Source organism: Castor canadensis, chromosome 1, assembly GCF_047511655.1.
Source record: "Castor canadensis chromosome 1, mCasCan1.hap1v2, whole genome shotgun sequence".
In the NCBI taxonomy this organism is placed as follows: domain Eukaryota; kingdom Metazoa; phylum Chordata; class Mammalia; order Rodentia; family Castoridae; genus Castor; species Castor canadensis.
Genome location: NC_133386.1, coordinates 47,080,929 through 47,225,107, shown reverse-complemented (window position 1 = coordinate 47,225,107; position 144,179 = coordinate 47,080,929). Strand labels below are relative to the sequence as shown.

Genomic DNA, 144,179 nt, shown 5'->3' with positions numbered 1-144,179 from the left:
TTATTAAAACAAGCACAGAAAATAGAGAAAGAATATTGAAGCCTGTAAGAGAGAAAAAAACAAATAATGTGTAAAGGTAAACACATCAAAATAACAGCAGATTTCTCAACAGAAACCTTAAAAGCAAGAAAAACATGGAGTGAGGTATTTCAGGCACTGAATGAAAACAACTTCAGCCATAGGATACTCTACCCAGCATAACTGTCATTTAAAATTGACAGAGCAATAAATATTTCCCATGATAAACAGCAACTAAAGCAATATATGACCACTAAGCCACCACTACAGAAGATTCTGCAATCTTCTGCACACAGAAGATCAAAGTCCACAAGAGGACTGGAAGTATCAAACCACAGGAGAAGAAAAGACAAGAAATCAGAGGATAGAATATTTCATCTGACAACAGCACAATCTACATACTTCTCAGCAGCCCACAGAACTTTCTCGAAAATTGATCATATCTTATAGCACAAAGCAAGCCTCAGCAATAAAGAAAATAGAAATAACCCTCTGGATTTTAGCTGATCACAATGCATTAAAACTAGAACTCAACAACAAAAACAGCAGTAGAAAATACACAAATAATCTGAGGCTGAATAACACATTGCTCAAGTATCAGTGGGTCATAGAAGAAATAAGAGAGGAAGTTAATGAAAATGAAAACATGACCTACCAGAACCTATGGGACACAGCAAAGGCAGTCCTTTGTTTATAGCCATGAGTACATATATTAAAAGTACAGAAAGATCTCAAATACACCACCTAATGGCACATTTCAAACTCCTAGAAAAACAAGAACAAGCAAAACCAAAAACAAGCAGAAAAGAGAAATAATAAAAATAAAGGCCGAAATTAATGAAATAGAGACCAAAAAAACTACGCAAAGAATCAATGAAATAAACAGTTGGTTCATTGAAAAACTAAAGAAGATTGACAAGCCCCTGGCAAATCTGACTCAAATGAGGAGGAAAAGACCCAAATTAACAAAATCAGAAATGTAAAGGGGAGATAACAACAAACACTAAGGAAATCCATGGACTCATCAAAGATTACTTTGAGAACTTATATTCCAATAAATTGGAAAATCTTGAAGAAATAGACAAATTCTAGATACTTATGACCATCCAAAACTGAAGCATGAGAATATAAACCACATAAACAAATCTATAACATGTAATGAAACTGAAGCATCAATAGTCTCCCAAAAAAGAGAAGTCCAGGACCGATAGATTCTCCACTGAATTCTACCAGACCTTCAAAGAAGAATTAATACCAACCTCCTTAAACTTTTCCATGAAATAGAAAGGGAAGGAACAATGCCTAACTCATTCTATGAAGCCAGCATTACACTCATCACAAAACCGGAAAAGGACATATCTGAAAAGGAGAACTACAGGCCAACCTCCTTAATCAACATTGATGCAAAAATCCTTAATAAAATAATGGCAAACCAAATCCAACAACATACCAGAAAGATCATTCAACATGACCAAGTCGGCTTCATCCCAGGGATGCAGGAATGGTTCAACATATGCAAATCAATAAATGTAATACAATACATTAATAGAAGCAAAGACAAAACCACTTGATCATCTCAATAGATCCAGAAAAAACCCTTGATAAGATTCAACATCATTTCATGATAAAAGCTCCAAGAAAACTAGGAATAGGAGGAATAATAATATTATAAAGGCTATATATGATAAACTTATAGCCAACATCATACTTAATGGAGAAAAACTGAAACCTTTTCCCCTAACGTCAGTAAAGAAACAAGGGTGTCCACTCTTCCCACTCCTATTCAACATAGTCCTGGATTCTTAGCCAGAGCAATAAGCAAGAAGAAGAAATCAAAGGATACAAAGAGGTAAAGAAATAGTCAAATTATCTCTATTTGCAGACTAATGATCCTATACCTCAAAGACCCAAAAAAATCCACCCAAAAATTCCTAGACATCATAAGCAGCTTCATCAGTCTAGCAGGATATAAAATCAACTTAGACAAATCAGTAGCCTTTCTATACACCAATAATGAACAAATTGAGAAAGAATATTGGAAAAAAATTCCATTTACAATAGCCTCAAAAAAAAATCAAATACCTAAGAATAAACTTAACAAAGAATGTAAATGACCTCTATAAGGAGAACTACAAATCACTTAAGAAAGAGATCAAGAAAGACTACAGAAGGTGGAAAGACCTCCAATGCTTATGGAATGGATATACAACAAAAGCAATCTACATGTTCAATGCAATTCCCATCAAAATCCCAAAGACATTCATCACAGAAAGTTCATTTGGAAACACAAAACACTGCGAATAGCCAAAGCAATACTGAGCAAAAAGAGCAATGCTAAAGGTATTACAATACCCAACTTCTAAGTATACTACAGAGATATAGCAATAAAAACAGCATGGTACTGACACAAAAACAGATATGAAGACCAGTAGAACAGAATAGAAGACATGGATATGAATCCACATAGCTATGCCCACCTTATTTTTGACAAAAACACCAAAAACATACCATGGAGAAAAGACTGCCTCTTCAAGAAATGTTGCTGGAGAAAGTGATTATCTGCCTGTAGAAAACTGAAACTAGATCCCTGCCTGTCACCCTGTACTGGTATTAACTCAAAGTAGATGCAGAACCTTAATATCAGACACAAAACCTTGCAGTTAGTACATGAAAGAACAGAGAATACCCTGGAAGCAATAGGTATAAGCAAAGACATCCTCAGTAGAACTTCAGCAGCCCAGCAACTAGGAGAAAGGATGGACAAATGGGACTACATGAAGTTAAAAGCTTCTGCACAACAAAAGAAATGATGTCTAAACTCAAAAGACCACCCACAGAGTAGGGGAAAATCCTTGCTAGCTGTACATCAGACAAAGGACTGATAACCAGAAGATATAGGGAACTCAAAAACTAATGAACAAATAAAGAAGTGGGAAACTGAACTAAACACAAATTTTTCAAAGGAAGAAGTCCAAATCCCCAAAAAAATACATGAAAAATTGCTCACCATCCCTGGAAATGCAAATCAAAACTACACTAAGATTCCACCTCACCCCTTTTATCATGGCTATCATGAAGAATATCACCAACAACAAATGCTGGCAAGGATGAGGGGAGAAAGGAACCCTCATCCACTGCTGTTAGGAATGTAAGCTAGTACAACCACTTTGGAAAACAATATAGAGTCTTAAAAAATTTAACACAGATCTGTCATATGATCCAGAAATTCCATCCCTAGGGAAATAACCAAAGGAATGCAACTCAGGTTATTACAAAGGCACCTGCACACCCATGTTTATTATAGCACTATTCACAATAGCCAAGCTATGCAAACATGTCCCACTACCAAATGGATTAAGATAATGTGGTATTTATACACAATGGAATTTTACTCAGCCACAAAGAAGAATGAAAATTTGTCATTCACAAGTAAATGGATGGAACTGAAGAACATCATCTTAAGTGACATTAGCCAGGCTCAAAAGGCCAAAAATCACATGTTCTCCCTCATATGTGGATTATGGACCCAAAACAAATGCAGTAATATTATTGGACATAGGATACTAAGGGGAGAATGCACATGGGAGGAATAGGGAAAGGGAAGGAAACCTAAAACTTGAATGTGGTTGATGTTCTCCCTGTAGAGGAGTGACTAAAGTAATCTTAAACTGGCAGAGGCCACTATGGGCAGGGGACCAGGAAGTAGCAAAGAGGTCTGGCAGAGATAAACCAATGTGGGTTGCAATACACAAGTGCATGGAAGCAATGCTAGGACTCTCTCTGTATATCTATCTTTATCTCAAACTAGCAAAAATGCTGTGTCTTTCTTATTATCCCCTGTGTTTTGTCTCCAACAAAATCGGAGAACAAAAGTGCAGAACAGGTTCTGCCTGGAAAGGGGCAGGGATTGGAAGAGGGAGGTGGCCCTAATAATGTATACACATGTAAGTAAATGTAAAAATGATAAAATAAAAGAAAGGGAAAAAATGTTTACACCATCCAAGGGTTCTTCATTCATTGATTTAACAAACCACAGACATTAAATATTTTGAAATAGTTCATATGTACCGAAAACATAAAAAATTTATTTTCTTATCATCGCTCCCTCATGAAGACAATATAACAATTATATCCATAGCATTTAGATAAAATCAGATATTATTAGTAATCTAGAGAAGATTTAAGCTACATAGGAAGATACATCTGGGTACTATACAAATACTACACCACTTTATATAAGGACTTGAGCATCTGCTGATTTAGTTATGAGCTAAATTCTTAGAGCCAGTCCCTAACTGGTACTGAAGGACAACTGGACCTCCATGCACAGGACTGTCCCTATCAGCAAACCATCGGATCCCCAACTGACACTGGTAACTCTTACCATATGGCCAACACCGTAATTTTCTACCATAGAACTTGTTTATAGTATCATAATTATCATTTTAGATGAATAATTCTATAAGACATTAATTTACCAAAATAAAATAATTGATGTTCCCTTTTGTTTTATTTATTTATTTACTTATTTATTTTTGCAGTACTGAGGTTTGAACTCAGGGTCTTCACCTTGAGCCACTCCACCAGCCCTTTTTTGTGAAAAGTTTCTCAAGATAGGGTCTTGTGAACTATTTGCCCAGGCTGGCTTCAAACTGCAATCCTCCTGATCTCCACCTCCTGAGTAGCTAGGATTATAGACGTGAGCTACCAGCACCCAGCCTGATGCTCCCTTTAGAATATGTGGTTTTTAATAGAACCATTACATTTTAATCACTTCTATGTTTTTTTTATGACTAGAACACAGACTATTTTCTAGAGGAATATAAGTCCAATTTTCTAAGAGTGGATCAGTGGAAAAATATAGTTCAAATACAAAATCTCACTACAAAGCCAGTCTTTCAAGGACATATCTGATGTTGTCAAGTGGAATAATCACAATAAAGGGAAAACTCATAAAGATACAGCAGTAGAAAGGTAAAACATTTTGTTCTTAATGAAGGTAAAGGTCTTTATGAAAATTTGAAACTTATCGATGGGCTAGCTCGTGTGGGGTTTTGCAGAATGTTCGATAAGAAGGAAGTTATTCTGCTGGTTCCAAATCATGACAAAATGCTCATCTTTGCTGTCCTTCTGACACTAATCTCAGCAGGTCTCTTATGCCCCCAAAAGAATGGTTCTCTGCTGCCATTAGCACCTAATTGGCCCAACAGCTAACCGTGAAGAGACCTTTCCTGCCACTGTCACCACCCCCTGCAGTGATTTGCACCCACTGACACTAGAGCAGCTAATTCACCTTCATGACCTGTCAGCTTCCACTCTGGTCATTTTAACTCTGCCTCTTTGGTGACATGGATCTGCCTTTAAAAAGGTGATAATCTAGGAAGCATTTCTCCTGGGATTCCATTGTGATTATATAACCTGTCACAGACCTGAAGGATTTATAAATACAGGCTGACACTGAGATTTCACCAGGGATAACTGGTGAAATAACTTACTTGTTTCCCCTTAGAATCAATTCTTTATTTTTATTCATGTACAAAAACATATGATGAGTGAAGGACTGTTATCAAAAAAGGGTGAGGGAGCTCTTACCATTAGCCAAACATAAATTCTCCAAGTTACCTCTGATGTTAGGTACTGAAATCAAAAGCATATACTTAGGAATGAATGGTAATTGGAGCACTAAGTGATTTGAACAGTGATAATTGGTGTGTCATTCCCCAATATAAGCAAAAGAGAATACATAAGTAGGAATAATTCTGTCCAAGTCTATACAAATTTCACATACATTAAGCAATGAAGCTACAATTACCCATGGTACTGGAGCCCCTGGCACCCCAATTACATATGTTCCCTTCAACACAGCTCTAATTTCTACTCTAAGCTCACAGTTAACTTTCTCGCAATTTTTTAAAAATGTAAGTCCTTTATGCCAGCACTTCTATATATGCAATTTGGTAAGGAAATAATAATCTTGGCTTAAAGCCAGTCACCATCTTATGCTGGCTTGAAACCAATCATGCTGAAAGCTGATTCTCACCTTGTCTTACACAGGAATGACTGACACAAAGTATATTCACCTACACCTACCCACACACTCATCCATGAGTGGCACATCCCCCAAGCAAGAATTAATCCACCTATACAGTTAGAGTTTCGACAGAATAGTGTCTTTCACACACTTATTCTAGAGGGAAAAATGTGTGTATGGGCACACACAGCCACATATTGATACAGGTAGAGATAGTCACACCTGTCTTCTTGCAATAGGACAAACATTGCCATTTCCCGAAACTACTTCTGTGGACCACTGCTCCCATGAAACATTCAGTGTCAAAAAATTATGCTGTGGACAAGCTTCCATGGTCAAATATACTAGAGAACACTGTAGTATCCCCCACCTTTTAGATCTTTTCAGTGTACATTACTCTCTAAAGGAACATGTGTAAATTAGTATTGTTCAGTATTTCCCACACTTATTTATTCTGTTCTTCTACTCCTTTTATTCCTGAAACACTTTCAATATGTGGAAAAACATAAGTCATGGATTTTATAGCCATTATATATTGCCTAGGATGAGTAACTGGGGCAAAAGCAAAAGAAGAGAGATATACTTCTGGCTATTCATAGAATGTGAAGTATGGATGGAATAGCTTAAGAAAGCAAAATGTCTATCATAAAATCAGTGTTAAATCTGTTCAAAACCCGTATTTTAGTCAAGCATTTTTTAAAGCTATTTATTTTTAAATCTGGTTCCTATAAGCAGAAACTGTGTGAAAAAGTAGTTTGTTTCCAAAAAGATATATTATAAAATATATTGCAAAGAACTTAAATTTCAATGTACATTAACTCCATCAACAGACTGCAAAAAATTCTCTTAAAAAAGAAAAAGAAAGAAAACTTGTAGCAAAAACTTTTGAGAGGTAAATATATTGCTGCTAAGATAAAGTATTTATTTTGTCTCTAGTTTCATAGGGAAAATTAAGTGAGTCTAAGAAAGATTTTTCAGGGAAAAAGGAACCATATCCTTCTCCCTCACTCACCCATTAGGAGTGGCTGAGAGGCAGGCATAATCCAGTACAAAGTGGAACCAAGGTCACTTACAAATCTTGGCCACATATTCACCTGAAGATTTTAGTAAGTCAGGAACTGAGAGATGAAAGTCAAAGATTTTTGACTTCAGGATTCTTTGAAGTCATAAATGTAAGAAGAGCATCAGAAGTCTGAATACAAGGGGAAGAAAGAAAGAAAGAATATCATCTGCTGTTTTCATTAACCTATTTCATAGTACACACTATTTTTAGTATTTGGCAATATATTTATTATTGTACATTTTAATAATTTCTTTTATTTATTAAAGCTATACATGGGTAAAATGGATACTCAGAAAATCATATTAAAACATGTTCCTTAAGAAACAGACAGTCTGGAGTACTAGTTATCACCTATCACTTGACACCCTTATCATAGATTCAATTCTTATTAATTAAGAATACTTGCATATGTGCAGTAAAAAAAATCACAAGGAAAAGAAACATACTACTGCACCCATTGAGGCATTTCTCCACTTTCTGTTGACAAGATTTTGATCACAATCTTTTTTGCACAAACCATTGAGTTGAGGCTGTCCACCAAGACGATGCTGAATTATGAGGTCAAATTATTATTCCATGCAGTCATTCTTCATGTCTCCAATGTAAAGCTGAAGCCTTAAAGCAAAACGATTGGTAGTCTTTCCCCTAGGTTGTGAGTTTGTGCTTCTACAAAAGAGAATAGTACTGGTCATCTCAACACTACCATCTTTGGCTTTAAGGCACACTCTATATCTGCCTGATTCTTGAGGCATTAGAGGACTCACAAATAACTTTATCAGTGGCAAACAGCAGGACCACATCATTTATTTTCTAAACTGAGACACTTTTGAGAGTACAAAAAAAAAAAAGGAACAACAAGACTTTTGAACAATGAATATAAACTGTGATTTTACTGGACATATGGGGACATAGTATTGCCCTATGGAAAGGGGACTAGGTCTCAGGTCCTAACCTATTCTGGTACTTAACAGACATCACATATGGAATTTCAAACCTCAAATGCTAATTAACATTTCCACTCTGGATAGTTTTGGCATTCTGCTCTCTATTTCTTGGCTCTTTATCTATTCTTATCCCATCTGTCCATGATCTTGTATTTCAACACTATAGTTCATCCAAGAGGATCTTCCAATATTTTTCTGAGTTTTACTTAAACTGTACACATAGTCAATTTAAAGTTCAAAAGAAGCATAATGAAAAAATTCTAGTAACAAACATGTTTTCAAAAGGTGTCAGAAGGTCAAAGAACAACTCTTTTTTTCTCTGCTCAGGCTTTGAAAAAAGCAAAAGTCATGATGTTCCATTTTTAGACCTATTCTGATTTCTATTCTAAAAATACAAATAGAAGACACCACATTGAGAACATATAAAGAATGAAAGAAAAATTCAGGAAACTTGTGCCAACAAGTTTCAAGACTATGATTATCACAGGTTCTGTGAATACTCCAGCAGTGGCAACAAACCCAAGGGATATTCTGAGAAAGTATGGGTATAATAGGCACTGTGAGCTAATGATTTTATTTATTTGCTGTTGTTCAGGGCTCAGGTGCATAGGTTCAAGGTTATGAATTTCAAATGATTCATTTTCAAAGTTCACTCCTAAGTTAAAAAAAAATTGCCTTCATTGTGTGACTTAACATGTTCCAAAAATCTTCCCAGATGAAAATTCTATCCCACTGAGTCCTCCATGGAACCTGGAAATTCCTGATTCTATGGCCCTGCCATCTTCTGTAGAGACAAGACAGATTTGTCTCTGTCACAGATCTCTTTCAAGAATCTGATCAAAACATAGGATCTTCCCCTCTAACCTCACCACCAAAAAAGAAATCATAAGTCACATTTGCTAAATATTAAGAACCTTGGGGACTTTTCCTATCCATCACTAAACCCACCCATAGACAAGTTAAAGATATTGTCCTTTTAGGACTTAGGGGAAAAAAATGTGTTTTACATTGGCCTTAGGGACTTTGCCAAATTGAGGACAATATGTTCACAGACAAATCTTTTAATACAATTTAGACATGTCAAACTATTACAGGATATTTTATTTGATAATTAATGCAATCTTAAGAATGAACACATGACTGAAAATGTCAGCAATAATAAAACTGGGAAAGTTTACATTTCTAGGTAATTCAGATCTAACTTTTCTTTATTCAACCAATGATTATTAAATATCAACAATGTGTCAGACAATGTGCTATGCCCTGGAAATAAAACCAAGAGTAAGTTAAAAATTATAAATAATTCTAAGATCTCAGCTAGTGCTTTCAATAAAATGGTGAGGGTTTTAGGTAAAGAAGTAAAAAAAAAACATGTATTAAGAACTTATGATATGACAGGCTATGTGATCTATCTATCTTTTTCAACCAAGTGTATTATTTTTTATTCAAAAACTGTCTTACAGTGAAGATACTCAGCACAGAGATTCTGAGCAATTTGTCACGGTCATTCAGATAGTAAAGTTAAAGAAGAAAGAAATGAGGCCAGAACTGTGTGACATAAGGTCTCTTATTCTAACTTTTGCATTATCTCAATTTTATGTAAGGAAACTAACTCTAGAATCCATGTGGAGTGTGAACAGAAAAGGGAAACTTGGGGTGAGTTACAGTTAGCTGTTTGAGATGCTGACAGCTTGAACTAAATCTTGATAGGGTAGAACAGAAAAAAAGTATATCTGTGAGACTGGACTTAGTGACTAATTAGTCAAAAGTGGTTATGAGTATGTAAAAAATCGAGAGATTGCCAGGGCTCTGACTTGAATGGTTTAGAGAGGGAAGGTGTTGTCTGAGAGGGAATATGAAAGAGGAGACATTCAGGGTTAGAGAAGAAAAGTAAAGGTCCCAGTCAAGATTCTGGAGTTGACAGTGCATTTAGCAAAGTTTTGATTCCATGGGTCTAGGGTTAAAGAAAGACTTTTGAGCTTCTGCTCATCAAAAGAAATGGTATCTAAACTGAAGAGAACACCCAGAGTGGGAGAAAATATTTGCCAGCTACACATCAGACAAAGGACTGATAACCAGAATATATAAGGAACTTAAAAAACTAAATTCTCCCAAAACTAATGAACCAATAAAGAAATGGGCAAGTGAACTAAACAGAAATTTCTCAAAAGAAGAAATTCAAATGGCCAAAAAACACATGAAAAAATGCTCACCATCTCTAGCAATAAAGGAAATGCAAATTAAAACCACACTAAGATTCCACCTCACCCCTGTTAGAATAGCCATCATTAGCAACACCACCAACAACAGGTGTTGGCGAGGATGCAGGGAAAAAAGAACCCTCTTACATTGCTGGTGGGAATGTAAACTAGTACAACCATTCTGGAAAAAAATTTGGAGGCTACTTAAAAAGCTAAATATTGATCTACCATTTGATCCAGCAATACCACTCTTGGGGATATACCCAAAAGACTGTGACACAGGTTACTCCAGAGGCACCTGCACACTCATGTTTATTGCAGCACTATTCACAATAGCCAAGTTATAGAAACAGCCAAGATGGCCCACCACTGATGAATGGATTAAGAAAATGTGGTATCTATACACAATGGAATTTTATGCAGCCATGAAGAAGAATGAAATGTTATCATTCACTGGTAAATGGATGGAATTGGAGAACATCATTCTGAGTGAGGTTAGCCTGGCCCAAAAGACCAAAAATTGTATGTTCTCTCTCATATGCGGACATTAGATCAAGGGCAAACACAACAAGGGGATTGAACTTTGATCACAAGATAAAAGCGAGTACACACAAGGGAGATATGAGGATAGGTAAGACACCTAAAAAATTAGCTAGCATTTGTTGCCTTCAATGCAGAGAAACTAAAGCAGATACCTTAAAAGCAACTGAGGCCAATAGGGAAAGAGGACCAGGAGCTAGAGAAAAGGTTAGATCAAAAAGAATTAACTTAGAAAGTAACACACATGCACAGGAAATTAATGTGAGTCAACTCCCTGTGTAGCTATCCTTATCTCAACTAGCAAAAACCCTTGTTCCTCCCTATTATTGCTTATACTCTCTCTTCAACAAAATTAGAGGTAAGGGCAAAATAGTTTCTGCCAGGTATGGGGGGGGGATAGAGAGGGAACAGGGTGGGTGGTAAGGGAGGGGGTGGGGGCAGGGGGGAGAAGTGACCCAAGCATTGTATGCACATATGAATAATAAAAAATTAAATAAAGGCTTTTGAATTAATAGAGAACTTCTCAAAGTGTACCACAAGCTCTGGGAATTCCCAAGGAGCAAGAGAAACTTTGGGAAACTTATGAGATCAAAACTACCTAATAATATCACTAAGGCATGAACATATCTACTTTTTTCACTGCATTGGTATTTACATATCAATATCAATATTGATATCAATACCGATACCTTATGATGCAGAAACAATAGCGGGTGATTTACTGGTACTTTAGTGCACAGATAGCAGAGGCATTCACTATCTGGCAGACACTGGAGTTCAAACACCAGTCAAAAACACTTTTCTAATGAAATCTGTGGTGGGTTTTTTTGTTTTGTTTTGTTTTGATATTGTATAATGAAATATATGAACATTTGGAAAATGTGAGTAACTCAGGGAACTGGTATTTTCCAAATGACCAATGTATTATATTGTAACATTCCTGAGTAAAAGAGACATTCAAAGTGAATGTAGACCAATGGATTTTAATGCAATAAAATATGAGAAGTTATTTATTATGGTTTTGAATTCTATCTTACAATTACTTTTTCTGAAACCACTTCTTGTTGAGATTTAGAATAGTATCAAAGAAAATATCCAGTTATATGAAAAGACTATTAAATACACCTCTCTTTCCTAAACATATATGTGTTTGAGGACAAATGATCTTTGTATATCTCAATCAAAACAGCATACTACATGAGACTGAATGCAGAGACAAATGAAATCTATCTTCTAAGATTCCAAAGATTGGCAAAATGATACCATTCTCAATAATTTCTTGTTTTGGAAAACAGTTCTTTTCATTAAAAATGCACTAGTTATGGCAAAAAGTATTGTTAATATTTATAACTTATGCTGATAAATAGTGGATTTTAATGTTCTCTTAAATACAGTAATAAATAAATATTCTAGAACCTTCTCAATTTCTATATCTAATTTAGTAAAAATCAATAGATATGACCATGTAAACAAAAGCTCTTGGGGTCCTCAATAATTTTAAGATTGCAAAAAATTACCAAGAACTATTGAATTTATATGTGTGTGTGCACTCACGTGCAAATAATTAGTGTAATAAAGATGGTAAAAGAAACCATAGACAAGAGAGAACATTATTTTAAGTAATATTCAAGAAGAAATTAAACTACTGTTAAACTCTGAGTAGTAATTAGGAATTTAAGAGGAGGGAATTATAAAAGGAGTTCCTCAAAAGCCAGGAGTAGATATGAAAATTCTAAACATAACTGAAAAGTATAACTAAGGGACATCAATTCCATTATTTTCTTTAAGATCAAACTTGGTTTCAGTATCTTTGTATAGTCAAACCAAGAACAAGCAAAAACATGCACACAAACAGCTTGATCATACTGGAAGCTAACTCAACATTTCTAAGATTTTTTTAATAGAATATACAACAGCCAATGAGCAAAACTGTGTTATTAGCTGATTTGGTTACCATGACAACTCAAGAGAGTACCAATGTGGAAGTGGAACATTGGAAAATTTAATTGATAAGGAATTTGAAAAACCTCTGTAGGCAAAGGTAAAAGAATCTAGATCATTCTTTAATAATTGTCTTTCAACATTAAGGATGCCATTGATTTCATTTTATGTGAAAACCTAATGAAAGAAAGCAGAGTAAAATATTTTTAAAGGATTCAGGGTAACAATTTACAAATTTATGTTGACACTGAAGCATTATAAAGTTTAACATCCCCCAAAGATCAAAAGAAGAATAACAAGCCAGTGACTTAATATGAATGTCTAAAGAACACAGGGTAATGTGCTCTGGAAGTTTTGGTCTTATTTTATTCTGCAGCTCATTTAGATTCTCAATTATACAGAATTGAGAAATGTAGTAATCAAGAGTAATGAGAAGTAAAGCACAGTAAAGTTCAGAGAAGTATTTTCTTCCTTGAAGATTAAAAAAAAAAAAAAAAGGATTAATCTATGTGACCAAAAGCAGTATGTACCACAAGCCTTCAATTCATTGAACCTGGGAAAATAATGTCTTTTTTTAAACTAAAGCCAGTTATCTTTAAGTCATTGTGAAGTTTTGTTTTATGGTGTGTGTGTGTGTGTGTGTGTGTGTGTGTGTGTGTACACTCACATGAGATTGCCTGTCTGTTTCTGCAGAGTGGTTTGTGAGTTGGTTGGTTAAAACAGCAATTGTATTTTCCACTTAGATACAAAGAAATTAGGAATCCATGATGCCTCACTGCTTCCTCCCTTGCCAGCTATACAATCCACATTATCCTTTCCAGAGACCCAAGAAAGCTCTGAGGGAACAGGTCCTTTCATAGAATAACAGCTCAATGGCCCTCTCTAGTGGTTAGTCTCCAGGCTATAATTTTGAGGAAGTGGGGGAAGCACAGTTTGTGTTAGTTTGCACTTCACCCTCAAGTATAATATGTGCCATTTTGAGAATTTGCACAATTAATAAGAAAGTCCTTTAATAATGATTATGTTCTCAATGGAATATTGAATTTAAAAAACAGATACTGAGTATCTAAGATGAACTTAGGAATCTTATAAAATATATAAAAGCAAATTGACCTCAGTGTGGAAAAAGGAGACACTTTCTCAGCTATAATAGCCGGCTCAGGGCCCCAGAGATAGCTTTTGCAGTACACATTGGCTGCAATGACAGAAGTACACTCTCTGCAGAGACATACTCACAGTAAAAGCAAGGAAATAGTGTTATACATGCAATTAAATTTAAAAGGCTGAGCAAGAAAAAAAAAGGAAAAATTAAAGTGAACTTGTCTTTTTATGTCAGTACATCTTTACTAGAACAAAAAATTCCAGGTGAGCTCCCTGTGGCTAAAATATTAGAAAATATGTAGACAAGCTGAGAAGAAAAGAGTGTCTGTAAATCATTCTATCACGAATAGAAGGTTAAAAGGTTGGGAACATGAACCTACACAATTTGGAGCATGATCAAGGGTAAATGCAATATTATGCCATCAATGTGGGAGTCAACTGGTTAAGACCCAGGACTTAATTGTCTGCATTTGGGTCCATTGCAAAAGTCAACGCTGAGGTTTAGCAGTGTGTCAGGACCACATGTCGCTGAAGTGGAATTCCCTGAGGCACCCTGTGCAGGGTCCCACAGTGCCAGCTGCAGACAAGTCTCTCAGTCACAAGTGAAGCATTACAAGCAACCCAAGTGAAAACTGAAGACTGATATCAGAACCCACTGCATATTTGTTCATTTTACATGTCTTCTGATTGTTTCTACTTCTACAGAGTAGGTTCAGGCATTTGAAAAATTCCTTTTATAAACTGGTCAAGTTAAAATACAGAGGTGTTTGAATTACATACACCTCAATCTTACTCTTTAGAGTCAAATCTCTGGTCCTATGGAAAAAAGCAGGTTAAAAACATTTGGGTTTTTTTTGTGGCTCTTGCATTGAATTTTACTTTAAGCTCAATGTGTTTCTTGATGCATTTTAGAGTCTACATTAGTGGACCAAATTCATCTCAGTGCAGTTTAACTTGAGAGGTAACTGACTATTGCTGTTAGGTCAGAAGACTTGGATAAGAGGTTTGGATCCTGACTCTGAAAATGAAAAGCCTTGACAGTTACTGAACATCTCTGATTGCTGTTTTCCTGATTGAAAAAGTAGGAAGCATAGTTCATGATCTCTATACCTCAGGAGTTTAACTAGATTTACAAGGACACTTAAGCAAAAACATGTATATAGTGTCCAATTAGTGCTTTGTTTTCTAAATGATTGCGATGGGTTTCCCCTTAATAATTACCTGAGGATTTATTTTTAGTTATTTTTATTCAACAAATAAATATTAGAGTGAAGGATTTTTTTCTTTATAAGAGGCAAAATGTAAGTGAGGCTGTTTTAGTGTAGACACTCAGAAACTTTGCAAAATGAGTGCCTCCTTGCTAGTACAGGCCTTATATACCTTTCTTCAACATGCTCCTGTTTTCTCACAAAGAGAACAATGCATTGGTTCACAGCAGCAACACATTTGCTATATATTATTGTGTAGATATTATGTGATGCCTAAAAGTCAAACAATTTTGTCTCAAACAAGGAAATCTTCCTTTATCATTCCCAAGTAAAAACGTATTCCAAATGGACTTAGAACTATGGAATTGGATATGCCTTTATGCTTAGAAATTTTTGTCTTCAAAAAGTTTTATAAAGAAATATATGTATGTTTCTTGGCTGTTGTCTATTATGAGTTTGTCAAAACCCATGATACCTGAGAAAAGAAAATACTCACTAGAAAAGAAAAATGTGATTTTTGTTATGGATGATTTTTTATATCTGTATTCATTTCCCAGGGCTGCCACAAGCACCACAAGCAGAATGGCATAAAACAACAGAAAAGTTTTCTCTCATAATTCTGAGGCTACACGTTTGAAGTCAAGATGTCAACAGGTTTATTCAATTGGAGGCTCAGAGGGAGAACCTGTTCCATGCTTTTTCCCTAGCTACTGGTGGCTGCCAGCAATTCTTGATGTCTCTTGGCTTGTAGACACAATACTGTAATCTCTGCCTCCATTTTCACATGACATGGTCCCTTATGTGTATTCTCTGTGTCTTTCAAGTTTCCCCTTTCCTTATGAAAACATGAGATATTAGCTTAGAACCCACCCTAATCTAGTGTGACCCCATCTTAACTTGACTACAGATATAAAAGCCCTAACTCCAAATGAAGTTATGAACAGGTACCTGGGTTTAGGATAGGAACATAAACTCTGAAGTGATACAATTCAACCCATGACACCAGACCCCAAAATACTAAATAAACCTCAAATTCAAAATCTTTCATTAAAGCCAATGGTATTCTTGGATCAAAATGTTACTTAAATTGTTTCATAAGTTAATAGAAAACTGAGACATCAGTTCATTTAAAAAGGAAAATATCTTCTTAAAATAGCAGTAGAACTTGAGCTTAATATCTCAAAATAATATTTAATAAAACTAGCAATGTTTGTAGTTAATAAAGCAACTCAAGTCACACTTAACAAAGGCACAAGGAATGATGGAAAACCTCCATTCTTTGATATGTTGGTGGTAGGTGCATAGGTTTTCCACAGAGAGGCACTGCTTATGAGTGACAATTTCCTACATCAGAGAGAAAATATTAGAAATTTAAAATATATTTATTTATATTAAACTTCTAATTTTAGGTATTTGTTTCAATTTCCTCCTTAGCAAAACTTTTTACAAGGGTTGTACTTAGTAACAAGATTGATAAAGTCTAGGACTGGAGGTGTGGCTCAAGTGGTAGAGCGCCTGCTTTGCAAGCTTGAGGCCCTGAGTTTAAACCCCAGTTCCACCAAAAAAAAAAAAAAGAAAAGAATTTAGGAAGATTGATAAAGTCTATATTCTAGCTTCTTTCATTTTCTCTAGGACAGGTTGTTAGCATGAAATTTGTCAAAAGTTTGAGCAACCCAAGCTCTAGATTTAAAAAACATAGCAAAAATTCAAGACAAATTGAGTAGAGAAGAAAAAGTGGGCTTCTACTAGAGAGTTGAGTTAAAGTCCCTACTCCACCTTTCTTTAGCTCTACAACCTTGAGCAAGTTACTTAATCCATTTTAAACCCTATATTACAGTATTGAAGTGGGAAGATTACAGAGCAAGCAAATACAAAGCAATGGGTGCAAATTAGGTGCCTAGTTAGTACCTTCCACTGATTTCCAAGTGTTAATCATTTCAAGCCTGTTTGTACTTGCCTAAGTTAATGAGAATCTTAGTGTCTATCAGTGCAGCTCTTTTACAAAATGCCTATAAAGCAAAAGAATACACAATGCAATTTTACTTTCAAAGTGCTACCTTCTTTTATTGAATCGTCATAGTTGAAATGGATTTTATTATAAAAAATGAAAACATTACATTAATTTTGTGCAAAACTGGGTAGCAAAGTGATAATATGTAGTCATAACCAGGAGAAAGAGAATGACAGATTCAATCCACAAACTCCATATAGAAAAATGAACAAGGCATTCATGAAGGAATTATATCTTGAAAAACAAATATTTTCTCTCAGGCTGTCCTTTCCCTGCTTATGTTAGAAACAAAAAGTAGACAGATGCTTCATTTGTGTTCTCTCTAGTTCACCTTCCCTTCCTTCAAACTTCCTTTCCTAAAGCAATCCTAAGGAACTAAGCATAGCTAACCCTACCTTCCTTGACGATCATTTTAATCTCATCACTGCAATTAATTTTTCTATCAAATTACCAGTCCTACTCACAAATTTTATTCTCCAGCCAGAAGTGCCCCAATCTAACTCACGACCTAGCCTAAACAGTCATCTCTCTTAAAAAGTCTGACATTTTTCATCTCTGGGATATTTTATAAGCCTACTGTAACTGTCAGCATAATGTAGGAAACAAATTTTATTATTAAAATGTAAGAACATTACAATAACATTGTGCAAAACTAGACTGCCAAAATGATAATATACAGTCATAACTATCCACCCTGAATAAAAAGAAAAATAGAAAATAACAGCTCTCCATCCTTGCAAGCTCTGTTTACATCTCTTTTCCACAAAGGATCGCTAGACATTTTCCCACTGGCTTCATTCCTAGACATGCCCTCACTTCTGCTGCAGTCTCTCATCCCTACAATACTTAGTATCTCAGCTACATCTGTAGATGTGGATGTGTGCACACGTGTCCATCCCTTGCAGGTGCTTTTTTTCTATACGACTCTTACAGACTTTTTACAAGGTAGATAATAATTGCAGATTCTTCAGGAACCTGTGTATGAAGAATGCATCTCTTGTAGTGGTTGTTGGCATGCTCAAATAAATATTGGATGCCTTCCCTAAAAGAAGATTATAGTCTAAAGTAGTCACATGCATTTTAAACAGTAGGTCAATGGAGTCATTATATTTCAATTGTAAGTGGCACGTTCCCTTGATCTGAAATCTCTATAAAGTAAACTCTCTAGGTGAAAGAACAAAGGAACATCATAATTTTAAAAGCCATGAACTATCTTTCTTCCCGAATTGCCACCCCATCATGTTTGAGAAGTGTTGGCTGTTTTGTGCTCAGGTCCATTCATTTCCTTGACATCCTGTGATTTCGGACCAGCTCCCCAGCCACCATCCTTCCTTGTCAGAGAGGTCCTGCCAGTGCAGCTCATTCAGTAGCCATCATTGCAATGAACTGTATCCCAGCAGCTCCAGATGGAAGATGAGGGCAAACGGCTCCCCTAAGAATGTTCTCCAATGTGGTGCCATCAATCAACCTGCACCTGGGACTTAAGAACCACTCAGTGACTTTCTGCCAAAAACAGTACATTTCTTAGTGCTCAGCTTCCTTCAAAAGGAGGAACTACATGACTACATGTTTTAGCTTTGAAGAAACCCTTGCTTATAATATTTATGCCCTAAATTTATGTAACCATGACCAAATATAACAAATACTCAATTTTGTACTATATCCACTTTTCCCTGGAAAGAAAATCTCTTGCTTCTTTCATAAATCACAATACAGAAAATCAAATAATAGGTTATTTTACAGTGTTAAGTTGGTACATTAATTGTCTTTGTGGTTCATGTCCATTATCCAGTTAAAGACAGTAGTTACATTTGCTGACTGGTGATGTGCCACAGTGGTAAGTGTCTCATTTTTTTCTGTGAGTAGGAGAGCAGGGTGGCCCTTCTCCAAACCCAGATCAAAATTGAGGATGAACAGCTGGAATTCTGCAGTCTTGGCACCCACACACTGCAAGGAAAACATCCTCGTGATTACTGCCAAGAGTGCTTCCCTTTCCCTATAATGTGGCCAGAAGGGTGGTACTAAGACCCCCCAAGAGACTATATGAGCAAAAAATAGACATTAATGAAAAACAATAAGCTCCATTTATAATTACAGTTTCTATTACAAAATCTTTAACTCAAGTTAAGGCACTTGCATCTACTTAATATCATTTAGATTAAACTATTAAAAAGAATATAATATTTAAGAACAATATCCTTCCCATAAGTTATCTATAGCTTCTCCATTCTCTGCAACTACTTCTTAAGATGCTGTGAGTCTCTCTTCCTTTAATGTCCTAAGTTGCAGACAGTAGATGTGTTCTCCAGAGCTCTGCAAATCATCCTTTCCTGGCTCATCAAACTGATTTCCCTTTCTTCAATTACACAAGAACAATCAGTCCATCACCAATGTTTCCATTTCTGTGTACACAGGCACACACACAAACACGCACACACACACACACAATATACACTCACACACAGGCTTCCATCTAATTTCTTCTTTCAAAATTATAAGAAAGTCCCAAGATAATTTAGACAACAGATAGAGTTGGGATATCATTAAGTCCATGATTGTGCATGCATTAATCACATGAGAGATTCCATGTTGCAATAACAAGAATATAAAAATCCAGGAGTAGGATCAAATTGAATGTTGAGAAAGGTAAAGGGATCAGCTTATGATAACTTTGATAATAACTTGAGGATTGCCATGTCAGCACCTTAATTTTATAGGTGAGGAAACTTGACACCCAGAGACATGAAGTAACTTACACAGGTTATTTCATGTTTAATAGACCAAAGAGTTTGGATTATTTTAAGTTATGCCATAATCAACAGCTGAAAGAAAAACATTGTGAAAATCATTGAGGACAATATCATTCTATCCAGGTCATAATATAATTATTCTTCTTTTCTACAATCATCTATTAAGCAACTAGTTTGTGCAAGTAATTTATGTGGCTTATAAAAACATGATTGAATCCCTTGAATTAATAAGAATGATAAGATACATCTGTATATAATCATAATATAAGGTAGATTATAAACAAAAGATATGTGTATGTTAAACCTTACTACTTAATATTCCCACATCAAGGAAATAAGTCCTTTGATAAGGAAGAGAGTAGAATATGAGAAGGAAAGTTGGGAAATCTCTAAAACCCCATCATGCACAAATCATTTAAATTCAAATCAATTATATACATTGCAAGATAATACATAAAGGTCATCAACAATTTCCATTATACTTAGTGGCATATTTTTTAAAATCTATATGTGAAGTAGCATCATAAATATCCATCTTTAAGTGAAAATTATGGCTCTTCTTAAGGATGTTGGATTTTTGTTTGATAAATTCCAAGGCTTTGGATATGTACAGAAGGGGATTTACCCTAGTAATTGATCCCTAAAGGAAAGTATGTGCCTTTTGTTTTAAAACTGTCTACCACAATACCCGTAATTTAAAGGTTCTTCAAAAATTGTGTGTCTTTTACTACCTCAGAATGAGAATGTGGGAACAGAAGACAAGACTTGTTTTAAGAGATCTTTTTATTAGAGAGGATCCAATACAAATGGTTTCCTCTTGCATCACCCCTTCCACACTCTGACTCAAGCTTACACCAAACTGAACATGCAGTTTGCTTAAACTCTATGTGTTGGAGGCATTCTGAAACTTCCAGAAGACACAAGATGTGCTGCTTTAGTAGACACTACATTTGGATTTGTGCTGACTCAGCACAAAAGCCTTAAATGGCTGACATAGCAGCAAAATGTGTGAGAGTTTGAGAGTTATTTACAGACTGCAAAATCAGGTTAAAAATTGTTTATTTATGGAACTTGATATACAGAAACTTTTTTTGTCCTCACCCAGAAAAGAATTAGAATTCCAACCTCACCAATGGGTAAAAGGACTTCCTTGACTATGATTCCAAAAGAGGCCAGGCGGAAAGTGGGACTCAATAGGCTTCCTGGCTACTAGGGCTTCTTTACATCACAACCCACAAAACAAATGGCAAATTTTGTTCATTATAACATTTGTTTTCAATTTAAAAAGAACTTAAGAGTCTGTAATGCATCAGATTGTATATGATTATATCAAATTGACACTAAAGTAGTATATATTCTCTTCTCAGCCATGATTTTTCTTTTTATTATTTTATTATTTGTATGTGCATACAAGGCTTGGGTCATTTCTCCCCCCTGCCCCCACCCCCTCCCTTACCACCCACTCCGTCCTTTCCCTCTCCCCCCCACCTCCTCAATACCCGGCAGAAACTATTTTGCCCTTATCTCTAATGTTGTTGAAGAGAGAGTATAAGCAATAATAGGAAGGAACAAGGTTTTTTGCTGGTTGAGATAAGGATAGCTATACAGGGAGTTGAGTCACATTAATTTCCTGTGCGTGTGTGTTACCTTCTAGGTTAATTCTTTTTGATCTAACTTTTTCTCTAGTTCCTGGTCCCCTTTTCCTATTGGCCTCAGTTGCTTTTAAGGTATCTGCTTTAGTTTCTCTTCGTTGAGGGTAACAAATGCTATCTATTTTTTTAGGTGTCTTACCTATCCTCACCCCTCCCTTGTGTGCTCTCGCTTTTATCATGTGCTCAAAGTCCAATCCCCTTGTTGTGTTTGCCCTTGATCTAATGTCCACATATGAGGGAAAACATACGATTTTGGGTCTTTTGGGCCAGGCTAACCTCACTCAGAATGATGTTCTCCAATTCCATCCATTTACCAGCGAATGATAACATTTCATTCTTCTTCATTCAGCCATGATATTTTAATCGAGGTAAGAAGTTCCAATATTTATAAATTGAATCCTTAGTAAACAATTAAACAGAAGACAAATAGCTAATTATGAAAGACAATTAATAGAATAGGTAAAAATAATACAAAAGCTGAACCACATGATCAACTTGAAACACTATGCTGTTGTGTGAATAAACTGATGGTTCCCACTGGCACCAGAAAATGGAAATTGTTTGACTTTTTCATCTAAGTTGGTGGGAACAAGATTAGACGTGGACAAAGCTCCAGAGACAGATAGGCTGCCTGGAAGCCCTATTGCTGTTTTGTTTTTCACTGCTGAAACTTTACAGAAAAAGTAGAGCAGAAGCACAAAGTAAATTATTGAAGTAGGGCTGCCATTTCCGCAGCAGCTGGAATTGCCTGTCCATAAAACATTAACATGACATTTCTGAATTTTGACAGGTCATTTGGAAGAGAAAGGGTGAAGAATACACAAGCCCTTTGGTAGAGATGGAGACATTTGTTCAGATAAAAACAAACAAGCACTATGGTTGGTCAGCATGCCAGCTTCCACTGAAAATCAGGAAGAAAACATGAAAATTTAAAGCCCAACACTGAAATGGATTAAACTTGATTTGTTCACTACAATATGAACAGGCAGGATTTGAAGCATCCATGGCTTTTCTCTCCTCTTTACTCTTTCAAGAAAGATGCCCTGCCACCTGAACTATGCTCAGCAGTTAATTTATGCCTCTAGTAAATAATTTAGCTGCATGTCCTTTGTACACAATGAATTAATGTGTTTATCCATCATGACTAGAGGGGGACAAAGGATAAAAAATGTTAGTTTCCTCAGCAGGGGAAAAAAAGATTGTTCCCTTTTTTAGTAATAAGTTTTCACAGTACTGGTTTATAGGCAGGGCCAACCTAACTTCATTTAAACCATCCTGAAAGATATTGGCAAATATTCATCTGCCACACAGCATTCTCTCTACCAAATAATAAACTCTAGAAACCAGAGTCACTTGTGTAGGCACTAAACTTCCCAAAGTCCCCATTTTTAGTTAGAACATATTTGTTGCAGTAAACATGCTGCAATTCTCTGACTATGGATTTATTGGTCCCTGAGACCATTTCTATATAAATAATATATACATATATGTACAACCCATGTTATACTTTCCAAAGAAAAGTTTTCTTAATGCCAAAATGTCTCCCTAAGATATCATCTATAAAAAATGACAAAATCAGGGCATTCATAGAAATAAACATTAAAACATGGGTCAAAATAAATTTTTTAGGTAAACATTTTGCCACACTGGCATAAAAATTCATGATAGGAAAATGTAATTCTTCAAATTCTCCTAATTACAAATGTAGAAAGCAAACCAAAGAAGAAATCAAATTATGAGTAAATGGGTTGTTAATGGCTATGATACCAAATTATGTCATTCTATGGGGCTGCTATAACAGAATACCATAGATTGAGTGGCTTGACCAGAAGTTACTTCTCATTGTCTTAGAGGCTAAGAAGTGGAAAACCAAAGTAACAGCAAATCTGCTGTCTGCTGAGGGCCCTGTTCTTTGTTTGCAGATGGTGGCCTTCTTACTGTATCCTCATATGACCAAGAGAAAAAGAACACTCATCTTTCTCTTCTTATTAGAACATTTATTATTTTTGATGAGGGCTCTATTAAATTAATGGAATCAGCTAGATTGGTTATGATAGACATGTACAATACATGAAATACATGTATCTGATAACACACACATATATATATATACAGGGGATATTTTTTCTGATGTAGCAGAACTAAAGGGCCAGAATGGTAACTCTAGATCTGTGGTGTCCTTGGTCTCTCAGCATCTTCTGTCTTTCTGCCTGCTGTCTTCATGGTAGCCACTCTGCACCATCTATCATGTCTATGCTCCAGATAAAAGTATAAAGAAAGGGCACATTTATACTTTAACTTACACTTTGCTAACACGCATGTCTACAGGGAGCCTGGGATACATTGTTTTAACTGGGTTTGAAAGCTCCTCATTGACATGAGTTTATTTTAGTGAAAAAAGAAAGGCAAAGTGAATATCATCTGTGCTACTAATTATTTCTGCCACAGTTGCTTTAATACAGAATTATAACTATCCTTAGTCTCCCCTCTCCCTGACAGTCTTAAACCAATAGCACAAATTTTAGTATTAAGTACTAGCATTTTTTTATCTTTAACTATTGCCTTAAGCACTCTAACAAAAAAACTAAGCACTCATTTTTCCATTCCTATGGCCAGCTGTTTTATTTTTGAAATTAATTCTATTCATCTGGCATCTTGTTCCAATCCTTACCTAGTTGTTTGACTATCACAAATGTTTGAAATGTCTGAACTTTTCACTTAGTAAAAAACATAGAAAACTTGTCCTATTACTGTCCACTGAATTCCATTTATATGGTATAATTTTCATATAACTGAATAAAAAAATTATTGAATGGGGAGTTTCCAGTTCAGTGACTACCAGTTATTCATGTCTTATAATTAAGGAACTTCTCAAATAGGAATCAGACATCTCTCAGTCTCCCTAGAACAGCCAAAACACTTTCAGATGAACTTATTAAATGTTATGTTTTTAATTTCATCATATGGTTTATAAGTAGCATTATGTGTGACTTATTTTTTGAGTTCCAGAAAAATGAGAGAATCATTTTTACTTGGGTGTATAAAGCCAAAATATAATGGGTAATTTTCTGTCTTTCATTTTGAAAGGAGAGAGATGAATATATAGAAATAGAGTTGAAGATGATATAAAATAGAGAACATTCACCAAATGCATTGTCCATTGTAGTTAAACAGTCCGTAAGTAAAAGGAATAAGTAGTAGTGAGCATTGTCATTTAACACAGACAAGCATGACTTGACATACTGCAGTCACTTAACTGTTGGCTCTTTACCCAAATTTTAAACAAAGACCCACATCCTTTATCCTAACTGCCCATAGCATATACTCCAAGTACCACAGAAAGACTGGAAAGGCAAGGATAAGGACGAGAGATTCACAGACCAGTAAAGGAGAGAAATGTAAATTAGCAACACTGAAGACAACAGAAAAAACAAAGGGAGGACCGACGAGAGAGAGCAGAGAACACATACAAGAGACCCAGGAAATTCTGAAGGGCTGAGAAAACTTGGCTTATGGCATCTCCAAAGCATTTGGGGGCTGGGTTGTTTCATCTTTCAGTTTCCCCTTCTGCTTATCATTTCTCCTAGAATAACTGAATGAGGAAATTGCAAAGGAAATGGTGCTTCTGAATGAAGGGAGGTGACCAAAGAAGTATTCCTGGGAAGCAGAAGAAATCTGTCCAGGACCAACTCCTCCAGATGCCTATCTACTCCTGCCCCCCAGGAGATACTGTAACACCTCTCCTACCCTGTTTTAAATTGCTGTACATGAAGAAGCTGCAAATAGAAATCCTGCCTATCCTGCCCGAGGCAGGATTCCTAGTAACTAAGAAAATTCTTCCCCTTAGAGAAGCACGATAACACAATAAATGAAACCTAGACTAAAACTCAGAGGCCAGTTGGTGGTCCTCAGTCTACCAACTGTCAACCTGCAAGTCACTTAGCTTCCCTGAATAAAGATTTTAGCTATAAAATGGAACTAATTGTTTTAATGAACAAATAACTTACATGCTAAAAGCTCATGTAAAAGTATACAATGTTATAGGTAACAAATTAGCAATGATCAAATGATAAGTTAAACAGTAGTTTCCAAATGTAGTTCAATTTTATGCTTAAGCCATTGTTGAAGGTCTTGAAGTTAGTGGTAAAACATAAAATAAAACTGAATGCAACCTATAATCACCATCTTAGAAAAGCTAAAGTTTTTGATAAATAATGTATGCCTCTTAAATTTTATTTATTGATGCAAAACTGGATTTGTGGATTTTACATTTGCTATAGACCTTGCAAACACAAACATCCAGGTAAATATGGTGACAATAACATACATAAAAGTAAAATAGCCAAAATTGTTAGATTATATTCTTAGTAAGTAATTAATACAATACCATATTGCAGGGTGTTGCCACTTTTCTATATGAGGTAAAAAAATATTCATCTCAAGTATTTTACTATAATGACATACCCTCATAATGCTGATAATTAGCATAATGACTTTTGCCTAAGAATGGAGCATATGCAAGACTGTATCTAGCGTATTTATAATTATTCAACATCAAAGGAAGTACATGGTGAGTCCAGCTGAGCAGTGTGAGAGACAACACCCCACTGTGAGGTGACAGTAGTTTGGATCCTTCTTTTTCAAGGCAAGCATGCCCCAGTGGATATCAGAAGGGACCCTCATTGTTCTTGCTTGTTCCTACCACCAGGATAGCTCCTTCTACAGCCCCCTCCAGTGGGGCCCTCCATCCTGCAATGTGCCATATGGAAAGGAAAGATTGGCCCCAGTTCCCTCTGTAAGTTGTTAGCTCTGTGCCACAGTTGGCTTCCAGGGTCTTTGGGGAGTTGACTTCTTCACAGGCTTTCCTGCCATGTCAGGAAGCTGATTGTACCTTTCTCACAACATTGCCAATTTCTATCAGTTCTCCAAATTATAGGACAAATGTCTAAAGCAGACAGGGGCTTCCCATGAGAAATGCAAGCTGCTACCCTGAGATTTCCACTTAACAAGCACAAGGACCTTTTGGGTAAATTTAAGGAGAAAACAAACCCACCTTGTTTTCTTTGTGCAGCTTTTGAAAATTATTTAAAATTCAAAGTGTATAAAAAGAACACAAATGATAGAAAAAGTCAAATAAATGTCTCAATATAAGTCTTAAGACTTAAGAGTTAGAAAGGCTTTTATAGTAGGTTATTAACTAGCTAGTAGCTATGATCTCATGCAAGTTACCCAACCTTACTATTCCTCTACTTTTGCACCCATGAAAAGATGTGTGCATGTATGTGTGTATGTATGTATGTGCTGTGTGTGTGTGAAGATTTATAGAAGCTATTTAGCAAATAGAACTGTTAGCTATTAATATTAAAGACATCAGAAAACTACTAGTGCTTCTCTATCATATTCATTCATAAAAAAGAATTTATTTAATGTCCCTGCTAGGTAGCAAGCCTCTGTATTATCTCCTAGTGAGAAAAGACAAGCATAAAAAACCCCTTCTTCCTCTCAAAGAAGTTCTTGAGTAGGCAGTAATGAGACTATACAGTAGTCTCATTAGTAGACAATCCATCTGCCCCAAACTCTTACACTATACTTGGATTTCTTCCCTTTACTGTTCTTAGTGCAGGGGAAAAATAATCACCTTCCTCTATAAGATAGCTTTATATAACAGGCCTTATGAAACTTCACGCTTCATCAAAATGAGAGCTGCTTGAGCATTACTGCCTACAAGACCTCTCTCAAATGTATGGCATCAGCCCCTATTTAAATGGACTTTTTCAAGTTTACTCACTTTCATTATCTACCATCCCCTCACTGTACATCTTCCCTTCTTCCCTGAGAATCATGAAGCCTTTCTCCCCTGCCATCCAACAGACTAAGAGGAGACATCAAAATGAAGGTGGTTTCTGACTATACCTTGCTAATAGGACTCTAGCCCAAGATAGGCCAAATTGATCAGACTTCAACTGAATGATGATGGAGAATGAGAAACCTTACCTGATATCAAAGGTGAGGAGTTCTTGCTAAACTAACAGCAGTGTTCTTTTCTAAAACTGGATTTTATAAGGAAACATGCAAGTGGGCTTAGGAGAGGTTTCAGAAAGTTTGGAAAAGCAGAGAATCTTTGTGTCTCCAAATACATTCATGCACCCTCATCTGAAATTATTGTCAGCATTCCCTAAACTTCTGATGTCTGTGTCTAACCCATGCCCATTGTGGTATGGTTATCTTGTCCCTGACATCTTAGTCCTAAACTGTGAATTTCTTGAAAGCTTAAGCTATATCTTATCCCATTTGCTATTCCCAGCACCTACTGCAAAACAGTCTCTCAAAAACACTTGTTGAAATAACTGATTTTTTTCTTTCTGTAATTGTCATTCATTGGCTCTATTTTAATGACATAGAACAAAAAGCAAGGTTAGTTCCTCTTTTACACCAGTCTTTCATACATTGACAGCAGATGTTATATCATGTCATTCACATATTCTCTCATTTCTTCATTTGACCAACAAATATTTAATTGCTAGCCTTCAATATGACAGGTATGATATTAGACATCGTAGAAAAGACCAGATAATGAAGTATAAATTCTGTCGTGGTGAAGAATAGAATTTTGGGTAGTTTTCCTGGATCTTCTCTTCTCTATTGTTATTCCAACCCTCCAGCTTATTAGTGTCATTTAAAAAATATTGTTTCTTAAATTTTATTTTGAGTTGTCATATGCTAATAATATGAGGGAATTACATTGTGAGAATTCCAAACGTGTACAGTGTACCTTGAACAAGTTCACCCCTTCCATTATATTTCCATTCCTCTTCTCCCTTCTTTTTCAAACAGTATTTATTGGGTTTCCCCATGCTGTCTTCATATGTATATATGTAGCATACTTCTAAAATTTAGTAATGCATACACATGATCAAGAAAAAGCAAAATAAGTTACATTGAGAAATCTTATTCCTACCTGTGTCTCTACTCCATTCCCATTCTTCGTGCTATGGACAAACACATTTTTAAATTCACTTTTATTATTTGGAGATTTCTTTATGCAAATAAAAATAAATAATTCTTATTTCCACTATTTGAAAAATAAAAACAACATATCTATACTCTTATCCTTCTTCATATTTAAGAATATATCCTGAAAATCTTTCCTAGCTAATGCACAGAATGCACAGAGAACTGCCTCATTATTTTTCATAACTGCAGAGTATTCCATTATGAGCCTGTATCACACCTTATTTTATCAGTATTCCAATAACAGATTGTTGCCCCACTGCAACTGTAGACATACATATCAAGTTATAGACTCTCCTGAGTTGGACCCTATAATATTCCCCCAATCATTAAACCTAGGACCGCACTATTTAAAAACAATCATCTCACTCTGCTGGCATCATTAATATACAAGCTTTTATAAGTAAAATGATAGTCTTTTCCACATGAAATAGTACTAAATCATTTCTCCTTCATTCTCTACTTAAGTGATTTATTTTCATAGAGGGGAAATTTCACATTTATCATCATGAAACTTCATTTTGTTTGTTTCAATTCATCATTCCCACATTCCAACACAACATCTTGAATCTTGACTCAATTATTAACCATATTAGCTACTCCTCACAGAGTATTAGCATGCACAAATTTGATAAGTGTGTTTCTATTTTTTTTATCCTAATAATTGATCTTCTAGCTCTACCAGAATAAATCTCTTTCCCAGAGGATGAAGTTTCTTTCCTCATTCCAAAAATCTACCTTTATTCATGGACTCTTGACCATGTCCCTTCAACGTTCCATGATTCCACGTTGCCTCAGGTAGTCCTGCTTTTTGTACCACCTTCACATTTCCCTCCACTAGCAATAGTCATATTCTACCTTCAGAGTACTTTCCTTCCCTCCTCTATACACCTTAAAGAAACTCCACTGGATCCTACTAATGTCTAATTTATTGTCTTTCTTTGATAGGTAAACTTCCCAAGTGTGTATGGTCTTTGCTCAGAGTCTTTACTTTCTTCCCTCTTTTTCTGGCCACCACATGACTAACAGTGGTACCAGTCACCTCCAACTCACAAATCTCCGCAACATGTGCATGCTTTACATATGTTGAAACATTAGACAGCAGGTACCTTCCTGACAACATCTGGGTTTTGTGACTCAGCAAAAACTCAGCTCTCCACAAAACCTCCCTCTTAAATTTATCACACTGCTGTCTTTCTCTCACCCCAATGCACTCAAGGAATTATTTGAGTGTCTGATCCATGCTTTAAGGTAAAGAGACTGAATTCTAAACAAATATGCCAAAATCTCCTTCACATGGTAGTTGAGATGAAGTCTCACTTTTTCTGTCAGCTAGCAGCCAATCGTGATCCTCCCAGTCTCTGTCTCCCATGTAGCGGGGATTATATGCATGAATCACTGCACCTGGATTTTTTTTTTTTGAGGCAGAGTCTCACTATGCAACCCAGGCTGTCCTGGAACTCAGGAACCTCTTGCCACAGCCTCATGAGTGGTGGGATTACAGACAAGTGCCAGCACACTTGACTCAACATCTCTTTTAAAGTTTATTCTTTGGTTTGTCTAAAACTAAAGTCTTTTGACTTACCTGGAATAATGAAACATCCCCAAGTTCACAACGTCACCTTTCACAGGGGTTTATGGGGGGAAAGTCCTTGTTTTAAGAATCCACTAGTTCTTGCTGTCACTTAGGAGCAGTCAGATCCTTATGGCCTATCTCCTAATTACCCTGACATAAAGAGTGGCAAAAGCCACCAAGACTGTCCTGTGGACTCCTGGAGCATTATTCTAGACTGAATTATGCAGACATAGGAACACGTAGTTTAGGGCAAAAGAGACTGAATCTTGAAACAGAACAACAAATCCTTGAGCTTGTGCATTGAATGAGAAGTGATTCTGAAAGTGAGTAAATACCCTAGGAGATCAGTAACCATGCACTTTTTTAAAACATTGATTTCACAATCCTTAATTTTGTACAAATATTGGCAGTTTCTTAATGCCAAGAGGCATAAGTGAAGATTAAGCACTAAACCAGAGAGCAGCTTTGGGCTAAAGGAAAGAAATCCAAACTTCATTACAAAAGTAGTGCAATTCAACTACTGAATCAATTGATGAGTGGTTTCTATCTAACTAGATTCCTAATTCCTCTAACACTTCCTTTCCCTCCTACTGCTTACCATATGAATTTATATGAGCTTCATGTTGAAATTTGGTGGAATGAAAGCTCCATTAAAGAAAAAAATCATGTTTTTCTACTTCCATTAGCCCTTAAAATTTGGATTTTTGTATAATACTTGCTCAATAAATGTACACTAAACATGGATTTAATTTATATAAATATGCTTCTCATAACTGAATTCAACATTTAAGTTAGCTGAGGCACTGCTAAGTAAGGACAAGGTTGAAAAACAGGTCATGCTAAGGGGAAGGCATTAATGGGAGGGGGAGAGTAAAAGAAGGAAGTAAAGAAGCCGAATATGGTTGATGTACTTTCTATACAAAAATGAAAATAAAATATTTAAACATGTTGAAATTACTATAAGAAGGGGTCTAAGGTAGAAAGTTGATAAAGGGAAGGAATGATCCAATTCAGGTTATAATACATATATACATGGAAATGTCATAATGAAACTCCCTCTACAGCTATCTTAAACAAACAGGAATGACTTTTTTTCAAAAAAATGATGGATAGGAAGGTAAAGGAGGTACTATTTGGGGGTTGGTACCATTGGAGGGGGGACACAAGGAATGGGTGAAAGAAGGTGAATATGGTAGAAATATTATGTACTTATGTATGAAAATGGAAAAATAAGACCTGTTGAAACTATTCTAAGAAGAAGAGGGGGAGATAAAGGAGAATGATGGAAGGGGTGAAATTAAATAAGATATATTGTAAGCACTTTTATAAATGTGAAGCTGTACCCCCAGGTACAACTACAATATGCTAATAAAAATTAAAAAAGAAAATGAAGTTGAGATACACACTCACACACACACACATGAAAAAAGTTAAAACATTCTGCGTTGCTATTATTTAATCGGCATGGTGGAGGTGGGAGGAGGAAGTTAGTTCTTGTATTTATAAATGTGCTCTCAGTTATAGGTACATAATGTTTTTGTAAAACATATTACTTGAATCACTCAATTTTTAATAAATTCCTAAATTAACATTTTTCCCCATAACTGATACATTCACCTAATTTATACTTGAGGGCAATGGTACACATGCAGAAAGTGGTAGAAAAATCAGAAATGAAGACTCAACTTGAAAAAACAGGAGATAAAGGTTACGGAGAACAGAGTTAGACTGCAAAGCACTTGTGATGTTCCCTTTTTGTCAGAACTGACATGTTAGTGTTGTTTGAAAAGGGAAATAACTTGATGAACTGATTTTCTAGGAAGAAATAATATGGCAGCTTCCTCACACTCTCACCTACTGACTGAAGGGACAATGAAAGCCAATGACCCACGTGGAAGGAAATGGGTTTGAATTAGGATAGTACTGATGAAAAAGGAAAGACAGGAACATATATGAGAAATGTTTTGAAGGGAAAAATGGCAATGATTCATGTCTGAGAAAGGGGATAAACTAAAAAAAAAAGTGCAGTATCAGAGTTTATACTGCTTATAACTGAGATAATGAAGATTCTATCAATAGAGATCATATTAATAGAATTAAGAAATAATAAAATTGGTCCTAGATCTGTGAAGTTTGAAATGATGCTAGGACATTTCTTCTCTGTGCCAGCTTTCTCCTCCATAAAGTTGAGACAATAGCATCTTTTCAAAGATTTGAATAATATTAAATGAGGTAATATAAAGCACTTAGAGCAGTGTCTTGAATTTTGCAAGCACTATCTAACTTTTTGCCAATATATAAATATAGTTGTGTTTTAGTATCATGGAAGATTGGTTTCAGTACCCTCTATGGCATGTCCAAGACCTTAAATAAAATATCATAGAATTTACATATAACCTATGAACATCCTTCCATATACTTTATATCATCTTTAGGTTCTCATCTAGTACAAAGTAAACAATACATATATCACTGTTATACTATATTGCTTAGGGAATAATGACAAGAAAAAAGTGGCAATATATGTTCAGCACAGGTGAGATTTATTTTTTCAGGTCTTTTTGATCCACAGTTCATTGAATCCTCAAATATTCATGTAGTTCCTCAAATATTCAGATACTGAAGGCTAGCTATATATCTGCAAATAATTTCAGATCTAACACAGAACTTTATTTATGAGAGCTTCAAGTCAGATAAAAATATAAATATTGTCAACTTCCTTCTCCTTTCACAGGCCCTTTGTATTTGCTGATTACCTTTTCTTCAGTCCTTTAGGTGACTAGCTTTTTGATAATTATTTAGGCCTTATCTCATTTTTTTACCTCCACAGCAACCTATTTCCACCTCTAAATTAACTGAGTCTCCAAATCAACTCACTGCTATCATAAATCTTACTACAAATGGTGGGTGTTTTTACTTTAGTGTACTAGTTTATCGACTATCCCCACACACTAGGGAATCTCACTGGAATGTAAGCATCGCAAAGATGAAACATTATCTGTTTTATTCACCACTGTGTCTCTAGCACTTAACAGGTTCCCCAGCACTCAACAGAAGTTAGCCCAGTCTGTGTCAGCAGTGTGGACAGGATTAATGGATTCAAACAGAACAGAAAGTCACACAAACTAGTAACAGAAGGAAGTTGCCATTAACTGTAAATATAAAGAGGAGGAAGTGATGTTATCTGAGCCTAACATGGTAAAAAAGGGACCACTCAACAACAGCCCAAGTCAGATTTTCAGTTGAGCGGGGGGAATTGACATAATTGGGCTATAGCTGTACCAACTCATTTGCCTCTCATTCCTCTATTGTCTAATGCCAACCAGAGGCACAGGATGAGGGTGTCAGAATATTACCTGTGGAAACCAGTCTCCATGCACAAAGTAAGGCAGAGAAGAAACTGAGTAAGCAGAGAACAACCAACATAGCACTTGATAAATACTTGCTGTTGTTAAGTCCATGTAGTGGGACAGCTCACCAAAAGAATGAACTAAAACGCTAGCAGAAGTATTTTCAGAGGTGAATAAAAATCAAAAACCAAATCTTAAAAGTATGCCCTCAATCAGAGAATGAAAAAAGAAAAAAATTTTTTAAAGAGCATGACAGAGGGGTGAGTCTAATTAAGATACATTGAAAGCACATACATAAATGTCACAATGAAACTACCCTGTACAACTAATATATGCTGGTTTTAAAATAAAATAAAATCAAGAAAAAGCATAACCTTTGCTAAAGGTAACTATAATTTTCCATTTCTATTTTTCATGTGCTGATTTTATAATTTTACTGGCAAATATTTTTAATGATGAATTTCCCTATCCTGGATTTTAATTGAGACAAATTCTGCATCCTCTTTGAAGCTTCTGGTATTCATTTATCTTTACAAGAATATAGAAGTTTGTCTTTGAAAGTCCACTGGTACGAAGTGAGTGAATGTAATGATAAAAAAAGGAAAAAGTCAATTGATTGCAGTCACATTTCTAAGCAAATTACTCTCACTAACTTTAAGGCAAACTTAGAACTAAGTTGACATAAGTAGATATCAAAAATACCCTGCCTTTTCAGAGAAATCAGAAAAGCAGGAGAATGAAAAGTCACAAAAAACAACACTAAAACAAAGGTCAATTTCAAACCTTCAAAATTTAAAGGGACACTTCCCTGACTAGAGATGGGGTATGCTATGCACCGAGTCATTCTAAAAGAATTATACCTACAGAGTACAATTCTTAAAGAGAATGCAATACCTGTGAATCATTTATTAGAATGTTTGCCAAATTTTGGAGATTGATACCGCAAGACTGTATCTAAGTTTCTTTGCAAAAAGTGGTCTCACAAGGCACTTCATTATTTTAGTCTACTGATCACATGGTTCAAAGGAGACAGAGATTTTGTTGGTTGTGGTGGCAGTGGTTGGTTGTAGCACAACTTCAGAAACATTGAAATTGACAAAATTCAGATAAATCCTCACAGGAGGACTGAATGCAAAGCTTATCCAGGTACCAATAAGATTTGTAGTTTCAAAGTAAAATCAAGGTCTATATTATCCTTTGAATGTGGAAAGAAATTTGTTTTCTTTGCCCCATTCTCCCCAGAGCCTAGAAAAATACTTGTCAATAACTAGTTGCTGAACGAAAATGAATGAGTGATCACTTCAAATTAATCTAAAATATTGAGCTCCAGAATAGAGAAAAGCACTAAATAGTCTATTATCCCAGGACTTTGAATGACTACTTAGCTTAAAGGTAACCCAATTAGGTTATAATAATAAATTTATTTGACCTGAAATTTTCCTTTATGGTTCAGGAAGCTCTTCTTATAGAACCAGTCCATGATGTGCTTAGAATCAGCCTAACCTGACATTCAAATCTCAAACTTAAATAAGTCACAGTCTGAGAAACTGATCTTAACCATATCAGGTTTTATGTGTATTTTAGGAATATTTGTGAATTTTCTTTCTTAGCATGAATGAACATTGAGGCAACGAAAATTCTGTTATCTAGCTTAGGTAGGTGAGATGATCTATCTTCATCCTAAATTCAGTCTCTAATGATCTCGATTGCAGGTAATATCTTCTTTGATTTTACACTAAGTGAATGGTATCTTTACAATGACAAAGAATATTTGTAAAATTCAACCCTTAAGGAAAGAAAATTAATTTGGTTGCTTCATTTTTAATCTATCCTTCAGGCAGGCACTCCAATGAGTAAATCATGGCCTCTAACTTTACTTCTGTGTAGGGTTTCATGAAAAGATTCTGCACCACCTGAATATTTGTAGAACCACACTGTGAACAGGTAACTAATGAAAAATGCCTTTAGAATTGACATTTGGGTTCCATTCTTCACATTCACTCTTTTACCAATTGCATGGAAATCTTACCAGAGGAAAAAGTTATACCACATGGCCACCAGGTCACGGGCACTGGGAGATCTGGGTATAACCAAGCCATGCCACCTTCATTATCCCCTTAGGGAAATGTTTGTTTTGCTACCTGCTGAGAAGCAAGAAGCTGTACTTTAATTTGGAAGATTGTAACTGTGTCCCTTCATTTTATTCAGCATATATTATGTGCTGATTGCCTACTGCACTATGCTAAGAGTTTCTCAAATGTGATATGAGTGCAAATTCTGCTAGGTTGAAGAAATCTGGTTTTAAAGTTTTAAACTACAGGGTGTTCTGTTTATTAGCATGGACTGGCTTCTACTTAGATTGTTCAGAAACTTCTGTGTGCTGGGCACTCCCATATTACTTATTCCATATGACATTCACATTTTAAAGGTTTTTGAAATAAGAAAAAGTGGTTAATTAGTCAACTTAAGATTACAGAGGAACAGAGGAAAAGACAGGCTTCTTCCTTCACACACTGAGTCCTCACTACCAAACCTCCCTTTTATGTGTTGCATTTATTTCTCTGAAATCAGCTCACCTAATCTCAGGGTGTTTTCCCTTAGATTTCCCTTAGATATATTATTTTATATAATATTGCAGGAAATGTGAGGTAAATAAATATATTCCAGGAGAACCAGGAAATTCTAAAATTTACTAAAGAAAGAAACTAAATTTTAAAAATAGAAATAAAGTACAGAGAATAAGTATACCAATTCAAGAAATATGTGACAAAGGAAGGTAGATAAAAGTAGATTAAACATAAAACTAATATTCGTTGATTTTGATAAGAGATCCTTAAAAAACAAACCAAACATTTGATGAACTCAAAAGAGGTAAAGGCTAAATACGTAAAACATATTTCTTTCATGTCCTAAGAGGTGGGTCACAGATTGAAATCCCTAATTAGTTTCCTGGGCAAAAGTTTCCTATATTTGAAACGCAGACCAAAAGCTTATGTTTGGGTACCTGGGTCCTTGGCTTTAGTTTTTGCTATTTCTTTCAAAACCTAGTGTTGACCTCCTTTTCCAACTCAGACCAGCCTGCCAAGCTGGTTTTCAGTGTATCTCTTGAGTGCTCATAATGGCCCATGTATGTCTGGATAATGACATTATTATACTACATTATAGTCACCAGCTACTTATGCATATTCCCCATAGATAACAGTCTTTGAGGACAGAGATTGAATCTTTAGTGTTAATGTGTATTAAGTGCATAGCCTCGTGGCAGACATAGCTCAATGTGTTTTTCTCACTTAATTCTCAAAACAAGACTGTGACCTAGATAATATCCTCCATTTTACAGATAAGAAAAAGGTTTAAAAAAAAAACAATTAAGTAATGTGACCAGCCTTAACAACTAGTAGTTCATATTGAGGCAGGATGGATAGGGTAAGTTGACAGGGGAACTAGAAAATATATCAAAACTTAAGCTAGGTTCAGGACCTGAAATATAACCAGGAAATAAGGTTGAAAATCACTAGAATACCAAGACATTTAATCAACTATTCAAGAATGAACACACCTGCATTCTTTCCATAACCCTCCCATTTCTCTAGAGATGTTAAATAAGATACAGTGCCTCTAGATGAATAATTATAATAATAGAATGTGCCTGGTTTTCATAAATATGTGACCTTTAAAAAGACCATAAAAAATAGACACCCATGTTACAAGACCCTTTCATTGTAAGGACAACTTAGAATCTTTGTCGCCATGCTTGGGTGATAGTAGCAAAATAGGGTAATTAGAAAGCTTCTAGATGATGATATACATCCAAGTGACCAATTCTGAAACAGAAAATCCCTAGCCCACTTAGGGAACGTAAATGTTCTTGTCCAAAGACAGCCCACTGAGCCTCAACTCCCACCTTCTAACAGCTTGTCACAAACTGTTGGCTTATTATCTTCTTTCCTTGCACCCCACTTCATCTTTCTATGCTAGGTAAATCTCTGCTGTACTGCTATTTTATGTGCCTACTTCGTGGATTACTTCAAAATTCATTTTGTTGTTCCTGGACATATGGAACATATGGCCTTGGAAAATTGAGTAGAGGGCTCCCCTCTTCTATTAAGGAAATCTTTTTTCTCAATATCTAGACTTAAAATACAGTTAGTTTAAGACCTTACCACTTAACCACACTAGGCTTCCTCCTTTATTCATAGTTTTGTTCACAAGCCCCAACCCAGTCCCCAGCACAGAGCAGATGGTCTGTAAGCATTGGATTAAAGGTTGAATGAAAGACCAAAGTATTTCTACCACCAGCACTCACCCACCTCCTTATAAATCTCAACTTTCATAGGAGATTTACTGCCCATACTAAAATTAGATTAAATTACTTTACTTAACTGCACACTGACCAACTTGTGAAAAGAGACAGCTCAGAAATATGTTATGTAACAGGGGATACCAGTGAAGAACTAAGCTCCCCACATATTACCCACAAAGTAGTATTTGAAAGATGTATGCACATGTGAATAAATGAATAATAAAAAAAAAGAAAGTTGGCTATATTTGATAATGCATACTTACCTCCTAATATGTCAAGATCTTCATGAAATATTCAAGGCTTTATATTCATGAAACCCTCATTGTGATTCATAAATACTAACAATAGTATTTTACCAAGAGCCAAAAAAAAAGGTTATAAAATTAAGTGATTTGATCTGGCAAAGACCCGTCAGTAAATCTCTGGCTAAGACTGAAATAGGTACTATAAATCAAACTATGTAGTCTCAAGAGAGAAGGTGCTTTCTTCCTCTAGCTCTCTGCTAGTCTCTCTGCTAATCTACATTTTTTTTCTTTTTTCTTCATTAGTTGCCTTTCTTCTCCTTTTGTCTGTGATCTCATTCCCACTCTTTGGCAAACATGGGAAGTAAAGAGCAGGGAAAATGGGACAACCCTGTGGGAGCCAGAAAGCAGGAAATTCTTTTTTTTTTTTTTTTTTTTTCATTTTTCTTTTATTATTCATATGTGCATACAAGGCTTGGTTTATTTCTCCCCCCTGCCCCCACCCCCTCCCTTACCACCCACTCCACCCCCTCCCTTACCACCCACTCCACCCCCTCCCACTCCCCCCCTCAATACCCAGCAGAAACTATTTTGCCCTTATCTCTAATTTTGTTGTAGAGAGAGTATAAGCAATAATAGGAAGGAACAAGGGGTTTTGCTGGTTGAGATAAGGATAGCTATACAGGGCATTGACTCACATTGATTTCCTGTGCGTGGGTGTTACCTTCTAGGTTAATTCTTTTTAATCTAACCTTTTCTCTAGTTCCTGGTCCCCTTTTCCTATTGGCCTCAGTTGCTTTAAGGTATCTGCTTTAGTTTCTCTGCATTAAGGGCAACAAATGCTAGCTAGTTTTTTAGGTGTCTTACCTATCCTCACCCCTCCCTTGTGTGCTCTCGCTTTTATCATGTGCTCATAGTCCAATCTCCTTGTTGTGTTTGCCCTTGATCTAATGTCCACATATGAGGGAGAACATACGATTTTTGGTCTTTTGAGCCAGGCTAACCTCACTCAGAATGATGTTCTCCAGTTCCATCCATTTACCAGCGAATGATAACATTTCGTTCTTCTTCATGGCTGCATAAAATTCCATTGTGTATAGATACCACATTTTCTTAATCCATTCGTCAGTGCTGGGGCATCTTGGCTGTTTCCATAACTTGGCTATTGTGAATAGTGCCGCAATAAACATGGATGTGCAGGTGCCTCTGGAGTAACAGTCTTTTGGGTATATCCCCAAGAGTGGTATTGCTGGATCAAATGGTAGATCGATGTCCAGCTTTTTAAGTAGCCTCCAAATTTTTTTCCAGAGTGGTTGTACTAGTCTACATTCCCACCAACAGTGTAAGAGGGTTCCTTTTTCCCCGCATCCTCGCCAACACCTATTGGTGGTGGTGTTGCTGATGATGGCTATTCTAACAGGGGTGAGGTGGAATCTTAGTGTGGTTTTAATTTGCATTTCCTTTATTGCTAGAGATGGTGAGCATTTTTTCATGTGTTTTCTGGCCATTTGAATTTCTTCTTTTGAGAAAGTTCTGTTTAGTTCACCTGCCCATTTCTTTATTGGTTCATTAGTTTTGGGAGAATTTAGTTTTTTAAGTTCCCTGTATATTCTGGTTATCAGTCCTTTGTCTGATGTATAGTTGGCAAATATTTTCTCCCACTCTGTGGGTGTTCTCTTAAATTTCTTAGAGAACATCCACCCTTTGCCTTTCTGCTATATTGATCTCTTCCTGCAACTACTCAGTAGTTATACATATCAAGTATTCTCTTAAATGAGCCCAAATGCAAAATTTTCTCTTAGCCCTGAAATCTGTCAGAACCATACTGGGATTCCAGCATTTCATACCCACTTACCCACTTTACCCCAAAACAACCAGACCAACAACAAAGAAAGTCAAACTTCACTTTTCCAGTATTAACCAAGTAGTGCCTTCCTTTCTCAAAATTTTGCTATGAGGTTACTTCAACATGAGACGAGAAGAATTCAAAAAAAAGCAATATCAAAAATGAAAGAAAAGGGGGAGGGGGCATGGGGAGAGAAATGACCCAAGCATTGTTTGCACATATGAATAATAAAACAATAAAAATTTAAAAATAAATATATAAAAAATAAAGCAGAGAAGAAAAAAATGAAAGAAAAAATATAATTGCATCATTTATGTAGAAGTACATGAATCTTTCTAATTCTCCATATCATTAGAGATTATTTATCAAAATAGAATAGACCTGAAGGATGTAATTTCTTTATTCAAAAGATTGACTTTTAATAGTAATATTGATCAGATAATAAGAGTATGGATCAACTGGTTTTCAGATCCACCAAACAAAGTATCAATGTGATTTAGATATGCTTGAAGTGTTAACAAAAAATGAATTTTTGACACATTAGTATTTAAATTTTATGCTGAAAATGCATTAAGGATTTAATGAAAGAAAATACAATTATCCCAAGGTTCCAAATTAAATAGAGTTAATACCACAAACAACTTATAATTTTCACTGTTTCCTAAACTAAAAGTTCTAAAGCACAGTGGGGTGAAATTGTACAATTTTTCACTGTTATAATAATAATTTAACTCTCCTATGGTTGAAAAAATGAACTGTGATTAGCTATCAGTTTGTGAGTTAGTATGGAAAATGTTTTCCTCTTTGTATTACTAATAATCCAAATGCCTGTAATTTTTAAAAATGAATTTCATGGAAGTTTATTCATAATTCTTTGTTAAAAGAGTGAATAAGCAAAGAGTGAGAGCGAAGATATATGAAAAGTATTTCAATACATCTGAACTATAATTGGGCATGTGGGAAGATATTCAGTATGCATCATAAAAAATGCATATAAAAATAAGAGCTGAAATATTTGAATCTACATATCAAAAAAGGAACATTCATGAGGGTGATATACTTTTAACTCTATTTTAGTGAGGAATACTCAGTTATTTTGCTAACTATAGTCCAGTGAGACACGAACTATATATTTTTGCATTTCTCTAATTTGTGAAACACAGTACGTCTTCATTGCAGGTCTGAGCATAAGCACTTAAGATCAAATAAACTTCCTTTCAGTATCTGTTTTTTACACAAACTGAGAATTTTAGAAAATTTTTAAGTTCCTTTCCTTTTTTCTCCTAATCAGAAACTCTTCAACAACAATCTGGGCCCCCATCTGCTGGTCATCTTGAGAACTTACGGAATTAATGTATCCTCCTTTGGTTTTTGCTGTTGTTTGATGTTGGTATCCCTTTCCACTTACACATTACACAACTTATGTGCTTTATAATTTTAATCCACATCCACAAGATAAGATCTAGAATTATAGCTTTGTGATTATCTATATTAAGTACTGCAGGTTTCTTTAAAATACAGGAAAAAGTTAATTTGAGACATTATTTTTGTCATGTCTGTTCTTAAAGATATGCAAGTAATTCTTCAAGGATTTAAAGTCTGTGAAGCAGTTTCATTTGAAGGAAATCTCTCTCTCTCTCAAATGACTACATATCCCTTGCTTTTTATATTTTTCACTTTTGAGTCTGCTTCCAAAAGAAGAGAAGAGCCCCTGATAGTCTGACTATATGATCTCTAAGGTTCCTATCAGTTCCAAAATTCTGTAGTTGTATAAAAACAAATTGATGAAGAAAATTCCCAAGAAATATTTTATTACAAAATAGATTCTGTCTAACTCAGGTCCTAAAACTTAGAGATTGAACTACAGAAATTTTAAAGCCAAATAAAAACATGTCTACATTATTCTCTAGCTGACCAACCAGATAAAGATAGAAATTTGCTTCCAAAGACTTTGATAATACGTTTTCTTAAAATAGCCTTGTCTTTCTTTTTCATTTTTCTCTTTTTCTTTTTTATTCTTCCTTTAATTATATTATTTAGGGTGGTTCAAATGTCTTCCCCTGAGATATTAAAACTCAAACTTCTTATTGCCTCCTTGACACTATTTTAGCATACTCTTAAATGGATTTCATAATTCATCTGCAAAGAGCCATATTGTTCCATTTTTGAACAATTAGACCTGATATCCATATTCAAGGGAAATGAATGGATATTCTACTTGGAATTACTTGAAAATTTTCACTTTTTTCTATTTCTAGATAAAACACATTTTTTTGGAAAAAGCAAAACAATCTGCCTAGTCAGAACATCAGCAAACTAGATCAATGTGAGGAAAACAGATATGAAAATTTCACCATGAGGCTTTCATAAAAAGTAAATGGTTTTTTCTGAAATAGGAGGTGTCCCAGCTCAATTATATATATATATATATATATATATATATATATATATATATATCCCAGCTATACATATGTTATATTTATACAAGCAGTACTGGAGTTTGAATTCAGGGCCTCGTGCTTGCCAGTCAGGTAGTCTACCACTTGAGCCACTCTGCCAGCTCTTCAAAATAAATTTTATTATTACATTCCAGACTTAAATTTCCCTATGGGAAAAGTACTTATTTTAACAATGAACTATATTATAGAATCCTTAAAAATTCAATAAGCAAGACAGCAGTTGGTTATCCTTCCAAATTTATTTGACTCATAAAATGTTCCTACATACTCTATTCCTCCTGAAATAGCCTCTCATGGTCATCCTTTAAACTTTCAGAGAAAATCTAGTCCCTCTCATCTCTCATGTTTAAACATGCACACACACACACACACACACACACACACACACACAAATACATACTGAATTTCATATTCACAGTCAGTTGCTATCTTTATCTCCTCTCACTTTCACAGCCACATATCAGGAAAGTTGTCAGTGTGAAGGTGTTGTCCCCATCTTCTTCCTTCTCACTTGTGCCTCATCCCACTGCAGTCTGACTTTCGATTCCCTTCTCAGGTGAAAATGCTCTTCCTCAGGACTTCCAAGCTGCTAAAGGCTAATGGAAAACTTCCACTTTCCATTTCTCTTGATTCCTCTTTAATATACAATGTAATTGGCTAATCTTTAATTTTTGATTCCACTGATAACATTCTCCTGATTTCCCACCCGCTTCACTGTCTTCCTCTCCACTCAATTTTAAATGTTTCATTTCCTCAAGGACTGATTCTGGGTCTTCAGTGCTTTCCACTCTACATACTCTCCCTCAGCGGACTCCTCCCACTAATGTGAATCAAACTGCCTCTTACTTGCCAATACCTCCTTAATTTTCAATTAGCTTCATGCCTCACTTCTGCACCCAAGGTACAAATATCTCAAATTGGATGTTTCATGACGACATTTTAAAAGGATCAGCTAACTAGCTCCTGTCTCACCTCAAACCTCCTGCTTTTTTTCTGTTGTCCCAAATTTTTGCTGCTCCTGAAAGAGCAACCGATGAAGGTCATTCTTCATATCTAAGTATTCCAAGCTCACACAGCCAAATACTTATCAAATACTGCTGGTTCTACCTCCAAATGTCTTACTAGCTTTCATTTATTTTTTCTATGTCTTGGCTGTCCACTAATCTGACCAACTACACTATAATCACTTACCCAGAAAATCCATCCTTCATAAGCTATTTCCCCACATCCATTCTTATCCTCACTTAAGCTACACTAGGTGAACACAGAGCATTTGCAAAGTCCAAATTAGGTCACATACTGATTTAAATGTTTTCAAAATCTCATCAGTGAAATTAAAAGTGTGAGTATTAACCCAAACTATACAGCCCTCCTAAACTGGGACAGGTCTTGCCTGGACAACCCTAACTTGGCCTTTCCCCCACCTCTTACTACCACACTCCTGTAAAACTAGGTTTCTTTCAGTTCTTCAGCTGCATAGTGCTTTTGTTTCTTTGCAGGGTCTATGTCTTTACCATGTCTACTGTCTCCCTACAGATAGTTAATATCTTTTCATCCTTCAGACCACAGAGAAAGCTTCCTTCATTTCTCCCACCCACAGATCCAGTGATGGGTAGTTGTTATTCATGCCCACAGAACCACACACTTTTCCTTTGTAATACTCAACACAACCATAATTAACTATTTTTGTATAACTATTGCTTAATGTCTCTGTGTGGCAAGATACTCCTTTAAGATATTAATTCATGTTTTTACCAAGTATTATCTGTTATGCTTTGGTTCTCCCACATCAGGCTATGAGACCATGAGACATTTGTTACCTAAAGAGAGGATTATTATAGTTGAAAAGCAGAAAAACATGGTCAAATTCTTACCTTTGGAGTTTTAAAATACAAGGCTTTTGAAGTACAATCTTCAGTCTTCTGCCCTCCTCCACCCAATCCCAATATCCTAAAAGATTAAAGATTCCAAGGGCACCAGGAAGAAGCTTAGTCAAAGGAACAAACCAGATTGATGGTGTTCTGCTATAAGTTGTGAAGAGAGTGAACAGGAGGACTTCTATCCCTCTCTGTGGGGAATCTGAGACCAAGGTCACCACTTCCCAAGAAGAGGCTGCAGGGGAGAAAAGCTTCAGAGTGTGTCCTCATATGGGCATAGCACAGGAGAAAACAGCTCCTGGTTGGGGAGCATTTAGGAAGAGGAGACAAATCCATCCCTTGATCCAATGAAAGATGTAGAAATAGATGAGAAAGACCTAAGACCAAGATCACCTCCAATGGGAGAGAAGAAATATCCACAGACAGCCACTAGGGCAGGTAAATATTAATACCATACAAATCTCCCTCCCAAAAGCTATAGTATATCATGAGCATCTAGTACTTATAGAAAACACTCCAGAAACAACTGAGACTTGTTCTCTAATACCTGGTAGAATACAAGTTTTAAATAGACAAGGTGACATTCAGAAAGTGGCTGTTCTAAACTTAAAAATAGAAGTTGAAACTCACTGCAGCTTAAATAGCATAATCTTCCCAAATTCCTATAGAATTCCAGGGGTCAGTAGCCTGATGCTGGCATGGCAGCTTCCTTCTCATCCAGGACCTAAGAGTGACTTCCATCTGAAGGTTTGTTTGTGATCTAAGACAGCTGTTGAGTTTTATGCTTAAAACATCAAAGGAGAAAAAGACAAGGGCCCATTTCTCTGTCCCCTCTCACAAAGTCTTCCAAGAAGTCCTGCCAATTTTCTCTTATCCCTTTGGCAACCTCTAGTTGATCACATACCTTAGATTCACAGACTTACTGTCTCCATCATACAAATATAAACTGTTAATGTAATCTGCTGAGGACTCATTTTGCTTGCTCTGAAATACAGCACATTTATATTAGGGATCCACAGCCAATTTGACTTGAAACAGTTAACTTTTAAAATTCAAGTTAAAATAATTAGTTCAATATAATTACCATAAATAAACAAATCTGGCATGAATAAAGATAAAGTTAATGTAAAATATATCTCTAAGGAAAGCCCTTTTTCTAAATACTTAAAAAATCCAGAAATATAAATTATTTTAAAAATTAAAGAGTTGCATTTGAATCAAGGTAAGTAATAATATTGTAATGGTAAAACTGATGGAAGTCTTTTTTATCTTTTGTTCACATATAAATTAATTGTGTGTAATATACTTTCACATGTAATTGCCCAATGTAAATATTAAAGATACCATACAGAAATACAGACTTTTTAAGAGACAAAATTTCACTTTTTCCAAATAGACAGTTTTAGTTGCTTTTAGTCATTGTCCCCTAACATATAATTTCATGGTTATTATATTCTAAAGTACAATCATATGTAAAATAACTGGACACTTAAAGCATGTATGACTTGGTTGCCCTTTTCTGGAAGAGCTGATTATTTTCCATGAGAATATTTTTTTCAAATGTTACACTGAAGACTATTGCTTTAGATAGCTAATAGGTAAATCAACTACCAGGAGAGAAGAATTGGAAATTAACTGAACATCTCTTTCCTACAACCTAGTCTTAAAATTCTTATGTAGATAGTGTCATCTGAAATCAGAATGAAATTTAAATTGTGAAAGTCTCTGAGATTCATGGATTACCTACAATTTTAATTTCATTTTTAGTACATATTAGTTGTACGAATTAATAGGTTTCACCTTGACATTATCATTCACACATGTATAGTACTTTAATCATGTCCACCCTCTTTCCACCCTCTCTTACCTCCCCCAACTATCTCATTCTCCCTCCAGTCCCTTTTCCCTCCCTAATAGTGTCTCTTCTAATTTCAAGTTATCTTTTGTTTTTTTTTATATAGTTTCCACATATGAGAAAAAACACACAATACTTGTCTTTCTGTGTCTGGCTTATTTCATTTATCCTGATGTCCTCCATTTCCACTCATTTTCTTGCAAATGACATAATTTCATTCTTCTTTTGGCTAAATAAAATACATACTGTTTTTACTGTCCAGTTTATTTCTAAATCTAATTAATAATTTGAAAGATCTACCAACATTATTTCCTTAACATAAAAAGAAAGAGAAGCGGGCTTGGTGATACTCATCTGTCCCACCACTTAGGAGGCAGAGAAGAGGATTGTAAGTTCAAAAACATCCTGGGCTACATAGCAGCACCTATCTCAAAAAATTAAAAAGAAAGAAAAATAAAAAAGAAGACAAAAATCAAGCAATGTAGGCAGTGCAAGGATGGCACTATGAAAATTAAATATTGCTGGGATAATAGGTTTAAAATATTTACAGTTATTCTCCAACGAATTTTCTATGTGATTATAGTCCAAAATGTCTCCTTAATGAAGTCAGGAAATACAAGAACTGAACAGCATTTTTAGATGAGGCTACTAGCATTCCCAATATCTGGGTATACAAACCTCACTTACTTTATTTAAGAATGGCCTTTCTCAATGGTAGAACATGATGATACAACTTGAATAAGGAACTCAAGTTATCACTATTTTGATTTACATGATGTTTCTTTGCAAAGCATCCTAAAAAATCACCACAAACGCGCAAGATTGTCTGGCCCAGAGATTACATGCCGACCATACCATGAAAAATGTGATTGCAGGTATAGCATGTGCTTGACAAGCCATGGAGCACCCGCTGGGCCTTGCTTCCTCCCCAGAAATTCCACCTGGGTTATAGTAAGGCATCCTTCCAAGGCAAAGAGTTCTTTTGGGCCACTAGAGAGTCAAGAGTTAGGGTTCCCTAAATCCATGTGTCCATGCAGACACAGCTGTGAGAAGGTATGAGTGGACACAGCTTGATATTTCCCCACAGGCTTGTTCTTTGGTATCCTTTAAGGCAACCCATTCCCACAACACAGTTTGCAGACTGCTACTCACTTTGACTTTACCATTGTTTTGGATGACAATATTTAGCTTCCCACAACTACTGGGAGCCCACTCTGGGCCTCTTTTAACCTTGGGTAATTTAAACCTATTTCCTTCCTTGCCTTCTTAAAAGGAGGCTTAATGGAATTTTGAATTTTTCCTATCACAAAAATTCTCAAGGTTTTTGTCAAAAGAGATTTGAAATACCACATAAAATGATGTACTCACATCCCTCACCACCACCTCCAAATAACTGAATTACATAAATAAAACATTACATAAGAAGTGCTTTGCTGCAATTTATGGGAAGTAAATTTAACAAGAGGGCTTATTGTAGGAAAATTCAACTTATCTTTTCCTGATCCTTTTATTCTATACAGGGAGAAAAATTTATGTCAGTTAAAAAAAATCTATTACTGCTTCTCATAACTGAATCCATTATTTTTCTACATGATCCATCAGGCTAAAAACAAGAATAATAGATTGCTTTGACAGAACCTTGAACATAAAAGTCTCCAAGAATCAAATACAGTAAGTTAAATGAGTTTCAGGTAGCATTAAAACAGGAAAGGATAACCTTCTTTTTATATTTCAAAACCAGATCTTACTAAAAAAATTATTGTTGTCAGCTACTACCAAAAGGCAAATTATATAGTAGTTGAATTTTGCACAATGAAATGGGAATATTTCAGTTCATTTGTACATACATCCAAGCAGAATTCAACCTGAAGAAATGAGTTCAGGAAAAGGAACTATTTCCCTTTAATTTGTGTCAACTGGTTATTTGTAACCCACTCCTTGATTTCATTAGAAAAGATGATTTTAAATACTAATTGAACTTATGCTATAACCACTCAACTGATTAAAAATATTAATGTTGACCTTATCTTACAAATATTTTTACTTCTACATGTGGTTCTATAATCCTTAGCTCCACATAACCCATTTTAGCTCAGGGTCTTCAAAACAATTTGTGTAAATATGCACACAGCTACTTGCCTAATATGAATATGGAGGTAGAAGGGAAAGATGGTAGGAAGGTACATACATACATACAGATGTGCACAGATTAATTAATTTCAGGTGATTTCATTAATGGACAACCATTCCGCAACTAGTCTCTAATTTTATTCAGAAAAAACAACCTTCCAATTTGTCTATAGGAAAGGAAATCACATTCCCAGCTTCAGTGTCAGATCTTCTAAGGTAATCAACACACAACATTCATATTAAGTGTGTTACTAGTCCAGAGCTGAACATGTGACTCAAGTTTACCTGAGCAGAAAACATAAGGATGATTTTCTTGAGGCCTAAGGGAGAGGTTTCCCACTTCTCTTGCAGATAAAGTGAAGGGCACAGGAGTTCCAGTTGCTATTGACAGCCACATGTGAGCATGAAAATGAGGATAATGTGATGGAGTGTTGGAAAGGGCTCTGGTCTTGGGTGACATCATTGAACTGCTAATGGTATTGTGCCTGGAGTCCTCCTGACCTCTTCTCAGTCAAAACAGAATAAATATGTTTACTGCTTATTTCTAGATATGCTCTTCTCTTTAAAAAAATAAAGATGAATGTACTCAAATATCCTGTTTTCTCATAGCTTCTTCATTCATATTGTTGTGCATCAGATCTTTGAATATATATTTGCCTTTGAAACCACCTTGGAAAAGTCTTGCTATTCACCCAATGAAGCAGAGAATTTGATAAACTATTGCTTCAGAAGATGATAACATTGTTACCAAGGTTAATGAAAATTTAAGGTAGTAAAAACCTTCTTGTCCTACCAGAAAAAATTTCAATTCATAGCCAAGTTCAGAAATTATTCCTAGCCCCTAGATCTGAAACAGAGCTTGACCTGCTTTATACTCAATTTTAAACTGGCCTATGTGCCAGTTTTTAAAAATTATATAGAGGCCATAGCAATCCTACCCTTCTCCTCTTCTTTTGCTAAACTACTTTAATACCTACTTCTGAGACCTTGCAGCTATTAGGTGTTTCTCGCATGTTTCTATACATAATAACTCATCAGCTTTGCAACCTGATTCTTAACATTAAGAGATTAAAACTAATGTAGATGATTCTCAGATGACACATACTGAGGTATAGAAAAATTCCATCATTTCCTTCTACAAAATGAGAAAGATTTTAATTCTTTTTCTCAACAGCTGCTTCATTTCTTTATGCAGAGGGAAAAATATGTGCAATTACTTCAAGTACAATCAAGTCATTTAACATGGCTTTGCCATCATTGTAGTTACAAGATATTTTAAAAGAGGGAAAAAAATTTCAATGCACAGGTCCTGCTGTGCAGCAAAGCAATCAAATTCCTTCATAATAACAGCCTGATGGGATTCAGCAATCTGAGGAATAATGAATAACCACTCTAATCAGTAAACAGGAAAATGCTACAACAGTCACTGAGTAAAAATTGACTATCATCTGTTGATTCTCTTGATCGCTATTTCAGACAATAAATAGAAATGTAAGTATCACTTAAAAAGAAAAATAACCTCATTTGATGTGTTTGATTTTACCAGGCAGTGAGAAGACGACATATCATTTTAGACTGTCCTGCAGTATTTTCCAGTCAATAAAATGTACATATTGTCATTTTTAGCCATATTTACCCTACCATCTGAATGTGTCAAGATAAACTGATTTTGCAGTTGGTTGATAACATTGTATTTCTGGATTGATTATGCAATTTTTTCTTTTTACTTCATTATTTACTCGTTTTTCAGTGTTCATCTTATGAAGTTATTTGTATCCGAATATGAAGATTCTGTTTCAAAGTAGTCCTCAAGCTTCCAGTGCAGTGTCTCAAATGTTGGTCTTTCCTTCGGCTCTGCATTCCAGCATTCCAACATGATGTTGTAGAACTGCTGTGGACAGTTAGATGGCTGTGGGAGTCTATAGTTTTGACCCAACAACTGGATTACTTGAGCACCTGTCATACCTAAAAATACAGAAATGGAACAAATGAACAAACAAAGAACAAGTGGAAGATCAGAGTCTTTGACTTATGGGCACTAATAATCTAGTTTACAAAGCAAATTGATATCCTTGGCAAAGCAATGAGATCTACCATACCCTCCCCAGGTTACAGAGATTTAGCTAAATCCTGCAGCAAGTCATGTCTATAAGACAGTAATTCAAGAGTAAAGGAGAAGGAAGCAATAAACCACCTCATTAATGCAAATTAGCGTCATCAAATTTTATCTATGAAGCTCCCACAGACACACGGTATGGTCAGTCTCAGAAGTCTGCCTCCGAGTCTGGGCAAAGCAGTTAAAGTCACACCTAAGTAAGTGACCTGAAGCAGAAAGGCCCACTTCAGAATTAATTACTCACCACTGTAAGGCATTTTGCCATAGGTAATGATTTCATAAAGAAGGATTCCAAATGACCACACATCGGACTTAATGCTGAATTTATTAGTACGAATGGCTTCAGGCGCAGTCCACTTTACTGGCAGCTTTATTTCGTGTTTAGACTCATAGATGTCTTCATTGTCTACCTGTTAATGCATTAAGGATTCAAGCCAAGTGAAAGCGATTTTTTTTTCTTGCTTCTCTCATTCATTTATGATCTGTTTCACATTAAATTTTAGAGGAAAATATTCCAGATGAGCTTAGATCAAATGATAATTACAGTAGCAAATCCTAAATTGGACACACAAGGCTGAAAAATCTTGGGAAATCATTAATAAAACATTGAGAACCTACTACATGCTAAGAATAAAACTGGAAGAAGCACTCTACTACATATAGGAAAAATTCATTTATGAGTATTTTGGCTTTACATGTGGTCTTCAGCAAATTAGAAAAAAAAAAGAAACCAAAGTCTATTTTTATTTACTGCTGGTATTGAAGAGCCACTGACTTTGATAATTGCCATGTAACTACTTGCTAATACTGAAAAGACAAATCCAAATGATTTAAATTAACACATCAACTCACTGGGGTTTTAATTAATTGACAAAAAAGAAGGATGATAAACGAGTTTATGAATATCAAAATGGAATCATTTGTTGTGTTTCATACCCCATGTCCATATTTTTAGGGTATAATGTGGAAATTTAAAATTAAATTCAGAGATAAATACCTCATATTATTGTCTTTTGGACTAATGTCATAAAATAGCATGGGGCTGGGGGATTTGCAAATCATTGGTTACTGAAGAATCTGGCAGCACATACATTAATCTGCAATAAGGTGAGCAAAAGCAGGTAGGATAACTGGAAAAGTATTCAGCTTTTGTAAGGAAAATACAGAAGGACAAATAAGAGCTACTGGTATTAATTTTAAAATAGACCATAAATCAACCACAAACTTAATTACGTATTTATCAATCTAGATGATCATTGTTTTCTCTGGTTATTTTTCCCTCCTTGATGAAGAAATAGGAATAGGCAAATGGTGTTTCTTTAAGGTCTTGCTTGGGTTACTTGAAGTGATCTCTGAACCACAGAACTTGGGAAAACATAGTTTTAAAGAATAATAATGAATCTATTGGTCCACTAGTCACTCATTTAAGCTATTCAAAAAGTAATTAAAACAAAATTAACTATACCTTAAAAACTCTTGCAAGTCCAAAATCCGCAACTTTATAGATATTATGTTCTCCAACTAGGACATTTCTGGCAGCTAAATCTCTGTGGATATAGTTCTGGGACTCCAGATAGGCCATTCCAGAGGCAACCTGTGCTGCCATATCTACCTGTTGAGTCAGATGGATTTTTGAACCAGCATCATCTAAGTAATAAGAGAAAACAAGAGATTTACTTTGGAAAATATTTGAATTACTGAAGTGAATTCTGGGGAGGTTTGTTGTTTGGTGGGCAGTACTGGGGTTTGAACTCAGGGCTTTGCACTTGCAAAGCAGACATCCTACCACAAGAGCCACACCTCTAGTCCATTTTGCTCTGGTAATTTTGGAGATGGGGGTCTTATAAACTATTGTCTCAGGGCTGTGCTTAAACCATGATCCTTCCAATCTCAGCCTTCCAAGTAACTAGGATTACAGGTGTAAGCCACAGGAGCCCTGCAAATTCTGGGAACTTTGATGAATGACACTGATCTGCTGAGAAAGGAGCAAAGGTATGACATGATTCAAGCACAGCTACAATTTTCTGAAAAAGTCCAGTAATTGCTGTTTTTCAGTATCACATATCACTAACTCATCCCTTCAGGGAAATTGTCAGTTTGGTGCTTCTGGATCTCTTTTAAACATTACATAGACTGTTTTATTCATTGGACCTATAATGTGGTCCATTCCACATGGCTAAGCCAACAGAAAGTTTTCATTCTTTCACCAGATTTTTCTTAAAAACTATCTCACTGCTAAAAATGAAGAATACATCAGTCATTATAAAATGTATTTATTGCATTTACACCAACAATCTTAAAACATTTTTATTTTCCTTTCTTAACCTGTTATTTTTATTTTATTTATTTATTTTAATCATATGTGCATACACAATGTTTGGGTCATTTCTCTCCCCCACCCCAGCCTCCTCTCTCTCCCCGCCACCCCCTCGCTACCCGGCAGAAACTATTTTGCCCTTATCTCTAATTTTGTTATGGAGAGAGTATAAACAATAATAGGAAGGACCAAGGGTTTTTGCTAGTTGAGATAAGGATAGCTATACAGGGAGTTGACTCACATTGCTTTCCTGTGCATTTTTGTTACCTTCTAGGTTAATTCTTCTTGATCTAATCTTTTCTCTAGTTCCTGTCCCCTTCTCCTATTGGCCTCAGTTGCTTTAAAGTATCTGCTTTAGTTTCTCTGCGTTGAGGGCAGCACATGCTATCTGGTTTTTTAGGTGTCTTACCTATTCTCACCCCTCCCTTGTGTGCTCTCACTTTTGTGCTCAAAGTCCAATCCCCTTGTTGTGTTTGCCCTTGATCTAATGTCCACATATGAGGGAGAACATACGATTTTTGGTCTTTTGGGACAGGCTGACCTCACTCAGAATGATGTTCTCCAATTCCATCTATTTACCAGCGAATAATAACATTTCGTTCTTCTTCATGGCTGCATAGAATTCTATTGTGTATAGATACCACATTTTCTTGATCCATTCATCAGTGGTGGGGCATCTTGGCTGTTTCCATAACTTGGCTATTGTGAATAGTGCCGCAATAAACATGGGTGTGCAGGTGCCTCTGGAGTAACATGTGTCAGTCTTTTGGGTATATCCCCAAGAGTGGTATTGCTGGATCATATGGTAGATCAATGTTTAGCTTTTTAAGTAGCCTCCAAATTTTTTTTCCAGAATGGTTATACTAGTTTACATTCCCACCAGCAGTGTAAGAGGGTTCCTTTTTCCCCACATCCTCGCCAACACTTGTTGTTAGTGGGTGTTGCTAATAATGGCTATTCTAACAGGGGTGAGGTGGAATCTCAGTGTGGTTTTAATTTGCATTTCCTTTATTGCTAGAGGTGGTGAGCATTTTTTCATGTGTTTTTTGGTCATTTGAATTTCTTGAGAAATTTCTGTTTAGTTCACTTGCCCATTTCTTTATTGGTTCATTAATTTTGGGAGAATTTAGTTTTTTAAGTTCCCTATATATTCTGGCTATCAGTCCTTTGTATGATGTGTAGCTGGCAAATATTTTCTCCCAGTTTAGAGACCATTTCTTTTGTGGAGCAGAAGCTTTTCAGTTTTATGAAGTTCCATTTATCTATGCTATTTTTTAGTTGCTGTGCTGCTGGAGTTCCACTGAGAAAGTTCTTACTTACACCTATTAATTCTAGAGTATTTTCTACTCTTTCCTATATCAACTTTAGAGTTTGGGGTCTGATATTAAGATCCTTGATCCATTTTGAGTTAATATTGGTATAGGGTGATATACATGGATATAGTTTCAGTTTTTTGCAGACTGCTAACCAGTTTTCCCACCAGTTTTTGTTGAAGAAGCTGTCTTTTCTCCATTGTATATTTTTAGCACCTTTGTCAAAGATAAATTGGTTATAGTTGTGTGGCTTCATATCCGGGTCCTCTATTCTGTTCCACTGGTCTTCATGTCTGTTTTTGTGCCAGTACCATGCTGTTTTTATTGTTATTGCTTTGTAATATAGTTTGAAGTCATGTATTGTGATACCTCCAGCATTGTTCTTTTGACTGAGTATTGCCTTTAACCTGTTATTTTTAGAACAGGTTGCTCATCTCTCTACCCATAGGCATGTCTTAAACAGGCGACCTTTCACTACTGCTTATTCTGTATAACTAAGTACAGGAATTTTATGTAGTAAAATCAGTTTGATCTTCAGTAGAAGGGGTCAGTCCTATTTTGTGGTGAATTTATGAAATGGAGTAAATCATCCCTGGGTAATATTATTCTTCTATAATGTCAATAGGTATCTTCAGATTTTTGGAGAATAAAAAAACTTTAACATAAGTCCAAGCTATTATTATTCCTATTTTAGAAGTCAAATATTATTACAATGTCTGTTGTTGGTCTTATGGTGCAGCATGAGGTTTTTCAAGACAGAAGTTACGACTTGAGGGGCAGCTATAGTAGTGGAGTTGTAATACTGATTGGAAGCCAGAGTTGAGATCAAGGCTATGCCTCATATTTTTTGTGACCCTGGGCAAAATGCTTAATGCCCCCCATGCCTCTGTTTCTTCATCTGTATAGTGATAATGCTAACTAGGTTACAGTATTAGTTGTTAAGATGAAGTCCAAATGAATTAATACATAAAGCACTTAAAGCAATCCCTGGTACCTGGAAAGAATTCAATAGATCCTAGCTGTTAATATCCAAATTGAAACAGTTCAAGACTTGTTAAACTAGAGATGCATATGAAATATCCATGTGGAAACAACAAAAAGGCAAGCCTATAGATCTGGAGCTCACATGAGAGTATGCAGCTAAAGTTATAGATTTAATGATCATAGTTTAAGAGTGGGAGTTAAAACATTAAAATTAGAGTGGATTCCCAGGAAGTAACAAATTCATGAGAAGCACCAACATTTTGGGTAGGCAGAGGAAGATAGAACTACAAGAAAACTGAGAGCAATCTGCCAGAAAAATTAGTGAAGAGACTGTTTTAACAAATCAAATATTTTAAGAAAGAAAAAATTGCCAGAATTGTCAAATTCCACAAGTAAATTTAGTAAGATAAGATTAATAGGTATTCATTAAATATAATAAGGAGGGAATCATTGTTGACCATGGTGACAAGAAAAGAAGTTTTTTAATTATCATATTACTGTTGTCCTGGAGGTACATTGTGACATTTACAAAAATCCTTACAATATATCATAGTTAAATTCACCCCTCCAACAGTCTCCTTTATCTTCCCATTCTTAAAATAGTTTCACCATGTCTTATTTTTCCATTTTCATACATGAGTACATACTATTTCCACCATATTCCCCCTTCTACATCTTTTCCTTATATCCTCCCCCTTCCCACTGACACCAAACCCCAGACAGGACCTGTTTTAGTTTCCTGTCCTCTGTTTTTTAAAAGATATCTATACAGGGTAATTTTACTAAAGATGGTGTACAAAGGATTGAAAGCTAAACAGGAGTTGAGGTTACAGATGGCAAGAGGAGATGGCAAATTCCAAAACTCTCATCAAAAAGAGATGACAACATGGATCTGGTAGAGGTATAATGTCAAAGGAAAGCAACAACCACAAAATGCAGGAGAGTGAAGATTTGTGACTGGTAAAGTATTCAGAGGGTTCTGGGGTGCTGGACCTGTTCCAATTCTTGGTTTGGGCAGTGCCTGCCCAGTTATATTCACTTTATAATTACATTTTAAACTATACTACATCGTGCATGTACTTCTTACATACATGCTCTTTTCCAATAACAAATGCAAGAGTTAAAGGAATTTTTAAATGAAAAAGTGTTCAGCACAGGTGTGTGTTTTTGTATGTGTGTGTGATTGTGTGTACACATATATATTTTTTAAGGTAAGCAGCATACTTAAGATGTGAGACAAAACTAAAAAACATTCATCAGTCCTTTTTGTTCTTTTTTTGGTGTGTGTATGGGTGGGGAGGGGTTACTGGAGATGGAACCCAGTCTTGAACATGCTAAGCCAGCAATTTTGTTTGTTTGTGACACTGGGGTTTGAACTCAGGGTTTCACGCCGGCTAGGCAGATGCTCTTACCACTTGATCCACTCTACCAGCCCTTTCTTTTGATGGGTTTTTTCAAGATAAGTGCCTGGTGCTGGTTTTGAACTGAGATCCACCTATCTCTGCCCCCGAGTAGCAAGGATTATAGGCATAAACCACCAGCACCAGCTTTTTACCACTTAGCTACAATCTCCAACCTTGGTTTTTTGAGACAGGGTCTTAACTCACTATTGTAGCTCAGGCTGACTTGAACTTGCTATGTAACCCAGACTGGTCTCAAACTCACACCACCATGCCCATCTTCCTTTTGTCCTTTACATCTTTTTGTCCTGGAACTCACAGAAAGCTACACTTCTCATCTCCCTTTATAGTTAAATCAGACCAGGTCATTAGTTATGAGCAATACAATGTATATAGAAATTAAATATATTACTTACATGCTTTGCCCTTAAAATCTACATATCTCTGTAACTAGAGGAATGAATTTCAAAATGGTAGAGCTGCCTGATGGAAAAAGTATAAATCCTCATAGAAAGCCACCTAAGAGCAGTCTAACCCATCTCAAAAATGATGACTCTTATGTGTTAAATCACAGAGTGTTCTAGATTGTATGTTATAGCAATTAACATTAATTATTTAGTCTAAAACAAGATGTAAGCATGAAGGTAAACTACAACTCAGTGTGCAGCATAATTGCAAAACATTGCTGCTCTGATGACAAATTAGAACTGCCTTTTGATAAGAAATTTACTAAGAAAAGAAATATATGAAAATTAAGACAAGCTGATGACTAAACATAAGCTATATGATACACAGTTTCTAAAATGGCTTTCATTCATCCCTTCCTCCTGGTACCAATTCCCTTCCAAAAACTTCTTCCATTGGACTGGTCTGGTCCCAGTGACTCACATTTAACAAATAGAATAAGGCAAAAGTATAGGATCTAGACAGTAATCACTTCTAAGATTAAGTTATAAAACACTGTGACTTAATCTTACTTACTGATGCTCTCCACTGTATTTCTTTCTCACTTGTCCATGCTAATGAAGCAAGTTGCCATGTTTCAAGTTGCCCTGTGTAGCAAGAAACACAGGGCATACTCCAGTGAGGGACTGACTTCCTCAATCCAACAGCCCAAGAGAAATCAGCTCCTGCTAGTAATCATGAGTTTGGAAGTGGATCAACCTCAAGTAGGGTCCTCATAACTGGGGCACATACCAACACTTTGTTTATAATCTCATGAGACCGTGGGCTATAATACACAGCTAAGTTGCACCTGGATCCCTGACCATAGCCACAGTGAGATAACAAATGCTTACTGCTTTAAGCTATTAGGCATTGGGATAATACGTTGTATAACAATAGACAACTAATTTAGGTTGATGTTAGAAAAATAACATCAGTGCTATACATGAGATTAAGAGTGTGAACTATGGAGCCCAATTTCCACCTCGGATAAGCCATTTAAACGCACTATACCTCAGTTTCTGTAAAATGAGTATAATAATAATAATAATACTTGCCTCATAAGGTATCTAGAAAAATGAACTACGTTAATATTTGTAACTGACTTAGTGATATGCCTGTGGTGTAGTATTACAATGTTTTTAAGAAACAGTAATTACATATATATGTGATCCTCTCCCACCACTGTCCCAGATGATTTATTTCTATTAATACTCAGGACAACTGTATGAAGTATTATTTATTATTTTCCCTATATCACAGGGTTTTCTACATCACACATAAATTTGTAATAATATGTGGAATACAGATTCAGATCCAGGTATTTTTTTTATGAATTTTATTAATGATAATATAATTGTTTTTTTTCCTTTTTCTTTTATTTTTCATATGTGCATACAAGGCTTGGTTCATTTCTCCCCCCTGCCCCCACCCCCTCCCTTACCACCCACTCCGCCCCCTTCCTCTCCCTGCCCCCTCAATACCCAGCAGAAACTATTTTGCCCTTATTTCTAATTTTGTTGTAGAGAGAGTATAAGCAATAACAGGAAGGGACAAGGGTTTTTGCTGGTTGAGATAAGGATAGCTATACAGGGCATTGAATCACATTGATTTCCTGTGCGTGGGTGTTACCTTCTAGGTTAATTCTTTTTGATCTCACCTTTTCTCTAGTACCTGTTCCCCTTTTCCTATTGGCCTCAGTTGTTTTTAAGGTATCTGCTTTAGTTTCTCTGCGTTGAGGGCAACAAATGCTAGCTAATTTTTTAGGTGTCTTACCTATCCTCACCCCTCCCTTGTGTGCTCTCGCTTTTGTCATGTGCTCATAGTCCAATCCCCTTGCTGTGTTTACCCTTGATCTAATGTCCACATATGAGGGAGAACATACGATTTTTGGTCTTTTGGGCCAGGCTAACCGCACTCAGAATGATGTTCTCCAAGTCCATCCATTTACCAGCGAATGATAACATTTCGTTCTTCTTCGTGGCTGCATAGAATTCCATTGTGTATAGATACCACATTTTCTTCATGCTCTCAACAACCGTTATATTCTGCCTCCTTTAACTTACCTTACTCATAATCCTTGAGCAGCCAAAGTCAGGGATAATGGATAATGTTCCACCCATAAGAACATCAATGGTTATGTTCATTAGAGAGTATCTCAATGGAAAAACACACCTGTCTACTTCAGTCCACCAAAGTGAACTGTTTGTGAGAACAATGAACTTGCTAGTACTTGATTTATAAAAATAGAAACTGTTTGCCACTCTTTAAGTACCTGAATACCTGATATATGTTAGATGCTCTATAAGTATTTATTGAAGAGGGAAAAAGTCCAATCAAATAAAAGGGAATGTAGATATTTATCCTCTTTTCATTTCAAAAAGAAATACCATCATCAATCACCCTCATTGCTAAAGTTTTTTGACAGGCTTTACCCATGTTAGAGAAATTTATTACAAAAAGAAATTCAGCTAAGCTTAGGGACACAAAAATTGTTATATAGAAAATATGTATTTCAAATATCAAATACAACATCTAATCCTATTACAGTGGATATGGAAAGGTTTTCACTGGCAGGCACAATATTAGTAGAAATTGGTAATACACATTTTCTATCCTGAACAGTGCAGTGGCCTAGGAAGTGCCTAAATAACCTCAAAGCACACATCTAACGCAATCACCATATATCAAAACCTGTGTAAAGGTTCACATGCCTGTGACAATTTATATCTATAACAAAAAAACTATTTTCAATTATAAGAATAAAGAGTCTTTCAGCTTAAAGATATATATCATGATGGGCTACTTAAGATTGGCAGATTTATTTCAAGATCATTTTATTGAATTTATACTTTTTGGGAAGAGATTGTATATGGTGAATATATATTCATTACAAATCCTAACTGTTAAGTATTGTTACAAATGAAGGCCTTAGAAAACTTGTCTGCAACAGCCTAACCCAGAAGATGACATGCTTCATACTCTGTTGGGTAAACCACATCAATAAGCCATAGGAATCCTCAATGCCAGAAGAGTGTGCAATGTACTCAAGGGATTTTTTTTCAAGCTGATACCAAAAATCTAAAAACTAGCTTGACTCAAATCCCAATCTTATCAGGTTCAAGATGGTCTCAACTTTTCATTTCATCAGTGCATAATTAATGTACACCTTCTATATACCAGACACTGTTCTAGTACTAAAACAAACCTCTCTGACCTCACTGGGTTACATTTAGAAGATACTAAAAATAAATATTATAAATAAGTCATGCAATATAAGATGATTAACAACTAAGGAGAAAAAACAAACTAAAAGCAGGGAGGAGGAACATGAAGAATCAGTAGGAGATTTAATTTTAGAATTTGACAGGTGACCAGTGAAGGCTCACCAAAATGGAAATGGAATGTCTGTGTAAAGACTTTCAGCAGGGAAAATATTCAGGCAAAAGAAACAAGGGCAAAGGTCCTGAGGCAAAAGGGTGTCTGGAGGGTCAGAAGTTTAGCAAAGAAGGTACAGAGTGAACAAGAGGAAAGCCACAGAAGATAAGGCCAAAGACACAATGCAGAGACAGGTCAGGAAGACTTTATTAGTTAAACAGAGATAAGAACCAATGAGGGTCTTTGAAGGTTTTAGGCTGAGGAAAGATAAACTCTAATCTGTATTTTAATTGGATCTCTTCAACTGTTATGCTGAAAAAAGACTAAATAGGAGAAGAAGCAAAAAGAAAAAAAAATGAATATGCTATTGAACAATCCAAGACAGAGCCAATGATAGCTGGAACCTGGATAAGAACCCTGAGAAAAGGTAAAATACTGGATTTTACCTTTGAAAGCAAGTCAATTTATATTTGAAGGCAGGTCAATAGGATTTGCAGGTTGGTTAGATATGGGATGTAGGAAATAGAAATGACTCCAAGATATCTGGCCTGAGTGTTGACATTGTCACAGAAGGAAAGATAGGAAAAAGAACTGATTACCAGGGAGATCACAAGATCAGATCTGGATGTATCATTTTGAGCTGTCTAATCAGGCATATATGATAAAATTGGGGGTGCATACAAATGTATTTTTTCTCTTTTTAAGCACTTTAGAATATTGTATTTTCCTATCCATTTGATTTGTTTTGACCAAATCAAAAGGGCATAGAAGCAACCTGTGATACTTGTCATCAGAAGATTTAAGAGCCAGAGTGAAACCAGTCCCGTTCCCTTTCCATGCCAAGGTGATAAGAAAACTGGAGTCACTGGCCAATATATTTTGCACATGGGGGAATGAGGACTTAATATTTATCATGTGAAACCTCTGGGGTTTGAGGGCTTTTGCTGCAGTACACCTATGTTATCTACCGCCTCCAAATGGAGAAGTCATGGAAGCAGTTGGGTATATTATTCTAAAGTAAGAAAAGGATAAATTTGGGGGAATTCTTAACACATTAACGTTTAAATAATGAGAATGGATGAAATTAACAAGAGAGCAAAATGTGTTAAGAGAATTCTTAACACATTAACGTTTAAATAATGAGAATGGATGAAATTAACAAGAGAGCAAAATTAACAAGAGTTTAAATAATGAGAATGGATGAAATTAACGAGAGCAAAATTAACAAGGTTCTGGAGACCTCCATATTGTTGAGAAGTTTGAGAGATGAGGAAATTCACAGGGATTGAGATAAACTAACCAGAAAAGGAGGAAATGATATTAACTGAAGTACCCGAAAGCCAAATGAAACAAATGAATTAAATGCTTATGACAGGTCCAAACACTGCTAATTGAAAATTCTATTTCATGTGCATCTTTACTAAACACATGGTTATGCATGACACTTGATCATTCTTATACTTTGTCCTTGGAATCAGCCAAAGGGAATCGATGGCTGAAAATAGTCTTTCTGTGCTGGGTAACATATTCTGATGCTGTTGAATTTGATGTCTTTATGAAGGGAGCTAAGTATATTTTTGTTTTTAACAGCCTTTGATAGGCTATATTAAGTTTTTTATTCTTATTTTATTTTGCAATTTAGAATTACTAGCTTCCAATCTGGGATGGTGGCACATGCTTGTAATTTGAGGTACTTGAGAGGCAAAGATCAAGAGAATCATGGTTCAAGGCCAGTCTAGTCAAAACGTTAGCAAGACCTTATCTCAACAAACAAGCTGACAATGGTAGTGTGTGTCTGTAGAACCAGATATGTGAGAGCACAGACATGTAGGAGGCCAGCTCCTAGCAAAAGCAAAATCCTACCAGAAAATTAACTAAAACAAAAGGGTTTGGATGTGGCTCATGATAGAACACTTGCCTAGTAAGCAGGAGGCCCTTAGTTCAAATCTCAGTACCACACACAAATTCCAACTTCACAAGTCACCCTGAAATCAGAGAATACTCATTTCTTTGTGAAATCTGTGCTCCATTATTCTCACCTTCTCATGCATTCTGTCATCTTCACATTTCAAGAATTATAGCAAAAGTCTGTTTCTCAAGCAAGAATTATTCACTTAGTACTAGATGTCAACTTTGAACATCTCATTTTAATCTTGATCATTTTATTGTTTATTAACTTATTCATTTATAATAGACATCAGAATTTCATAGTGACCTTAAGTCTTATTCAACTGCAGGAAGCAGAGAAAGGAATAAAGCAATAGTATATTTCTGCTTTTTAGTATGAAAATTCTAATGTTATGTGAACATCAAGCACAATTAGCAAATACTCACAAAGAAAAAAAATCCTAGAATACCTTTCTCCTTGTTTCCCCAAAAGTATTCATGTACTCATGTTCTGCACCATAGAAAAATATTGGCCCCATGATTAGGAATGCTCAATTAGTTAGTATAAGAAACAGAGAATCACATTTAACATCCATTCTCCAATTTCCCACATTACATTAAGTAGTCTGATATGTCTATTGTGGACAATTTGCTCTTCTATGTAACTGTTTTCCTCCCTTTGAGTACAAAGAATATATATCCTATTAAATAGTAGTTGAGGCTTTCAATGTTACAACATTCATTCTTACAAATATACACATAGTAAATATCTTTTAGGTTAGAGAAGGCTTGCTAAATTGACATTTATAGGACTAGCTAAACTAAATTCCTTTTTTTCCCTTTTATTAAGACTTTAGCTTACTTTGGAGATATTCTTGCAGACTTCCATGTCTCATCAACTCTGTAATAATATAAATTGGATCTTCTAAAGTGCAAACAGCATAAAGCTGGATGAGCTTTGGATGTCTTAGGCTCTTCATTATCTGTGCCTCCCTCAGGAAGTCATTTGGATCCATTGAACCTGAAACAAGAAGAGGAGGAAATCACTTTATGTTATTGACGCATTCCTATCCTCACAACAGCCTGGTGGGAATCACCAAGATTGCCTCCTGCTTCTCAGTAATGTAAGCATCAGTGCCACAAATCTTCTGAGTTATCAAAGAATAGATCAGTTCAGCCAGAGCAACTTAATTACCAGATATGTTGTTGTATCAGGGGTGTGCAGCTTATGTGTTATGATCTGTAGGTGAAGAGTGGTTGATTTGAGTCCATATGAAAAATGAAGAGAAAAGGACAGACTGACAGCCTAATTGATAAAACAAGGTAGGCATCTTGAGAAAACAAACACAAAGAGAACAGATTCTGTTAGCATGAACACAGGAGGGTATTGAGTGTTTAATTACTTCATCCAGAGCTTTTTGTTTTAGAATCCAAGAAAGACTGATAGCTGCCCTGTCCCTGGTACCCACTGTGGGAACAGCTGGAGAAACGACAACAACAAGAAAAACCTAAAACAATGACACTGTGCCATATTTATGTCCTTAATTCTGTAGGAACATAGGGAATAGGTCAAGTAGAAAACATTCAAGGGACATACCCAAAAGTTAGGGGGGGTTTCACTTGTTTTATATGTTTAAGGTGAGTTAATAATTCAACATTTTCTCCTGTATTATCTGCTCTGCCATCAGAGTCTTAAAAACTTAACTAAATGATAAAGGAGGTGATACAAGAGTTTATTTCGAAGACTTATCTATAATTAAATCTTTATTATTATTATTATTCATTTATTCACATGTGCATACATTGTTTGGGTCATTTCTCCCCACTACTCCCTAACCCACCCTCTCCCTCTTTCCCCCCCTCAGTTCCAGGCAGGTCTTGTTCTGCCTTTATCACTAATTTTGTTGAAGAAAAGAGACAAGCATAATAAGGAAGACAGGTGTTTTTGCTAGTTGAGTTGAGGATAGCTATACAGAGAGATTCCTAACATTGCTTTCGTGTGCATGTGTTATGACCCATGTTGATTCATCTCTAACTGATCTTTACACTGGTTACTGATCCCCTTCTCATGATAACCTCTGTCGCTTTAAGGTTTCTGTATTAGTTCCTCTGAAGTGGGGACATCAAACGCTTTCATGTTTTGGGTTTTCTGCATATTTCTATACCATCTATATGTGCTCTCCCTTGTCATATGTAAATCGTATTTAAATGTTTCAACTTACTCACAATGCAATGTGCCACGTAGTTAACATGAAATAAAATTAAAAGGAAGAAAGATAGCCAGAGTTTACACTTCATCAGTAATCTTAAAATCTTTTATTTCTTTCAGGATATGATGTTTCAGAAGCACGACTGTAACCGAAGAAACACTGTCATTTTGCATGTTTAGTATTCGGTAGGGATAGTGCAAATGTCATCTCTACAATGATCAGAGACCTTTCCATTCATCATCCTTTCCATGCCAAAGATGTCACAACTGGATACATTTTGACAGTGTAAGATTATGACTCCTCTTAACATGAAGTTAAGCAGAGTTACAAATGATCTATAGATTATGTCATATAAAGCACTGAAGTAGTCTACCCTTTGAGAGTCTAGAAGTTCAGCATCCAGATCCAATCAAGCTCTGCATTCTGACAAAATCTTAGCTTTGCTGCTAGCGACCTGTGTGATATTAAGTAAGTTAAACTTCTCTGAAGTTCAATTTCTTCATGTATAATGTATAGCTAAGTCTTACTAACACCACAAAATCATTATTAGGATAACAGCAATGCCTGGCACATATTTATTCAATGATTGCTGAATATTATTTTTATTATTATTAGCTTGCATATTCAGGGAAAATCAAATAAGTAACTGTTAAGTATTTTTTAATTGACTAAGGAAGAGGAGAGGGACAAGTCTTAAAGAGAAAAATATACTCTATTCTTTTTCCATCATATTTTTCTGAGTTCCCTCAATTCCATCTTTAACATTGGTTTACTTTACATAATCTGATAGGATTAAAATTTGGAATCAAAGTAGAAAAATGTAGCTGGGAATAAAACAGACACCTAAACCATAATATTTTGTTCTTGATTGTATAGATAGGTGTTATAACTGGTTGTATAAGTCGCCTATGGTCAAATATGAATACATATGACACTACCTTCAAAGAAAAAAAAAAGAATCTGACTCATGAAGTGCCCAGTAATAGCAGCAATTATAACTGTCATTCAGACAATTTATGCAGGACACTTACACCCTTCCCACAACAGACTATCTGTAGGTGCTGAAATCACAGTATGTTAGGTGCCTTTGTGGGTGAGGCTGTTCAGAGCACTGCCTCATGGCCATGCTGGTTGGAGCTGACCAGCTACAGAGCAAGGGAGACCCAATCTCAACTCAGTTAGTAATGCAACATTAAATATTAATTTTTTCCTGTCAAAGATACTATGGGAGTTGATTTTGGGCGCATCTTTATTGCATGGTAGTCTGTTAGGCAATAAATAGCTGCTAAGATTGATGAATGGGCCCAGTGAAGTGAAGACACTTAACCAATCACCAAAACTGTTAGCTGCTATTACACTGTAAATCAATAATAATCATTCTTGTTGGAAAGTATTGTGGCTTTTTTTTAGAATAATAAATAGGATTTTGTTGTCCTCTTTTGACCTCCAAAAGGCCTTCCTTAGACAGCAGTGTCAGGAAGGATAGCTCTCTGCTTCTTTTTGAAAAAGAATGATTCAGTTGAACAATAAAGTTTGCTCTCAATTGTCAACAGGAGTAGGATTTAAAAGCATATAAGCATGGTGATTGTGAAAATCTCAGGTGCTGGAATAAGATTGTCTTCACCTGGAATACTCTGGTGGCATGTGGCCACATAAAAGTGCCTCTCTGGTGCTTCACCCAGCAGATGAGAATGCTGGAAATGAACACTTGCACTGGGAATTCTGCACTTCTGTGGATGCATCTGTCAGCAGCCCTTGGAAACTAATGTTTATTAAGAACTCACTGCATTTACTTTATGCATGTTGAGTCAAGTTGTCCTCATAAAACTCTACGAACTATTACAATCCCCACTTCCAGAGGAGAATTCACCTAGGTTAATCAATTATCCAAGAGAGAACAGAGCCAAGTTAGAACTTAGGTTTATCTTAACCCAAACTTTACGCTCCTAATTGTGACACCAAAGCCCAACATTTTCAGTTCATGGAAACCTTAGTATCTCAGTAGTTTTTCATAACACCCCATGCTAAAACAAATACTTAATAGTGCTTTTTATTACTTGGTGAGATGCAAACAACTACAAAGTATTTATTTAGGAGCTTTACAGCTATTTGAAAAAGTAATATGGGTAAATTAAAAGGGAAAACTAATTTACATTTCATTCTTAATCACAATTACTTAATACAAGGGTAAAAGCACTTTGTGGCACTACACAATTCTCAAGTTTTGGGATCAGTAGTATTACCCTTATTTGCTGGTCCATGTGGGTTTTTGTGTGGCTCTTGCATGTTATCACAGCAACTATCAAAAACCCAGCTTCCCAAAAACATGATGTCAGTCAAAGAAATACAACATTGTTGAAATCAGAAAGTGCAAAGTACTCAAAGATAACAATTTGTGCCAAATTCAATATATATTTATCTCTAACTTTTTAAATACCCCAGAGCTCCTCTGTGAATTCACTGTGGTGCCCAAATGTGCCTTGGGTCACAGTTTGGGAACAAAGGTCCTACATATTCTGCTAGCCAGAGAATACCAAGTGCTCAAGTTCTGCCACCAGGAGGCTTTCCAAATTTCTAAGAATTCTTGGAAATTTTTTGCTAAGCAAACAATGGAAGTCCCTCAAGAAACTGTAGTCTAGCCTGAGGTTATTATTCTTATGCATTCTTATGGATGTTATCAGAAGTAGATATATGGCTACCACAGTAATGTTGCACTTATACAGATTGTCACTTCCATGGGTCTGTCATTTACTTACTATAATAATAATTAATAATAATAATAATATTTTATTGGTCACTTACTATAAACTAAACACTATGCAAAGCATTTCTACTAACTTAATCATAATAACTCTGCTAAGTTGGCCTTATTATTGCCATTTTACAAACAATAAAATGATCATAGAGTAGTTCAGAATTTGGCTCAAAATTATATGAATTCCAAGTCTTAGGAAAGTTGCTTAATTGCTCTAAATTCTTTTATCCCATCACCAAAATAAAGGGAAGAATGCCTGACTGGCTAAATTTTAGTATACTTTCACTTAGGGAAAATAAAAATGGATAAAAGAATTTTATTTAGATTTTCAAATATGAGGTCTTTTGATGGACCATTTTACCTTTCATCATATACAGTGAGTGTTTAAAAGGATAGTTATTCCCTGAATAGCACCAATGTTCTATCTGATTTTTTAAAGCATTTTATTCAGTTTTTTTTTTAATCTTAGGGTAGGAACAAAAGGGAGGAAGGACACTGGAAGACTGAATCCTAACGTTAAAGAAGAAATGCATTGCTGGACTCCTGAGTTACGGATTGGTTAAACTGAGCTGATTCAAGGAGTTGGCTTTATATCTTAAAGCCTGTCTGTGGGTTTTGGTCACCATGGACAGAGGGAAGGATGGCAACATCTGCTTGCTGCCAGCACTGGCTGTCCCATAAGCTCTTGCGCATTTACAGTGGCAAACTGTGCTCATAAAAATCGATGCATACCAATACCTTTGATAGTCTCGTACCTGGTTTTAATGTTTTTACGGCTACTGGTGTGGTGTTGTTCCACAGGCCTTCCCAGACTTCGCCAAACTGACCAGATCCCAATCGCTTCAGAAGCTGTATTGAGTTGCGGTCTATTTCCCACTGATCCACAGTTTTATATGATAAATCAAAAGGAGTTGGGACCTGTATCTGTTTTGCAAAATAATGAGAATACTTATAAGAAATTTTTTAAAACGTAGATAAAACTTTTTGTTGAAAATAATTATCTAGGTACATTTTAGGAAAATGATGCTTTTAAAAGCAAAAGACTATAAATTATATTCAAATTACTTTAAAATGGAAAACAAAGTGTTGGAGAATATGCACTGTTAACTCTTTAAGTTGATCCTGTCCCAGATCCTACACCAATGTCCATCTATTCCATCAGCATCCAAGTCTCACACAAGTCTGAAATGACTTCTCTCTTCCACTTTGCCAGTTAAACCTTCCCATTATCAAGACCTAACTGGAATGCCACTTCATTCACAAGTCCTTCTCACACTCTTTGGTTATAATACTTTTATACATATCACATATTTTTGAAAAACAAAATTATATTCTTTAAAAATCATTTTTCTTCATTTTTTATGTTCACTCACTAATTTACTTTTTTAATTAACAAAAATATTTTGAACATCAACTGGGTTCCATTCAGTAAACAAAACAGCCAAAGCCTTTCCTGACTGATGCAACTGCTATAATGACACAAAAGCAACCAAAGACAGCAAATAAATGAGCACGTCCCTTTCAATAAAACTTGTACAAGTGAGCGTGCGACAGTAGTGGCCCATGGCTCATAGTTTTCCTATTCCTGATATAAGTAATCAAATTATTTTTTTCTGAATGTTATCACATGACAAATACTCAACTATCTGAAAAGAAAAAAGTTAATTTCAAAGATAAATGAACATAGCTTGAGAGCATTTCACCTTTAAGCATGGTTTTCCCAGCTTGACACACAGGCCATCACATGTTTTACTGTAGTAGATCACGAATTCGTTCAATGTTGAAAAAGTTTTTCTCCGAGTAAGGAAAAAGCCCCCTTCATCCAGTCTTCTGATTCTGTAGTGTTTCACAACTCCTTCATGTAAAACTGGAATCCAAAACAAGTCTTCTTAAATTTATTGGTCAAGCCAAGCACATTTATTTATGTCATGGTGATTTTTCAATATATGGAATAAATTTTTCACACAATATAATGTATTTTTCAAATTAAAACTAAAAGAAATTTACAAAAGATACATACACTAAAAAGAAAAAGAATTGGAAGATCGTACTGACGGTTATCTAAGATAAAAATAAAGGACTGATACTGTTACTAAAATCATTCCATGCTCGGAAGTATAGTATACTTCGTTAAAAACAAGCCATAAAATTGACTTTGGAATTCCAGCAATGTAAAGAAGAAACCCTTATCAGTTTCAAAAATCCCAGTGTCTATGAGATAAAATCACAAAGTATTTAGAAATAGTTCAACTCTTCCTGGTAATTTTCCCATGGAATTCCATAACGTGCAGCCTGTGTTATCTACAATATTATAAGGAATTCCACAAGGCTGTTCATTATACTGTCCCTCAATGCAGGCTCATAACAGAATGTCCTAGCATTGTTCAAAAAAAGCAATTCCATAGGCCTTCAAATGATGTGGTTCACATGTGTAACTTTCCCACATTATTGCTTAATCCAAGGATAAATCTTATAGTACCCATAGGAATAAATAAACTGCATAGTTTTTTGGTAGCCTAACTTATAGTGACTGTTTTGTCACTGTTGCCTGCCACTGACCATTGTCTCTTTTTCCATTAATAGCATTCCATTTTCCTAAGAGAATCCTTGCTCTTCTAAAAGCATGTGACACAGAGGGACCTCATACCCACCCTGAGCTGAGGAAGGAAGGCCCACAGAGCAATGATAGGTAAGGACCCTCAATTCCAAGGCTCATGTTAGGAAGCCCCAGAAAGATAAAAAGAGTTTTGTTCTTGCGATTGTTTTGCTTTTTTGTTTTTATTTTTACTGATGGGAGTTTGGAGCTATTTGGTAGAATCCTTGTTCCCAGCAGGAAGCAAGCTCACCTGAGAAGAAAGTACAGTGAAAAGTAATCTTGTTTTCGAAAGCAAAACTTAGTCCCTGGCTTCTTGGCTTCAAGGACTGGTTACTTTTTGCTTAAATGGTTTAAATCAGGTTGTCTACCCTTGCATACACTACACTGAGTAATGGCATTCATATCTACCCTTTCACTTAGCAAATTATTGATAAGTATTGGGTGGCAATGATCACAAATATAGCTATTCTGAGTTCCTTCTAAATATAGAAGCTTATGCTTCAATAAGCAGTCAGGATAGAGCAATGTTCTCACAAAAAGAAAGAAAACCGAATAGAAGATATTTCAAACCCAGCACAGAAGTGTACCAAAAGCATGCCAATGGCTAGGGCAAGATTTTCTGTACAAAACAATTGACATATACCAACTTGACTGCAGTGAAAAAAAGAAGATAATATCAAGTGTTGGCAAGGAAGTGGAATAATGTCTCATACACAGCTTATTAAAGTGTAATCTTTACAACTGCTTGGTAAATGTTTTTATCTTCTAAAACTGAACATAGTCATACCTATAATGTAGTAATTCCACCCCTAAATACAGCAACAATAATGCTATATTCACCCAAGCACATGTACAAGGATGGTCTCATAGCAGTATTTTTAATTGTTATAAACTGTTTTACTTTTAAGTATTTTTTATTATATGGTACAGGGGGTTTCATTGTGACAATTCCATATACTCATGTATTATACCCTGATTTGGTTCATCCCCTCCATTATTCTCCCTCCTACTCCATACCTCTTCTTAAAGTGACTTCAACAGGATTCAGTGCTCTATGTTCATGCCTGTATAAAGTCACCCTCCTTTACCCTCCTCATTTAATCTCCCCTTCCCACTAGTGCCCTACCCTTAGCATGACCTGTTTTACCTTCCTGTTCTTCATTGTTTAAGTGTCTTTTGTTCAGTGGGAATTTTGCCTTGGTATTTTACCCTTAAATACATTGTGCTTAAATCAATCTAATGTCCTCGTCTGCTCTCCCCCTCCTTTCCCCCTTACCCTATATTGTTCAGCAGTTTTCAGTGTGTTTCATCATGTATTATTCCTACACAGATGTGATGTATTTCCTTATTATTCACTATCTATCATTCTTTTCTTTTTTTCCTTCTCCTTAGTCTACGCTAATAGTCCCATTTTTGGAAATGGGGGACTATATATACAAGATAATGCTTGTATTTGTATTGAATCTATCTTCCCCATATGAGAGAAAATATCTGACCTCTGTCTTTATGAAACTAGCTAAGTTCAATTAAGAAGACGTTCTCCAGTTCCATCCATTTACCTGCGAATGACAAAAATTTCATTCTTCTTCATGGTTGAATAAAATTACATATATATATGCCACACATGTATATACTTTATTTATATATATATATAAATATATATATATACATATATACTTTATATATGTGTGTATATATATATATTTATATATATATTTATTTATATATTTATATATATAAATAAATATATATTTATTTATATATATATATACATATATACATATATATATATATATATATCCTATATTATGAATAATGCGGCAATAAGCATGAATGTGCAAGTGTCTTTATTGTATCCTGACTTACATTCCTTTGGGTTTATCCCTAGAAGTGGTATTGCTGGATCAGATGGTAGTTCTATTTTTAGTTTGTTGAGGTGACTTCATACTGTTTTCCATAGTTGTACTAATTTTACATTCTTACCAAAGTGTATAAGGATTCCTTTTTCTTCACATCCTCACCAACATTTACTGTTATTTGTGTTTTTGATAATAGCCATTCTAACAGGAATTATGTGAATCATTACATGGTTTTGATTTGCATTTCCTTTATGGTCAGGGATGTTGGCCATTTCTCTTTTTTTGTTGTTTTGTTTTTGTTTTTTTGCCATTTGGACTTCTTCCTTTGAAAAAAGCTCTGTTCAGCTCATTTGCTCATTTCTTCATTTAGGTCATTGATTTTTTTCTTGGAGTTTAGTTTTGTGAGCTCCCTATAAATTTTGGTTATTAATCCCTTGTCAGATGTATAGCCGGCAAAGATTTTCTCCCATTCTGTGGGCTGCCTCTTCAGCCTGGTGACCATTTCCTTTGCTAGGAAGAAGCTTTTTAGTTTCATGTAGCTTCATTTGTCAATCCTTTCTCTCAGTTGCTGAGACATTTGAGTTCCATCTAAGAAGTCATTCCCTGCTCTTTCCTGCACTAAGCTTCAAAGTTTCAAGTCTTATATTAAGGTCCTTAATCTACTTTGAGTTGATACTTGTAGAGGGTAAAAAACATGAATCTAGTTTCAGACTTCTACATGAAAACATCTAGTTTTTCCAGCAACATTTGTTGAAGAGACTGTCTTTTCTTCATTGTATGTTTTGGGTGCCTTTGTCAAAAATCAGATGGCTGTAGCTGAGTGTATTTATGTCTGGGTCTTCTATTCTGTTCCATTAGTCTTTGTGTCTGTTTTTATGCCAGTACCATGCTGTTTTTACTGCTATGGTTCTGTAGGATAGTTTGATATCAGGTATTGTGATACCTCTAGCTTTACTCTTTCTGCTTGTATTTCCTTGACTATTCATGGTCTTTTATGCTTCCATATGAACTTTAGGGTTGATTTTTCATTTTCTGAAAGGTATGTCATTGTAATTTTTGTAAGGATTCCACTGAACATATAGATTGCTTGTGGGCTGGCAGAATGACTCGAGTGGTAGAGCACCTGCCTAGCAAGATGAGTCCCTGAGTTCAAATCCCAGTACTGCCAAAAGAAAAAAACCCAGAAAAGATAGATTGCTTTTGGTAGTATAGCCATTTTCACAATATTAATTTTACTAATCCATGAACACAGGAGATCTTTTCATCTTCTAATGTCCTCTTCAATATCTAGTTTTGATAGTTTATCATTTTCATTGTAGAAGTATTTCGCTTCCTTTGTTAAGTTTATTCCTAGATATTTTTTGAGACTACTACAAATGATATTGTTTTCCTAAATTCTTTCTCAGTCTGTTCATCACTGGTATATAGAAAAGCTACTGGTTTTTGTAAATTGATTTTGTATCCTGTTACTTTGCCGAAGGTCTTTATGATGTCTAAGGTTTTTTTGGTGGAGTTTTCTAGGTCTTTTATGTTGATCATGTCATCTGCAAATAGGGATAATTTAACTTCATCCTTTCCTATTTGAATTCCTTTTATTTCTTCTTGTTGTTCTGGGTATGAATTCCAGAACTGTGTTGAATAAGAGTGGAGAGAGTAGCAGCCTTGTCCTGACTTTAGAGGAAATGGTTTCACTTTATCCCCATTTAGTATGATGTTGATAGGCTTGTCAAATACAGCCTTTGTTATGTTGAGTTACTTTCCTTTTATTCCTAGCTTCTTAGGAGATTTTATCAAGAAAGGATGTTGAATTTTATCAAAGACCTTTTCTGCATCTATTGAAATGATCGTGTGATTTTTGTCCATGCTTCTCTTTGTATGCTGTATTACATTTATTGATTTGCATATTTTGAATCATCCTGCATCTTTGGAATGAAACCGACTTGATCATGGTGTATTAATTTTTTTGATATGTTGTTCAATTTGATTTATCATGGCAGTATTTTTAAGATTCTATATCTGGAAACTATCCAAATGTCCATCAATTAATAAATAATAGAATTAACTAATAAACCACTGCATATTTGTCCAGTGAAATACAAGAACAGATTAATAATTAAATATACAACAGCTACACATAACAACATGAGTGAATCTCACAAACGTAAAAACATGAATCCAGTATTAAAAAGCTTAAAAATAAGCAAAACCATTGTCATGGATTAGATAGTGAGAGGGGTATCAGTAATATTCTATTTTATGACTGAGTGTTGGCTACATCAATGTTTTCGCTCTGTGAAATATTGATCAAACTAAACTTTTGTGAATTGTCCATATTTATTATGTGTGTCATACATCAATTAAAACAATACTTTAAAAAGATGGTTATCTATTCCTGTTTATGTACAAGTCCCCAAACTGTTATGTCATAATGCATACTGAAATATTTAAGTCTGGAAAGTTAAATACTACCTAATTTCTTATTGGATATGAAAATTCTCAGTAAAATACTCACAGAACTATGATGACCACTATTTTACATTATCTTGTTGTATCTTCAACAGTCATATAAGGTAGATAATATTAGGCCCATATAAAAGCAAGGAGGTAGCACAACCAGGATTTAAACTTGGGTCCTCATTACTCTAAGATTCTCTATAACCAGTAGATGTTAGACAGTAGTTCAAGTTGTTTAAGACACCTCCAGTTCATCACAATAAAATTATGTAACATGAAAAAACTTTTACCATCAGCTCTTTTTATTAAAATACACAGAGGTCAAGAGTACATTTACCTCTTCCAAAAAGAATATTAATTTCTCAAATTAAAATTCTTTAGGTTTTTGGAACACATCCCTGAACTCTGACTTGTTAAGTTGTCAATTTCACTGAGACTCATGAGGTATGATTAATTGCCCTGTGTCATCATTATCAAATAGAAGGCTTTTATTAAGATATAGATCTTAACTTGTAATCGCTTCTTGTGTATGAATTAAAAGCCTAACAAAAAAATCAAAGAACTGTAAGCAATATCATGTCAGTCCCAATTCACTTATCTACAATTTGGTAAAAGTATTAGAAGCAGAAGCATAGCAAAATACAAAGTATACCTGAAATTTCTATAAATTATTGGGCTGAAAATTCAAGCCTTGCTATTTATCAAAAGCAATAGTACATAAATTACAGCTGAAATTTCTACCAAGCCAATTGGTCTGTAATTGGAAATGATGAAAAACAATTTTAATTTTAATTCCCCTTTTTCTAAACATGATGGGCCATCTTTTTGGTTCCAAATTGAAATGAACTATAATAAACACAGATTTATGGATTTCTTTTTAATGGATCACAAAAGATTTAATGGTTTCCAAGCTAGAAATTAAAGTTAATAGATTACTAAAGAGTTAAAGTACTCCTTATTGTTTTCTTAACAAGGGAAGCAAATCACAATGTTTAATATGTCTTTGGCAAGAAAGCCTAAAATGATGTTTGCAAGATATTTGTAGATACAAATTTAAGCTCTCAACTACAAGAAACAATATTTGTCAGGGTGTCTAGAGTTTTCAGCCCAGTAGGAGTAATTTCATTTAATAGTAAAAGCAATAATCTGAGAGATAAGAGACCCAAGTTACACTTTAGTATACACCAGAAACATGTTAATCCCATTGGGACTTACTTGATTTCTTCATCATTAAAATAAGAGTAGGCTTTAAAGAAACCTCCAAATTTCTAAATTTTTCCAACTTTTTTTTTTATTTGTATGTGCATACAAGGCTTGGTTCATTTCTCCCCCCTGCCCCCATCCCCTCCCTTACCACCCACTCCGCCCCCTCCCTCTCCCCCCCAATACCCAGCAGAAACTATTTTGCCCTTATTTCTAATTTTGTTGTAGAGAGAGTATAAGCAATAACAGGAAGGGACAAGGGTTTTTGCTGGTTGAGATAAGGATAGCTATACAGGGCATTGACTCACATTGATTTCCTGTCCGTGGGTGTTACCTTCTAGGTTAATTCTTTTTGATCTCACCTTTTCTCTAGTACCTGTTCCCCTTTTCCTATTGGCCTCAGTTGCTTTTAAGGTATCTGCTTTAGTTTCTCTGCGTTAAGGGCAACAAATGCTAGCTAGTTTTTAGGTGTCTTACCTATCCTCACCCCTTCCTTGTGTGCTCTCGCTTTTATCATGTGCTCATAGTCCAATCCCCTTGTTGTGTTTGCCCTTGATCTAAATTTTTCCAACTTTATGTTCAAACATTTCTGACTGCTTTTGCTTCCTTCCCCTGAATCCCAATCTCGCTCTCTTTTCAGTTTTCACAAAACTTAAGCAACCCTCATTATGAAATGTTTGAACCCTACTTAATTGCTTTTCCTATGAGTTGTCTAGCAGCTGGTCCATTCCTCCAGGTCTCAATTCAAATCCTTAAACTGCCTTCCTTACTCACTCAAGCTCTTCAGTTCTATTACATAACCCTGTTTAATTGTGGAGGTGTTTATCACAGCAGAAATATCTCCTTGACATCAAGGACTGTGTTTTGGTGATCCAATACCTAAGTCAGAGCTTGGCATTGAGTAACAACTGATGTAGCATCTGAGAAACGAATCGATGACACTAATATTTGCATCTGAAGTGACATATGTTTCTGAAATGCCTGATGCAAAATTTAAAAGGTAACTATACAAATACTTTTGAGACTTATATTTTTAAATAAAATAAGAATCTTATATTTAAAAGAGGGAAAACAACTTCAGGATATAAATGCTATGATCTTAATAGTTAAGATAATTTAAATGCTTAAACAGTGATTTAAGTAAATATTTAATTTAATTTTTGAAGAGCAGTGAGGATGTAGTTATTCCACCTCTGGCACCAGGTCATTTATATGTGATTCATTCAAGTTTCCAGCTGAACAGGACTGAATGACACTTATTATTTAAAAATTAAACTACAAAAAACGCTACATCAGGAAAATTCAATATATTATAGTCAGCTCGAAGGCATTTTTAATATTATTATACTCATGGGTAACCAAATACTGTATACATATATTTACATAGTTATATATAAGTACAGAGTCATGCATAGTTAAATATATTTATGTATACTATACATATATAATTATATTATAGTTGTATATAGTTATATAGAGAGTTTTATACATATACACAACTTTTACAAAGGCAATTTTAATTTGTTAGTAGTGGAGTCTATATACTTGCAAACTGTCATTCCAAATAAAGATGAATTCAGGGGTCTTAGAACTAGAGAGAAACAAATTTGCTATTCCTTTGTAATTTGTTGTGATCTTTATTATTGAACAAAATCTACTCCAGACTCTTCAGACTATAAGTTAATGGTAATGCTTGTGCCATTCTTACTGTAAATTGTTATGAATTCAGATTAGTTAAGCATTTTAGGGGTTCAACTACAAAAATATGTAAGGGTAACTACAAAGTATAATGGAATCATTATTAGCAAAGCTAATAACATCATGATTGAGTTGAGTGACTAGGGATCCTGAGTTTACATCTTTTCTCATTATGCTGTTTGACATGGAGGAAAATGTTTCACTGTCAACTGATTAATCTACCAAAACATGTCAAAAACTTAGGATCTAGTGCCAAGATGTAGGTAAGCGTAATGATGAAGACAATGAAGATTTGCAGAATATTGAAAGGATTCATCTATTTCTGCATTATAACTTCTATATGAACTGTAGCACAGATCATCTGAGTATTTGGTCACCTTCATACCCAAAGTAACTGATTCTGTGGTGATCCACGTGATCTAGATGGGGTCTGAGACTTCAGTACTATTTGTCAGACCCAAATGCATTTATATGAAGTTGATGACAGGTACAGAAGCTCAGTTTTAATCTAACAGTGAGGTATTTTTTCATACTGTCTCAAATGGTAGAAAAGGGGTTTTCTGACATTAAATAAAGGAGTGTTGTAAGATTTTATCATAAGGCACCTTGAAAAAAACCCTATCCCAACTCTATCATATTTCCAAAATATTATTCAGGACATATTAAATAATTATGAAAGCCAACACATTCCAAAATTATATTTTTGAAGGATAGAACCTCCAACATTGGAATACAGCATAAATATAGATTTAGAGGTTGTGTCTAAAGACACAAAGACACCTAGTCAGTTCAGTGAAAATGTTAGTATAATAAGTAGTTTGGTATTTTGTAGATAAACAAATGCTTAATTGAACAGATTATTTTTCATCAGCTCTTCTGGCATCATCTGGGCATAGCCTTATTCCTACTGACTGATAATAATCTGTTCCCATACTGAGTAAAACAATATTACTTCCCTGATTGAGCAAAGGATTGAAAGTCAAGAACTCTCCACCCTAATCTTATTCTACCAATGATTTGTTCTTTGACCTTAGGCAAGGAATTTCATTTGTGTTTTCTTATCTAGAAAATGAGAATAATGATCTTATCTATATACCCCACAGGGATAGTTTGGGTGTCATTGTTCACAAAGAATGATAGATATTTCTAATGTGCAATGTGTGAGTACTGTATTACAATATCAGTGTTATCAAATAGCATTGTCATCAAGAGAGACACTTCCAAAGTGACATTTTCCACTCTTTGCACAACGACTACATAACATAGTGGCTACTAAACATATTCAGTGAATAATTTGCTATTAACACTAGGTAAGAGAACTCATACACCTATAAACTCTTTATTTATTTGACTTGTCTTTAGAAGATTTGCTTGTACATTTCAAAACTAATGTGAAGACAGCCTTGATGATTCTCCCTACAACACCACTTTGGAATTCATGGGAAGTTAGTTCTACGCCAATAAGTAAATAAGATGTAATTGAGTTAAATGTTACATCTTCCATCAGAATTTAAGACGCACACTTCCTTTACACTGAGTTCTTGGTTATAGCAAACAGACTAAGATATGAGTATGAGTAGTTTTGAAAGGAGAAATATATATCTACCTTATGGTATGGTGGTACCATCATACCATTGGGCCTGGTATGATGGTACACAGCTACAATCCCAGCTACTTATGAGGCAGAAGTAATAGGATCACAGTCCAAGTCCAGCCCAGGAAAAAGTGTGAGACCCTATTTAAAAAACAAGCTAAAGTAAAAAGGGTTGGTTGTGTGACTCAAGTTGTAGGGCACTTGCCTGACAAACATGAGGCCATGAGTTCAAACCCCAGTACCACCAAAATGTGTGTGCATATATATGTATATATATATGTGTGTGTACACATATGTGTGTATGTATATATGTGTGTGTGGTTTCATGTAAAAAAGTTATTCTCTCCTTTTCTGAGAAAAAAAGATATCCACTGAGACCAAAGAAAACAAGTGGAACTGATTCGTTTTATGCATACAACTCAACTAGTGAGTCCCAAAGGGCACCTGGGTCCCAGCCAGGAATATTCAAAGTGTTGTGAGTATTGGGTCAGTACGTTTTACTGTTAAACTGGTAGATTGAGTTGACTGGAGATTCATTAAGAAAAATGTCTGTTAGTTGATTCAAAAAAGCTTACTACTGCCAAGCATGGTGGTTCATATCTGTTATCCTTAGCCGTTTGTGAGAGCTGTTTGCAGAGATTGAAAGGGTCATGGGTCAAGGCCAACTCAGGGCAAAAAATTCACAAGACTCCCCTTTGACAATTAAAAACTGGCCATAGTGGCATACACCTGTCACCCAGCTACACAGGAGACATAAATAGGAGGATCGAGGTCCAGGCTGGCGTGGGTATAAATGTGAGGCCCTATTCTAAAATATAGCTAAAGCAAAAAGTATTGAGGGACAGGGCTCAAGTGATTGAGAGCCTTAACAAGCATCAGGCCCTGAGTTCAAAGCCTAGTACCACCAAAAGAGAAAATTCTTCTTAAAAAGCTATTCATGTGTATGTATGGCTGATAGCTCCGAGGTCCTCAGGGCGACAGGATTGCTGCTGGTCTAGGAGCCCAGCTGAGGTTACATAATCAGTAATATTTGCAGAAAATATCTACTATCTCTTCCATCCTATGTAGCATGGAAATTTTGAGCCTGAACCATATATCTGTTCAAATACATATCACATTTTTGAGAAAAATGTTGGTCTTATTCTTAGGACCCCTATACTCTAACCTTCCATTAATTTGTGCCACCTCCATTGAATTCAGTTTTGCTGGTGGCTCCCAAAGTTTCAGAACAGAATGTCAACTTTGTTGTTTGTATATTTTTATCAAAAGCAGATGAATACCTTTTAATTAATAATACATTATAATAACTTACTATTTCTCATCTAATTTAACTGAAATTTGCTCACCACAATTTTACATGAAAATAGTGTTTGCAGCATCTAATATTGCAGAGAAACACTCCAGAAAACAACTTGACTTTTTATTCCTCTCAGGACTCTGACTCTCCACTTGGTATTATATTTGCAATAAATCACAAGATATTAACATACTTTGGTTGTATTATCTCATTTTTCTGTAGAAAATCTTTCACTGGGTTAAAAAATAATACAAGCAGTACATCTACCTTTCAGAACGTACCAGAAGAAAACAATACTGATATTTACATACATTTATTTAGTTACATCCCTGCCTTGTTTCAGAAAGGCTCAAAGATTTGCATAAATTACAAAACATCCCAAAATAAAGTTTAAAATAAGTGGACAGGAGCTGGGAATGTAACTCAGTACCAGAGCACCTGCCTAGCATGCATAAGGCCCTGGGTTCAATCCTTCACACCAAAAAAATAAAAATAAGAATCCAATGTTCCCTTATAAAAACAAAAAAGAGCAAAATAAGAGGATAAAGGAAATGGATGAAAAGGTAAAGGAAAAGATGATAAGTCTAGGAACAAATCTAGTGTATTTTACATAGGTATCTTCATATGCCCATCCAAACTGGTGAGAGGTAAGTCAAAAGTTTGGCTCTGTGCTTTTCTAACAGCTCACATTAAAGAAGCAAAATGTTCAGTTACCCAATTCCTTGAGGAAAATATTAACAAACTATTAGTCCAAAACACAAGCACGCACACACACAACTATTTATTTCTGGTATTAAAATGAGAGAAATTTCTCATATAGATCCTCATAAAGAAAACACAAAAATTGAACAAGTAATATCATCAAAAACATTCTTAATGGTAAATACACCAGTACATTGCAAGGAATTGTTTCTTACAATGTCATTATTGTGAACCAGTTTCAAACATGAAATTCAATGAAAGCATTTGCATGGAAAACCAAAACAGCACAGTTAATCACCCAAGAGAGGAAAAGCAATATGCATAAGCATGTTCACTGCAGCACTTTCATAGGATTAAGTGACTCTTAAGTCATAGTAAATCTGAAAATTGAGACTCAATTGTAAAAACTTCATAATTGGAAAAATTACCTAGCAACAATAAAAAATACATATAGTGTGTTAAGTGAAAAAAGTGTCCATAAAATTGAGAATATCAAAATTGCACACGAGGATAAATCTGGCAGCTCCCATGTCCTGGAGCCCTTACTACTAAAGGAAACCAGCTGAGGTTCCTGTGGAAACCATTACATATGGGCAAAGATAATTAAATTTGCCAACATGAAGATAACCAATTGGCAGATTTGTGGGTGTCTTACTCCATCTGTTTTCTAAAGTAATTGCAATAAAGGTATATTGCCTTTAAAATAAAAACAAACACATAATTCTTCTAGCTTTTTTTAAAAGAAGCAATATAAAAATTAACCACCTAAAGACAATGTCTACATATTTTACTCAAAACACCATCAAGTGTGATAGCTGATGTTCTGTTTATAAAGAAACTATGAAACTCATTTCTCTTTGAATTTAATCCTTAAAATCATAATTCACCGTTTCTTTCATAAGTTAACAAGAATCATACCATGTTTCCCTTTTTGCTTTATCTGCCAGAGAAGTCCTGGATAAACTGATTTCTAAACTCTGATAATTATCTTCCAGTACCTGCTCACCAGCATCTATTGCTTTGTTCTTTCCCAGTGATTTTGTCATTTTTATGTTTACCTATGGTTTTTATTGTACCTCAGCATTATAAGTGAATGTAAAACATTTTGTAGGCATAAGTAAATAACACGCAAAAATTAAGTGATAAACAATCATAAGAAAGAATTTCTAAGGAAGTAAACTGCCCAAAAATGGAATGGGACTGGTTCTGTAGGTTTTCTGTTCATGGAAGGTAAGATGCTCTAAATTATGACAGGTTCCCCCAAAAAGACAGTAGACATTATTTGAAATTCTGTTAATGAAAATATATGGGAAAAGAGAATATGATATGTGAACTTCAAGAAAATTTCAAGACAATTTTTTTTTTTAATTTAGACAGTACTGGGGTTGAGCACAGGATGCAGGCCCTTGCCCTTCCTAGACAGGTACTCTACCACTTGAGCCACTCTTTAGGTTATTTTTCAGATAATGTCTTACTTTTTGCCTGAGCTGGTAGTGGGCTGCAATACTCCTATACTGAGGGCCTGCCACATAGCTGAGATGACAGGCTCACCACCATGCACGGGTTGTTTTGTTCAGATGGTGTCTCATTTTTGCCTGAACTGGCTCAAACTGTGATCCTCTCAAAATCATCACCTCCTGAGTAGTAGCTGGTGTTGTAGGAAAGAGTCACCACTCCTAGCCAAACTTTTAAAAGAATTTTTACTGAAGACAAAAATGAAGCCTAGGCTTGAATTCTAGCTCTGCAAACAACTAACGGATTATTATACACCTTTAGACTTCAAGGGTGATCTATGAATGACAGTAGGAACAGTAGATACTTTAGCCACTTATCACCTGTTTCCTGATTGAAGGGAGAAAAGAGGTGACAGCTTATTGATTTCTCAGTGGATGTTACATATTCCAAAGCATTTTGAATGTCTTTCAGTACTCTCTCAGAACTCTCAGAATGCCTTAAATACAGTGTAGGATAACTCAAGACTGAATTCTTATTCCCTCTTTTCCTCTCCTAGTTTCTGTCATTAGTGGACATGAGAAACAGAGTGAGGCGAACAGGCCAGACCTGCTCTCAGTTACTCTATGTTGTGTACAATAGCAGCTTTCTAGCTGTGCTTGCCTTGATTCCATTTTATACAGTAACAGTTTTGACCTAAGTAACACCATTTTGAGCAAACAGCCAAGATAGAATGACTCTATATCTTCTTTATACAAGTAAACAACCACTATCTGCCAGCCCACCATGAAGTACAAACTGATAAAAAAGAAAAATTTATTTGTGGCAAAAATTAATTATACCTGTAAATATATCAAATCATATCAGAAACATCAGATACATGTGCTTATCATTCACACCAGATATAATTCCTTTGCCTAGGATTACAAAAAGAAAACACCAAGATTGAGATGTGGCAGACACAGTGACCATCACAAACCTCATCCAGGAAAATTGCCACAGCAAAGGACCTTGGCCTTTGTCCTTGGGCTCCAGCTCAAGTGCAATTTCTCCTGCCCATGACACACAGTCCTCTTCTAACTGATACTCAAAACTCCTACTACCTACATCTATATTTACCAACTCTGTACCCCAAACATCTCTGCCCCTGAAATTTGTAAAACTTCTTATTTGCTCCCTAGAGAGTCTTTTCCTTGCATCTATATGAGCTCTATGTCTATGCTTTCAGTACAGTCCTCTCAACTTGGCAGTCTTTTTAACACTTCCATACCCATTCTGTAACCTACATATTGTTATTGAGTGAAGTATAATGTGTGGTCTGAGAGTTAATATTAGTAATTGAGATTGGACTAAAACAACCTACATTTGCCAATGGCTCATGACTACCAATGAATTCAGTAGTACTTGGCAAATTAAAACCAACAATATTGACATCATTTGCAGATTTATTATTTAATAATTTCTGACATTGTGGAATTGACACAACCTAGGCATGTCTGTCTGTATTTCTGACATGGCTTACTCATGACATAGAGTGAATATGAATGGTAATTCACTAATGAATGGCAATTAAGATATCTTGAAATCAGTTTTCAATCTTGTTAATCAATTGCCTTCATAAAAGATTATTTTACACATTAGCTAATTTACTTTCAGGGTAGAATATTGTCTCCTTCCATTTTTTTCAGCCGTATTTTTACATATTCAAGATAACTATTAATAATTTCCTAATTATTCCTTATCAGTTCCAAAAACATATAGCTCATATTCCTTGAAATTTAATCATACTGAATGAGGATTCCTGATATAAGCATGTTCCTGCTGTTTATTTCAGACATATATTAGATGAAGGGAACTGGGATGTTTAATTTCATGTGTCAACTTGAGGGGTTAGGTGATACCCAAATAGGTTGCAAAACTTTATTTATGGGTGCATCTGTTAGGATATTTCCCAAAGAATTACCATTTGAATAATTAAAGAAAACCTAGATGACCTTACATATAATTCCTGTTGGTTCTGTTTTTCTGGAGAGCCCTGATTAACTCAGTTTGCAGGGTAGAATCTGTCTGTACAAATTTAATTTTGCTTGTCATCACAGATGCAAATCTAGTTCAGGTCATATCCAAGTAAAAACACTTCTCATAAACACAAACCATCTCCAAGTCACCACCTGCACTTCAAAGGTTGGTCAACCCTCTTCTTAGTGACTTTTAGCTATTCAAGAATGAACCAGGTAAACAACAGTGAATTACTCAGCACAATTCATCATGACTCCCAGAAAAACTGTTCATAGTACACATCACATTCCTTTCAGTTGTTGTTGTTTTATTTTTTGTGGTGTCTTTATTTTTTTCTTTTTGGCAGAATTAGGGCTTGCCAAAAAGAAAAAAATAAAGAAAGACACAAAAAAACAACCAAAAGGAATATTGGAGCCTGTCCTTTTACCCTCTTTCTCTTTCTGCCTCTCAGTCATGAAATGAGCAGCTTTTGTTCCATGCCATGATGGTCTGCATCACCACACTCCCAAGAGCAACTGAGCCAGCTAACTATGGACTGAAACCTTGAAACCATGATCAATAACAAATCTTCCCTCCTTTAAGTTGAGTTTCTCAAGTATTTTGTCACAGTTGATGGAAAGTTGACTAGCATATATAGCTAAGTAACTCACTTCAGGATGTGTAGCAGGTAAATATTAAGTACTCAGAGGCCCACAATCTTAATTTACAGACTCTCCCTTCCATTATAAATCAGCAAGAATTTTTAGGTCACTACCCCACACCGTTTTAAAACAAGTAAATTTAGAGGTGTTATACTATTTGGTAATGAAATGATGATAAGGTTATACATAAGGTCTATTTCTTTAACTGATATCACTTAAAAGGAAGTAATAAGTTGAGTATTCTTCGAAATATTTTACCCTATCTAATACCATTACTCCATTTTTAGCCTTACAGCTCTTCAGGCTTTTCTCCATCCATCTGCTCTTTCAACACGGGTTCTGAAAGACGTTAAATAATCTCTCACAACCTATTCCTGGTATTATATCAGATTTTCAGCTTCCACTGCTCTAAGGAATGGATAACTCTCCAGTCTCTCTCTGAAATTCTGCTCTCATTTATTGTCTAGATCCTTGAAGGAACCTTAAATAAGAGAAGTAAAAACATAATTCATATTATCTTATTCTCCATGCTTCCTCTTAGTTTGAATTCTCCAACTCAGTGAATGACATTGCCATGTTGGTAACCAGACTTTGAAACTAGAGATTTGGGGATCACTCTTGATTCTTTCTTTTTCTGACTTCTTATCTTGGGTGGGGCATTAGGTTCCATCAATCTGTCCTCTCTCCTTCTACCACCTTGCTGAATGCCACTATTATATTGTTTCTGGAATATTCTGTAAAGTCATAAACTACATCTTTCAGCCTTACTCTTTGTCTTCCATAGTCACCAGAACAGTCTTTATAAGACATAAATCTGAACTTGCTAAGTATTCCATTGCCTAAAGTTCAGCTCTCAGAAGAACAGAGTTTACTGCTGTACCCTTTCCTTAAGGTTTAAATGCTTTATTTGTGGTTCCTTGAATGTACTATTCACTTTCTTGTCTCTGTTCATTTGAATAAACTAACTAAAACTCGGATGTCTTCTATGTATATATTATATAATTCATTTTTCAAGTTCAGACCAGGTATCTCCTTCTTTCTTAAACCTCCTTAGATAAGCATCCTTTAATATCATACTGCTCTACCTCTATTATTGAATTCATTCCACAGTATTGCTGCTCTGTGTTTTCACTGCACTTCTTTCACTGGACTATTAGCCCATAGATTGTGCAGATCATAATTGAATTTCTTTATTTTCCTAGTACTTTGAACAAAAACTATCTCATCATTATAATGACTAATACTTATTGGGTCAAACATAGTACAATGTCAACATGGTACTGAGAGCTTTATATAAATTATCTCAGTGAATTCTTGCATCAGCTTTGATGTGAGAAAATGGAGCTAAACTGGTTTATGTTATTTGTTCAAGGTCACTCAGCAATTAAGTGACAGAGATGAGACTGAAGTCCCAACAGTTTTAAGTTATGTGATGCCTTAAATTCTGCAACCTATTAGTCCAATAAAAGTTAGCAGCACATGTCTACGGAATTGGTATACACACAAATGAATAATGAATCTTCAAAAATAAGTCCCAAGCAGAACATGACCTGTTAAGCAAGTTGTGATGCTTATTCCTTTTGCCATTCCCTGCAACCCCAGTTGAAAGATTCTGTATATTTCCCTGTTCCCACTCCAACAAAATCTATGCGGGATAACATATCTCCAAAAACTGTTGAATTAAACCTCAAATCACATGACCAACATCCAATGTTATTGTGAACTTGCTGAAGCCAATAAATACATTTGATCTACTTTTGAAACAATATTGTTTCAGTGTGCTGATTCAATAATAATTTAAAAGTCTTCACTGTAAGTTCACAGAGCAATTTTATGTCACAGTTGAAGAAACCTCAGTCCACTCATTCACAACTCTTGAAGACGGAATGCCACTTGATGGTGATAATGAGTTCATCCTATGCATCTTCCTTAAGCTACACCATGAAAGAGAAAAGCCTGGACTTGGTCCCAAGTGATTTGGGTTGGAAACAAGCTTGACTACAAACTGGCAGGGAAATTTACCATCCTCTCTAAGCTTCAGTTTCCAGGACACAACTCTCCATGCAGGATCATTATGAAGATTAGAATAAATGTGCTTAAATCAAGGCCAATGAGCCATGCATGGTAGCTGTGATTACCTACTTCCAGAATCCCATGTACACGACACTACACAGCCTGCTCCTTGCATGGGCTCTCCTTGGTGGCTTCCCTTCTTCAGCATTTTTAGGGAATAGGAAATAAGATATAGATAGATAGGGAGTGAAGGCAAAACACTGCAATTAAAGTTTTTCATAGTACTTTAAAATTTATGACACTACAATGTTTAATTTTTTTAAATACCATCATATTCTTGTGCTAGAGTTTACACAGCATTTTTGCACATTCTTTTTTGTTGTATGATAAAGGAGTGAATGTCCACTTTGAGCTTAAATATCAAACTCATTCCTTCTAGCTGTTTGACCTTAGACAACCTACTTTAATCACTTTGTGCCTTAATAATAGAGCCTGCTTATAGAGATGTGAACATTAAATATGATAACACATGTTAAACATTTCAGAACTATGCTCTCACATAATAAGCCTATCACATAATAATATCACATAATAAGCATAATATAACTCATTATTATAAACTGCAATACTATTAAAGGGAGAATCCAGTTAAGACTTTGATGACCTTATCATTCCAACAAAAAAGATAATCTTACCATAAAATTCTGCTTTCAGATTTCTTTCAAATTCCCAATGTAAGGAAGCAATCTCCATCTCTACTCCAATGTATTATATTATTCCTTACAGAAAAATAAGATATTTTCTTTGGTTTTGACCATTTGTGTACTTTAGCAAAAGCCAAGATAAAACAAAAAATAGATATCTTTCTTATATGAATGTGTCTTTTCTATTTAGTTGGGCATTCCATTCCACTGTCAACTAACATCTGTTTATTGTGAGATGGAGACTATTTTGTTTTCCACTCTAGACCATTCCTCTGCATATTTACAGGCACACAGTAGGCATTAAATAAAAACTGGATAAATGAGTGAGTGAGTGGATTTGAAGTTTTTTAAAGCCAGATCATTTCTTTGTTCAGTCTTATACACATAACAGAGATACAGAAAATGCTGCTCATTGTCATTGCATAAGATAGGAATATAATTTTTGCATTTTTCCTCTTTTATGCTTTTGTCTCCTCTGTATCTTACTTTTCACAAAACCTTTTCAGAAACATCTGCAGGTGGTAAGGAGATAGCTTAGCAGGGATTGAAAAGAAATCTCAGCCCTACTGAAACAAATAAAATAAATTTAATCCCTGATGTGCATAGGCTTTTATGACCATAGAATACTTTCATAGATTGTAGTTCCCCTACAAAAGTTTCTAAGAAATTAATACAAACCACGTTTCTAAAATGCATTAGAAATGACTTTGTGATTGATGGTATGCTGATAAATAGTTAAAAATTGGCTAATATGCATGTATCATTTTAAATATGTAGCTTAAAACTATTTTATTAAATTGATTGCACTTATTTTATTCACTTTTTCTATTATGAACACATTTTTTACAGCAATCTCCACATAAAAATTAGATGTCTAAATGATTAAGAAAATTTAAATCTTGGTTAATCCTCTAAGATTAATAAAGTAAAACTGCTGCCAGTTGGTTTGTTTTCATTTATAGCACAAGTTTCTAGAAGTGTTTTGGAAATGTATTTTTTAAATAAAATCAGATATTTTCCCCTTCTGTAAAATAATTGGTTAAGAAAACTAGATACAAAAACAAACAAAAATTTGTTTTGTTTGCTTAATGGATGCTATTTCCTGGCTTGTCACAAAAAGGAGCATGTGTTTGACTGAAAGCCTCCGATGGCCCCAGATGCAAAGTGGAAAGCAGAAAGAAGGTGCCATAGTATTTGGATTTTGAAATAAAGGGTTCTCAGATAATGCATGTAAAATAAAAGAGGAACTAGAAGGCCCTCAGGTTGCTGCATTTCATCTCCAAAGCCAAGACTTCTTCATTTCTTATTCAATCAAAATTCAGCACCATGAATCTCAACTCTTCTTCCTTTGCCTCATTCTATCTTCCACGGCTCACATTTTGTGAACCTTTCCTTTCCTTCAGCACAAGATCATTTAGTTTATTTGTTCTCTGGGTCCCAAAACTACATAGAACTGTTAATCTCCATTCGGCCACTATAAAAATATAACCCTTACTGAAGTTATCATGAGCACATTTATAATATGTATAATCCATTTTTAAAGGATTCATTGAAAACATTTTCCCATTCTTAAGGAATATCATATGATTTTTTTCAAAGCAAGAAAGTTCTTAAGAATAGACATTATCTGAACACCAAAATGACTTTTGTGCACATTGTTTTTCATATGCTTTCATTCATTCATTATTAAATATAGTGCAGTCATTGTCTTATCTTCCCTATAATGCTTTCCCTTATTAATCTCATCCAAAAAAATTAATTGTTCTCTTTTCTGGGCTCTTAAAACACTGTGTACATAACTTCATTATTATATTTGACCTACCATAATCTACTTACTTATTTATACAATTATGTCACATAGCAAACACAAATGAAATTTCTATGATGAATGAGTGAATGTATGCATCAGAGAGTAAGTAAATGGTTGAAAACAGTTAACTGTGTTAATCAGTTTTCATTGCACTTCATGGCCAAACCACAAGAACATGCAAAATAGAGTGAAACAAGGAAAAACTTGAATAGCACCTTTTATAAGCTATCCAACCTTCATAAGCAAGCATGTATTTAACAAACAGCCAAAAAAAAACCTTCTACAAGCCAGATATTATCCTAAGCCCTGAGTGTCTTGCTCAAAGAAAGTGAAAAAAATTAAATTAAGAAGACCAGAAGTACAAGGCTTAATCTTTCAATAGCCATTGAATCATGCTCAGGAATTAGTATGATTTAAGGTTATATGAAAGATTAGGCTGGAAATGAGTTTCAGTAAAACTATAAAATGCCGAAATAGGAAGACAAATAAGAATTTATGTAGTTTGTAAAGCAGAGCTATTGAAGGCTTTTGACTCTTCTAGATAAAAAAAAAAAAAAAGAATGAGATACAAAAACCAACAGAAAAATGAGACCTGTTAAAACTATTTCAGGAATGGGGGGAGAGAGCACAAAGGGAATGATGGGGGATGAATTCAATTATGATATATTATAAGAACTTTTGCAAATGTCACAATATACCCCCTGTACAATAATAAAAATAAATTTAAAATAATCCCCTATTATATCACAAAGCAAATAAAGAGCTAGGAAAGACAGTTGGAGAGATTTCAATATGTATTCTGTAACAGATAATGCTAATGTGCCATGAGATTTCCTTGGGTGTAAGAATGATTCTATGGTAGTGTAAGAGAGTGTCTCTAGAATCATAAGACATACATACTAATACAAAAATTTTTATAGCTGAAGTGGTATGAAATCTACAATTTATATACAGATATACATACATATATGAATAATGGGAAGACAGTAAGGTCACAGACTGTTAACACTTCATGAATATAGCTGAAAGTATGCAAATAATCTGCATTATCAACAAAGTTAGGCCAAAAGAGTATATTTTGAGCTTTTTTAATAAGTTAGGGGAAAAAGAAGCACTCAATGCACTTACATTGATTTTTGGTACTCAATGGTGTGAAAGAGAACATTGAAGTGCACTCACTTACCACTCTTTAATAAATAATTTTTTCCTGCATTCTCACAGAATTTTTTCATTTATCCTTAATATTGAGGTATTTTGAAAAGACACTATAAATATAGATCTTTCCATATTTTTAACTTGTAAAATTGAGTCCTCTCAGTCTGAAAATATGTTTCATTAAAAAAAAAACTCGGGAAAATTTTCTTCTGCTACATAATTACTCTTGCTTGCATTTAGTTATCCTAATAAATTTCAAAGATACATCTCCACTTTATGCATCATCTGTCCTCACTAAGTTTCATTTATTTTTCTTCTCTGCAAAGCTTTATTAGTGTGCAGTTTATTTCACCAATGCTTTCTACAATGACAATTCTGCTGTTTGCTGTCTCTCATCTGTTGCCTTTTCATGCTGTTTTTTGATGCCTCATTTCATAGAATTTGTACTTTCTTATATTCTATGATTTCAAATCAAAAGCTTTCAATTTTTTTCTTCTATTCCTTGTTGTGAACATATTTTCTCTATGTTTTCAGGTCATTGTTTACATTTCTCATTCTATTATTTTTCCCAAACCATGTTTTATTTAAAATAAATGGTTCTATGGCCAAGTAGTTTGGAAAATTCTGCACTGAAAAAGCTTAATTCTTTTTGACATCAGTCTCCTTAGAGACTTTAATATGCTTTGTGGAGTCAGGGAATATAGAGTGGAGTGCTCTTAGTGTACTTAACTACTGAATCCTCTGCTCTACAGAACACTGTTGGCTTATAAAAGAATTCATGTTTTAGAACATAAGTTGGGAAATTCTGTTATGAGTATCCAGAATGTCATGACTTTTTGTATACTCATCCTTGAATGAAAAGAAACCTGGTGTTCAGTTAAAACATATGCACCTGTCCTCTTCTATCCATTTTAATGAGTGTCCCTTTCTCTCCATTAGCTCATACACATCAGGGGTACTAATGCACCAAGCATCTAAAAATATTGCCACATCAAGCAAACATCCAATCTCTGTTTTGCTAAAAAAAATTTTTTTTTAAATATTGGATCTGCAATGTACTATCATCACTTATTTATCTTCTACCCTATGGCCTGGTCTGGAAGCTGCTATCGTACTGGAATGTAGAAAATGAGGGGGCTAAACATGAATGCCTAAGGAAGGCCTGGGTCCTAAATCAGTTCCACATAGGAAGGCAGAGACTGCCTGATTCCTTGCAACTGTAAGTCTTTCCTCTCTAAGTCTGGTGCACACACTGAGCACAGGTCAAAGCATCCTCCCATGCTATCCTTGACTAGCCTGATCTGCTGGCAAGGTTAAAGTCTGCTCCAGCCACTGAAAACATCTCAGTTCATCTACATTCTTGAAAAAACATCTGTCCAGATTCTTACACATCATCAATGGATAGACTTTGTTTACAGAGCTACTACTTGAATATTCTTGAATAGATGAATAGAAAGTAAGGGGATGCTAATTTCAGAGATTGTTAGCTAGCTACTATCTTAATCCATGAACATAATACAAAAGCAAATGTAAATAAAGAATCAAGTGAAATTGGCAGCTAATGAAGTTAAAAAAAGAAAGCAATATGCCATGAATTATGAAAAGAACAATTTCACTGACCTCTACATGACTTATCAACTTCCTTCTTATTTATTTGAAAGCTGAAATTAATTTATATAGAGTTACATTCAAAGGGCAATAGTATGTATACTTTCATTGTTGTACTTCCCTTAAAATAAAAATACAAAAGTGTTTTAAATAAACAAAACAAGGTAAGCAAAACAAGTCTTCAATGGGTGAATATGAGGGGTTCACAGATAAGCAGGAAATATATATAAACCCCATTAAAAATACTGTGGATTTTAAAAATGCTAGTCATGAACTTTCAATAAGAGAATTCTCCATGAGTTAGTGCCCAAGAAAAAAAGGTGTTTAATCTGTGCATCTTTATATGTGTATACACAAATGCAAATGCAGATACATGCACTACATAATAAAATGTTAACTTCATAGAGTATTTAAAGCATTTGAAACACAGCTTATCACTAGTAATGTTAAGAAAAGACAGCATATAGCATAACTCACAAAGAAAGTCACTTGCTATTAAAGTCAATGATTTTTGCAATTAAGCTGAATACAACTAAATTATGACTTTAATTAAAATGCATTTTCTAAGATGGCACCAACATGTTTAAAATTTAATACATTTTATATGAGATACTGGAGTTATTAACATAAAATTTCCTTTCTGCAGCATGTGCACTTTTTAGAAAGCAAAACATCTTTAACCAACATCAAAACGCTCCCAGAATCCATAGAAGTTTCATTACATAATAAATTTAAGAAACAATTTTTTCCAGTCATTTAATACTTGCTCCTATTTGGAATATACAATTGTATTTACACTGATGGTTAATAGTAATAGAATTACTGACAAACTCTAGTGGCCTCAAGGCCCACATTAATTTTAAATGAAGAATGAATGGACCGCTCAGGGGACTGATAATGAAACACAGAGCCTTTGCCACTGAACCACAGTCCAGTTCTAATGAGTCAGCAGATCCAAAAAGTTTGAGAGCAATAATGGTAGCTGAGCAGTCTGCGTAAAGTGAGTTTGGGTCTGAACTCTGTGCCTGGCAGAGAGAGAGGGTCACACTAACAAGTGATATACTTTTCCAGTCTGTCTCCCCCATAAAAGTCTTACTACCTGAAAAAACTGACCTGTCAAGGTGTGAAATTGTCTTTCTAAAATAAGTTGGAAACATAACAGACAGGAGGATTTTTTGTGATCTTACAGGCTCATACTTTAGAGTTTTAAGGGAGTGACAATGGTCCTGCTTACCTTTGCTGTTGTAGATTACAGCATAAAGAGGTGAGCAGTTGAGTGTCTACCATCTTTGGAAAATTATGGTGCTATCGTGAAACAGAAGTAATTTAAAAAATGTGCCTTCTGATGAAGGCATTTATAATCTAGTTTTAAAAGCACATTTTTACCCACGGTGAAAGAGTTGCTCATAAATCAATGAATCTTTGAATATGTAAGTTCAACATGAAGGATACACACAAGGTCAACAGGAGAGGACCCACGCCTTTCCTAAGGAAGCTTCTGTTGTTCTCATTACTTTTTTGAATTGTCTTCAGGCATGTAGAAATATTTACAAAGCTGTAAGTTTATGGCATCACCCAGGTTAATCATCCAAACTATTCAGGAAGTTGTTTCTGATCATTCTGGCCACCTCTGTTCCCCTTATTGAACACGTAATTGCCCCAGATAAGGGATATCACATACATAAATATCACATCAAATGATATTCTTTCTGTTAAAGACAGTTCTACCATTTATGCAGTACTTTGAGCATTGGTAATCAATTACTTTGAAAGATAAAACATTTATTTGGTTTTTTAAATTCTAGTATATTTATCTTATAATTAAATTATGTAACTAGAGAGGCAGATCTTATGTTCTCAAGACAACATAGCAATAGTTATTATAAAATTCCTTCATACTTCACAAGACCTACATGTTTGCTATAATGAAAATCTTATCATAGGAAATGCTCTACTCAAAGTTAGTAGAAAGAGCTCTGAAATTCTTCTGATTTTGAGGACTGCCCAATGACTCTTGCTCAATTACACTGAGTTAACTTTTTAAAAACAAACAAAAATAAACAACTCCCAAAATAATGGCTACTAGGGTATCCACCTGTGGGTGCCTCAAACACCTTTCAGGTTATTTCTCTGGATTCCTCTCTCCTCTCCCTATAAATCACATCCTTCTAGACCTCATTTGGCTAGAGCCACGATTGCCCCTCAGGCACATAAATCAAAGATGATAACCATTCTTCATTCTCCTTTACTCCATTTCTGATCAACCACCAATTCCTGTTGGTTTTATCTTCCAAATATTTATCACTATTCCCTTCTTTCTATTTCTCCTAACTCTATCCTAGTTCATGCTGATGTTTGAGGATACAAAGTAGGACTGTCTGGGAGCTCTTTCTGGATTGCATGGCAAAGGCCCCACTGGGCCAGACCCACCATCACATCCATCCCAGCAACAGAGGCTGTATCTGAACTCAGCTCCCAACAGCTCTCAAGGTTGCCTTTTCTGAACAAGAGCTACAATTTCTTGTAGCATCTGAAGACCATAGGTTCTGTGCTTTCCAAACAACCCTGCAAATAGTCAATACTAAAATCGACTGCTTAACACCAAAGAAGGCATTTTATCCCTAGTCCTAGGGCCACTCCCACAATTGGCCTATAAAAAAATAGCGAGGAACTGAAGGATCCTAGTTGTTTTGGGAGATTTCCTGAGCTGGAGCAGAGAATTAGTATACAGCCCACTGAGCCTGGGGTCCACAGTCTCTCTCTGCAGAATGTGATGGACTCTGCTCACCTTGCACCTGTGATTTCAAACACAGCATGAAATGCCATTATGTTTGTTCCTCTCACTTCTTCCCAGACTGCTTTCTACAAATCTCTCATCCATTCTACGCATAAATAGTACTACCAAAAACACAGATCAGATCAATTACTCCCTGCCTAAAACTTTCCTCTGTAGAATAAGGTCCAAATTCTTCATCATAGTAAACAAGACCCTGAGCATTCTAGCTCTAACTTTACACACTCATTTTCAGACACACACAAACACCTGCACTATCCTCCATGCTCTCCACCACTCTAGAAAACACCATCTGTACTTGTAACACTGCTTCCCAGAAATAATCAGTCCCACACTGCCATCCTGTAACACAAACTGATATAGAAGTCAAATGCTCTCTCCTGCAGGAAGCCTGCCTTAAGTCTCCCTTGGATATTTGGCCCCTGTCTCCTCGTTCCTCACAACAAGACAACTGCATTACCTCCTTCTCCAGACTGAATTCAGAGACTAATCCTTGCTGAACTCTGTTGCCCTTCACCCAGCATAGGGTCTGGCACATAGTAGGTACTCCAAATGCTTGTCAAATAAATAAACAAATGCAAAAATACATAATAACTCCTAAGTGCAGTGTCCAAGAGCTTATTTGCCTTACGACCCTCACATAGTCAATTTTTTCAACCATCTCCAGTCTACTACTATTTGCTCTTGAAAGGGTTTCACTGAGGATGAATTTGGAAGTCTCTCTACTCTGCTTCTCTGTATTTTTTCACATGTAAAGTTGCCTAAAGCAAAATTACAATGGATAATGCAGAATCTTTATTGAAAAATTCACCTGAAGCTTAGTTCAGCTCTCAAAGTTCACTTTCCTTAAAGCGCACTTCAAACAGGAATATAAATGTTTTATATGATGACAAACATCAAATTAATATTAATGGTAATAACAATAATAATTTCCCTTTAAGTAATTGATTGATGTCAAGAAATAGCTAAACCAGTTGACATGTACTCAGAATTTTATATTTTTCATCAGAAAAAACAATTCACTACCAATGACAAATAACAGTAGGGCTACTAAAACTACCTGTCATGCATCTAACGAAGACAGATTCTCTGGCTACCACATGTAAAATGTAATATCCAAAAGTGCCGCTGTAATTCACAGCTAATTAGTGTCTTGCCATTATGAGAGGTGTCACGGCCCTAACACTCTTTTCTGATCTAGTCAGACCTCACCAGAGCCTACAGGCATGCAAGGATCACAACAACCCAATTAGCACCTACCCCAACCTTGGGCTGCTGCTTCTCTGAGCCACCCCAGCATCAATAAATCATGCTTTCTCATGAAGCTCTTCTCTGACAGCTGCAAGCCACTGCTGCCCAAGGAATAAAGACAATACTTCTAAGGAAAACTCATGTGGGAAAGACAGATAGAAAAGGGATATTATTTGCTTTCTTTTAGCAGCACAGCAGTGAGCAAAATTGAAGACCATCAATTCTGACTGATTAAGGAGACAACTGCACTAAGAAATAAATCCGTGAGTGGTACATCTGAAGATCCTTAGTGATAATCAACAGTCAGCAATTGGATTGTTTGTTTGTTTATTTAATGTAGATATATTGAAGACATTTTTTCCTGTAAATCCTTCCATCTGCCTAATAAGAAAATTTTCTTTTCAATAGCACATAATAGATTGCATTTACTTCAACCCTCAGTGAATACACAGCAATCAGATAATTTGTTTGAAAGACTCTAAATTATTTGACTTCATTGAAAAAGAATCTATAATGATATGCTAGTCTCCAAGCAAGGCCGACAAAGCTACGTAAATCCATAAGCAAGCTATAGAGTATTCACAGCACAAAGCAGCCAATATCCTTGTCATTTTGTTCTAAGCCTGTAAAGCTGTTTCATTCCACAATATTCTTCTTAGACAGTGTTCTAAGCAGTCACTATAACCTGAGCATTATTCAAAGACAAGAGTCAGGTAATTCTACTCTTACTTTGTTTTCCCATGGAATATATTATTCTTCTATGTCTTTAGTGCTACTCTGAAATATTTAATATAGGTTTTGGGTAATAACTACCACCTAATTTGATATATGAATATTGACAAAGGCACATAAACAAATATGTGTGCATTTAAACATAGAACTATTTTATAGTTCTTCTTAAGTATAGAGATTTTGAAAAGATTCAATGTTCTTCTTCAGAAAATAATATTCCTGTGGGATTATTCAAATGTTTATTTACTAGGATGTCTACTGCATCACTTTTTATAACAGTAAAATAGCTGAATGTAGCAAAATATATAATAGGTCAGATAAAGTGATACAATGAAATATATAGCTTTTGAAAACAGTAGTATGAAAGAATGCTAAAGGGCATACAAAAATATTCACAGGATGCTGCAAGACAAAAATAAGAAAAATGAAACCTGGAGCCATGTCACACATACACACACAATACTGTGTGTATATATTTACATGTGCACATGTATATTTGTGTTATAAATATATGTATACACAGATATATATATGCACATATATATCATTATTTGCAAGATCTCAATTTTGTTTCCTCTGTATATGAGTATGAGTGTATCTCTAGGTACACAATAAATGTATCTATAAGTCAAGTATAGAAGAAGTCAGACAGAAAAGATATTTCAATATTAAAAATTTATCTTCAGAAAGTGATATTCTAGATTCTTCTTTGAGCTGTTCTGTTTATATAAAAATTTTCATTTTTCTCATAAATAGAAAAAAGTGATATGAAATATCACTTACATCATCTGGATTTAATCAGATGTGCATTAATGTGAACTCTCAACCTGGTAAGGAATCTATTCTGAGGGACTAATGCCCAACATTAAATATTTTTGATTACTCTCCTGGGTAGAAGCAATATTTAAAAGGTCAGAGACATATTGTACTTAGACACATTTCAAAAGTAGAAATCAGAACAGCCTTTTGGGTCCTCTTATCTGTGGAGCTGGGTAGGAGTGAAGTTGAATCCACATGACTCTGGAATACCATGTTGATTCAGTGCCAGAATAGGCAGGAACTGAAGTACTGACCTACTACAAAATCTGCCTCACATTGCCATTGATTCTCTCCAGCTTCAACCCTGGTGATATTTGGGATCACCAGTAATGTGGAAGGATAACAAGTGCAAAATATACACAACCTGGCCAGAGTTCAGGTCAAAGTTCCCAATACATATGTGCTCGAGCCTGTTTCAATGTGGCACCAAGCAGGATGACCAAACCTCCACCCCAGTGAGCCAGGCAGACAGCGTGAGGTACACGGAATCATATGTAATAAGTCCTTATTGCAGGGCAGCAAGAATAAAGAGAAGCAAAGTTTCTTCCCCCACAAGGTTTATGCCTATTTAGAGAAACATAGTACTTGCTTTTAAAGAGGGTAATAACACAAATGGCAGGCCTACCCTATACTGAGATCAGGACAGGGAGAGAAGGAAGTCTTACAGTTAGAGATAGATCAATGTAGAGGTTTTAAGGAAGGACATTCTGCAGCATTGCAACATAGGCATTTTAAAAACACAGGTGTTTTTTTTTTTAAGCAAAGACATACATGTAATCACTTGTAACTCTAAAGATATTTATCAAGTCTTCTAAGCTTCTGTTCTTCTAGGGCAATTTAAGCATGCATTTGGCATTTAGATGAAAACTATATTTGACCAAATGTAGAATGTCAGAAGGTTAATTAAATGTTCATTCAGTATTTCAATTTATTTTCTATTTACAAGACAAAGAAAATTGAAATGCAAAAGAAAAAGGAGGAGGAAGAAAAAAAGCAATTTGGCAAGATCAGTTTTGCTTCTTGCTTTTATTACACTAAGACAATGCAAAAGTGAGAAAATGTAGACAGACCCATCTTCCTTTTATTCTGATCTAAGGTGCATAGACTGGAAACTAGAGACTTCTAGCCATAGGTTATTTTTCTCAGCTAAATTTTATATTATTCCTGAGTAGTTCAGTAGATTTAATTTTCATACTATTGTAAAGAAAAGAAATAAGACGAGCTTAAAATTAACACTTCACGTTCACATACCAGGTTCAGAACTGCAAATTCTCAAACCCGTACTCAAATCACACAAAACAATGCCCTTACCTGAAAGAGAGAAATCTCCTTTCTGGCTTTCACTTTCTCTGATTAGGAAGGCACCAGTCTGATTTTCTGAATATAATAGTTGTTTTTCTGCATCTGCTCTTTTGATTGCACCAAAGAACCACCTAAAAAGAGAGATATGTAAACCTTAATTAACTGATCAACATTCCTTTTCACAGGTTTAAGAAGCTTGGCAAGAAACTATTCTAACATCACTAATGTTTGCTATTCTTCAATAAATTATTATAGATATAAATGGTAGCTTTTGACACTTGAAATGATTTTTCAAGATGTCAGTAACCCACACCAGAATTCATAAAAATAAATTATACAGTAGGAATTTGGCTGAAGCCTGTTCTACATCCCTTCTCACCCTTGCCTTCTTTCCACAATTTTATGTCTGTGAAGGCCTTTCCATGTAAGTTTACATGTTTCAGAGTCTAAAATTACACATCACCATTAAACTGTCCACCACCTCACCTAATACTCTTAGATATTATGAGGCAAGTATTCCAATTAAATGATTCATGTGCTTCACATTAAAGTACAAACATAATTCTTTTCTTTTCTCACCTTCATCACTACCAAAGCCTACTGTAATATGACATGATGATATTTAGGAGGAAATATTAATATAAGGGCAAATTTAATCAGTAAAGAGATTATGTGATAGCTACTTCTGCCTGAGAAGTTTCTTTTTGTATCACTCCCATCTCTTATCTTACCCCTCATCCTTCTAGAAATGAGTCAGATACAGGACACACAAGTTTGTGAATGTGATCAACTCAACAGAGTTACAGATCTTTAATATCAGAGCAAGTCTAAAAGTACACCAAGTTGGTAGGAACCAATGTAATTTACTAAGAGGGCACAGAGGATGCTGGCTTTTCACAAATGTCTCCTCACTGTAGTACCATAGAGAAGATCTTTATTATTAAGGATGTAAGGTATAAAACACTGATCTTTTTAGGTATCTTCTTTATAAATGTAAATACTCAGGAGAGGAAACACAGGCTTGAGAAAAGTAATACAAACTTTGAGAGGCAATGCAGGCCTTCAAAAGTTAGCTCAAATTTGGCTGACGGGTTATGGGTGTTAGAAAATATGAGAACACAAAGAGTGATGCAGATAGAAGGAAGTTTGGAGAAAAGAACTGAAAAGATAGACATTAGACTATAAATACTGCCTTCTAACAAAGTGTTTGCATACCAATTATCAATTTGTAAATTACACACCATTAACTATCTCAGGATATTCCAGGTCATGTTGGAGGAAGGAGCAACTCCAAAAATCTCAGTGATTTAAGACAATAAAGAGTTATTTTTTTTTCACTCAGCTGAATGTCTATTAAAGATCATCTGAAGCTCTGCTTTTTGTCTGCCTCACTCAGGGAGCTTCTCTCTCCATGATTCCATGACGCTGAGTCAAGATTGGAAAATGGGGCAAATCACAAGCCGGTTCACAAAGCTTCAATTCATAGCTTCTACTCAGGAATGAACACTTGGGCAAGTAAGTCACAAGGTCATGCCTAAACTCAAAGAGAGTGGAAAGTACAATCCTATCATTTCCCAGAAGGCAGAGAACCAGAATGCACTAATGGCTACCATAATGATTTAATGTCTGGGCCAAATTGATGACTATAGACTATTGTTAGGCCAACTGAAACCATGTAAGGCATGAACATTTATTCCAAAGTGCCATGCAATGAAGCCACAGAAAAACGGCATGCAAGTTTGCTAAATCATAATTATTGCACAAATCAGAGAATACTAGAACATAATACTTAAAAAAAAAAAACTCAAACAGACCCAAACATGCCATTTAGTAATAAAAAGATGGACTATTCAATAAATGATGCTGCTACCATCAGTAGTCTATATGAAGAAATATATAGATGCCTCCTACAGCATACAAAAAAAATTTCACATTAGGCTTTTAAAAGGGAAATTGGAAAACACTTGGAGGACATTGGACTGGAGAAAAAGATGCACAAACTTTAAGGGAAAAGATCAATAATATATATTGCATCACAATTTAAAACATGTGTACCAAAAGATTACTATAAAATAAAACGAAAATACAAGTCACAAATCTTTGAGAAAATATTTATAAAGTATATAACTAAAAAATAGAGCTAGTATTCACATTATATTGAAATCTATAATCAATAAAACACAAAATAGTAGGAAAATTGGCAAAAGATATAATTGGACAGTTTACAGAAATGGAAAGCCCAAGTAATTAAAAAGAAAGAGGCACAGCCTCTATCTATGCCAGTAAATTAGATATTTTATATGAAACTGCAATGAAATACAAACTCACACTTTTCACACTATTATTTATTGGAGAAAAATGTGAAATAAGAACATTTACACAATACTAGTTGCCACACAATTTGGTATAACTAATTTAAAAAGCAATTTGGCAGTATCCAGTAAAGCTTAATATTCATATACTGTTCAATTTCACTTCTTTATTATATGCTATGTGTGCTCAAGGAGATATGTATCAAGAACATTCACTGAAGAATTCTAACATTGACAAAGTTGAAACAAGGGCTGGGGGCATAACTCACAGGTAAAGCTCATGCCTAGCTTTCACAAGGCTTTGGGTTCTATACACAAAACCAAATAATAATAATAATAAATTGGAAACAACCTAAACATCCATCATAGAAGAGAATACATAAACTTGGTCATGGATATTAAATAGACTATTACATGGAAGTTAAAACAAATAAACTGTTCAGGCACAAAACAATGATTGTATTGGTGGAAAACCAATACATACAAGCCAGGCACAGTGGTGAAAACTGTAATCCCGGCACTCAGGAGGTTGAGACAGGAGGATTGTGAGTTCAAAGCCAGCAAGTTTCAGGCCAGCCTGGGCTACAGGGTGACACCACATCTCAGTAAAATCTCCCTCTCTCCCCCAAAAAGATAAATACCATTGTAATATCTTTTAAATGAAGTTTAAGCAAACACATATTTAAATTGTACGTATTTTATATGTAATAGCTACCACAGTGATTCATGCTTAATGAAAGCTAATAGTTAAAATATCCAAGCATTCTTTTGATTTCATTTCCAGAAGTGGTAAAAATTTCTTCACACAACTATTTCAGGCAAAGAAGCCACATGGATAAAATAGACTGATCACCTCAACACATCTTCCTGATTCAAAGGACATTGATTATGTATCAATATTAAAATGTTTAATAAAATGTAAGTATGTAAACCCTTATAAGAACTACCATTTATCAAATAAGTTATACTTTAAAATCATGATTATATCTTCTATATTTTATTTTCAAGCATAAATTCCTCATTATGTATGTTTAATGTCCATAAGTTATATTTGTATTATATTTGGAACATCTAGTCTCTAAATGATGTATTTCTTCTACAGTTTTCGTGAATTGAATTACTAAAGAACAAAGCAATTTTACATTTGTAGTACACATTTTTTTAATCCTATCCTGTCTCAACAACTTTGGATTTTTGTAAAATGGATACAATTGCTTAACAAGGTAAATTGCACTAGTATTAAATCTGTACTAATGATGAAATGGACATAAATATTTGACTAGATGCATCAGTTCATTTCATACCTAAAATTTTGGTTGGCTGCGTTCCCATCAGGAACTCAGGGAAGACTATAAATAAAAAATTCTTTTCTGGATTTAGCATCATTGTAATGTTATCCTTCATACTCAAAGATGACGCATTTGCTATGGATTGCAATCTTTAGAGCATGTGATGCTATCAAGACTAATGGAAAAACAATAGCTTTGTTCCACCCTTTTGCACCTGTGAAAACTGTTCCTTAATTTGAGGTCTGAAATGTTGGCAGAACTGTTTTTCTCATCAGTTCCACCTTTTAGAGACCCTCCTGGCCCATTGTGGAAAGATATGAATATTCTAGGCCTGATTGTTCACCACAACCATTTTCAATTCTTACTGGTTTTGTGGACAGCAAACAGTGAGTGACAAAAAAATTATCCAGTAAAATGACACCACACACACAAGCAAACACATTTTATTGCTATATAATGAAAATAATCTTTATTGCTCTACTATACTATTACCCAGAGGACATATTGATTAATAATAACCAAGAAAATAAGAAATCTATAATAACCTATATCTTGGGGGAAAGAAATGTTCTGTTAGATAAAAACGGAAGAGACACACGCCTGGTTAGAATAAAAGGAGTATGTGATTGAAGTCTAGAACTTATTTTGCAAACAATCATCAAGTGTCTACTACTGTGTGTAAATGTCTATAGCCCTGACCTAGAAATATCTGTACACCACTGTTGGATGACAAAAGAATAAGAATGTTGTAGTTCTGTTTATATTCTAAAAACCAACAGACTCCAGAACTTATGTCTCTGAGATTAGTGGGAGATGATGAAAGTGATGACAGAGGACTTTTAATTTTAAATCTGCATTCTTCTCCATAATTTGTGTGTCTATAATAATGTAGTTATAGACCACTTTAAAATTGACTTAAATGTAAAAACCTAAAAGTTGTCACTCAAGAATATGCTACAAAAACTACATGCTGTAAAAGTCTGCACTAGGAAAGGTAGCAATTAGAATTGATAGAAATAAGAAAAATCCTGGAGTGTGGAACAGATGACTATTGGTGAGCAGTGAAACAGACAGAAGATCCAGCTTTCAAGTCTGAATGACTACAGTGCAATAAGTCCAGCAACTCCTTAGAAGACTGAGTAACATTAAAAGCAAAAGTATCTCACTACGGAAGTTTCTTTAACTTCTCATGCCTCAAATTTCTCCTTTGCAAGAAGGAATAATAATTATCACCTCTTAGTCTTGTTTCAAAGTTTTAAAAACTTTTTGATGTCTGAACACACTGTATATCAAACTATTTGAAAGGAGAAATGATAAATTTGTTTTAGACATGTTGGATTTGAGATCATGATGAAACACAAGCGACTATATGAACATGATTTTATTTCTGTTTATATTGAATGTTTCTGCTTACCATTCTTGCCTATGACATGCTGCCACCAGGTGGCAGTAGGCCATTTTACTTATCTAAGGAGACAAAATCTGTAGTATAAACTAGAAGTTCTGTATTTTACAAAAAAGACAAAGTGAGCCTTAAGAAACAAAATAACAGAATTTACATAGTACTAGTAAATTTCAACATTTCAGTAATGCTGATATCAGTCAGATGTTAGGGTATTACCTCCATTAAAATTGCACTATTTCATCTAGAGTTTTGACTGACTCAGTGACAAGAACAAAGTAGATACCTAGATCACTCATAATTTCAATCAGATGGAGATATTTTCCTCATATACTTTATAAAGAGAAAAAAATCCATGCTCAAAAACTGCTAAGATTTACAAAAATTAACCTACAATTTCTTTTATAGTATTTAAAAACCAAGGCATCTGGCCTTCAACTACCATAGACAGATTCTGAAGGGAGAAAAAAAAAAAACCTATCCCCAAAACCCTTCCCAGAAAAAAAATAGCTTGTATCTCCCCAGAAAACGTAGAAAGGAAAGTGGCATATCAACTTGGCATAACTACCCATGGGGAAAATAGCCTGAGATGACTCTTTCAGCAAAGTTAGGGCTTGGGGTTACCATCCCCACACATGTAATGAATAAAGCCAATATTACCATCATCAGGAGAGGCTTCAGTGGCACTGACATTTACAATACAGATACCGCTTGCAGGGCACATTTGCACAGTCACATTTAGTTATTTATGGTATCTAAACGAAAGGCTTGAACTCATAGTCCCCTTAAGCTATTGTGATTCTATATGACTCACCTGCATCTACCTGTGTTTCAGCATTGCCAGGAAGGCCTCTGAAAAGCAACTTCCTTTCCAGGTAACCAGGCCCCTCCCCCTCTACAAACTCTCCAGATTCAGTGTGTCCTGGGCTCACAGTAAGTTAGCCCTGCCACTTCCCCCCTTGCATTCTCTGAAAAGTGCAAAGAAAATAAAATAATGCTCCTATGGATTTTGTTATTTCCTTTCTGTCAACTTCCCCCACCAAAGCCTTTGTCCAATTCATCATCACTATTATGAGTCACTGCAGTATATTGCTATCTACTGTCTTTAATATTAATAGATTATATTTATTGACCATATATAAGGAGTAAGGTTCTGTGGTCACAAGTATTACCTGTATTATCTTACTCTCTCTCTCCCCTGCTCATATCACCACCACTGGATTTATCTTCTGAAAAATATGACCTGGTACCTTTCACCAATATGTACAGGCAAACAGGGTGATTTTCACTGTAGTTGTCATTGTTTGTTTTGTTTTGATTACTTATGGAATAAAGCCTATTAACCTGTAATTTCATGCCCTCCACCACGTGGACATTAGCCATTTCTTCTACATCTGGTCCTGCTGAACTCATTGTGCCATCATTACTTGAAGAAGCAGTACATAAACTTACCTACTCAGAATTCCTTCAGTTCTTGGTGACTACCCTTCCAGTTGCATCTGAAGTACACAAAAGCTAATGTAACATTTTTATTTATTTATTTTAGCCCTTTCTTTTGTAGCTGCAGACCTCCTTAGGACAAAGACTGAGTCTGATAACTCCACATATCTCTGGCAGGAAGCATTGGCCATATGTCCTTTGGAGCTCTTAAATAAATGTTTATTGATGAAACCATTACATTGCACTTCTATATGGACATCTTATATAGTCTTTGGGTTTATTCTGAACATTGAACTTTAGATAATGTCTGTGTTTGCATATTATCTTTTAATTGGGTTTGCCACATAGTTTGCAGTATAAAGTACATTATCCGCTATGGCACAGCTACAGCACAGTTCTGCCTTGGACCACAGATTCCCGTCTGACTTCTCTCTCTTCTTCCCAAGAGCATTTGCATATGAACATAAAGAAAAAAAAACAAAACTGACTTTTCTGTCCTCAAAACACAAGCCTACTGGGGCTGCACACATATAAAGTGACATCATTCTAAGTCAGTATACCAGTTAGCTCTCACTGTCACATAGAAACCAGGAAGTTCTTGGTGGGTCATTTGATAAAGCATATTTTGTTTCTGTTGTTCACTTTTATAGTCACCATAAAAAAGGGGAATTTTGAAGGAACTAATCTGTGCTTTCCCACTGAGGAAGTAACTGTTCATACAAGAATCTGGTTAGAACCTGAGTGCACTTCCCTGAGTCTAGCTGTCAAAAGTATGTAAACTTTTCTCATGAAAAGTTTACAAAGAATACAACAAAACTCAGACAGGTATCCAATCTCAAAGCCCTATTTTGTTTTACAACCATCTCTACTTGTTAAAAGGAAATGGAAGCCAATATTGATTTCTCTTTTAAAATAAAAAAGATTGCATATACATATAGATATATATAAGGTGGCACTGCCAATCATCAAGCCTGAAGCAAAAGTGTAAGTTTTAACCCATCTTTTTTTGTACAAAGAGTGATAATGTGTCATTTTAGCACTAAGTGGTGACATATCATCATGGAACTATTTTTATCCCAAATAAAATATCTTGAATACCATCTTGATCGTACTCTTTTTTTAAATTTATTTATTTATTTTGGGTAGTACTGGGTTTGAACTCAGGGCCTTTCACATGCAAGGTAAGCTCTTTACCAGTTGATCCATGCCCCTAGCTCTTTTTGCTTTAGTTATTTATGAGATAGGATCCCACTTTTTGTCCAGACTGGCCTTGAATTGCAATCCTCCCAATCTCTATCTCCTGAGTAGCTAGGATTACAGATATAAGCCACCACTCCTGACCAATTTACCTAATAAACCTTATTACCTATATAACTATCAGTTATACAGTTTTCTCTGTATTTAGTATGATGAAATATGTCATTAGTGTTAATTTCATACTAGCTGTAAGAGAAAAGATAAAAAAGCAAAAGAAAGGCCTATTGCCTTTCTTTTAAGACTCTTGTAACAGTACCAAGGGGGGGAGATAAAAGACAACTTTGAGTAATAAATCAAAAAGAAAATTTTAAAACAAAAACAAAGAAGACCACATAATTGCAATGGTATGCAGTCAGAGAAATTGCCTGTTAGTTGTATTGAGTATGGAAGCCTTTATAAGGAAAGTGCTTTGAAGAGGATTTGAAAGAATTGAGAAATACAAAGAAATGAAGAGCACATGAATGAACTAAGTGCATGTCTGTGAAACAGATTGACTTGGTAGGCAATGGTGGCCAGGAAGAAATAAGAAATACGGGTCTGTGATGTTTCCAGGCAATTCCATGTGGAAACTATTCAAGGGAGGAAGTAGCTCTTGAGCAAAATTTTAAAAGTCACGTAGGAGGATAAGATACTCCATTTAATGTTTAACACAGTAGGAAGATTTAATAAGATGAAGGATATTTTTTCTCCAGATTCACACAAAAACTGATGACAAAACCATCACTATTACCTACTACCACATAACTCATTCATTGTTTTTCATTTAGAAAAACAATGGTACCTACTAAGTACCAGGCATAAGTCTAGTTGATAGAAATAAAGGAGTGCAGTAAACTGAACAAAAAGTCCTTCTCTTGTGATGCTTGACTACTGATGAAAGACAGATAATAAGCAAAATATGTGAATTAATTATGCAGTATATTTGAAGGGCAAAGAAGGAAAAAAAGCAAAGGAAAACAGAGAGTACATTTTTTTAAAAATTCCTCTCAGTAAGCAGCAGTAGATGACAGGCAAATTTCCAGAGGGTTTTCCCATGTGTTCCCAAAGTCAACGTAATTGGGAAATAAACAGGGCTGTGAAAAAAACTGGACAGACTCCTTGAGAGTCATAGATGAATGAGGATCATAGTCAACACTAGGATTGAAGCCAATATCCAGATTTCTCGACTGCAGTTTGGCCAAGATCTATTAGCATTTGTTTCTAATTAAGAAATAAACAATGCTCAGCAACTTTACTCATTTCTATCACTGATGTGTATGGAATTGCAAAATGCCAACAGCTACACATATCTTCCAAGGAGCTCCTTTTAATCAAGGAAAAGGGAAGACTCTATTTAAGAGGAAGAGTTATGTTTTATGAGAAATGATTATACTATACATAGATTAGAAATATTATGTTCAATTAGAATAGAATACTTGAGATAGGATTTTTCACAGATATCTTTCTTAAATTCATGTAAAAATGTTTAAATGAGATTGTCTTTCACTTTTGAGAAACAAAATTCAGAGGAAAACTCTACGGCCTAATCTTTATCCATACATGGTACAGAAACAAACGTGTGTGTGTGTGTGTGTGTGTGTGTGTGTGTGTGTGTGTGTGTGTGCGTGTGTGTGTAGCTGCAGCACCATGATAGATGGATGGATATGGACTATTTTTATAGTTCTTAAAGGGTTAAAAAGAAGCAGGTGCCCCCAGGCAGTCAGGAAGCGAGACAGAGTCAACCCAAGGTCAGAACAGGCATACACGTTCTCTTTTTTTTATTTAGGCCTGTGCAGCCAGTACAATATTATTAAATATTGCTGTAAATAACAACTACCAATTAAAACATTAACATTAATAACTTCAGGTTGTTTGTAACCCATATAAATGCCACTTGCTGGACTTTAAAATGGTAGAAGCCAAACATGTCCACAAACCAGCTTATTCTCCTCCGAAGAAAAGCTGGAACCAGTGCCAGAAAATACACCTTTTGTTTTTGGTGTCCACAAGCTATTTGTCAGGAAACAAAGGAAAGGCTCAGCCAGCACTGGTAGATTTTTCAGAAGTCTGAAAATTAGTTTCCTGCTTGTTTTCACATATGATCTGAGGAAAAGGCAGTTGCACCAATATATTGCTGCCTCACTCCTCAAAACTATACAGGGAAAATGCAATCTGAGAGAAGTGGTTCACCCCACTCCCAACCTCCAACACATTCCAGCCAGAGATAACTAAGAGTTAACTTCCTCTAGACCTTAGTTCTCAAACTTCAGTTTCTAAACAATGTCCCAGGAAGAATGCATACAAGGCAAACACTACTGGAAGGTCTGAAGTGGAGCTCAGGATGCCACAGATCCTGAATGCAGTGGGGGATTCTGAGGCGAGTCACTGAGGCCACATTTTAACCATAGTCCTATTTTTGCAAGGGAAGAATGTTATCTCATGTCTGCTCGTGTCCTGAGTCTTAAGTGGACCTGCTATAACCCTTCTATAAATTTGTTCTCTTTGGTCCACTCTGCCCCATTCTGTCCCACACTGAACTCCACCTCTTTATTTTCCACGTATCCAAAACATTATAAATTTAACCCAAGCATTGTACAAGTTTGTGAAGAGCAATGCTTTAAGTACAATTCAAAGTAGAAAACAAGCTCAAACACATACCAGAAATCTGTTCATAGAAATATAATGTCCCTTCCCATAAAGAGGGCATTTCCTCAAACATTCTCTTCCTTAAGTTCAGGACCCCTTCCCAACTGCTAGGAACATCTTCTCTTTGTCAGACTTTTATAACACAATTACCAGTGCTTTCACATGCAAAGCAGTTTGGTTCTCTAAGGAAGCCCCACTCCAAACTAGAGTCTCTCTCCCTCTATATAGGCCAAAGTTCTGCTTGGTAGAGGCCCATCTACTTCAGATCTTGATTTTAGCAAAACAAACAACCAGAGCTTTGAAAATAGAATTTTCTTCAGCACATCACATCCTTGGGCAGATAACCTCTCATATCACTATCCATAGGAGAGGGTAGCAATGGAATTTATGGACTTCTGCTGTCTAGAACAAGCCATGTCCTCTGATAAAGGGGAAGGACATACTTCCTTTCACTTATATGTATGTTTTCTATAATGTAGATCATTAAAATGCTAAATGTCTCATTTTTCTTTGATTGCTGTGCTGGGTGGAGGTACAGTATGGCATTTACCAAGGTTCTTACAATGTATCAATTGTTTCATACTTGAATTCATCCCTTCCACTGCTCCCTTTTATCCTCCCTCCCACAATTCATGGAAGAGTTTCAACAGGTATCATTTTTTGCACTTACATGCATGTATATACATTTTTTGCTCTGTGTTTACTCTCCTATCCCCCTTCCCTGCCACCTCTTCCTTCCGACTGGTGCCAACCCTCCCCCCTAGGCAGGACCTGTTCCTCCCTCCTGTTTAAAATTATAAATTTCTTGAACTAGGCTAAAATATTTGCTTTTATGAACTATTTTTTTAGGAGGATATTCTCAAAGGAATGATACCCAATATAAATATTATTTATAAATAGCATATAAACTACTCACATAGATATGTGATTTTGAGAAATGGAAATATGTCCCTCCTCAATGGCTGCCTTAGTAATTAGCAAATTGCAATTTTAAAAGATTTCATTTCACAATTTTGGTGATACAAAGAATTTTCTTCTCCTAAAACATCATGCTAACCTCTTTGTCTGGGACAAAAAAAAAATAACTCAGTAAAAAATGCAGTATAATAAATCTTGTCCTAATCTTTATGATCCAAGAATGAGATTTTTTTTTTCGTTTATTCATATGTGCATACAATGTTTGGGCCTTTACTCTCCCCTACCTCCCCCATCCCCCACCCCTTCACTTCCAGGCAGAAACTGTTCTGCCCTTGTCTCTAACTTTGTTGAAGAGAGAGTATAAACAATAATAAGAAAGACAAAGCATTTTTGCTAGTTGAGAAAATGATAGCTATACAAGGAGATTCCTAGCATTGCTTCCATGTACAAATGTTGATTCTTCTTGAACTGACTTTTTCTCTAGTTCCTGATCCCCTTCTCCTGTTGACCTCTGTCACTTTAAAGGTTCTGCATTAGTTCCTCTGCACTGAGGACATCATATACTATCATGTTTTTTGGGTTTCTTACCTATCCCCATACCTCCCCTGTGTGCTCTCGCTTATCATGTGACCAAAGTCCAGTCACATTGCTGTATTTGCCCTAGATCTAAAGTCCGCATATGAGGGTGAACATATGATTTTTGGTCTTTCGAGCCTGGCTAACCTTGCTCCAGTTCCATCCATTTTCTTGCAAATGATAAGATTTCATTCTTCTTCATGGCTCAGTAGAATTTCATTGTGTATAAATACCACATTTTCTTAATCCATTTGTCAGTAGTGGGGCATCTTGGCTGTTTCCATAACTTGGCTATTGTGAATAGTGCTGATTTTAAATCTTACCAGTTTAAAATGACCTGCTGTAGGAATGAGGACACAGCACAGGAGCACTCTAAAGCCTAAGATTTGGGGACAAAGGAGACTTAGGGTATAGAGTTCTATGACAGTGAATAATGGTAAGACTAATTATACAAGAAAGCTTCCTCTTACTTCCTCTGTTTCCCCTACTTTATCCCATTTTCCCTACTTATCTTTTTGGGTTGTTTCTCAAAGGTCTTGTGGTAGGAAAGCCTTTCCTTCCAGATCAGTGTGTGTGTGTGTGTGTGTGTGTACTGTGTTCCTTTCCTCCACACCCTTCTCCTTGATTTACTTTGTTTGGGGTATTATTTGATTATTTTCTACTTCCTCCCACTACACTTGAAAGCTAAGAGGCTACAGCTTTTAGCCTATCTATCATTGCAATTCCAAGGCCTAGCACATCACCTGGTATTGAATATACTCTCAATATTTTAGAATGAATACATGAATATAATGACCAATGATTACTTGAAGATATGATTCTCACAACTAAAAGTTAAAGCTGACAAAATAATTTCTGACAGTAGGACAAGAGTAGAGAAGAGCATCCAAAGAAAGTTAAGATAATTTTGTATCATAAGAGCAGAAGAGCAAGGCAGGTTTTATCAGTCATAATTGACCCCATAGTCAATCAGATGATCACAATCAGGGGACAATAATAACAATTAGAAAAATAATAACATTTGAATTTCACTTTAATTTCACAATGTCATTATCTACCTTATGGTCTCATCCTCTATTTAGGGTAGATAGAGTAGGTGTCTTAATATCCTTATATTGTGGAGATAGTAATAAGAGTTGAGAGAAATGGCATTATTTGTCATGCAAATAATAAGCAGTGCTAGCGTGCAGCAGATGTACAAAACAGTTACACACATCTCTAAAACTGTACAGACTTTGGAGTGGAAAATATGGACTTGTACTCAAATCATAATACCACTCTATAGAGTGGGTCCAAAATAATAAAGAGTAATGACTTATTAAGAGTAACATTTCAAGTTCTAAAAATATAAAATTTTATAAGAAAGGGAATATTTATCTTTTCTTATAAAAATTTGCATGTGTAATTGTGAACTTTTTTTGTAAACCTCTCCCTCTAAATTGTGTATGTTGTAAGCCCATTAGGTCTACCTGTGTTCAAAAATATTTTCATAGACAGGAAATCTCAAGAAATCTCAGGAAATCTCAATCTATGACAAGACACAGTTTTCCCAATTCCTTGAGTTTCCCCACTTGTACTTATAATAGACATTTTAAAGCTTTTCATTATAGAAACTTTCAAACATATTCCAAAGTTAAGAAAATAGTCTATAGTCTACTTCTAATATAATATCCACTTTTCTCCAACACCCAGACTCAATAATGGTAATGTTTCTAACCTTATTTCTTGTGAATGGACTATTAAAGTTTTTAATGCTAAGCAATATTTCAAAGATAAAACATTGAAACAGATAAATATTTATTGAGGCTGACTGTGAGGTGGAGGAAAAAACCGGACAAAACTATGCTAACTTACAAGTTTACATTATAGTTGGAAAAGCATACATTTAGACTAGCATAAAAAGAATGATCACAAAATGCTATCTAATGACACCATCCACCATTTGGATGTCAGATAACTGGAGAAATACATTTTAAGAGAAATGTGTCGAGAGGAAATGTTTCGTAATTGGCAAGTATGATCAATATGTCAATGGTGCAGACAAAATGTTACATGTAATGGCCAATAAGCGTGAATGGCAGACAAAATGTTACATGTAATGGCCAATAAACGTGAATGGCTATGAAGAAAAGGACCTATGTAGTGTAATTGTCTGAAATATATGAGTATTTTTCTACCTCCAAATTAAAGTGCTATTTTTAGGAGTTTGGATTGACAAGTAGGGAATAAATATTTTCTGCCTTATGACTTCTTCATGCTGCTTGTGGTACCCATGCCTCTTGTGTTTAATTAACATTAAACTTGTAGCAACACTCATGTCACATTTTTTTTTAAATCTCTTGATAACAAAAGAAGAGGACTGAAAAATCTGCTCAACATAAATTTCTAAGCATATTTTAATGTAAATCTTTCTATTGCTTTTTTAAAGCAATACCAGACACTCCTTTTAAAAGGATAGAAAAACAGAGTAAACTAAGCCGAAAAGACACAGAAGGAAAGAAAACAAAGACGAGTAGAAAATGATCAAATGAAATACAAACACAAAGAGAATGCACAAAGATTGAAGTTGACTTTTGTAAGAAAAATAAAAAGCTTAAGCCTTTAGCAATATTGTCTAACAAAAATAGCTAAAAAACATTATCAATATTAGCGATTAAAGACAGTACAATCACTTGATTGCCACACATTAAAAAAATAATAAAGGAACACTGTTAACAACTCTCTAGCAACAAACTTGACAACTTGGATGAAATAAATATTTTCCTTGATAAGTACATTTTCTTTTTTTTTTTTTTTTTTTTTTTTATATTTTTTTTTTCATTTTTCTTTTATTATTCATATGTGCATACAAGGCTTGGTTCATTTCTCCCCCCTGCCCCCACCCCCTCCCTTACCACCCACTCCACCCCCTCCCGCTCCCCCCCTCAATACCCAGCAGAAACTATTTTGCCCTTATTTCTAATTTTGTTGTACAGAGAGTATAAGCAATAATAGGAAGGAACAAGGGGTTTTGCTGGTTGAGATAAGGATAGCTATACAGGGCATTGACTCACATTGATTTCCTGTGTGTGGGTGTTACCTTCTAGGTTAATTCTTTTTGATCTAACCTTTTCTCTAGTTCCTGGTCCCCTTTTCCTATTGGCCTCAGTTGCTTTAAGGTATCTGCTTTAGTTTCTCTGCGTTAAGGGCAACAAATGCTAGCTAGTTTTTATGAAACAGAAAGTCTGAGTAACCCTACAGTGGTTTTGTGTTTGTTTGCTTTTTGGTGGTACTAGGGTTTCAACTGAGTATGTTTAGCTTGCTAGGCAAGTGCTCTACCACAAGGCACACCCCCAAAAACCTTTCTTAATTTTTTATTTTATTTAATTTCTTTTTTGATTTTGGTATTTTTTTAGATAAAATTTTATGCTGTTTTGCCCAAGGCTGGACTTTAAGCCTTAATCCTCCTACCTAAACTTCTGAAGAAGCCAGGATTATAGGAGCACCCCACTATACCCTGGCTCAAGAAACCCTACATTTGTTCAAGAAAATGTGTTTATAATTTAAAAGCATCTCACAAAGAAAACAACCTTCTTTACAGCTGAATTCTAACAAAATTTAAGGAAGAAATATTAGTCTTCTACATAAATTTTTCAGTATATACAAGAAGAAACAATGTTTTCCAATTAAGAGGACAGAATTATCCTGATACCAGAACCAAAGACATTATTAAAAAAAAAAAAAAACTACTATGAACATCTCTGAAGTGCACTGAAGCAAAATCTTTGAAAATTTACTACTAGATAAAATCCAAAAATATATAAAATAAAAATAACATCACAACCAAGTAAGTTTTATCCCAGGAAGACTGATTTATATTTTAAAATCATCAATGTAATTAATCATGATAATGGATTAAAAAGAAAACAACAATCAGGTCAATAGAAGCAGAAAAATCTTTTTTGAAAAATTAACTTGTACACATTATTAAAACTAAAATACTAGCCAAACTGAAACAGAAAAACACTTCCTCAAGCTGAAAAAGAGGCAACAATAAAATCCCTTTACTTAACATCATGTGCAATTGTGACCTAAGCACAGAACAGAGATGCAAGCATCAATACTTTGATGGAGACTGAGGTTGCAGCTTCACTCCAGGTAACTTCACTACCTAATAAAATAAAAAGCCAACAATTTTCAACAGAACATTCCAGAACCTAAATGAGCTATAACTGTGTCTTATATTCAACCAAAAATTAGTGGCAAAGAAACAAGAAAGTGTGTCTCATATTCAGGGGGAAAAATCAGTTAATAGAAACTAAAAGGTGATATAAGACTGGTCAATTAAGCATAACAAGAGTGTTCAATATTATTAGTCATCAAGCAAATGTAAATTAAAACCACCATGAAACAGAATGGCTGAAATAAAAAAGACTAACAAAACCAATTGCTGGCAAGGATATGGAGCATTCTCATACATTGATGTAAAATATAAAATAGTAGAAATACTTCGGAGAACTAGTTGACAGTAATTTATAGAGTTAAGCATACATTTACTCAATGACGCAGCAATTCCACTCTAGTATTTACTTAAGAAAAATGAAAACATTATGTTCACGAATAGACTTGCACAGAGATGTTGCCAGAGATCTCCTTGTAAAGGGCAAAAATGTGAAACAGTCCAATTCCCCTCAACAGGAGACTGAAAACAAATCGTGGTATAGTCACACAATGAACTAGTACTTAGCATTGAAAATAAACAAACTCATGATACATGCAACAGTATGGCTGAGTGTTAAAACCATTAGGCTGCGGCAAGAAATCCAGACAGAAAAGGTAAATACCTGATTGCATTTGCGTGAAGTATCAGAATAGGTAATGCTAAGGTATGGGAATAGAAATCAGAATGGTGTTTATCAAGGAGTAGGAGAAGGGAAAGAAGCAAGAGAATTTTCTGAGCTGATGGAGTGTTCTTTGTTAATTGTTTTGTGTTTATATGAATATGTACATTTATCAAACTTCAATAAGCTTAAAATCTGTGTATGTTAATGAACACAGGCTGTACTTCAGAAAAAAATCATTTTAAAAAAACTAAAACAATTTTTGTAACCTTTCTATCTCCTTGAACTTGAAACTGCCAGTTGACTTTCACAAACAGCATTCAATTGGGAAGTCTGACCTCAAAAATCTCCTTTTCATAAAGTTTGTGTCTCTGCTGCTGTGTACTCCTGAAGACACATTCACACACAGACACAATCAACAGACTGACCCAGGGAACATACCTCTGGCTTCTGCTTCCTTAAGGCCCTATCCTCAGCAAAGGAGTGGGTATGGAAACATGAGTCTGTTTGCAGATAACATCTGCTTCTTGGTAAGATATTTACCTTTAAAGATGAGGGGGTGCTTCTGGAAATAGGACTTTAGATCAAAGAACAGCAAAACTTTCAGGACTCCATGAAAGGGAGAAATTGGAATCAGCAAGGCCCCAGATCATATTTCAAATGACATCACCCAGACTGTCACTGTTTCTTTATTTATAAAGGTGTAGAAATATTCACGATTTTCAGAGGTCTAGCAGGAGCTCAAGCCTGGACTCAAGAAAGTAACTACTCTTAATATTTTGTCCTGAAAATTTGTGCTTCTAATTACTGGAGGGTCAAGAAAGTATATACTAAGATTGGTAACTAAACAATGTTTCTTTTCACTTTTATTAGAAAAATAACTAAAACCTTATCTTAAAATCTATATAGGGAGCTCACTCTTATTTAACTGTAATATTCAACTGAATTTCAATTCTAAAACAAAACTCCTACCACTAATGATGAAGTCATCATGAACTTATGTCCAGACCATATTTTCGAAGTAAGCAAGTTCTTTCTAGAAATAATAAAGCTTGAAGACACACCCCTATAATTTTGACTTATTACTAATCCTGTGTATTATAATCCTCTGTTAATAATATGAGTCATCTAACATCAGTTCCATAACACAGAGTGGTAAATAGTGTCAGGAGAACAAGTTGCCATTCTCTGTTCATGCTTGAATACAAAGTCAGCTACTTTACTCACTATAAATTGGCATGTTTCACATAGTGCATGATCTCAGGCCTCAGTTTATTCATCTGTAATGATTGGGGTAACAATTGTACATTTCCTTTTTCAGTTTTTGTAGTGCAAAACAAAACAAGACTTTTTTTGAAGTTAAAAGAGGCAACAGGAGATTTTTAATTTATAAACTATAGGTCTATAATAGATTCAATAAAAAATTTTAAAGCCTTAAAGAAAAAATAATATGATTTAAAAGATTAAGATAAAAATACATTAGAAGAAAAATTCAAAGTGAAACAGGAAAGACAGAGATGCTAAGGTAAAAGGAAAGTGAGCATCAGTCCAGGAATAAGGTCAGAGCTCCAGGGAAAAGCCAGCAAGTATCTATAGGGAAGGAATACCGAATTTATTAACATATCCTTAGTAAGTGTCCACATTTCCTACTATAGTCATTGTTCGATGAATACTTCACACCCCAAGCAGTTATCCTGTGGAATGGATCCCCAACAATTGACACTAACCTAAGTTAGTACAGACCCCACAGGTGAAGGGCTCAGTTCCCTTGTCATGTGTCAATTTCAAGTCTCAGGTCATAACCTATACGTCTAACCAACCAGCTATACGCTTGGGTTTCTATGACCTCCTTTTCAGATTCAATTAATTTGCTAAAGTAGCTCAAAGAACACAGGAAAACACTCAATGTATGCTTATACACTTTTTACAAAGAATAAGTCATTTGTGCACATGCACCTTAATAGGTGCTCAATCAGTATTTCTAAAACAGATAAGGGAGTGTTGAATTTTGACTTTACATTGTAGTGTCCCACAGCACTGAATCCACTGCATCGTAATTCTTTCTCTATTCATTCACTCAGCACTTTTCTATTAAGCATGGGTTTCAGCCCTAGGGATACAGCAGTGAACAAAACAGACAAAAATCCCTTTCCCCAAGTAGTTTGCATTCTACTATTTCAGAGAGTAGTGAAGAGGCAGACAATAAGCAAAGTAAAGAAGTGAGTTACAGATTCTATTAGTGGGTGAGAAGAAATTTTGAAAGAATTAAAGCAGGGTAAAAGAACTGGGCAATGTGAGATAGGATAGACAAGGGGAGGCCTCATCAAAGTGATGACATTTGAGCAAAGAACTGAAGAAGAGGGAGCGTGTGCCACTGACTTCTGGTGGGAGAGCATTCCAGTCAGAGGAAAGAGAAAATGCAAAGTCTCTGAGGAAGGAGTACGCCACTGTGCTCAGGAACATGGAGACAGCCCACACAGCTGGAGTGGAGTGAGGAAAATAGAGTGGTAAGAGTCCACATCTAAACATTCTGCTCTGAGAAGGCAAGAATTAGATCTTCATCTCTACTCTCTGTGATAACCATGAGGCTCAGCATTGTAGGAATCACTGCGTAAATGTTCTCTGCCTAACTGTATGAACGTGAGTTACTGATGGCTGTAGGTGAATTATGGCCCTCTACCAAAATCTACAAGTTGAAGTCTTAACATCTTTACCTCAGGATGTTACCCAATATGGAAATATAGTTATTGCAGGTAAAATTAGTTAAGATAAAGTCATTCTGGAGTAGGATGGGCCCCTGACCCAGTATGACTGGTGTACCCATAAAAATGGGAAATGAGAGTACTCTGCCATGCACTTAGGGAGAGTGGCATGTAAACATGAAATTACAGCTAAATTCAGATACAAAATATACAAAGAAAAGGTATTGCACATACATGTAAGTAAATGTAAAAACATTATAATATGATATAAAAATAATATAAAAAGAGCAAAAATATAAAAGCTATTTATACAATAAAAAAAGAAATCAAATGTTATATTTTACAATCTTTGTATTCCAAGAACTTAGTATTTGCCACACATAATAGAATCCAAGTAAATATTAGTATTGAATGAACTGAATATATCGATGAGATTTGAAAAGAAATAGAAATCCCCCAAATATGGTTCCTTTTTAATAAAAAGAATCCCTTACTGAATTTTAAAGTCTATTAGCTCAGGAACTCTGTATCACCTCTCACCTCTTGGACACACCCAAAATGTTGAGCACATGACAGACATTAATAAATTCCTCTCTGACCATAGTTAAAATCATAATGCAAAAAATTGTTACATTAAAAAAATTTTAATTTGTGCAGCAAAAAACACCAAAAAGTCAAAAGCCAACCCAAAACAGATAAGCATTACTGCAACATATGAGAGGCAAAGAGTACTTTACTTATAATATTCTCTTACATATGAGTAAGACATGATTGACATTCAAGAAAAAAAGGAAAAGCATTTGAATGTCAATTCACAAAAGGAAAATTAGAAATGATCAAATGACGTATCAGATATGTTAATTCAACTAACTAAAAATTCAAAGTAATAAAATTATAAAAGTTTTCAACTAATGGAAATGTAAAAGTGAAAAGGAAAATAACACTAAATTCCAGAGCAGGTATGTATGAAGTTTCATTAGCTCCCATTTTTCTTTTTAAAAATCTGTACAAACACGTATAATTCCCACATAATACATATAATTCCTACATAATATATATGTAACTCCTACATTATATATGTGCATACATATGGACACATTCCTAAAAGAAGACATACATAAGCAAATGTGAAGCTGGATATCATGACACAGGACTGTAACAGGCCTATTAAGCAGGCGGAGGCAGGATGGCCCAGGGTTCAAGGATGTCAGGGCAAAGGAAGCAAGAGCCTGTCTCAAAAGAAGATAAAAATAAAAGGGCTGGGGGCATAGCTCTAGTGATAAAGCACTAACTAAAAAGTGTGAGATCTTGGTTGTAATGCCCAATACCACAAAAAGGAGGAAAAAAAGCAGTTACTATCTCTAATTTTCACTCTGATATGGCCCCTCACTAAACCCTGCCAACTTGCACCATGGAGCACAATGTCCTAAGGAAAGAGTAAAAACTACATAATGAGTAGAAAGGAGTATCACTATCCACATGGCCAATTTAATAAATGTTTAATAATGTAGCATTCAAAGGCAACTTTTAATAAACATGAGGAATATTAATAAATGTGCATAATCCACTCAGCATTGTTATTATACTCCATGTTTAAACACTTTACATTGTTAATTAATGTTGGTTAATATTAGAACTCCTGTTAATTACAACTAAAACATCAAGTAGCATTATAGAAAACACATATTCATTTATATTTCATGACTGTTTTTAATTTCTTAGGGAAAGGAGAAACATCTTTCAGATAGAGAGTAATTTTAAATGGCACCACTGCAGAATTGTCTCACATTATTTTTCTATATATAAGGTTATTTTAGGAATGTACAAATTACATTGAATTCAGTAAAAAACATAATCCTCCTTTAAAGGATATAAATACAAAGATATTTATAAATATAAATATAAAGATATAAATAATAAAAATTCAATCAAGGATTTTGAAATCTAAAATCTAGATAACTATTAATAACATAAAGCTTTTATCTTTGCTAAAAATATTATATTGTTTTCTTCAGTTCTCAAATTTTGCCTTATTGTACTCAAAATCTTTGATTAAGAAAGACTGTATTCTCAAGATTACACAATGAAGCATAGCCAGCCACTTATTAATCAGAATCAGTTTGCAATGCCAGACACAGATGAAACACCACACAAACTAATTAAAAATCCAAGCAAGTGAGAATAACAGTCTTTGACAAAATATCAATAAACTTTGAAACTGTATGTTTGCTTGCATTTTTAGGATAAATGTACATATACATGGACCAAGAAAGACATTTTCCCCCTTAATATCAAAATTAAGCATTTAGGGATAGTTTGAGAGTTACCACAGTAGATCAGTGGTTCAGGATGAACAAAGTATTTTATCCATGACACCAATTCCAGAGTTCTCCAGCTTTTAAGTTGTATTTGAACTATTTTTCTCAGTATTCCTTTAAAACCTACTGAACAATAAAATTCAAATTTTAGGCTATAATCAAAATTTTACAAAGTGAATTTTCATCAAAGACTCCACAATACATCCCCCAAAAAATGTCTTGTGAGAGAACTGAGGAAGACTGTGGGACAGGTTCATGGGAGAAATATAAGAGGACTTTTTTTGGAAGTATTTGAAGTGTCTAAAATTTGGAAACTTCCAGTTGGATATGATGATGTCAAGTAGATCATTGAATATACATGTCTCAGAAAGACGACCAAGAAAGTTAGAGTAAATAGAAAAAAGCACAAAGTTTAGAGCTTTGAGTCTGATCTCTAATGATTAGGGAAAAGAGAAGGAGCTATCAAAAAAAAAAAAAAACTGAGCCAGGTGCATAGTGGGTAACCAGGTTAGTGGCTGTCCTGGAGACTGACCAAAAGAAATACATGAAAGATGATGGAGTTATTAAGTGTACTAAATAAGATAATAAAAACTAGGAAGAGGCTAGGGCTAATAGGTTTTCTGAAGTGGAGTTTCCTTGGTGATCTTTAATAGGAGCAGATTCCTAGAGTGGTAAAAGTTAAAAACCTAATTGCTGTGAGTTCAAGCAGAATAAATTAGCAAAATCCAGACTGTTGGCAATTACAGGTAAGGGAAATAAACTGCAGAAAAATAAACATAGAGGGAAAATCATATTAAAAGGGAGAGTTCTAGGGATGTAGTTCAGTGTAGAGGTGCATGCTTAGCATGTTCAAATACATGGCTTTGATCTCCAACAAATAAATAAATAGTTAAGTAAACAAAACTAAAAGAAACAAATCAACCAGTAGAAATGAATGACAAACAAACCACAAAATATATTCGTGAAAACTTGGATTCAAATAAGCAACCATAAGACTATGGAAAGTTCCACCCTGACAGGATATTTGATGGTATTAGGGTCATTTTATTTTTTAGGAGTAACCATTATATTGTAAGTTTGTTTGTTATGAAGAGTAGCTAATGTATTTTAGAAATACTTGACAAAAACTTACAGGTAGAATTGTATCTGCATATGTATATCTCTAGGATCTGCTTCAAAATAGTGCACTGATGGTGACAGATGTGGGAAGAAGAAATAAAAATAAAAGATTGCCAGGTGTGGAAAATTTCTGAAGTTGAGTGATGGTATATGGCAGGTACTGTTTTCTGTGCTTTTGTAAATGTTTGAAATTTTCCATGATAAAAAAAAATTAGAGGAGAGAGAGAACCTGAGATTGTATAGAAGAGTTTAATGTACAATAATCAGAGAGAAAGTGGAATCAAGAATTATTTTGAGTTAAGAATATTGATTTTGTTTGTTTGCTGCTGTATTGCCATCCAAGAAGAAATTAGTTCTGAAAAATAATTTAATTCTTTACTAACCAGAATTTAAATTACAGTGGTGAACTTAAAAGAGGTCAAGAATTTTTATAAGAAATCAATACCTATGTATCCATTTTCAGTTGAGCCTACAGAATGCTTAAGTATCATGCACATTTTAAACTTGCTAACAACCTTATTCTTCTCCAATTTAATCACAACCATTGCTCACTCCTACCCATCCATTTAAGACATATTTTCAGAACCCTCTAATTAGTAGCACTGATTGAGGTTTCTGTTTCAGAGTTATATTCTGCTGCCATATTTGACTAGCCAAGTGCTGGTGAATGAAAGCCAGAAAGTTTTGATTGAATGTAACAAATACTTGAGTCAAAAGAGGAAGAAGCAAATAAAATAGAAATAATCATGTAACAACTCCATAAAATCAAATGTTCAAATCATTGGCCCCTTTATAGTTATTATTAAATGTTTTCCTTAACTCCCATAGTACTGATTTTTTTTTTTTTCAGTATTGGTGGCTGAGCTAAAAGGTACTGAGTTTCTGTGTTGAAAAAACTACCCAGGAATAAATAGTGAACAGGTGAATGTCCATTTCTATGGTTTCTGTTTACAGTAGAGAACATTCACAGAGATTGTTTGACACTTGTTACTTTCCTTTGTAATAGAAGTGTAAGTATGGCCTTCTCTTCCTTTTTTCTTATCCATATTCTCCTCCATATTGTCCTCATTCTTTTCTTTCTTCCTATGGCTGTCTTCATCTGTCACCATTACCTGTAAGTCCCATTAAACATGATTCAATTTCAGTTTTCCATTCTAGGAAAAGCATCTGAACAGAAAACAGGCAGTAGAAGATCTATCTGTTCTTTTTAAAATAAGTTTGAGCAAATACTTTGCTTGTGGAAACAAGTAGTAATTTGAGAAGAAATGGCAAAGTTTCCTTCTTTGTTTGGACAAAGCCTCTTTCCATGACAAATCTCAAAGCAGTATGGATAGTTTTGCTCTTCTCTCTCAGCAGAGACTAAGATCCATTAGATAAGGTAAGCTCCTGGAACACAGTGAGCCAGTTACTTGAGTTGTTCTCAGCAAAAATACTGACTTTCTGCTGGATCAAACTAAACCATTCATTATTTATACTCCCATTTCTTTCTAGTGGCACAGAATCATGGCAACCAAAAGTTGCTAAAATATGCCAAATGAATAAAAACATGGTTTTGAAAAATAAGTTGGGATCACCTTTCTCATGATAGCCATTGTACAAAACTGAATCACTACTAAGTATGCTAAGTGATATGTGAGTATTCAAAGATACAGTTAGAAATGTTGAAACAAAATGCTTTTTGAAATATGTTATCTTCCCAGACTAAGTCAACATTCCTGGGAGATTTTCTTCCTTTGCATTTGATAAAGATCAGCTTTTGTGAAGTTACTTTCAAAATCAAATAAACAGATATTTATTTGAAAAGGAAAAAATAATATTTTGTACATTAAAGAAGAATGATGGCTTTACAAGATAAGTATTGGTCTACTTAACTGTAAATGCAAATGAACAAGGTGAACACTGGAACTGTGCAGGCAAGTTTACATTAGCTTTCTCCAATCCATGTGGAGCCATGCACTCCTTTAATTTCTCAAAAAGCAATTTCCTATTCTACTTGTAAACATGCCAACAGAATAAAAATGTGTTTTTATTAATAATAATATAATATTCCTTTGAGTATTACATCAGTTGATAACATATATTTCAAGTTTGCTTAATGGAGACTGTCAGGCCTATCTAAATGAATCAATGCTTTCTTTCTTTGTGACTTTCTAAATCACTGGGTGCCAAGCAAAGCTATCAACTTACTATGATTCCCTACAGAAGTCTTTTGTTTTACCACTGTGCCAATACAGCCAATTTTCCATTGGCAAATGTAAATAGCTTCTTACATCACTACCAAATTGCTTTAACACAATTCACTCACTGTATAGGTTAACTCATTTTTAGGTTCCTGAAGTCACTTACTTGGTTTCATCATTTATATGAGAGATTTGTATACTTCTATAAGTTTTCTTTTCACTTTGTGAAAGATAACAAGCACTCAAGTATAATAAAAAATTTGGATGGCCTAAGTAAGATAGCTTAGGAAAGAATCGGTTTAACTCCCTTTCAGAAATAATGAACAGCATGATATATATTTTCTTCACTTTATGCTTTGCAGTAAAACATGAGTTTAAAAAGCTGTGTGTGGTGAGTCTCCTTAGTATCAGTGTACCTAACACAGATGCAAAAACTCCAGGGATTTTTAAAAATATAGTTAAAATAATGTAAACATAGAATCACAAACTTCTCTGAATTGTCCACCTTTGTCTGACTTATTTTCAGACTTAGCACAGAATCCTAATCTAAGTCTTTCCTCAACTATAGACAAATGATACTATTATCTCTCTGCTCATCGATCCCTTTTGTTATCTCTCTAGTTTCTCAAGCACTCTTACTGTATTTACTTTCCTTAAACATTAGCAAAAATTTTAATTTTGCTTGTACTCCTATTAAGAAGAATCATCTGTTTATTCTCATATCTCCTTTTCTGAGGTTTATTTTAAAAGTTCATCTGCAGTTTTCCACCTATGTCTCAAACCATTGTTCCACCTTCTGCCTTTTGACTTTATTGTTTTCTTCACACCTTGTGTTTCTCCTCTAATTTGCCTGGATGCAATTGAGAGTTAAAGACCCTCCTGAGGGCATTTTCTTGCCTCACTGGAGAGATTAAGAGATGACAAGAGTCTCACATACGTGCACAAATTCACAAACAAGGAAAAGCAGTAGGACACTTGTGTCTGCTTATGTCAAATTCTCCAGGAGACAAAGATATATACAACTGGAATTGAAAAAGGAATTCAATGAACAAGGTAAGAGGTAGCACCAACAAGTGTGAGAGCCAGGAAAGCAAAGTGGGAGTCTGGTAAGGGAGTTGTGAGAGTTTGGCCCAGTTATTAACTGTGATTCTATGAAGTAGCATGACATGCTTGATTTAGAATTAGTCTCTCAGCCAAATTTTAAAAAAAAATTCTTTGATTAGTATGAAAATTAAGATATAAAAACTTTTCTTCTTTATAATTTAAGATTTTAAAATATAAAAGATATCTAGACTGATTATTATTTATGCAGTAAAGTGGATTATAATACAGACCCCCACAATGTATGTCCTATCAAATAGGAATTTTAAACTGATAAGAATATATATTACACTTGATCTTAGAAGTGACAAGTAGGAATTTTAAAAGAATTTTACAAAGATAAGAGAGTGAGAGTGGGGAAAAAAGATTAAGATAAAAAATGTTATTATGAATAAGCATTTAAGAGGACTCTGAGCTTCTTGATAGCTAAGAACAAAGAAAAGTGCAGTGTGGAATAAATTCTCAGTAACTTCCAAATGGAAGCAAATCCATTTTTCAAGAGAAACAAACAGCCAGGTGTGGCTGGTACATATCTGTAATCCAAGTTACAAGGGAGGCAGAGATAGGAGAATCATGGTTGAAGGCCAGCCTGGGCAAAAAGTTAGCAAGGTCCTTTATCAAAAAAAAAGTCAAGTATGGTGGACCATGTCTGTGGTTGCAGAGGTGGAAAGATCAGGTAAAAATAGAGATCCTACCTGAAAAACAAACTAAAAGCAAAAGACCTAGGGGCAGGCTTAAGTGGTAGAGGGCCCTAAATTCAATCCACAGGAATCCCCACCTCTAAGAGACAGCCAGAGAGAGACAGAGACAGAGACAGAGACAGAGACAGAGACAGAGAAAAATCCTTAAACTTTGGCTCATACCAATTTCAGAACAAAGGTTTTTATACTTTTTAAACATGATTTCTTTTAGAATATCAAACCCTTTATCCTAAAAAACAACACACACACATTTTATATACAATTTCATAAGATTCATGGAGTATCTCACACAAATCTTTAGAACCTAGTTTCCATGGTCTACAGGTTAAGAATTCTTATAATTGGAATGGGAGAGGGAGGGGAAGTCTTAAAAGTCATAGTCGATAATGACAAATGTCAGGCTAATGGGAGGTCGCATACAAGAGAGGGAAGGTAAAAGAAGGCAGTTAAGAAGGTGAATATGGTTGATGTACTCTCTATACAATAATAAACAGAATTTTTAAACCATTTGAAACAACCATAAGAAAGGGACTAAGGTAGAATGAAAAAAAGTAGAAGAGATGAACCAAATTGGGCTATAATGCATATAAAATGGAAGTGCCAAAATGAAACTCTCTGTGTGGTTATCTTAAACAAGCAAAAATGTCATTTTTTTCTTTTACAAAATCAGAGAACAAGAGGGCAGAATAGGTCCTACCTGGGGAGATTGGTACACTGGGAGAAGGAGAGAACGTGGAGAAAGGATGTAGGAGGGTGAATATGGTACAAATACTGTGTACACATGTATGTAAATGGAAAAATGATACCTGTTGAAAATATTCCAGGAATGGGAGCAGAAGAGATAAAGGAAAATGGTGGAAAGGGAGAATTCAAGTATGACATATTTGATATATTCTAAGAAGTTTTGTAAATTCCATAATGTACCCCTATCCAGCACAACATTAAAAATAAATAATTTTTTTAAAAAAAGAAATTGCAAAAGCCATCTGTTTTTATATCTTTTTTATTTATATTAGGAGTATAATATTAAAGAATAATTCAGTGAAAACAATATAATTAAGGTAGTTATGAACTGCAAATGTTCAATTAAAATATCTACGTTTGATCTTATAGTGAACATACTTGCTACCCTTTATGACATAAGTGGCTTCTTTTATTTATTATTGTTTTGTAGTGCTACAGATTGAACCCAGGGGCTCACAGTTGCTGAGCTATATATATTCACAGTCCCAACTTCTAATAATTTCTTTAAATGGTCTACAGAAGTAGAGAACACACAATATTTGGATGGATGAATCAAATGGCAATCTATTTATCATTCCCTTACTTTATTTTATAGTTTGCTATAACAAATATTATCTGGTTTAACTTCTTTGGGGACTTTATAAAAACAGTCAAATGTAGTCACTTGAAACATTTTTTTCATTCAACATTATGCTTTCAAAACTCATCTATGTTGTTCCATGTCACTCAATTCATTATTTTCACTATTGTACAATATTTCATATCCTTCTTTTAATAACAGACATTTAAATTGATTCCAGCCTTTTGGTATTAGAAATTGAGTTACTATCAACATTTTCTTGAAAAATGTTTTTACTGTGAGGATGGGAACAGAAGACAATCTTCAAAAGGCCCATTACTAGTAACAATTTTAAGTCTTGGGCTAACTGATTGTATGGATGTTCATTAATCATTATGCTTAAAACTTACCTAAAAGTTACATATTCTTTTATATTTATCAAATATATTTTAAAGGCCAAAAAATTTAAAATTATTGATAAGCTGGAATACTGTATAACATTAAACAATTTTGGAAATGAACATTCAGACTTTAAAAGACAGCAAGAGTTTCATTAAGGCCCCAAATTTTCAAAAGTAAGAAATGATCTATTGGGATTCTTTGTTCTTCACTAGTTAAATAAATATTTTGCTTTCTAGCATGACTTTCCATTTTCCTAAACTACTACTTTCCTAAGTTGGACTTCTGTAAAACCCCTGGGTTGGATAAGCCCTGGATTTCTTCTCTTGTATGCTATAGTTACAGAGTAGTCTTCTATTTAGCAACAGAAAGTGCAAAGAGGTCCATGTATTACTCTTGTATACAGAAGACTCTCAGAACAGGTGGATCTGAGTGTATTCCCTTTGTTTCACAGTGCTACTAGTATACCATAAAAATGTTTTTAAAATGCAGGTACATATTTTATAATTAAATATTTTAAGAGTTATTAACCTGACTCAGTATTCCAAGCAAGTTCTGATCCTGATGCCTCCTTAAGTTACTGTTCTAAGTCTGTACTACGAAGTTTCCTTCAGTAACATATATTTGTTGTCTCTCTTTAAAACCCAGGACAGAGCAAACTCTTTTTATAATACGACTTCCACATCTGGGTGTATAGCACCCAAGGAAAAAACTGAAGAATTGTTAAAACAATTTTGGGAAGACTAAACTAATGGAACACGAGCCCTTAACCTATTCTCATTCTTCATCAACTGCCAAATGTCAACTATCCAGCCCATCAGACAATGTTGCCTATCTACCAATCTTAATACCCTAGAGAGGGTGAAACTTTTTGTAAATCTTAACCAAACAGTCCAGCAGGTTCTGCTGAGAGATGGAGAAAGGTAGGCCCCATCTTCTTTTTGGATTTTGCTTTCCCTCAGCTCTGACTGTTAGGATAGACTAAGTCTTATGTGTGTACCCAACAACACAGTAATTTTTTTCAATGATTCCATCCAGCTAAATCTCTCAGGGCAGAGTTCTAGACAGAACTCTGTCCTTTATAAGTATATAACTTTATCACATGTCATCACAGCCATCATTATTTTATGAAACAACTTTTTAATGTCACAAATAATCTTCCATAAAACCTAATGGTGAGTGGTGGAGTAGCTCAAGTGGTAGAGTGCCTGCCTAGCAAGCATGAGGCACCAAGTTCAAATCCAGTACCACCAAAAAAAAATCTCTTTTCACAATTCACTCTCAGTACAATAATAATAACAAAAAAAAGGGAGAGAAAAGCCTAATGGTCCTTACCTCTCCTTCATTACCTTGACAACTCTTAAGCATTTGGTACCAAACTTTTTTTTGACATTCTGTCTCCTCGCTTTGTTTTTCTTCTACTTTTTTGAGGTCTTCATTATTTCCTTCAGTGTCTCTTCTTCTTCCATGTATTTGTTAGGTTTTGCTTCATAACAATTATTTGCTTAGCTCACAAATCTAAAGATGAAGGATTTGAAATGGACTCCTCTGAATTTAATTATGGATTTTCAAGCAGGTAGTGAGTTGACTGGGATTAGTAAGGGCTCTCGAGAGTTCAGTCTCACCTTCTGGAGGTAAACATGGATTTTTTTCACAATAGCCATAAAGCTCCAAGAACAGTGAGAAAGCAAACTCCAAAGTGCAAGCACTTTCCTAGTCTCTCCTTTTATTACATATCCTACTGTCACACTGGTCAATACAAGTCAATTGACCATGCTGATTATCAATGTGGCAGGAGACTATCCAGGAGTGTGGACCCAAGGAGGCATGAACAAATGGAGTTAACTATCACTACTTACACATCACTTACCTAAACTATGGGCCTTTCTAAAGATTGGGTTTTGTCACCCTTCTCATGTTACTTGGATTCTCACTCTATGGTTCTTGTAATGCTTATGAAATATTACTCTTGTTATACTTAGTTCTTGTTGTAGAACACTCTATGGTTCATGACATATATAATATTTCCATGTGAATGACTATAAAATCTATCTTTACAGCCAGGGGCCAGTGGCCATGCCTGTAATCTTAGCTATTTGGGAGGCTGAGATTGGGAGGATTGAGTTTAGAGGTTTGAGGCCAGCCCAGGCAGAGTTCACAGACCCCATCTCTAAAATAACTAGAGCAAAATGGACTGGAGATGTGGCTCAAGCTGTAGAGCCCTGAGTTCAAATGCCAGTCCCCCCCACACACATACATACATAAATCATTTTTGTAGAACAGACTTGCCCCTTTGTCTTGACTTTAGTGTTTCATCGAGATGCCCCACTAGGATTTCAAAATTGACATGCAAAGATTTGAACATATTACCTTCCTTTCAGCTTCAACCATTCCCTCCATCTCTATCAAAATTACTGTATGAAATGAATATTTCTCTTGATGTTTCACTTGATCCCAAATCACATATTTTTATTCCAGTCTCTTTCTTTTTTCCTTTATCTAATTAATAGTTTTTCTTTATAGCTTAGCAGATAAGAGTGTTCTATAATATATTTAATTTTAGTTTAAATTTTCCAACCCTAAAAATGGTGATTGGAAAACTTGCTAAACAGAGCTATTTATAAGGGTTAAATTGGTTTTATATACTTATTACATTGAAGATAACTCAAAAATGTTCAGATTTCCTTTCCCCTTAACTTTTCTTGAGTCTTCTTTTTTGTATATATTACTTGTACAAAGGAAATTTCTTATTATATGTCCATAATGCATATAATAATTTGACCAAATTCACACCCTCTATTTCTCTTTTTTTATCTTCTCTCTCCTCTTTAAACAATTTTAATAGGTTTCTTTATTCTAGTTTCATACATGCTAATGAAATGCCTTAATCACATTTACTGCCTCTTCACCCTCTTCTTTAACCCTCTTTCCCTACTCCCTCTCCACCACTGATTCCTGCACCCAAATAGTCCCCATCATAACTTCTGCATTCATTTTTTTTAAAGTCTCAATTCTGTAAATGAGAAACAACATATGTTATTTCTCAGTTTGGCTTATTCTTCTTGAGTCTTTAGTCATGAGATTATTCATCTCCCTATCCTTCTTTCTTAACAGTGCCACAAATCAAAATTAAGCCCTGATAATCTCCTGCCAAGGACTTTATTTAGCTTTATTCTTCACATCTGCCAATGGAGATAGCAAAAGTATCTAGTTCACTGGGTTGTTGTAAGGTATAAGACCATGCAAATAAAATTATTTGTGTTTTAGGTAATACAATGGTAAGCCCTCAAAAAGTGTCAAATATTACAATCTATTGCTCTACTAACAACAAATATGAAATCATGGTAAAAGTAGATTATGAATTCTTTCTATGAAAATTACAAAATACTTCTAAGAAGATTATGTAAACTGAGCCCTGAAAACAAAGGTCTGATTTCCCCCATATCAAGACTAATCTCTCAGCACCCATTCATCCATGTAGTAGTTTCTTCATTCATACATGAAACAATTATTTTTTAAGTATGTACTATATAACAGGCAACTTGTGCTACACCTATGGCATTAGTCAGCATCTGTCTGTGTTAAGAAAGTGAGAAGAAGCCCTGACATCCAGCAGCTGACCCAGCACTTATGGTAGGTCTTGGTATTCCACTGAACATAAACAATCTCACAGAACCTCAACATTAGATAAGGCTACTATGTGACCATGATAAATCAAGACAAAAACAAGATCAAATCACTCCATAACCATGTCTGAACATCCACAAAATCATGGACATTGGTCAACCACAAAAATGATCAAACATCTGTCTCCCTTGGCTCACCTAAGTGACTGCTGATTTAAAAAAAAAAAAAACTGTAGCTTTAGTCTTCAACTAGTCTTCCTTCTTTCTCAACAAGATTTATTAACACCCAATCATAATCCTATCCTGACAGCATCCAATCCAGAGAAAAATCCCTGCTTTCTTAAACTCTCCCCAAAACTATATCCTCAAACTTGTAATTCCTTTCTAACACCCGCTATGACAGGACCCATTCTTCTCCCTGGTGTATGTTCTTGCCTCCTTGCAACAAGTAACATACCAGCACAGATGTGCTCCTAGAGGTCTTTTATGGACATAAGTTTCTTGGTTTATTAGTCTTACCTCCTTAGACTACAAAATTCTCTGGAGAAGAAGTATTGTCTCATTAATTTTTGTAGACCCCATGATAGAAAAACAGTGCCTTTAATAGACTAAGTACACAAAAAGTTGTTGAAGGGATACATGAATCCCTGAGGAACTACTTTCTTCAATGACCAGAAATGCCAGAAAGACACTGGAGACAGTGTTATGAATCCTGTTTTTCAGAACTATCACAGGCATCTTCCAGAAATGATTCTTGGGCAATGGCTTTCCAGACAACACAATGCTGGGTCTTGCAGGATTGTGTCTTGGTAAAGCCATATGCTTAATATTCAGAAATGGCAAAAAGATGTATGTGAGATCAGAAAAGCATTACAGTGACCTTAAAGCTGTCAACAAAACTGACCCTTTGGAATTATATGGGATTCTTCTGAACATCCAAACCAAGCTGCCAATGCAGTATTCAATATTTGTGTTAATGGAAATATTTGTTTTGATATAAGATTCTAAAACTCTTTCAAATAATATACATGCTATAGAGTTCAAAAATTCCTAGTAATTGCAGTTCTTAAATTGCATTTTCATTTTATCCTCAGAAAAGCACAGAAATGAGGCACATGAAAAAATAAGAAATTTAACCTGAATTTAATGGCATTATAAAATGTCATGTGCATTTTTATTTTTTTTTTTTTGTCTTTTTCTTTTTTGGTGCTGGGATCGAACCCAGGGCCTCAGGCATGCTAGGCAAGCGCTGTACCACCGAGCTACATCCCAGCCCTCATGTGCATTTTTAAAAGAGGACATAAATAAAAACATTAAAGACTCTGACATGCAATTAACTAAATTTTTAAATAGAAAAATATCTAACTAAAAAACTTTGTAGTAAAAAATGACATCATCACAGAAAGATCTTACATAAGGGATAGTCTGTAATAGCATCTGAATTTGGGCAAAAAAGTAGTAAGGTGGGTAATATAGATCACATGCTTTATTTGCATTATGCATCTTAGCAAAATTCTTCAAAGAAATAGCCACATAAACAAACATTAAAGTTGCAGGCTTTGGGAAAATAGCTATAAGGAACCCTGAAATATCATTAAAGCTTCTATTAATCTACATAACTACCTTCCCTAGAGAAAGTGTCTCAATGCTTTCAGTGCTAAGAAGTGCTAGGGACCCCCATTAAAATGAAAGAGAGAACTTTGCACAGAAATTAGCAGTTAATTAGTGAGAAAATTAGCCAAAAGAAGGTATAATTATTTTGTTTGGTAACATTTAAGAATGTAACAGTAAATATCTATTAATATTCACTAAAGAGTAAAGCTATCAGACTATATAAGCTGAAAAATATTTCATGTACATACTAATTTGGAATTATGTATGTCAACCATAAAAATTGAAACTACAAATCTGGCCCCACAACATTAATTTTGCAAATTGGGTTTTGGATTAAAAGCTCTGGCCAGTAATTCTTCTTTTTTGAATATAATCATGCTATACTTTAGTTTGTATGTATGTGAATTTTAGATATATTTCCCATGAGATTTATAATGTTTCTGGCTTGATATTCATTCTACATTATAAAGAATACTTGAATCAATCTGTGACAATCCTCCCCCCAAAAGTAGTTTAGAATAACTAATTTCTGGGAACCCGGAAATTATGTTATTAGGACTGTGAGTCTTACCAAAAATAAAAGTATAAAAAAGAAGAATGAACAAAACTTATACCTTTAATGTAGATTTTCCTAATAGATAAATTCAGAGAGAACAACTAAAGAAAAGAGGTGGGTCTGTCAGCTGCTCTTCAAAAGACCTGAGATTTGTAGCAATTATTCATTTAATTATTCATTTACTCAACCAGTGCTTATTATGCACAGGCACCACACTAAGCCCAGGGGCAAGACATTGGCTCCATTTCCCACCATAGAAATCCAGATCTTAAAGTCTTTCAGAAAATAAATTAGCAATAATGACAAAAGATGCTAAAGGCTCTAAGGAGGAACCCCTAATGTAGTCTAGAATGCTAGAAAAGGGATGGGAAGGTAAGATCTGAAGGGATGAGTTACATCTGGTCAGGAAATGAAGAGGAAAGAGAAGATTACCCACAGAGGGAACAGCCTGTTCAAAGAGCAAGTCTGCAGGTCAGGGACAGCACAGAACTGTCCAAGACTAAAAGATGCTCAGTGTGCAAAAGACCTGCTATAGGGAAAAATTAAGACTTGAATAGAACAGAGGAGTACAAAGTATGATCCATTTAGACAAGTGAATAAGAAGTTGCTAACTAAATAAAACACAATATTTATTAAGCCCTTACTGCATCGGGTTCTTTGCAGGGCACCCTTTTTGTGCCAAGACTCACTTATGTCATATAATGGTCCTATGAGATAGGTGTCATTATTATTCCTATCTTGTAGATGAGAAACTGGTGTAGAAGGGACAATAATTTGCTCAAGGTCATGTAGCTAAGGTCATATATCTAAGTCATAACACAGGCAGATTCAAATTCTGATCCCTTATTTAAGCCCATATATTGTGTCTTTTAAGTACAACACAGCACCTGTCAAAAAAAGCGACCAATGTTACATTTCAATGAAAATCTATACCATTAATGTTTAGATGTAGTTAAGATATTCAATGCAAGAACTGACAAACTGCTCTGATTTTTATTTCTGATGTCGATTCTCACTGTATTATTCATAACTGGAAAATCTGAGGGGAATGTTTTTTGAGCTGACATCCAGTTAATTGAGGCAAGGTATTGTTCATTTGTTTGTTTGTCCTTTCTTGGGAGCCATAAGACACATTAAAAGGCATTGCAGATAGTACTTTAAAACTTAGTCCTGCTTTATTGAATAGAAGGTTGTGCCTACTTTGACAATGGCAGTTTGGTGAGATGCTTACCATTAGTATCAACAAACACAATCTAACCACTTTAATTAATTTACTTGAACAAAAGCAAAACTAATTTGAACTCAGTAGAACATTTTTTTCCAAAGAGTAAATTCAATCAATTTGAAATTTAGGTTCTAATCTTTAAATCTAAAGTTCAGTAGTTTATTATTTATTTCACTCACATAATTTTTTTCCATTGTTAGCAATTTGTTGAAAACCTGAAAAGAAAAATCAATACTTTTCACAAAACAGAGAGTGGTTCTGAATGAAATATTGCAATTGAAACTTTCAAAGTATTGTCAATTTTATTTTTTCCCTAGCAAAGATGATTCCCGACTCATCTTTCTGTTTCATTCTATACCACTTCATTGCTTCTCAAAGGTATTTAGAAATGGATGTAATCAAGTTTTACTGTCATTAATTATTTAAAACTGCTGTTAATTAAACTTTAACTGTGATTCCAATGAACTCCAATTGGTTCTGCTTTTCCTTACTTCCATGACTTTGCCGGTTTTCTTTTTTAAATTTGTGTGTGTCATATGTGTGTGTGTGTATGTGTGACTTAGTGATTAGTGATGTAGACATTTTCTCACAGTTCTGGAAATTGCCATTTTCTCATATAATTTATTTTTATTTAAAATTATTATTTTCTTTAAAATGGTGACTATGTAAAATTTATTATTTTACAAATTGAGATTCTGAGTTTTATTAACATAAACACAGTATAGTAATAGTAACAAGAAAAAAATCACATAACATAATGCCCGGGGAATGAAAATTTTTGCTAAATTATTTTAGAAACAGATTTGTCACATTGTTATTTTATCTCTTGGCAAAAAGCATAAAATAACAAATAATTCAAAAGATGGAGCAAGTACAATATATCTTACTTCTATAGGTCATGCCATCATTTATAATAGATATTTCTAAGTAATCTCATGGCCTCTAAATATGTTTTTGGCTGATTTAAATTGTCCTAAATTCTCATCTTGAATTTATCCAAAATATTTGATTTCATAGACTACCATATATATATATATATATATATATATATATATATATATATACTTAAAATGAATTTTACTTTTATATGTGGAAACCTGTCTACTTGACTTCTAAACTATAATATATTTTATTGCAGAAGAGAACTGAAAATGCATTATTTTCATTCAATTCATATGCATTTAGCATTTCTTGAAAACAAACACAAAGGAAAAGAACTAATCTAGATAAAGATTTGTGGGACTGAGCCCATACATGACTTTCTAGTAATTTAACTTCTCAAAATAGATAGAATCTATGATGACAGATTAGTTTACGAATATCCTAATGCCTTTTTCTTTATTTAATAACAGCAATTTTAATTTTTAAATAACTACATTGTTTTTCTATCTTTGACTGATTGAAGATTCAAAACCTAGTTTGGTATTCCAGCTGAGAAATAAATAGACTGACATTAGGTTGAAAATGACTTAGGAACACTGTGTACAACTTGTACTTGATAATTATTAAGTTCAGCAATACTCAAATCACCAAACAGTGAAGCCTCACTTCTGTTCTAAAATGATGATGTAAGAATCTTTCTGAGACTACTGTCACTTTATTTTCACCATGCTGCTTTCTTCAGAGACAATGGCAATGGCCTTAGATTATATTAAATGTTAAAAGAACTCTCCTCTGACACTTTAAAGGAGGACCTGCTCTAAACTGAAGAGACCACCCACAGAGTGGGAGAAAATATTTGCCAGCTACACATCAGACAAGGGACTGATAACCAGAATATACAAGGAACTTAAGAAACTAAACTCTCCTAAAATCAATAAACCAATTAAGAAACTGAGCGAAGCAGAACTTTCTCAAAAGAAGAAATTCAAAAGGCTAAAAAACACATGAAAAAATGTTCACCATCTCTAGCCATAAAGGAAATGCAAATCAAAACCACACTAAGATTCCACCTCACCTCTGTTAGAATAGCCATCATCAAAAACACTACCAACAACAGGTGTTGGCGAGGATGTGGGGGAAAAAGGAACCCTAGTCCACTACTGGTGGGAATGCAAGCTGATGCAACTACTCTGGAAAAAAATTTGAAAACTTCTTAAAAATCTAAACATAGACCTGCCATATGATCCAGCAATCCTACTCCTGGGTATATACCCAAAGGAATGTAACACAGGTTACTCCAGAGGCACCTGCACACCCATGTTTATTGCAGTGCTATTCACAATAGCCAAGTTATGGAAACAACCAAGATGCCCCTTTATTGATTAATGCATCAAGAAAATGTGGTACTTGTAAACAATGGAATTTTACTCAGCCCTGAAGAATGAAATCTTATCATTTGCAGGTAAATGGATGGAACTGGAGAGCATCATTCTGAGTGAGGTCAGCTAGGCTCAGAAGACCAAAAATCGTATGTTCTCCCTCATATGTGGACTTTAGATCTAGGGCAAATGCAGCAATGTGGTTGGACTTGGATCACATGACAAGGAGAAAGCACATTTGGGAGATATAGGAATAGGTAGAAAACCCAAAACATGAAAGCGTTTAATCTCCTCACTCCAGAGGAATTAATACAGAAACCTTAAAGCCACAGAGGTTAACATGAGAAGGGGATCAGGAACCAATGTAAAAATCAGTTAGAGATGAATCAACATGGGTCGTAACACATGTGCACATGAAAGCAATGCTAGGAATCTCTCTGTATAGCTATCCTGAACTCAACTAGCAAAAACGCTTTGTCTTCCTTGTTATGCTTATGACTTTTCTTCAACAAAATTAGTGATAAGGGCAGAACTGGACCTGCCTGGAACTGAAGGGGGGAAAGGGGGAGAGAGTGTGGGGGGGGGGATGGAGAAATGACCCAAACAATGTGAATAAATGAATAAAAAAATAAAGGAGGACCATGAGTAGAAAAATACGCCCTAAAAGGATGGAGAGAAATTCTATCACCTTTATACTTCATAATATTCTAACATTTTTTAGCCCAGAAACATAAACTACCAGCAAAACTACAAATATTTATTCTTGCTTTCTTTCTTGAGGCAACCCCTAAAATGGTAAACAAAAGGGAAAAAAAAAAGGAAATAACCTATGTTTAAGAAGAAAAAGCTTTCCACAAAATGCTTTGCTTCTTCCTCTTCCTCTGCTGAAGGTACTAAGGAGAGACAGACGCCATTGTACTAGTGACTCCTCTAGACTTCTATACAGAAAGGTATGCCATCCTCAAGTTTAGGGGGTGGCGAAAAACTTCATACCCTTTATAGAATCACTTCGTAACATAAAGGTAAGTTACACCCAACAATGCAAATGCTAATTCCTCTGATGTTGCTGAGTCATTCACCTAAAATGGTACCAGGCTCATGGAATGAACTCAGAACACACTTATTGATTCTCAAGTAATAGCATATACAAGAATATGATGCAAAAAGATATAGATCTTAATTGAAAAATATAATTCAAAGGTTATTTTAGAGTGATTTGATTTGTTTTGTTTTTGTTTTTTTTGGTGTGGAGGAGGGGAGGAAGGCTGGTGCCTTCTTGCTTCTTGCATAGCAGGCAAGTGCTCTACTGCTGTGCTACTCATCCAGCTTTTTTTTGACTTGGCTTTTTTGTTTGTTTGTTGTTGTTTTTTGTTTTTGACACTGGGTCTCACTTTGTAGCCCAAGCTGGTATCAAACTCAGATTCTCCTTACTCTGCCTCCCAAGTGTTAAGCTATAGTTGTGTGCCGCCACACATGGCTTCTTTTTTTTTAATGGAACCTTACTTTAAGCTTTTGAGAGACTTATGGCATCAGAATTAGAGCAATGTATTTAATCGCTGTTACCATAACTTAAGAATCTGCCACATGAAAAGCACAGTCAAGTTGATTATCTTAACTGCTACCCTTGGCCTATGTGTTCAAGAAGATAAAGTAAAAGTCATCAGCTGCTGGCATGGCGTAATGTCACTCACTCCCTTGATACCAATCACCTCTCCAGGATACTGATCTGACCTCATGTCTGACCTCAGTTCAATTTCATACAATACATACATGAGCATGTACATCTAAACAGTCAAGCAAACACCTTTTTAAACTCTTTGGAGGTAAATAATGATACTCGCAAATTACACTTTTGCTGAACATCTTCCTTTTCTTCAATATTGTACTATCTGAATTTTTTTACAATAAATCAAAGAATAAAGCCATTTTTCTTGGTTCTGAGATTTAGATGTAATTTCTATGTCACTGTTTTTCTGAGTAAATTTTAACTCTATCTTTAAAAAAGCTGAATAGTATATTTAAAGAGTACTCTGAATAGTAAAATTGTAAGAGTAAGGTTTTTGAGGAATTCCATGTTGAAGATGTTGAAGAAAAACATTCATCTATAAAAAGGATCTAAGAATAAATTCAAATTAAAGATAAGATAAATACAATGGTTCTTCACAGAGAAAAAATTCTTTAAAGATTCCAGTTATTATATCATTTAAATTAAGACATTTAGAATAGTCTTCCTAAGTGGAGCAATAATTAATAAATTAGTTTCTTCAACAACAGTCTAGTTCTTCTTGCAGCATCTCTATTTCCAGGTATTTAAAAAGAAAAGAATGTTAACAAACCAAAAACTAAAACCTTCAACTAATCTGCCCTGGCACTAATAACCCCCAGAAGTGCTCGCACTGTTTTCTTACTAATGCAAGTCAAGAATAAAGACATAAACAAATGAGCACTAATATACACTGCATTAAACTGGCCTAATTAGGAATTTGATGACTCAACTTTCATTGGTTTCCCACTGCCTACTCATCTCACATAAGTGAACATAAACAATTTTCTTTCCTCAATTCTATTTATTAAGCTCGATTAACCTTATTAACTTTCACAGCGTACATAAGGGGAAAAAAGTATAAATTTGAAAGAATTCGCTAAAGAAAAGATATTAAAAGTTGTTTTTGTATGATGTCTTGGATAGTAAATTATTATTTGGGCCTCTTGGACACCCTCACTCTGAAGAATGCTAAGTTAAAATCATTTCTCTTAGAAATCTACAGGCAACACTACTTATGCTAAAAGTACTAAAGGGAATCAACTATATGGTGGCAAGAATTTTCAAAAGTTAACCCAGAGTTAGGTGCCAGTGGCTCACTCCTGTAATTCTAGCTGTTCAGGAGGCAGAGATCAGGAGGATCATGGTTCAAAGCCAGCCCAGGCAAATACTGAGACCCTATCTCGAAAAAAACCTTCACAAAAAGGGCTGGTGGAGTGGCTAAAGGTGTAGGCCTTGAGTTATGTACAGAGCATAAAAGAGTGTTCTTGACTACAGATCATCATCAAAAAAAATTGCAAAAATATTTTAGCTGCCTTATTTTGTGTTCATAGGTGAGGACAATCTATTCTAATAATAAATGCTACACTGAATCTAAAATATGCATAATGCTATACATTACAATACATAAATACACATAAGTAAGCATTTAATGCATAAGAAAAGATATTTTCTTTTCTGTTTAGGGATGCCTTAGGGGTTGTCCATGTACTTTTATGTGAAATTGAATGAGAAGAGATGGAGATTATCACAGAAAATAAATGTTCACAGGGATGATTTTTCTCATTTGAAAACTAATCAGTTCCATTTATCAGTTAATTTCTATTGTCATACATTATGACCCCTCTTACCATTGGTGTTAAAAAAATATCAAAAATCACCAAACCATCCTTCTTATTTGGATGCATGAATTTGGAATCCAAACCATCCTTCCTGTTTGAATGGATGAGTTCAGATACCAGCAATGATATTCCATGGCTGTGTCTTATCACCCTGGGGCAGTAAAGGTTTCTCACTGTCTACTCATCTAACATAAGTGAACACAAACAATTATCACATGAAAAGAAAAGTCACATGAGAACATGAGTGACTCTCCAATGATTCCTCCAATACAAGAAATCATCCTATAAAATGAGTTCATTTTGTGGGAGACAGTCCCAGTTTTAGCTTTCACTGGAATGAGGCACCAACAAGATTGGGGCCAATAGTCTCCTCTTGCTTTCCAAACCACCAGACCCCATGTGTCCATTGCCAAGATTATACTTTATCTACTTTATATTCAACTATTGCTTGCATAACCTTTTTCCCTTCCCTACTCACCATACCCACTGCTGTCCTTGGCACATGGATAGAAGGTAGATGGATGGATGGAAGAATAGACGGATGAATGGATGGATGGTGGATGGATGGATAGATAGTATGAACAAGTATGTAAAATTTTCCTCTTTTGTTTCATTATAAACCATAGTAAAAACCACATGTAAATCATAGGATTTATTCAAATACTAAGATAAAGTCATTTTGCAAGACAATATCCATATCTACTACTCTGAAAAACATTGCTATTATTTTTCTTGTTAAAATTTACTACTTGTACCTGGCCAGTTTTCAAATCAAGACCACCAAAAGATACCATAATTTGAGTAATATATCTCAGAGTCCGGGAATTCAAAGAAAAAAATATCTCTGACATGATTTCACTGGAAAAATTAGTAGTATTGTCTAAATGTTATTTTCTATGTTGGTTATATTTAGGTGTTTGCCTATCAGAATGAAAGAGATTTATGATTAGTGTTAGGGTTTGAAGTGTAACTCTGGAATGCTTCAAAAGTTAAACAAAAAGAACTGAACTTCGGATTTGAAAGTATGGTTTGAGAGTCCTCTGATTTACCTACAAATTTAAATGCTAGTTCTGTTTTCAAAGTGGAGCATATGCTATTTTATACTCAAAAGAGAGGTAGACTATTACTAAATGTTATATTTGTTTATGTTGATGAAATTGCACCCAGTGCCCAGGGGTACGCAGACTGTAACAGAAGTCATTTCAACCAAAATTACTTGCCAGTTTCACTCTCACTTTGCAGGAAAGGCAAGTTTTAATTAGTGGGTTCTTATCAGGATTCCACACACTCTCTAGGCAATTCAGAAGATTAGGAGTTTCTACATAGGAAGAAAGGAAAACTCACGACCTGGCCCTCAAAGAGTCAAGAAATAAAGTGTGGGTCTGTACTACTCACGGCTCTGCCTGGAGGCTCCTGTCCTCAGCCACGTAGTTAGAAGGAATGTAGCCCTGCAGTTGTTGGCCAGAACCGGCTCCCCTTTTCTCCAAGTGTCTGGCCAACCACCAGCCTTCATGAGAAGTGTCCAGAACTTGAAGTTTGTCACCTGCACAGAAGCTCAGATCCTCTGCAGTCCGAGCTTGGTAATCAAACAGAGCCACAAAGTAGTGACCATGGTTTCTCTCTGGTTCCTGCTTCCGTGACACAGGAGTTTCAGGGGGACAACGGGCTCCTGGATTCACAATCACAACTGGTTTGTCCGCCTCCTGGGACAAGCAGGGGAGACAAGGCTGCAAGTATGCCCAGAGCCTCAAACACACATTGCCCATGGTGCCCCGGAGAGAAGAGGCAGAGAGGGGGTTCCCTCTCTTTGTAGTCTCTGCAGATCCACTTTTTCTTCTCCACCAGTCAACTTTGAGATCAACTCCAACTCACCATATTTTGGAGAGTGTGCAGAGTCCTGTTTCAGAACAATCTGGCAGACCTGGTTGCAGCAAGCCCTGCCTCTGGAGACTCACAGCCTGGCTTTTGGCTTTCTGTGGTCTTAATTGCAGCCCCAGGGCAAAATCCAGTCAGGACTGGGCAGCTACTCAGTGAGAAGATGCCTCTTCTTCCTGTCTGCTTAGGAATCCCAGAACAAAAATAAAATAAAATTAAGAGGGCTTATTTAGACAAACGTGAGAACAGAAAACAGCCACCTCACCCTCTGTCCCAAGAAAAAGTTAGCAAGAGAAAGGTACTAACTCCAGGTAAAATCTCCACTCCTGGCCTCCTCCAGCAGCTCTCACCCAGATTCAAGACTGCTGCTGTCGTTTCACCAGCCCTGATCCCAACTGCTCTTTCCTTTTTGGTAATGAATAACCAACCAGCAGAGGCAATTGCCTTTAACATCCTGAGCTATGTACAGACTGTAATAATTTCTCCTTACTTCCTGGTTTCTTTCTGTCTGTGATCTAAATGGAAGTCCAGTCCTCCTTTACCCCTCCCTTCTCCCCCACCCAGGATAGACCAGCCCCCTCACCAAGCTGCCAAACTCTTAAAGCAGCCGCCCAAATTCATACCCGTTCTTTCACCCCAGAGAAATAGGCTAGCCCAGGTAGCTTTTTGTCTTGCTACGTTTCCAACACAGAACTCAGGGCAGAGATTTTTTTCCCCCACAAATGTGAGGATTGTTTTGCCACGACTAGAGGAAATAAAAAAACAGGGACATTAGGGTGTTTAGATATTTGTTGCCAGACACAGGGCAGTTGGGAAAGAACTACTAAGTTTTTTTTTTTTAATCACTAGGAATAGACTTAATAGCCTCTGAGTTTATTATTCATGGTCTGGAAAACTAAGAGGGTAGCTGACTATATGCTGAGAACCCAAAATGCTGCCCTTTCCCACAGAGACATTTAATTTCCCACCCTTCATGTACTATTTCTGAAACACATGCACACACACACACACACACACACACAAACTAGGTAACCAGTAGAGAAAAATCAAGTAGAAAGTCTCTTTGTGAACCACCATGGAGATTCTTTCTGTTCAATTTAGATATCCAGGTCTATTTTAGTTCTTACTAACTTGGAGGTGGTAGCAGGAGCTCAGGAACTAATAACTTGACGTCTGGACAGCCATACTGAAGCAGGCAGTAGCTGTCTCACAAAGATACTCCCTGGATTTCCAGAGCAACTGAACAATGAATTTGGACAAATTGACCCACCGCCATTTATAACAGTAGAGAAAACTGCAAAATTGTTCACAACATGTCACTTGTTTTTGTATAAGACATTTTAAATTTTTCCCTTAGAGGCTGTGGGTACAGCTCAGTGATAGATCTATGCTTAGCAATCGTGAAGCCCCACGATTGGGTGTTCAATCCCCAGCACCCCTCCAAAAACAAAAACAAAAAAGCTCTCTTAAAAACAACCATCGTGTTTTCAAAACCTTGAGCCCAGCTAACCTAGTTCTAAAACAATCTCAAAACTCCTGTTCTTTGTCAAATTACAAGCATTTTCAGTAATTAAGATAATCAAATTCAAACAAAAAAAGAAAGGAGAGAAAATCAGAGAAATGGCCTCAGCCCCACCTGCTATTTATTATCTTATTCTGAAACCAGACAATAGTAAACAGATTGTTTGGTTAGAACAGCATTCTTTGTTATGCTCCCCAGTTTCTCCAATTATTCCCGGAGTCAGAGTAGAAGTAACAATAAGCAGGAATAGCAAAGCCGATAGGTGAGCTAGGCTTTATTGTTGTTTTGGTTTTTTAACAATAGTGACAAACCATAAAGAATATTTGGTTCCAAACACAACATGAATTGTGAAGTATAGGATTCTATTCATGTCTCTAAACAGAGATGCAGAGAGTGAAGTCTTTCTTGAGACATCTAGTTGATCTAGATATGAAAGAAGTTTTAGAAGCACTAGAGAGATATATATTCAAATGCAATTTGTAGGTGGGATTTAAGACTCTAAAACTTTCCAGATTCTGAATGTAAATATGGCTTTACTGTGATTATAACAAAGCATCATGGAAAAAAAGACAAAGCAGCAGACTGCACAGCATAGTCACTGAACAAGTGAATGAAATTGAAAAAGCAGTCAACCATCCAAGGATGTCAGGAGAGCAATGGCCTAAGAAACAGGCAAAAGGGTTTCCTGTGTTGATGGTACCAGAATTCTCCAGTCACCTGAGCTTGAAGTCTGGCAGGCATCTTTTACTCACTTCCTGATTTCTTTCAGCTAATCAATCACTAAAATCTGTTCAGTCTTCCTTTTCATTTATTTCACAAATTTTTTTTTAATTCTGTCCGAAAGGCAGCTGGCCACTGAACAGAAAATATAATATTCCTCCTTAGATTATCCCAAAGTTCTCCTAACTGGTTTCCCTTCCCCCAGCTTATTCCTATCTCCAACTCACCTTGCATACCAAGATGAGTGGTGCTTGTGATAGCTTATGGAGTGATTTTGCATGATAGTAGCAGTGACGAGGGCAATATGAATTCTAGTGA

The 144,179-nt window shown here is 35.2% G+C and overlaps 1 protein-coding gene across 3 annotated transcripts; it reads right to left on the bottom strand.

The window, feature by feature from the left end:
* Positions 1–48,225: 48,225 nt before the first annotated feature.
* On the bottom strand, positions 48,226–142,141 carry Frk (fyn related Src family tyrosine kinase). Of its 3 annotated transcripts, none has more exons than XM_074076145.1 (9): positions 141,926–142,141; positions 141,140–141,802; positions 98,626–98,747; positions 68,617–68,780; positions 67,669–67,837; positions 62,811–62,969; positions 51,691–51,872; positions 50,470–50,635; positions 48,226–50,074 (listed from the first exon to the last, which is right to left on the bottom strand). In XM_074076145.1, the coding sequence occupies exons 2-9, from the start codon at positions 141,508–141,510 to the stop codon at positions 49,863–49,865; spliced, it is 1,545 nt and encodes a 514-aa protein (XP_073932246.1). In that variant the 5' UTR covers positions 141,511–141,802; positions 141,926–142,141; the 3' UTR covers positions 48,226–49,862. The 3 variants fall into 3 exon arrangements, with proteins under 3 accessions (XP_073932246.1, XP_073932243.1, XP_073932253.1); XM_074076142.1 differs by having other exon boundaries at positions 141,140–141,799; XM_074076152.1 differs by having other exon boundaries at positions 141,140–141,799; positions 141,970–142,141.
* Positions 142,142–144,179: the final 2,038 nt, after the last annotated feature.

What these genes read in the sequence shown, in the direction of transcription:
- Frk (XM_074076145.1), bottom strand. Translation starts at nt 141,510, where the DNA reads ATGGGCAATGTGTGTTTGAGGCTCTGGGCATACTTGCAGCCTTGTCTC. An exon ending in TGGGAAAACCATGCTTAAAG is followed by an intron (nt 67,838 to 68,616) that starts GTGAAATGCTCT and finishes TTTGCAAAACAG; the next exon opens with ATACAGGTCCCAACTCCTTT. An exon ending in TGGCAAAATGCCTTACAGTG is followed by an intron (nt 50,075 to 50,469) that starts GTGAGTAATTAA and finishes CTGTATTTTTAG; the next exon opens with GTATGACAGGTGCTCAAGTA.